We start from the raw sequence: 139,206 nt of genomic DNA on the forward strand, positions 1-139,206 counted from the left end.
ACACAGAATCTGAAGCAGGCTCCAGGTTCCAAGCTGTCAGCACAGAGCCCGTCGTGGGGCTTGAACTCACAAACTGCGAGACCATGACCTGAGCTAAAGTCGGATGCTTAAATGACTGAGCCACCCAGGCGCCCCCGGACCTCAGTTTCTTACCTAACAGCCTAACATAGGAATAGGACTAGCTGTTTAGAGGAAACAGATCTGGAATTCTTATTCAGAAGTAATTCTGGCAGTTTGGAATTCCCATCCGGGAGCTGAGGCAATGAGGAGACTGCATGAACCATCATCGTTCCCCTGGGACATCATCCTAGAAGCCCCCAAAGGTCATGTCTCTGGACCCAGACATTTTATTTTTTTTTTTAATTTTTTTAACGTTTTATTTATTTTTGAGACAGGGAGAGACAGAGCATGAACAGGGGAGGGTCAGAGAGAGGGAGACACAGAATCTGAAACAGGCTCCGGGCTCTGAGCTGTCAGCACAGAGCCCGACGCGGGGCTTGAACTCACGGACCGCGAGATCATGACCTGAGCCGAAGTCGGCCGCTTAACCGACTGAGCCACCCAGGCGCCCCTGGACCCAGACATTTTATAAGCATGATAGCAAAGACACTAAGTTGTAGAAAACAGGTAAGATACGAATACAATACAAATAGCGAAACAAATGATTTCTGACCAATAGAGATCATTCCAAAGGTTATAAGTCATGCCCTGCAGGGTATTTGCCAGTTTAGAATCTGACTAGCAATCTTTTTCCAGCATTCTCTGTGCTTCATCTCCGATCCTCAGTAAGTCGCTGGAACCAGCTCTCTCATCCTATAGTTTCCTTACAAATAAGTGAAATACAACTTTGACACATACTCGCTATGCATTGGTAGGATCGTTTTGTTTTTTAGCACTTGGAAGACTTTAATTTGGTAGCTCAGTGAACTTCATTTTACTCTTCTGTAAAATTCAAGGGAAGAATTCAAGGAACTTCAAGGGAGGGGCCGGTACATTTGCTTGCCATGTGCCAGACCCTACCCGAGCTCTTTGGATCCATGAATTCATTTGAGCCTCATAGTGAAACTGCCAGGATGGGCGTCTGTTCTCCCCATTGAACAGGTGAGGTTAGTGAAGGTCAGAGAGGTGAAGTGATGGCCCCAAGGCTGCACAACTGGTGAGTAACAGCCTAGATTTGAACCCCTGCTTCACAGAATAATTCATCAGCCGAGGCTACCTTCTAACCAGCCACACGTGGACACAGCCCAGGGTCTGGGTCCTCTGCCTCCTGGGAGGTGGGTCTCTGCTTCCCTCGGGTGGGTGTCTGTTAGCTGGAGAAAGCCACAGGGGATTGAGGTGAGCAGGCATTCTGGTCCAGCCTCTCACAAACAGGGCACTGTCCCTGCCTGAAACTTCAGGCCGAGTTTTCAGCCCTGGCCACTCCTTTGGGGCTTGTATTCCTGAGACAGGGGTCTTGGGGTAGGAGCTGGGGGATGGCAGGCCAGGACTGGACAGGCCTAGAGAAGGAAATATCAAACCCTGGTCATAGTCATTCCATTCCATCCTCCTGAGTGTTTTTATTTATTTATTAAAAATTTTTTTTTGATGTTTATTTTTGAGAGAAGACAGAGTGTGAGCAGGGGAGGGGCTGAGAAAGAGAGAGGGAGACACAGAATCCAAAGCAGGCTCCAGGCTCTGAGCTGTCAACACAGAGCCCAACACGGGGCTCGAACTCACGAACTGCAAGATTGCAAGATCGTGACCTAAGCCAAAGTTGGAGGCTTAACGGACTGAGCCACCCAGGCGCCCCTCCACTGTCCTGAGTGGTTCACTTGAATTATTCCCTTTCTGAAGGCTCCAAAGCCATGCCCAGCTGCCTCATTCCCTCGACCCACACCCAGAGCTACCCACACCCAGACTCCTCCACCTCAGTCCTGGGTGCCAAGGGGTTAATCTACAGGCCAGCTTGGCAAGTGTTTACAAAGCAGTCAGGCTGCTTGGAACCCTAGGTAATTAACAGGCTGCTTTTCAAAGCCAAGGCAGGAAGATTTATTTCACCTCTCCTCCCTCCCCAGGGATTCAGCTTGGCAGAGTAAACACAGCTTTCTATTGGCTCTTTGAGGAGGTGCCCAGCAGAGGACTAGGAGCTAGGGGCAGGAATTAGGCCCGGAGGTAGGCTTCAAGAAGGAAATGAAGGGGGCTCAGTCCCATTTCTCTGGGAGTCTTGGCCCCACCTCCGAAGCCTGGCCCGCACTGACATTCCTTATGACATGATAATTATTGCTGTAATTGATGGGAGCTCATGCAAGGGCTGGGCCCCTTATATCGCCTCATTGAGTCCCTGCAACCCCCAGAAGAGCTAGGTGCTCGAATCTCTGCTTCCAGAATAGGGAAAGGAGATGCAGAGAGATGAAATCACTTGTCTAGGGTCACCCAGCTAGTAGATTGTAGAGACAGGACCAAACCATGATCTGTCCGACTGCTGGGCTTTATACTGTCCCTGATGGAAGAAAAAACTGTCTATTTGTTGAGTACCTACTATGTGGCAGGCACTGTGTTGGACATTTCAATCTCTAATCTGGAAGTACCATTTCCTAGAGTCTCTTCATTAACATCAGAAGAGTGAGATAGTACAGACCATAACTGGGGGAGGAAACGCAGGCGTGAATCCTGGAAAGAAGGACAGGATGGGCCCCTTGAAGGTTGCCTCTTGTAATCCAAATAGCATCCTCATCAGATGTCCATCAGGTCCCTGACAAACCCTGACAGTAGCCTGGCTCCCACCTCCTGCTCCTACCTAGTCCAGGCCCACCATAATTTCGTGTGTGTGTGTGTGTGTGTGTGTGTGTGTGTGTATCATTGCATTGGGCTCTGGCCTCTCTTTCCTCTTGTCTCACTAAAATACTATTTCCTCGGGGCGCCTGGGTGGCTCAGTCGGTTAAGCGTCCGACTTCAGCTCAGGTCACGATCTCGCGGTCCGTGAGTTCGAGCCCCGCGTCGGGCTCTGGGCTGATGGCTCAGAGCCTGGAGCCTGCTTCCGATTCTGTGTCTCCCTCTCTCTCTGCCCCTCCCCCGTTCATGCTGTCTCTCCCTGTCTCAAAAAATAAATAAATGTTAAAAAAAAAATAAAAAATAAATAAATAAAATACTATTTCCTCACATCAGCCAGAGAACCTTGTTAAAGTGTAAACCCCATCCCTCCTTGGCTATATTAACCATGTCTTCTTATTTTCTGTATTTTGATGCTTTGACATTGGGGCCTTGCTGCCCCTCCCAAGGTCAGCCCATGCCTGGAGATAAAAACAACTCACTCTCAAGCTTACCTTTCAAAAAAATTTTCTAATGTTTATTTTTATTTTTGAGAGAGAGAGAGAGAAAGAACATGAGTTGGGGAGGGGCAGAGGACGAGGGAGACACAGAATCCAAAGCAGGCTCCAAGCTCTGAGCTATCAGCACAGAGCCTGATGCAGGGATTAACTCTCCAAGCGAGAGATCATGACCTGAGCCAAAGTCTGACACTCAACCAGCTGAGCCACCCAGGTGCCCCTCAAGCTTGTCTTTCAAATGCAAGCCAACAGATCCAGAGCCCATACTCCCAGACACCTCCTCAAGGGCTCTCACACTCAGGGTCACTATCCCCCTGCCCTATTCACCCCAGGGCCAGGTACTCGACAACCACGACCGGAGATGGCCCCTATGTCTCAGAGCCTGCGGGCATTATTCATACTAGCCAATCCTAAACCACCTTCCCCTCCCTTATCCATTCCTCCCACAGAAACCACAGTAAAGGCTCCTGCCCAGTTTTCTTCCCTTGCTCCCTCTGCTTCCTGACCCCTTGTAGCAACGTGGTCCCCCTCCTCTTAGGACCTGTGAGTAAAACAAACCGTGTCTTCAGTCCTAGGTGTCTCCTGATCTGTTGGCCTTGCCATACCTAAATAATAAAACCTCTTTTTTATTAAAAAAAAATTTTTTTTAATGTTTATTTATTTTTGAGACAGAGAGAGAGAGACAGAGCATGAGCAAGGGGAAGGGCAGAGAGAGAGGGAGACACAGAATCTGAAACAGGCTCCAGGCTCTGAGCTGCCAGCACAGAGCCGGACGAGGGGCTTGAACTCACGAACCCATGAGACCATGACCTGAGCTGAAGTCGGACGCTTAACCAATTGAGCCACCCAGGCACCCCTAAAGCCTCTGTTTCAAAACAAACTCCCCCAGTGCTCGCGTGACACAGAATAAAATCCAGGCTTCCTTCCATGGCCTCGAAGGCCCTACGTGACCTAATCCCTGCCTCCCGAGCAGGACCCGGTCTCCGGCCCCCTTCTCTGACTCACTGCACTCCAGCTCACTGCCTTCTCTCAACTCCTCAGACCCAGCAAAGCCACTTCTACCTTAGGGTCTTTCCCCTGGCTCTTCCCTCTGCCTAGAACATTCTTCTCCCAGAGCTCAGCAAGGGTTCCAGCATCCAGGGCTCTGTGTACATGTCACCTTCATGGAGAGGCCTTCTTCTGAACACTGGCCATCACAGAATAGTAATAGTAGCACTTCCTGGGTGTTTTCTGTGTTCCAGGCACCACCCCATGTACTTTCCATGTCTTTGCTCTTTGGATCCTCACAATAACCCCATAAAGGTAGGTGTCATTATTGTTTCCGTTTTGCGAACGAGGTGAGTGAGGCTCAGAGAGAGGTCAAGTGGCATGACCCAAGTCTCACAGCTAACAGGAGGGCTGGGCCCCAAACCTGGCAGCCCATTTCTAGAGTCCACATTCTGAACCACTGCACCCTCTTTCCTGGTGCAGATTAAGTTCGTAATTAGCTATTGCTGTTGTTGTGGTGGTGGTTGTTGTGAACAGAGGCTGAATTTCACTCACCTGTTTTCTCTCATCGAATTCAAATTCCTTTGCCACCGTCCTTCCCGCTCCCTAGCATCTGACACCAATTCGCTTGAGTTGCTTGGACCCCCAAAGGCACTCATGTTTCTAACCCCTGCTCTGGGTGTCCCTTACGCATTCGTTCATTCCCTTAACCAACACCCACTGTGCCAGGCACTGTGCTAGGCCCGCGGAGGTGAATGTGACACATCCTTGTCCTCGAGGAGCCCCTGGCCGTGTGGGGAGGCAGACCTGTCACACGGATGTCGGCGTGTGTTAGGGGAGCACCCCAGAGCACAGGGGGACTCAGCCAGGATTCCCCAGAGGAAGTGACATCTCTGCCGGGTTTGGAAGACGGGACGGGAAGCAGCGAGGAATGGTGCGGCGGACACAAATGGCAACAGCGGAAATACACGCAGGTGGCTGAGCACACGCACGTCTGGGGACCAGGCCGTCACTTTGCAGAAGGAAGAGTGAATCTGACTGGCTGAAGGACGTTGACTCAGATCATGAAGGGCTTCTGGTGAGGACCGTGAGCTCAGTTGAGGAGGCCAAAAGCCATCCTAAAAGGATTTTAAGTAAGGACTGACAAGGCATTGCTGGTAAGGGTTCCACCCCTCCCCAACCCCATTTCCCCAAACCTGCCAAGAACTTGGTACCCACCAGGCCAGCTCACGTTCTGCAGGCTGGCGAGCCTTTACCAGACATTTGATGGGCTTGATGATAACAAGGCTGGGGGCCAGGAGGAAAAGATTGAAAGTGGGAATTCAGGACCTTCTTGGCCTCTGGGCATCCCTGAACTGGCTTAGCCTCCGAGAACCATTTTTGATGAGAAATTCTGGGAAGTAGGCCATTGCCAAGGCCAAGTACACTCCTGAAGGCAGAGAAGGAGCCAGGAAGTAGAAAGGGTAATGCCTTCACCAGTTTTCCCCTCCCAGGTGAGGTGGGCCGGAGGCCCAGCCCCTTCCTTTGCAGGAAGCGCCCTCAGCCTGGCCTCCTTCCTCTGGGCTCTATTGTCCCTGTGCCTCTCAGCCCAGTGTTCTGGTGACCGCCTTGGGGGACGTCTCCTTAGCTGCAGAGTTAGGTCTGACAGAGTTTTGGTATCAATGGAATGAGAGACTGTATGCCGAGCCCTTGACACAAACGTGATTTTTAAAAATTTTTTAAAAATGTTTATTTACTTTTGAGAGAGAGAGAGAGAGCATAAGCAGGGGAGGGGCAGAGAGAGGGAGGCACAGAATTCCAAGCGGGCTCCAGGCTCTGAGCTGCCAGCACAGAGCCCGATGCGGGGCTCGAACTCCCAGACTGCAAGATCACGACCTGAGCTGAAGTTGGAAGCTTCACCGGCTGAGTCACCCAGTGCCCCAACACTAGTGAGATTCTTATCAGTGCTGGCCTGTCACTGCTGGAGTTCATCAGGTGGAGGGCCCAGGGATGGACCACAGTGGGTTCAACGTGTGCTTCAGCAGAGGACACAGCACTTGCAAAGGCCTGGAGGGTGACAGGGCTTGGCAGGATTGGAGAATGTTATGTCCCCAAGCAGTTGGCTGTGCCTGGAGCAACAGGTGGCTAGGAATAAGGTGGCTGAGAATGAGGTGGCCATTGGGGCGCCTGGGTGGCTCAGTCGGTTAGGCGTCCGACTTCGGTTCAGGTCACGATCTCGCGGTCCGTGAGTTCGAGCCCCGTATCGGGCTCTGTGCTGACAGCTCAGAGCCTGGAGTCTGTTTCAGATTCTGTGTCTCCCTCTCTCTCTGACCCTCCCCTGTTCATGCTCTGTCTCTCTCTGTCTCAAAAATAAATAAACGTTAAAAAAAAAATTAAAAAAAAAAAAGAATGAGGTGGCCATTAGTGTGGTGGCCGAGACTGAGGTGGCCGAGAGTGAGGTGGCCGGGAGTGAGGTGACCAGGAGTGAGGTGGCCGGGAGTGAGGTGGCCAAGAGTGAGGTGACCGGGAGTGAGGTGGCCGGGAGTGAGGTGCCTGGGAGCGAGGTGGCCGTGAGTGAGGTGGCCGTGAGTGAGGTGGCCGTGAGTGAGGTGGCCGGGAGTGAGGTGGCCGGGAGTGATGTGGCCGGGAGTGAGGTGGCCGAGAGTGAGGTCGCCGGGAGTGAGGTGGCCGGGAGTGAGGTGGCCGTGAGTGAGGTGGCCGTGAGTGAGGTGGCCGTGAGTGAGGAGGCCGGGAGTGAGGAGGCCGGGAGTCAGGTGGCCGGGAGTGAGGTGGCCGAGAGTGAGGTCGCCGGGAGTGAGGTGGCCGGGAGTGAGGAGGCCGGGAGTGAGGAGGCCGGGAGTGAGGTGGCCGTGAGTGAGGAGGCCGGGAGTGAGGAGGCCGGGAGTGAGGTGGCCGGGAGTGAGGAGGCCGGGAGTGAGGTGGCCGGGAGTGAGGTGGTCGAGAGTGAGGTGGCCGGGAGTGAGGTGGTCGAGAGTGAGGAGGCCGGGAGTGAGGAGGCTGGGAGTGAGGAGGCGGGAGTGAGGAGGCCGGGAGTGAGGTGGCCGTGAGTGAGGAGGCCGTGAGTGAGGAGGCCGGGAGTGAGGTGGTCGAGAGTGAGGAGGCCGGGAGTGAGGAGGCCGGGAGTGAGGAGGCCGGGAGTGAGGTGGCTGGGAGTGAGGAGGCCGGGAGTGAGGAGGCCGGGAGTGAGGTGGCCGTGAGTGAGGTGGCCGTGAGTGAGGTGGCCGTGAGTGAGGTGGCCGTGAGTGATGTGGCCGTGAGTGAGGAGGCCGGGAGTGAGGAGGCCGGGAGTGAGATGGCCGGGAGTGAGGAGGCGGGAGTGAGGAGGCCGGGAGTGAGGTGGCTGGGAGTGAGGAGGCCGGGAGTGAGGTGGCCGTGAGTGAGGTGGCCGTGAGTGAGGTGGCCGGGAGTGATGTGGCCGTGAGTGAGGAGGCCGGGAGTGAGGAGGCCGGGAGTGAGGAGGCCGGGAGTGAGGAGGCCGGGAGTGAGGTGGCCGAGAATGAGGTGGCCGAGAATGAGGTCACCAGGAGTGAGGAGGCCGGGAGTGAGGAGGCCGGGAGTGAGGAGGCCGGGAGTGAGGAGGCGGGAGTGAGGAGGCCGGGAGTGAGGAGGCCGGGAGTGAGGTGGCCGTGAGTGAGGTGGCCGTGAGTGAGGTGGCCGAGAGTGAGGTCGCCGGGAGTGAGGTGGCCGGGAGTGAGGTGGCCGAGAATGAGGTCACCAGGAGTGAGGAGGCGGGAGTGAGGAGGCCGGGAGTGAGGAGGCCGGGAGTGATGTGGCCGGGAGTGAGGTGGCCGGGAGTGAGGTGGCTGAGTGTGAGGAGGCCGGGAGTGAGGAGGCCGGGAGTGAGGTGGCCGGGAGTGAGGTGGCCTGGAGTGAGGAGGCCGGGAGTGAGGAGGCCGGGAGTGAGGTGGCCGGGAGTGAGGTGGCCTGGAGTGAGGAGGCCGGGAGTGAGGAGGCCGGGAGTGAGGTGGCCGGGAGTGAGGAAGCCGGGAGTGAGGTGGCCGGGAGTGAGGTGGCCGGGAGTGAGGTGGCTGAGTGTGAGGAGGCCGGGAGTGAGGAGGCCGGGAGTGAGGTGGCCGGGAGTGAGGTGGCTGAGTGTGAGGAGGCCGGGAGTGAGGAGGCCGGGAGTGAGGTGGCCGGGAGTGAGGAGGCCGGGAGTGAGGTGGCCGGGAGTGAGGAGGCCGGGAGTGAGGAGGCCGGGAGTGAGGAGGCCGGGAGTGAGGTGGCCGGGAGTGAGGAGGCCGGGAGTGAGGTGGCCGGGAGTGATGAGGCCGTGAGTGAGGAGGCCGGGAGTGAGGTGGCTGAGTGTGAGGAGGCCGGGAGTGAGGAGGCCGGGAGTGAGGAGGCCGGGAGTGAGGTGGCCGGGAGTGAGGAGGCCGGGAGTGAGGTGGCCGGGAGTGAGGAGGCCGGGAGTGAGGTGGCCGGGAGTGAGGTGGCCGGGAGTGAGGTGGCTGAGTGTGAGGAGGCCGGGAGTGAGGAGGCCGGGAATGAGGTGGCCGGGAGTGAGGAGGCCGGGAGTGAGAAGGCCGGGAGTGAGGAGGCCGGGAGTGAGGTGGCCGGGAGTGAGGTAGCCGGGAGTGAGGTGGCCGGGAGTGAGGTAGCCGGGAGTGAGGTGGCCGGGAGTGAGGTGGCTGAGTGTGAGGAGGCCGGGAGTGAGGAGGCCGGGAGTGAGGAGGCCGGGAGTGAGGTGGCCGGGAGTGAGGAGGCCGGGAGTGAGGAGGCCGGGAGTGAGGAGGCCGGGAGTGAGGTGGCCGGGAGTGAGGAGGCCGGGAGTGAGGTGGCCGGGAGTGATGAGGCCGTGAGTGAGGAGGCCGGGAGTGAGGTGGCTGAGTGTGAGGAGGCCGGGAGTGAGGAGGCCGGGAGTGAGGAGGCCGGGAGTGAGGAGGCCGGGAGTGAGGTGGCCGGGAGTGAGGAGGCCGGGAGTGAGGAGGCCGGGAGTGAGGTGGCCGTGAGTGAGGAGGCCGGGAGTGAGGTGGCCGGGAGTGAGGTGGCCGGGAGTGAGGTGGCCGAGAGTGAGGTGGCCGTGAGTGAGGTGGCCGGGAGTGAGGTGGCCTGGAGTGAGGTGGTCGAGATTCAGGTGGCCGAGATTGAGGTGGCTGAGTGTGAGGAGGCCGGGAGTGAGGTGGCCGTGAGTGAGGAGGCCGGGAGTGAGGTGGCCGGGAGTGATGTGGCCGGGAGTGATGTGGCCGTGAGTGAGGAGGCCGGGAGTGATGTGGCCGTGAGTGAGGAGGCCGGGAGTGAGGTGGTCGAGAGTGAGGTGGCCGGGAGTGAGGTGGTCGAGAGTGAGGAGGCCGGGAGTGAGGAGGCCGGGAGTGAGGAGGCGGGAGTGAGGAGGCCGGGAGTGAGGTGGCCGTGAGTGAGGAGGCCGGGAGTGAGGTGGCCGGGAGTGAGGAGGCCGGGAGTGAGGTGGCCGGGAGTGAGGTGGCCGGGAGTGAGGAGGCCGGGAGTGAGGTGGCCGTGAGTGAGGAGGCCAGGAGTGAGGAGGCCGGGAGTGAGGAGGCCGGGAGTGAGGTGGCCGGGAGTGAGGAGGCCGGGAGTGAGGTGGCCGGGAGTGAGGTGGCCGGGAGTGAGGAGGCCGGGAGTGAGGTGGCCGGGAGTGAGGTGGCCGGGAGTGAGGAGGCCGGGAGTGAGGTGGCCGTGAGTGAGGAGGCCGGGAGTGAGGAGGCCGGGAGTGAGGAGGCCGGGAGTGAGGTGGCCGGGAGTGAGGAGGCCGGGAGTGAGGAGGCCGGGAGTGAGGTGGCCGGGAGTGAGGAGGCCGGGAGTGAGGAGGCCGGGAGTGAGGTGGCCGGGAGTGAGGAGGCCGGGAGTGAGGTGGCCGGGAGTGAGGTGGCCGGGAGTGATGTGGCCGTGAGTGAGGAGGCCGGGAGTGAGGAGGCCGGGAGTGAGGTGGCCGGGAGTGAGGTGGCTGAGTGTGAGGAGGCCGGGAGTGAGGAGGCCGGGAGTGAGGTGGCCGTGAGTGAGGAGGCCGGGAGTGAGGAGGCCGGGAGTGAGGAGGCCGGGAGTGAGGTGGCTGAGTGTGAGGAGGCCGGGAGTGAGGAGGCCGGGAGTGAGGTGGCCTGGAGTGAGGTGGCCGGGAGTGAGGTGGCCGGGAGTGAGGTGGCCTGGAGTGAGGTGGCCGGGAGTGAGGTGGCCGGGAGTGAGGTGGCCTGGAGTGAGGTGGTCGAGATTCAGGTGGCCGAGATTGAGGTGGCTGAGTGTGAGGAGGCCGGGAGTGAGGAGGCCGGGAGTGAGGTGGCCTGGAGTGAGGTGGCCGGGAGTGAGGTGGCCGGGAGTGAGGTGGCCTGGAGTGAGGTGGTCGAGATTCAGGTGGCCGAGATTGAGGTGGCTGAGTGTGAGGAGGCCGGGAGTGAGGAGGCCGGGAGTGAGGTGGCCGGGAGTGAGGTGGCCGGGAGTGAGGTGGCCGGGAGTGAGGTGGTCGAGATTCAGGTGGCCGAGATTGAGGTGGCTGGGAGTGAGGAGGCCGGGAGTGAGGTGGCCGGGAGTGATGTGGCTGGGAGTGAGGAGGCCGGGAGTGAGGAGGCCGGGAGTGAGGTGGCCGGGAGTGATGTGGCTGGGAGTGAGGAGGCCGGGAGTGAGGAGGCCGGGAGTGAGGTGGCCGGGAGTGAGGAGGCCGGGAGTGAGGTGGCCGGGAGTGAGGAGGCCGGGAGTGAGGTGGCCGGGAGTGAGGAGGCCGGGAGTGAGGTGGCCGGGAGTGATGTGGCTGGGAGTGAGGAGGCCGGGAGTGAGGAGGCCGGGAGTGAGGTGGCCGGGAGTGAGGAGGCCGGGAGTGAGGTGGCCGGGAGTGAGGAGGCCGGGAGTGAGGTGGCCGGGAGTGAGGAGGCCGGGAGTGAGGTGGCCGGGAGTGAGGAGGCCGGGAGTGAGGTGGCCGGGAGTGAGGAGGCCGGGAGTGAGGTGGCCGGGAGTGAGGAGGCCGGGAGTGAGGAGGCCGGGAGTGAGGTGGCCGGGAGTGAGGTGGCCTGGAGAGAGGTGGTCGAGATTCAGGTGGCCGAGATTGAGGTGGCTGAGTGTGAGGAGGCCGGGAGTGAGGAGGCCGGGAGTGATGTGGCCGAGAGTGAGGAGGCCGGGAGTGAGGAGGCCGGGAGTGAGGAGGCCGGGAGTGACGTGGCCGGGAGTGAGGAGGCCGGGAGTGAGGAGGCCGGGAGTGAGGTGGCCGGGAGTGAGGTGGCCTGGAGTGAGGTGGCCGGGAGTGAGGTGGCCGTGAGTGAGGAGGCCGGGAGTGAGGAGGCCGGGAGTGAGGTGGCCGTGAGTGAGGTGGCCGGGAGTGAGGTGGCCGGGAGTGAGGTGGCCGGGAGTGATGAGGCCGTGAGTGAGGAGGCCGGGAGTGAGGAGGCCGGGAGTGAGGAGGCCGGGAGTGAGGTGGCTGAGTGTGAGGAGGCCGGGAGTGAGGAGGCCGGGAGTGAGGAGGCCGGGAGTGAGGTGGCCGGGAGTGAGGTGGCCTGGAGTGAGGTGGCCGGGAGTGAGGTGGCCGTGAGTGAGGAGGCCGGGAGTGAGGAGGCCGGGAGTGAGGTGGCCGTGAGTGAGGTGGCCGGGAGTGAGGTGGCCGGGAGTGAGGTGGCCGGGAGTGATGAGGCCGTGAGTGAGGAGGCCGGGAGTGAGGAGGCCGGGAGTGAGGAGGCCGGGAGTGAGGTGGCTGAGTGTGAGGAGGCCGGGAGTGAGGAGGCCGGGAGTGAGGTGGCCGGGAGTGAGGAGGCCAGGAGTGAGGAGGCCGGGAGTGAGGTGGCCGGGAGTGAGGTGGCCTGGAGTGAGGTGGCCGGGAGTGAGGTGGCCGTGAGTGAGGAGGCCGGGAGTGAGGAGGCCGGGAGTGAGGTGGCCGTGAGTGAGGTGGCCGGGAGTGAGGTGGCCGGGAGTGAGGTGGCCGGGAGTGATGAGGCCGGGAGTGAGGAGGCCGGGAGTGAGGAGGCCGGGAGTGAGGTGGCTGAGTGTGAGGAGGCCGGGAGTGAGGAGGCCGGGAGTGAGGTGGCTGAGTGTGAGGAGGCCGGGAGTGAGGTGGCTGAGTGTGAGGTGGCCGGGAGTGAGGAGGCCGGGAGTGAGGAGGCCGGGAGTGAGGAGGCCGGGAGTGAGGTGGCTGAGTGTGAGGAGGCCGGGAGTGAGGTGACCAGGAGTGTGGTGGCCGTGAGTGAGGTGGCCGGGAGTGAGGTGGCCTGGAGTGAGGTGGTCGAGATTCAGGTGGCCGGGAGTGAGGAGGCCGGGAGTGAGGTGGCTGAGTGTGAGGAGGCCGGGAGTGAGGAGGCCGGGAGTGAGGTGGCTGAGTGTGAGGAGGCCAGGAGTGAGGAGGCCGGGAGTGAGGTGGCCGGGAGTGAGGTGGCCTGGAGTGAGGTGGCCGGGAGTGAGGTGGCCGTGAGTGAGGAGGCCGGGAGTGAGGAGGCCGGGAGTGAGGTGGCCGTGAGTGAGGTGGCCGGGAGTGAGGTGGCCGGGAGTGAGGTGGCCGGGAGTGAGGAGGCCGGGAGTGAGGTGGCCGGGAGTGAGGTGGCTGTGAGTGAGGAGGCCGGGAGTGAGGTGGCCGGGAGTGATGTGGCCGGGAGTGAGGTGGCCGGGAGTGATGTGGCCGTGAGTGAGGAGGCCGGGAGTGAGGTGGCCGTGAGTGAGGAGGCCGGGAGTGAGGAGGCCGGGAGTGAGGTGGCTGAGTGTGAGGAGGCCGGGAGTGAGGAGGCCGGGAGTGAGGAGGCCGGGAGTGAGGAGGCCTGGAGTGAGGTGGCCGGGAGTGAGGTGGCCGGGAGTGAGGTGGCCTGGAGTGAGGTGGTCGAGATTCAGGTGGCCGAGATTGAGGTGGCTGAGTGTGAGGAGGCCGGGAGTGAGGAGGCCGGGAGTGATGTGGCCGAGAGTGAGGAGGCCGGGAGTGAGGAGGCCGGGAGTGAGGAGGCCGGGAGTGACGTGGCCGGGAGTGAGGAGGCCGGGAGTGAGGAGGCCGGGAGTGAGGTGGCCGGGAGTGAGGTGGCCTGGAGTGAGGTGGTCGAGATTCAGGTGGCCGAAATTGAGGTGGCTGAGTGTGAGGAGGCCGGGAGTGAGGAGGCCGGGAGTGATGTGGCCGAGAGTGAGGAGGCCGGGAGTGAGGAGGCCGGGAGTGAGGAGGCCGGGAGTGAAGTGGCCGGGAGTGAGGAGGCCGGGAGTGAGGAGGCCGGGAGTGAGGTGGCCGGGAGTGAGGTGGCCTGGAGTGAGGTGGTCAAGATTCAGGTGGCCGAGATTGAGGTGGCTGAGTGTGAGGAGGCCGGGAGTGAGGAGGCCGGGAGTGATGTGGCCGAGAATGAGGAGGCCGGGAGTGAGGAGGCCGGGAGTGAGGAGGCCGGGAGTGACGTGGCCGGAGTGAGGAGGCCGGGAGTGAGGAGGCCGGGAGTGAGGTGGCCGGGAGTGAGGTGGCCTGGAGTGAGGTAGTCGAGATTCAGGTGGCCGAGATTGAGGTGGCTGGGAGTGAGGAGGCCGGGAGTGAGGTGGCCGGGAGTGACGTGGCCGGGAGTGAGGTGGCCGGGAGTGAGGAGGCCGGGAGTGAGGTGGCCTGGAGTGAGGTGGTCGAGATTCAGGTGGCCGAGATTGAGGTGGCTGAGTGTGAGGAGGCCGGGAGTGAGGAGGCCGGGAGTGAGGTGGCCTGGAGTGAGGTGGTCGAGATTCAGGTGGCCGGGAGTGAGGTGGCCGGGAGTGAGGTGGCCGAGAATGAGGTGGCCGAGAATGAGGTCACCAGGAGTGAGGAGGCCGGGAGTGAGGAGGCCGGGAGTGAGGTGGCTGTGAGTGAGGAGGCCGGGAGTGAGGTGGCCGGGAGTGATGTGGCCGGGAGTGAGGTGGCCGGGAGTGATGTGGCCGTGAGTGAGGAGGCCGGGAGTGAGGAGGCCGTGAGTGAGGAGGCCGGGAGTGAGGAGGCCGGGAGTGAGGTGGCTGAGTGTGAGGAGGCCGGGAGTGAGGAGGCCGGGAGTGAGGAGGCCGGGAGTGAGGAGGCCTGGAGTGAGGTGGCCGGGAGTGAGGTGGCCGGGAGTGAGGTGGCCTGGAGTGAGGTGGTCGAGATTCAGGTGGCCGAGATTGAGGTGGCTGAGTGTGAGGAGGCCGGGAGTGAGGAGGCCGGGAGTGATGTGGCCGAGAGTGAGGAGGCCGGGAGTGAGGAGGCCGGGAGTGAGGAGGCCGGGAGTGACGTGGCCGGGAGTGAGGAGGCCGGGAGTGAGGAGGCCGGGAGTGAGGTGGCCGGGAGTGAGGTGGCCTGGAGTGAGGTGGTCGAGATTCAGGTGGCCTAAATTGAGGTGGCTGAGTGTGAGGAGGCCGGGAGTGAGGAGGCCGGGAGTGATGTGGCCGAGAGTGAGGAGGCCGGGAGTGAGGAGGCCGGGAGTGAGGAGGCCGGGAGTGACGTGGCCGGGAGTGAGGAGGCCGGGAGTGAGGAGGCCGGGAGTGAGGTGGCCGGGAGTGAGGTGGCCTGGAGTGAGGTGGTCAAGATTCAGGTGGCCGAGATTGAGGTGGCTGAGTGTGAGGAGGCCGGGAGTGAGGAGGCCGGGAGTGATGTGGCCGAGAGTGAGGAGGCCGGGAGTGAGGAGGCCGGGAGTGAGGAGGCCGGGAGTGACGTGGCCGGGAGTGAGGAGGCCGGGAGTGAGGAGGCCGGGAGTGAGGTGGCCGGGAGTGAGGTGGCCTGGAGTGAGGTAGTCGAGATTCAGGTGGCCGAGATTGAGGTGGCTGGGAGTGAGGAGGCCGGGAGTGAGGTGGCCGGGAGTGACGTGGCCGGGAGTGAGGTGGCCGGGAGTGAGGAGGCCGGGAGTGAGGTGGCCGGGAGTGAGGAGGCCGGGAGTGAGGTGGCCGGGAGTGAGGAGCCCGGGAGTGAGGTGGCCGGGAGTGAGGTGGCCGGGAGTGAGGTGGCCGGGAGTGAGGTGGCCTGGAGTGAGGTGATCGAGATTCAGGTGGCCGAGATTGAGGTGGCTGGGAGTGAGGAGGCCGGGAGTGAGGTGGCCGGGAGTGATGTGGCTGGGAGTGAGGAGGCCGGGAGTGAGGAGGCCGGGAGTGAGGTGGCCGGGAGTGAGGAGGCCGGGAGTGAGGTGGCCGGGAGTGAGGAGGCCGGGAGTGAGGTGGCCGGGAGTGAGGAGGCCGGGAGTGAGGTGGCCGGGAGTGAGGAGGCCGGGAGTGAGGTGGCCGGGAGTGAGGAGGCCGGGAGTGAGGAGGCCGGGAGTGAGGTGGCCGGGAGTGAGGTGGCCTGGAGTGAGGTGGTCGAGATTCAGGTGGCCGAGATTGAGGTGGCTGAGTGTGAGGAGGCCGGGAGTGAGGAGGCCGGGAGTGATGTGGCCGAGAGTGAGGAGGCCGGGAGTGAGGAGGCCGGGAGTGAGGAGGCCGGGAGTGACGTGGCCGGGAGTGAGGAGGCCGGGAGTGAGGAGGCCGTGAGTGAGGTGGCCGGGAGTGAGGTGGCCTGGAGTGAGGTGGTCGAGATTCAGGTGGCCGAGATTGAGGTGGCTGAGTGTGAGGAGGCCGGGAGTGAGGAGGCCGGGAGTGAGGTGGCCTGGAGTGAGGTGGTCGAGATTCAGGTGGCCGGGAGTGAGGTGGCCGGGAGTGAGGAGGCCGGGAGTGAGGTGGCCGGGAGTGAGGAGGCCGGGAGTGAGGTGGCCGGGAGTGAGGAGGCCGGGAGTGAGGTGGCTGTGAGTGAGGAGGCCGGGAGTGAGGTGGCCGGGAGTGAGGTGGCCGAGAATGAGGTGGCCGAGAATGAGGTCACCAGGAGTGAGGAGGCCGGGAGTGAGGAGGCCGGGAGTGAGGTGGCTGTGAGTGAGGAGGCCGGGAGTGAGGTGGCCGGGAGTGATGTGGCCGGGAGTGAGGTGGCCGGGAGTGATGTGGCCGTGAGTGAGGAGGCCGGGAGTGAGGTGGCCGTGAGTGAGGAGGCCGGGAGTGAGGAGGCCGGGAGTGAGGTGGCTGAGTGTGAGGAGGCCGGGAGTGAGGAGGCCGGGAGTGAGGAGGCCGGGAGTGAGGAGGCCTGGAGTGAGGTGGCCGGGAGTGAGGTGGCCGGGAGTGAGGTGGCCTGGAGTGAGGTGGTCGAGATTCAGGTGGCCGAGATTGAGGTGGCTGAGTGTGAGGAGGCCGGGAGTGAGGAGGCCGGGAGTGATGTGGCCGAGAGTGAGGAGGCCGGGAGTGAGGAGGCCGGGAGTGAGGAGGCCGGGAGTGACGTGGCCGGGAGTGAGGAGGCCGGGAGTGAGGAGGCCGGGAGTGAGGTGGCCGGGAGTGAGGTGGCCTGGAGTGAGGTGGTCGAGATTCAGGTGGCCGAGATTGAGGTGGCTGGGAGTGAGGAGGCCGGGAGTGAGGTGGCCGGGAGTGACGTGGCCGGGAGTGAGGTGGCAGGGAGTGAGGAGGCCGGGAGTGAGGTGGCCGGGAGTGAGGAGGCCGGGAGTGAGGTGGCCGGGAGTGAGGAGGCCGGGAGTGAGGTGGCCGGGAGTGAGGAGGCCGGGAGTGAGGTGGCCGGGAGTGAGGTGGCCGGGAGTGAGGTGGCCGGGAGTGAGGTGGCCTGGAGTGAGGTGGTCGAGATTCAGGTGGCCGAGATTGAGGTGGCTGGGAGTGAGGAGGCCGGGAGTGAGGTGGCCGGGAGTGATGTGGCTGGGAGTGAGGAGGCCGGGAGTGAGGAGGCCGGGAGTGAGGTGGCCGGGAGTGAGGTGGCCTGGAGTGAGGTGGTCGAGATTCAGGTGGCCGAGATTGAGGTGGCTGGGAGTGAGGAGGCCGGGAGTGAGGTGGCCGGGAGTGATGTGGCTGGGAGTGAGGAGGCCGGGAGTGAGGAGGCCGGGAGTGAGGTGGCCGGGAGTGATGTGGCTGGGAGTGAGGAGGCCGGGAGTGAGGAGGCCGGGAGTGAGGTGGCCGGGAGTGAGGAGGCCGGGAGTGAGGTGGCCGGGAGTGAGGAGGCCGGGAGTGAGGTGGCCGGGAGTGAGGAGGCCGGGAGTGAGGTGGCCGGGAGTGATGTGGCTGGGAGTGAGGAGGCCGGGAGTGAGGAGGCCGGGAGTGAGGTGGCCGGGAGTGAGGAGGCCGGGAGTGAGGTGGCCGGGAGTGAGGAGGCCGGGAGTGAGGTGGCCGGGAGTGAGGAGGCCGGGAGTGAGGTGGCCGGGAGTGAGGAGGCCGGGAGTGAGGTGGCCGGGAGTGAGGAGGCCGGGAGTGAGGTGGCCGGGAGTGAGGAGGCCGGGAGTGAGGAGGCCGGGAGTGAGGTGGCCGGGAGTGAGGTGGCCTGGAGTGAGGTGGTCGAGATTCAGGTGGCCGAGATTGAGGTGGCTGAGTGTGAGGAGGCCGGGAGTGAGGAGGCCGGGAGTGATGTGGGGGAGAGTGAGGAGGCCGGGAGTGAGGAGGCCGGGAGTGAGGAGGCCGGGAGTGACGTGGCCGGGAGTGAGGAGGCCGGGAGTGAGGAGGCCGGGAGTGAGGTGGCCGGGAGTGAGGTGGCCTGGAGTGAGGTGGCCGGGAGTGAGGTGGCCGTGAGTGAGGAGGCCGGGAGTGAGGAGGCCGGGAGTGAGGTGGCCGTGAGTGAGGTGGCCGGGAGTGAGGTGGCCGGGAGTGAGGTGGCCGGGAGTGATGAGGCCGTGAGTGAGGAGGCCGGGAGTGAGGAGGCCGGGAGTGAGGAGGCCGGGAGTGAGGTGGCTGAGTGTGAGGAGGCCGGGAGTGAGGAGGCCGGGAGTGAGGTGGCCGGGAGTGAGGAGGCCGGGAGTGAGGAGGCCGGGAGTGAGGTGGCCGGGAGTGAGGTGGCCTGGAGTGAGGTGGCCGGGAGTGAGGTGGCCGTGAGTGAGGAGGCCGGGAGTGAGGAGGCCGGGAGTGAGGAGGCCGGGAGTGAGGTGGCCGTGAGTGAGGTGGCCGTGAGTGAGGTGGCCGGGAGTGAGGTGGCCGGGAGTGATGAGGCCGGGAGTGAGGAGGCCGGGAGTGAGGAGGCCGGGAGTGAGGTGGCTGAGTGTGAGGAGGCCGGGAGTGAGGAGGCCGGGAGTGAGGTGGCTGAGTGTGAGGAGGCCGGGAGTGAGGTGGCTGAGTGTGAGGTGGCCGGGAGTGAGGAGGCCGGGAGTGAGGAGGCCGGGAGTGAGGAGGCCGGGAGTGAGGTGGCTGAGTGTGAGGAGGCCGGGAGTGAGGTGACCAGGAGTGTGGTGGCCGTGAGTGAGGTGGCCGGGAGTGAGGTGGCCTGGAGTGAGGTGGTCGAGATTCAGGTGGCCGAGATTGAGGTGGCTGAGTGTGAGGAGGCCGGGAGTGAGGAGGCCGGGAGTGAGGTGGCCTGGAGTGAGGTGGTCGAGATTCAGGTGGCCGGGAGTGAGGTGGCCGTGAGTGAGGAGGCCGGGAGTGAGGTGGCCGGGAGTGAGGAGGCCGGGAGTGAGGTGGCCGGGAGTGAGGAGGCCGGGAGTGAGGTGGCCGGGAGTGAGGTGGCCGAGAATGAGGTGGCCGAGAATGAGGTCACCAGGAGTGAGGAGGCCGGGAGTGAGGAGGCCGGGAGTGAGGTGGCCGCGAGTGATGTGGCCGGGAGTGAGGTGGCCGGGAGTGATGTGGCCGTGAGTGAGGAGGCCGGGAGTGAGGTGGCCGTGAGTGAGGAGGCCGGGAGTGAGGAGGCCGGGAGTGAGGTGGCTGAGTGTGAGGAGGCCGGGAGTGAGGAGGCCGGGAGTGAGGAGGCCGGGAGTGAGGAGGCCTGGAGTGAGGTGGCCGGGAGTGAGGTGGCCGGGAGTGAGGTGGCCTGGAGTGAGGTGGTCGAGATTCAGGTGGCCGAGATTGAGGTGGCTGAGTGTGAGGAGGCCGGGAGTGAGGAGGCCGGGAGTGATGTGGCCGAGAGTGAGGAGGCCGGGAGTGAGGAGGCCGGGAGTGAGGAGGCCGGGAGTGACGTGGCCGGGAGTGAGGAGGCCGGGAGTGAGGAGGCCGGGAGTGAGGTGGCCGGGAGTGAGGTGGCCTGGAGTGAGGTGGTCGAGATTCAGGTGGCCGAGATTGAGGTGGCTGGGAGTGAGGAGGCCGGGAGTGAGGTGGCCGGGAGTGACGTGGCCGGGAGTGAGGTGGCCGGGAGTGAGGAGGCCGGGAGTGAGGTGGCCGGGAGTGAGGAGGCCGGGAGTGAGGTGGCCGGGAGTGAGGAGGCCGGGAGTGAGGTGGCCGGGAGTGAGGAGGCCGGGAGTGAGGTGGCCGGGAGTGAGGTGGCCGGGAGTGAGGTGGCCTGGAGTGAGGTGGTCGAGATTCAGGTGGCCGAGATTGAGGTGGCTGGGAGTGAGGAGGCCGGGAGTGAGGTGGCCGGGAGTGATGTGGCCGGGAGTGAGGAGGCCGGGAGTGAGGAGGCCGGGAGTGAGGTGGCCGGGAGTGATGTGGCCGGGAGTGAGGAGGCCGGGAGTGAGGAGGCCGGGAGTGAGGTGGCCGGGAGTGAGGAGGCCGTGAGTGAGGAGGCCGGGAGTGAGGAGGCCGGGAGTGAGGAGGCCGGGAGTGAGGTGGCCGGGAGTGAGGAGGCCGGGAGTGAGGAGGCCGGGAGTGAGGTGGCCGGGAGTGAGGAGGCTGGGAGTGAGGAGGCCGGGAGTGAGGTGGCCGGGAGTGAGGTGGCCTGGAGTGAGGTGGCCGGGAGTGAGGTGGCCGTGAGTGAGGAGGCCGGGAGTGAGGAGGCCGGGAGTGAGGAGACCGGGAGTGAGGTGGCCGTGAGTGAGGTGGCCGGGAGTGAGGTGGCCGGGAGTGAGGTGGCCGGGAGTGATGAGGCCGGGAGTGAGGAGGCCGGGAGTGAGGAGGCCGGGAGTGAGGTGGCTGAGTGTGAGGAGGCCGGGAGTGAGGAGGCCGGGAGTGAGGTGGCTGAGTGTGAGGAGGCCGGGAGTGAGGTGGCTGAGTGTGAGGTGGCCGGGAGTGAGGAGGCCGGGAGTGAGGAGGCCGGGAGTGAGGAGGCCGGGAGTGAGGTGGCTGAGTGTGAGGAGGCCGGGAGTGAGGAGGCCGGGAGTGAGGTGGCCGGGAGTGAGGAGGCCGGGAGTGAGGAGGCCGGGAGTGAGGTGGCCGTGAGTGAGGAGGCCGGGAGTGAGGTGGCCGTGAGTGAGGAGCCCGGGATTGACGTGGCTGAGAATGAGGTGGCCGGGAGTGAGGTGACCAGGAGTGTGGTGGCCGTGAGTGAGGTGGCCGGGAGTGAGGTGGCCTGGAGTGAGGTGGTCGAGATTCAGGTGGCCGAGATTGAGGTGGCTGAGTGTGAGGAGGCCGGGAGTGAGGAGGCCGGGAGTGAGGAGGCCGGGAGTGAGGTGGCCGTGAGTGAGGTGGCCGGGAGTGAGGTGGCCGGGAGTGAGGTGGCCGGGAGTGATGAGGCCGTGAGTGAGGAGGCCGGGAGTGAGGAGGCCGGGAGTGAGGAGGCCGGGAGTGAGGTGGCTGAGTGTGAGGAGGCCGGGAGTGAGGAGGCCGGGAGTGAGGTGGCCGGGAGTGAGGAGGCCAGGAGTGAGGAGGCCGGGAGTGAGGTGGCCGGGAGTGAGGTGGCCTGGAGTGAGGTGGCCGGGAGTGAGGTGGCCGTGAGTGAGGAGGCCGGGAGTGAGGAGGCCGGGAGTGAGGAGGCCGGGAGTGAGGTGGCCGTGAGTGAGGTGGCCGGGAGTGAGGTGGCCGGGAGTGAGGTGGCCGGGAGTGATGAGGCCGGGAGTGAGGAGGCCGGGAGTGAGGAGGCCGGGAGTGAGGTGGCTGAGTGTGAGGAGGCCGGGAGTGAGGAGGCCGGGAGTGAGGTGGCTGAGTGTGAGGAGGCCGGGAGTGAGGTGGCTGAGTGTGAGGTGGCCGGGAGTGAGGAGGCCGGGAGTGAGGAGGCCGGGATTGAGGAGGCCGGGAGTGAGGTGGCTGAGTGTGAGGAGGCCGGGAGTGAGGTGACCAGGAGTGTGGTGGCCGTGAGTGAGGTGGCCGGGAGTGAGGTGGCCTGGAGTGAGGTGGTCGAGATTCAGGTGGCCGAGATTGAGGTGGCTGAGTGTGAGGAGGCCGGGAGTGAGGAGGCCGGGAGTGAGGTGGCCTGGAGTGAGGTGGTCGAGATTCAGGTGGCCGGGAGTGAGGTGGCCGTGAGTGAGGAGGCCGGGAGTGAGGTGGCCGGGAGTGAGGAGGCCGGGAGTGAGGTGGCCGGGAGTGAGGAGCCCGGGAGTGACGTGGCTGAGAATGAGGTGGCCGGGAGTGAGGTGACCAGGAGTGTGGTGGCCGTGAGTGAGGTGGCCGGGAGTGAGGTGGCCTGGAGTGAGGTGGTCGAGATTCAGGTGGCCGAGATTGAGGTGGCTGAGTGTGAGGAGGCCGGGAGTGAGGAGGCCGGGAGTGAGGTGGCCTGGAGTGAGGTGGTCGAGATTCAGGTGGCCGGGAGTGAGGTGGCCGTGAGTGAGGAGGCCGGGAGTGAGGTGGCCGGGAGTGAGGAGGCCGGGAGTGAGGTGGCCGGGAGTGAGGAGGCCGGGAGTGAGGTGGCTGTGAGTGAGGAGGCCGGGAGTGAGGTGGCCGGGAGTGATGTGGCCGGGAGTGAGGTGGCCGGGAGTGATGTGGCCGTGAGTGAGGAGGCCGGGAGTGAGGTGGCCGTGAGTGAGGAGGCCGGGAGTGAGGAGGCCGGGAGTGAGGTGGCTGAGTGTGAGGAGGCCGGGAGTGAGGAGGCCGGGAGTGAGGAGGCCGGGAGTGAGGAGGCCTGGAGTGAGGTGGCCGGGAGTGAGGTGGCCGGGAGTGAGGTGGCCTGGAGTGAGGTGGTCGAGATTCAGGTGGCCGAGATTGAGGTGGCTGAGTGTGAGGAGGCCGGGAGTGAGGAGGCCGGGAGTGATGTGGCCGAGAGTGAGGAGGCCGGGAGTGAGGAGGCCGGGAGTGAGGAGGCCGGGAGTGACGTGGCCGGGAGTGAGGAGGCCGGGAGTGAGGAGGCCGGGAGTGAGGTGGCCGGGAGTGAGGTGGCCTGGAGTGAGGTGGTCGAGATTCAGGTGGCCGAAATTGAGGTGGCTGAGTGTGAGGAGGCCGGGAGTGAGGAGGCCGGGAGTGATGTGGCCGAGAGTGAGGAGGCCGGGAGTGAGGAGGCCGGGAGTGAGGAGGCCGGGAGTGACGTGGCCGGGAGTGAGGAGGCCGGGAGTGAGGAGGCCGGGAGTGAGGTGGCCGGGAGTGAGGTGGCCTGGAGTGAGGTGGTCAAGATTCAGGTGGCCGAGATTGAGGTGGCTGAGTGTGAGGAGGCCGGGAGTGAGGAGGCCGGGAGTGATGTGGCCGAGAGTGAGGAGGCCGGGAGTGAGGAGGCCGGGAGTGAGGAGGCCGGGAGTGACGTGGCCGGGAGTGAGGAGGCCGGGAGTGAGGAGGCCGGGAGTGAGGTGGCCGGGAGTGAGGTGGCCTGGAGTGAGGTAGTCGAGATTCAGGTGGCCGAGATTGAGGTGGCTGGGAGTGAGGAGGCCGGGAGTGAGGTGGCCGGGAGTGACGTGGCCGGGAGTGAGGTGGCCGGGAGTGAGGAGGCCGGGAGTGAGGTGGCCTGGAGTGAGGTGGTCGAGATTCAGGTGGCCGAGATTGAGGTGGCTGAGTGTGAGGAGGCCGGGAGTGAGGAGGCCGGGAGTGAGGTGGCCTGGAGTGAGGTGGTCGAGATTCAGGTGGCCGGGAGTGAGGTGGCCGTGAGTGAGGAGGCCGGGAGTGAGGTGGCCGGGAGTGAGGAGGCCGGGAGTGAGGTGGCCGGGAGTGAGGAGGCCGGGAGTGAGGTGGCCGGGAGTGAGGTGGCCGAGAATGAGGTGGCCGAGAATGAGGTCACCAGGAGTGAGGAGGCCGGGAGTGAGGAGGCCGGGAGTGAGGTGGCTGTGAGTGAGGAGGCCGGGAGTGAGGTGGCCGGGAGTGATGTGGCCGGGAGTGAGGTGGCCGGGAGTGATGTGGCCGTGAGTGAGGAGGCCGGGAGTGAGGTGGCCGTGAGTGAGGAGGCCGGGAGTGAGGAGGCCGGGAGTGAGGTGGCTGAGTGTGAGGAGGCCGGGAGTGAGGAGGCCGGGAGTGAGGAGGCCGGGAGTGAGGAGGCCTGGAGTGAGGTGGCCGGGAGTGAGGTGGCCGGGAGTGAGGTGGCCTGGAGTGAGGTGGTCGAGATTCAGGTGGCCGAGATTGAGGTGGCTGAGTGTGAGGAGGCCGGGAGTGAGGAGGCCGGGAGTGATGTGGCCGAGAGTGAGGAGGCCGGGAGTGAGGAGGCCGGGAGTGAGGAGGCCGGGAGTGACGTGGCCGGGAGTGAGGAGGCCGGGAGTGAGGAGGCCGGGAGTGAGGTGGCCGGGAGTGAGGTGGCCTGGAGTGAGGTGGTCGAGATTCAGGTGGCCGAAATTGAGGTGGCTGAGTGTGAGGAGGCCGGGAGTGAGGAGGCCGGGAGTGATGTGGCCGAGAGTGAGGAGGCCGGGAGTGAGGAGGCCGGGAGTGAGGAGGCCGGGAGTGACGTGGCCGGGAGTGAGGAGGCCGGGAGTGAGGAGGCCGGGAGTGAGGTGGCCGGGAGTGAGGTGGCCTGGAGTGAGGTGGTCAAGATTCAGGTGGCCGAGATTGAGGTGGCTGAGTGTGAGGAGGCCGGGAGTGAGGAGGCCGGGAGTGATGTGGCCGAGAGTGAGGAGGCCGGGAGTGAGGAGGCCGGGAGTGAGGAGGCCGGGAGTGACGTGGCCGGGAGTGAGGAGGCCGGGAGTGAGGAGGCCGGGAGTGAGGAGGCCGGGAGTGAGGTGGCCGTGAGTGAGGTGGCCGTGAGTGAGGTGGCCGGGAGTGAGGTGGCCGGGAGTGATGAGGCCGGGAGTGAGGAGGCCGGGAGTGAGGAGGCCGGGAGTGAGGTGGCTGAGTGTGAGGAGGCCGGGAGTGAGGAGGCCGGGAGTGAGGTGGCTGAGTGTGAGGAGGCCGGGAGTGAGGTGGCTGAGTGTGAGGTGGCCGGGAGTGAGGAGGCCGGGAGTGAGGAGGCCGGGAGTGAGGAGGCCGGGAGTGAGGTGGCTGAGTGTGAGGAGGCCGGGAGTGAGGTGACCAGGAGTGTGGTGGCCGTGAGTGAGGTGGCCGGGAGTGAGGTGGCCTGGAGTGAGGTGGTCGAGATTCAGGTGGCCGAGATTGAGGTGGCTGAGTGTGAGGAGGCCGGGAGTGAGGAGGCCGGGAGTGAGGTGGCCTGGAGTGAGGTGGTCGAGATTCAGGTGGCTGGGAGTGAGGTGGCCGTGAGTGAGGAGGCCGGGAGTGAGGTGGCCGGGAGTGAGGAGGCCGGGAGTGAGGTGGCCGGGAGTGAGGAGGCCGGGAGTGAGGTGGCCGGGAGTGAGGTGGCCGAGAATGAGGTGGCCGAGAATGAGGTCACCAGGAGTGAGGAGGCCGGGAGTGAGGAGGCCGGGAGTGAGGTGGCCGGGAGTGATGTGGCCGGGAGTGAGGTGGCCGGGAGTGATGTGGCCGTGAGTGAGGAGGCCGGGAGTGAGGTGGCCGTGAGTGAGGAGGCCGGGAGTGAGGAGGCCGGGAGTGAGGTGGCTGAGTGTGAGGAGGCCGGGAGTGAGGAGGCCGGGAGTGAGGAGGCCGGGAGTGAGGAGGCCTGGAGTGAGGTGGCCGGGAGTGAGGTGGCCGGGAGTGAGGTGGCCTGGAGTGAGGTGGTCGAGATTCAGGTGGCCGAGATTGAGGTGGCTGAGTGTGAGGAGGCCGGGAGTGAGGAGGCCGGGAGTGATGTGGCCGAGAGTGAGGAGGCCGGGAGTGAGGAGGCCGGGAGTGAGGAGGCCGGGAGTGACGTGGCCGGGAGTGAGGAGGCCGGGAGTGAGGAGGCCGGGAGTGAGGTGGCCGGGAGTGAGGTGGCCTGGAGTGAGGTGGTCGAGATTCAGGTGGCCGAGATTGAGGTGGCTGGGAGTGAGGAGGCCGGGAGTGAGGTGGCCGGGAGTGACGTGGCCGGGAGTGAGGTGGCCGGGAGTGAGGAGGCCGGGAGTGAGGTGGCCGGGAGTGAGGAGGCCGGGAGTGAGGTGGCCGGGAGTGAGGAGGCCGGGAGTGAGGTGGCCGGGAGTGAGGAGGCCGGGAGTGAGGTGGCCGGGAGTGAGGTGGCCGGGAGTGAGGTGGCCTGGAGTGAGGTGGTCGAGATTCAGGTGGCCGAGATTGAGGTGGCTGGGAGTGAGGAGGCCGGGAGTGAGGTGGCCGGGAGTGATGTGGCTGGGAGTGAGGAGGCCGGGAGTGAGGAGGCCGGGAGTGAGGTGGCCGGGAGTGATGTGGCCGGGAGTGAGGAGGCCGGGAGTGAGAGGGCGGGAGTGAGGTGGCCGGGAGTGAGGAGGCCGTGAGTGAGGAGGCCGGGAGTGAGGAGGCCGGGAGTGAGGAGGCCGGGAGTGAGGTGGCCGGGAGTGAGGAGGCCGGGAGTGAGGAGGCCGGGAGTGAGGTGGCCGGGAGTGAGGAGGCTGGGAGTGAGGAGGCCGGGAGTGAGGTGGCCCGGAGTGAGGTGGCCTGGAATGAGGTGGCCGGGAGTGAGGTGGCCGTGAGTGAGGAGGCCGGGAGTGAGGAGGCCGGGAGTGAGGAGACCGGGAGTGAGGTGGCCGTGAGTGAGGTGGCCGGGAGTGAGGTGGCCGGGAGTGAGGTGGCCGGGAGTGATGAGGCCGGGAGTGAGGAGGCCGGGAGTGAGGAGGCCGGGAGTGAGGTGGCTGAGTGTGAGGAGGCCGGGAGTGAGGAGGCCGGGAGTGAGGTGGCTGAGTGTGAGGAGGCCGGGAGTGAGGTGGCTGAGTGTGAGGTGGCCGGGAGTGAGGAGGCCGGGAGTGAGGAGGCCGGGAGTGAGGAGGCCGGGAGTGAGGTGGCTGAGTGTGAGGAGGCCGGGAGTGAGGAGGCCGGGAGTGAGGTGGCCGGGAGTGAGGAGGCCGGGAGTGAGGAGGCCGGGAGTGAGGTGGCCGTGAGTGAGGAGGCCGGGAGTGAGGTGGCCGTGAGTGAGGAGCCCGGGATTGACGTGGCTGAGAATGAGGTGGCCGGGAGTGAGGTGACCAGGAGTGTGGTGGCCGTGAGTGAGGTGGCCGGGAGTGAGGTGGCCTGGAGTGAGGTGGTCGAGATTCAGGTGGCCGAGATTGAGGTGGCTGAGTGTGAGGAGGCCGGGAGTGAGGAGGCCGGGAGTGAGGTGGCCGGGAGTGAGGTGGCCGGGAGTGAGGAGGCCGGGAGTGAGGTGGCCGGGAGTGAGGTGGCCGGGAGTGAGGAGGCCGGGAGTGAGGTGGCCGGGAGTGAGGAGGCCGGGAGTGAGGTGGCTGTGAGTGAGGAGGCCGGGAGTGAGGTGGCCGGGAGTGAGGTGGCCGAGAATGAGGTGGCCGAGAATGAGGTCACCAGGAGTGAGGAGGCCGGGAGTGAGGAGGCCGGGAGTGAGGTGGCTGTGAGTGAGGAGGCCGGGAGTGAGGTGGCCGGGAGTGATGTGGCCGGGAGTGAGGTGGCCGGGAGTGATGTGGCCGTGAGTGAGGAGGCCGGGAGTGAGGTGGCCGTGAGTGAGGAGGCCGGGAGTGAGGAGGCCGGGAGTGAGGTGGCTGAGTGTGAGGAGGCCGGGAGTGAGGAGGCCGGGAGTGAGGAGGCCGGGAGTGAGGAGGCCTGGAGTGAGGTGGCCGGGAGTGAGGTGGCCGGGAGTGAGGTGGCCTGGAGTGAGGTGGTCGAGATTCAGGTGGCCGAGATTGAGGTGGCTGAGTGTGAGGTGGCCGGGAGTGAGGAGGCCGGGAGTGATGTGGCCGAGAGTGAGGAGGCCGGGAGTGAGGAGGCCGGGAGTGAGGAGGCCGGGAGTGACGTGGCCGGGAGTGAGGAGGCCGGGAGTGAGGAGGCCGGGAGTGAGGTGGCCGGGAGTGAGGTGGCCTGGAGTGAGGTGGTCGAGATTCAGGTGGCCGAGATTGAGGTGGCTGGGAGTGAGGAGGCCGGGAGTGAGGTGGCCGGGAGTGACGTGGCCGGGAGTGAGGTGGCAGGGAGTGAGGAGGCCGGGAGTGAGGTGGCCGGGAGTGAGGAGGCCGGGAGTGAGGTGGCCGGGAGTGAGGAGGCCGGGAGTGAGGTGGCCGGGAGTGAGGAGGCCGGGAGTGAGGTGGCCGGGAGTGAGGTGGCCGGGAGTGAGGTGGCCTGGAGTGAGGTGGTCGAGATTCAGGTGGCCGAGATTGAGGTGGCTGGGAGTGAGGAGGCCGGGAGTGAGGTGGCCGGGAGTGATGTGGCTGGGAGTGAGGAGGCCGGGAGTGAGGAGGCCGGGAGTGAGGTGGCCGGGAGTGAGGTGGCCTGGAGTGAGGTGGTCGAGATTCAGGTGGCCGAGATTGAGGTGGCTGGGAGTGAGGAGGCCGGGAGTGAGGTGGCCGGGAGTGATGTGGCTGGGAGTGAGGAGGCCGGGAGTGAGGAGGCCGGGAGTGAGGTGGCCGGGAGTGATGTGGCTGGGAGTGAGGAGGCCGGGAGTGAGGAGGCCGGGAGTGAGGTGGCCGGGAGTGAGGAGGCCGGGAGTGAGGTGGCCGGGAGTGAGGAGGCCGGGAGTGAGGTGGCCGGGAGTGAGGAGGCCGGGAGTGAGGTGGCCGGGAGTGATGTGGCCGGGAGTGAGGAGGCCGGGAGTGAGGAGGCCGGGAGTGAGGTGGCCGGGAGTGAGGAGGCCGGGAGTGAGGTGGCCGGGAGTGAGGAGGCCGGGAGTGAGGTGGCCGGGAGTGAGGAGGCCGGGAGTGAGGTGGCCGGGAGTGAGGAGGCCGGGAGTGAGGTGGCCGGGAGTGAGGAGGCCGGGAGTGAGGTGGCCGGGAGTGAGGAGGCCGGGAGTGAGGAGGCCGGGAGTGAGGTGGCCGGGAGTGAGGTGGCCTGGAGTGAGGTGGTCGAGATTCAGGTGGCCGAGATTGAGGTGGCTGAGTGTGAGGAGGCCGGGAGTGAGGAGGCCGGGAGTGATGTGGGGGAGAGTGAGGAGGCCGGGAGTGAGGAGGCCGGGAGTGAGGAGGCCGGGAGTGACGTGGCCGGGAGTGAGGAGGCCGGGAGTGAGGAGGCCGGGAGTGAGGTGGCCGGGAGTGAGGTGGCCTGGAGTGAGGTGGCCGGGAGTGAGGTGGCCGTGAGTGAGGAGGCCGGGAGTGAGGAGGCCGGGAGTGAGGTGGCCGTGAGTGAGGTGGCCGGGAGTGAGGTGGCCGGGAGTGAGGTGGCCGGGAGTGATGAGGCCGTGAGTGAGGAGGCCGGGAGTGAGGAGGCCGGGAGTGAGGAGGCCGGGAGTGAGGTGGCTGAGTGTGAGGAGGCCGGGAGTGAGGAGGCCGGGAGTGAGGTGGCCGGGAGTGAGGAGGCCGGGAGTGAGGAGGCCGGGAGTGAGGTGGCCGGGAGTGAGGTGGCCTGGAGTGAGGTGGCCGGGAGTGAGGTGGCCGTGAGTGAGGAGGCCGTGAGTGAGGAGGCCGGGAGTGAGGAGGCCGGGAGTGAGGTGGCCGTGAGTGAGGTGGCCGTGAGTGAGGTGGCCGGGAGTGAGGTGGCCGGGAGTGATGAGGCCGGGAGTGAGGAGGCCGGGAGTGAGGAGGCCGGGAGTGAGGTGGCTGAGTGTGAGGAGGCCGGGAGTGAGGAGGCCGGGAGTGAGGTGGCTGAGTGTGAGGAGGCCGGGAGTGAGGTGGCTGAGTGTGAGGAGGCCGGGAGTGAGGTGACCAGGAGTGTGGTGGCCGTGAGTGAGGTGGCCGGGAGTGAGGTGGCCTGGAGTGAGGTGGTCGAGATTCAGGTGGCCGAGATTGAGGTGGCTGAGTGTGAGGAGGCCGGGAGTGAGGAGGCCGGGAGTGAGGTGGCCTGGAGTGAGGTGGTCGAGATTCAGGTGGCCGGGAGTGAGGTGGCCGTGAGTGAGGAGGCCGGGAGTGAGGTGGCCGGGAGTGAGGAGGCCGGGAGTGAGGTGGCCGGGAGTGAGGAGGCCGGGAGTGAGGAGGCCGGGAGTGAGGTGGCTGAGTGTGAGGAGGCCGTGAGTGAGGAGGCGGGGAGTGAGGAGGCCGGGAGTGAGGAGGCCTGGAGTGAGGTGGCCGGGAGTGAGGTGGCCGGGAGTGAGGTGGCCTGGAGTGAGGTGGTCGAGATTCAGGTGGCCGAGATTGAGGTGGCTGAGTGTGAGGAGGCCGGGAGTGAGGAGGCCGGGAGTGATGTGGCCGAGAGTGAGGAGGCCGGGAGTGAGGAGGCCGGGAGTGACGTGGCCGGGAGTGAGGAGGCCGGGAGTGAGGAGGCCGGGAGTGAGGTGGCCGGGAGTGAGGTGGCCTGGAGTGAGGTGGCCTGGAGTGAGGTGGTCGAGATTCAGGTGGCCGAGATTGAGGTGGCTGGGAGTGAGGAGGCCGGGAGTGAGGTGGCCGGGAGTGACGTGGCCGGGAGTGAGGTGGCAGGGAGTGAGGAGGCCGGGAGTGAGGTGGCCGGGAGTGAGGAGGCCGGGAGTGAGGTGGCCGGGAGTGAGGAGGCCGGGAGTGAGGTGGCCGGGAGTGAGGAGGCCGGGAGTGAGGTGGCCGGGAGTGAGGTGGCCGGGAGTGAGGTGGCCTGGAGTGAGGTGGTCGAGATTCAGGTGGCCGAGATTGAGGTGGCTGGGAGTGAGGAGGCCGGGAGTGAGGTGGCCGGGAGTGATGTGGCTGGGAGTGAGGAGGCCGGGAGTGAGGAGGCCGGGAGTGAGGTGGCCGGGAGTGAGGTGGCCTGGAGTGAGGTGGTCGAGATTCAGGTGGCCGAGATTGAGGTGGCTGGGAGTGAGGAGGCCGGGAGTGAGGTGGCCGGGAGTGATGTGGCTGGGAGTGAGGAGGCCGGGAGTGAGGAGGCCGGGAGTGAGGTGGCCGGGAGTGATGTGGCTGGGAGTGAGGAGGCCGGGAGTGAGGGGGCCGGGAGTGAGGTGGCCGGGAGTGAGGAGGCCGGGAGTGAGGTGGCCGGGAGTGAGGAGGCCGGGAGTGAGGTGGCCGGGAGTGAGGAGGCCGGGAGTGAGGTGGCCGGGAGTGAGGAGGCCGGGAGTGAGGTGGCCGGGAGTGAGGAGGCCGGGAGTGAGGAGGCCGGGAGTGAGGTGGCCGGGAGTGAGGTGGCCTGGAGTGAGGTGGTCGAGATTCAGGTGGCCGAGATTGAGGTGGCTGAGTGTGAGGAGGCCGGGAGTGAGGAGGCCGGGAGTGATGTGGCCGAGAGTGAGGAGGCCGGGAGTGAGGAGGCCGGGAGTGAGGAGGCCGGGAGTGACGTGGCCGGGAGTGAGGAGGCCGGGAGTGAGGAGGCCGGGAGTGAGGTGGCCGGGAGTGAGGTGGCCTGGAGTGAGGTGGTCGAGATTCAGGTGGCCGAGATTGAGTTGGCTGAGTGTGAGGAGGCCGGGAGTGAGGAGGCCGGGAGTGATGTGGCCGAAAGTGAGGAGGCCGGGAGTGAGGAGGCCGGGAGTGAGGAGGCCGGGAGTGACGTGGCCGGGAGTGAGGAGGCCGGGAGTGAGGAGGCCGGGAGTGAGGTGGCCGGGAGTGAGGTGGCCTGGAGTGAGGTGGTCGAGATTCAGGTGGCCGAGATTGAGGTGGCTGGGAGTGAGGAGGCCGTGAGTGAGGTGGCCGTGAGTGACGTGGCCGGGAGTGAGGTGGCCGGGAGTGAGGAGGCCGGGAGTGAGGTGGCCGGGAGTGAGGAGGCCGGGAGTGAGGTGGCCGGGAGTGAGGAGGCCGGGAGTGAGGTGGCCGGGAGTGAGGAGGCCGGGAGTGAGGTGGCCGGGAGTGAGGTGGCCGGGAGTGAGGTGGCCGGGAGTGAGGAGGCCGGGAGTGAGGTGGCCGGGAGTGATGTGGCTGGGAGTGAGGAGGCCGGGAGTGAGGAGGCCGGGAGTGAGGTGGCCGGGAGTGATGTGGCTGGGAGTGAGGAGGCCGGGAGTGAGGAGGCCGGGAGTGAGGTGGCCGGGAGTGAGGAGGCCGGGAGTGAGGTGGCCGGGAGTGAGGAGGCCGGGAGTGAGGTGGCCGGGAGTGAGGAGGCCGGGAGTGAGGTGGCCGGGAGTGATGTGGCTGGGAGTGTGGAGGCCGGGAGTGAGGAGGCCGGGAGTGAGGTGGCCGGGAGTGAGGAGGCCGGGAGTGAGGTGGCCGGGAGTGAGGAGGCCGGGAGTGAGGAGGCCGGGAGTGAGGTGGCTGAGTGTGAGGAGGCCGTGAGTGAGGAGGCGGGGAGTGAGGAGGCCGGGAGTGAGGAGGCCTGGAGTGAGGTGGCCGGGAGTGAGGTGGCCGGGAGTGAGGTGGCCTGGAGTGAGGTGGTCGAGATTCAGGTGGCCGAGATTGAGGTGGCTGAGTGTGAGGAGGCCGGGAGTGAGGAGGCCGGGAGTGATGTGGCCGAGAGTGAGGAGGCCGGGAGTGAGGAGGCCGGGAGTGACGTGGCCGGGAGTGAGGAGGCCGGGAGTGAGGAGGCCGGGAGTGAGGTGGCCGGGAGTGAGGTGGCCTGGAGTGAGGTGGCCTGGAGTGAGGTGGTCGAGATTCAGGTGGCCGAGATTGAGGTGGCTGGGAGTGAGGAGGCCGGGAGTGAGGTGGCCGGGAGTGACGTGGCCGGGAGTGAGGTGGCAGGGAGTGAGGAGGCCGGGAGTGAGGTGGCCGGGAGTGAGGAGGCCGGGAGTGAGGTGGCCGGGAGTGAGGAGGCCGGGAGTGAGGTGGCCGGGAGTGAGGAGGCCGGGAGTGAGGTGGCCGGGAGTGAGGTGGCCGGGAGTGAGGTGGCCGGGAGTGAGGTGGCCTGGAGTGAGGTGGTCGAGATTCAGGTGGCCGAGATTGAGGTGGCTGGGAGTGAGGAGGCCGGGAGTGAGGTGGCCGGGAGTGATGTGGCTGGGAGTGAGGAGGCCGGGAGTGAGGAGGCCGGGAGTGAGGTGGCCGGGAGTGAGGTGGCCTGGAGTGAGGTGGTCGAGATTCAGGTGGCCGAGATTGAGGTGGCTGGGAGTGAGGAGGCCGGGAGTGAGGTGGCCGGGAGTGATGTGGCTGGGAGTGAGGAGGCCGGGAGTGAGGAGGCCGGGAGTGAGGTGGCCGGGAGTGATGTGGCTGGGAGTGAGGAGGCCGGGAGTGAGGGGGCCGGGAGTGAGGTGGCCGGGAGTGAGGAGGCCGGGAGTGAGGTGGCCGGGAGTGAGGAGGCCGGGAGTGAGGTGGCCGGGAGTGAGGAGGCCGGGAGTGAGGTGGCCGGGAGTGAGGAGGCCGGGAGTGAGGTGGCCGGGAGTGAGGAGGCCGGGAGTGAGGTGGCCGGGAGTGAGGAGGCCGGGAGTGAGGAGGCCGGGAGTGAGGTGGCCGGGAGTGAGGTGGCCTGGAGTGAGGTGGTCGAGATTCAGGTGGCCGAGATTGAGGTGGCTGAGTGTGAGGAGGCCGGGAGTGAGGAGGCCGGGAGTGATGTGGCCGAGAGTGAGGAGGCCGGGAGTGAGGAGGCCGGGAGTGAGGAGGCCGGGAGTGACGTGGCCGGGAGTGAGGAGGCCGGGAGTGAGGAGGCCGGGAGTGAGGTGGCCGGGAGTGAGGTGGCCTGGAGTGAGGTGGTCGAGATTCAGGTGGCCGAGATTGAGTTGGCTGAGTGTGAGGAGGCCGGGAGTGAGGAGGCCGGGAGTGATGTGGCCGAAAGTGAGGAGGCCGGGAGTGAGGAGGCCGGGAGTGAGGAGGCCGGGAGTGACGTGGCCGGGAGTGAGGAGGCCGGGAGTGAGGAGGCCGGGAGTGAGGTGGCCGGGAGTGAGGTGGCCTGGAGTGAGGTGGTCGAGATTCAGGTGGCCGAGATTGAGGTGGCTGGGAGTGAGGAGGCCGGGAGTGAGGTGGCCGGGAGTGACGTGGCCGGGAGTGAGGTGGCCGGGAGTGAGGAGGCCGGGAGTGAGGTGGCCGGGAGTGAGGAGGCCGGGAGTGAGGTGGCCGGGAGTGAGGAGGCCGGGAGTGAGGTGGCCGGGAGTGAGGAGGCCGGGAGTGAGGTGGCCGGGAGTGAGGTGGCCGGGAGTGAGGTGGCCGGGAGTGAGGAGGCCGGGAGTGAGGTGGCCGGGAGTGATGTGGCTGGGAGTGAGGAGGCCGGGAGTGAGGAGGCCGGGAGTGAGGTGGCCGGGAGTGATGTGGCTGGGAGTGAGGAGGCCGGGAGTGAGGAGGCCGGGAGTGAGGTGGCCGGGAGTGAGGAGGCCGGGAGTGAGGTGGCCGGGAGTGAGGAGGCCGGGAGTGAGGTGGCCGGGAGTGAGGAGGCCGGGAGTGAGGTGGCCGGGAGTGATGTGGCTGGGAGTGTGGAGGCCGGGAGTGAGGAGGCCGGGAGTGAGGTGGCCGGGAGTGAGGAGGCCGGGAGTGAGGAGGCCGGGAGTGATGTGGCCGAAAGTGAGGAGGCCGGGAGTGAGGAGGCCGGGAGTGAGGAGGCCGGGAGTGACGTGGCCGGGAGTGAGGAGGCCGGGAGTGAGGAGGCCGGGAGTGATGTGGCCGAAAGTGAGGAGGCCGGGAGTGAGGAGGCCGGGAGTGAGGAGGCCGGGAGTGACGTGGCCGGGAGTGAGGAGGCCGGGAGTGAGGTGGCCGGGAGTGAGGTGGCCGGGAGTGAGGTGGCCTGGAGTGAGGTGGTCGAGATTCAGGTGGCCGAGATTGAGGTGGCTGGGAGTGAGGAGGCCGGGAGAGAGGTGGCCGGGAGTGATGTGGCTGGGAGTGAGGAGGCCGGGAGTGAGGAGGCCGGGAGTGAGGTGGCCGGGAGTGATGTGGCTGGGAGTGAGGAGGCCGGGAGTGAGGAGGCCGGGAGTGAGGTGGCCGGGAGTGAGGAGGCCGGGAGTGAGGTGGCCGGGAGTGAGGAGGCCGGGAGTGAGGTGGCCGGGAGTGAGGAGGCCGGGAGTGAGGTGGCCGGGAGTGATGTGGCTGGGAGTGAGGAGGCCGGGAGTGAGGAGGCCGGGAGTGAGGTGGCCGGGAGTGAGGAGGCCGGGAGTGAGGAGGCCGGGAGTGAGGTGGCTGAGTGTGAGGAGGCCGGGAGTGAGGAGGCCGGGAGTGAGGTGGCTGAGTGTGAGGAGGCCGGGAGTGAGGTGACTGAGTGTGAGGTGCCCGGGATTGAGGAGGCCGGGAGTGAGGAGGCCGGGAGTGAGGAGGCCGGGAGTGAGGTGGCTGAGTGTGAGGAGGCCGGGAGTGAGGTGACCAGGAGTGTGGTGGCCGTGAGTGAGGTGGCCGGGAGTGAGGTGGCCTGGAGTGAGGTGGTCGAGATTCAGGTGGCCGAGATTGAGGTGGCTGAGTGTGAGGAGGCCGGGAGTGAGGAGGCCGGGAGTGAGGTGGCCTGGAGTGAGGTGGTCGAGATTCAGGTGGCCGGGAGTGAGGTGGCCGTGAGTGAGGAGGCCGGGAGTGAGGTGGCCGGGAGTGAGGAGGCCGGGAGTGAGGTGGCCGGGAGTGAGGAGGCCGGGAGTGAGGTGGCCGGGAGTGAGGTGGCCTGGAGTGAGGTGGTCGAGATTCAGGTGGCCGAGATTGAGGTGGCTGGGAGTGAGGAGGCCGGGAGAGAGGTGGCCGGGAGTGATGTGGCTGGGAGTGAGGAGGCCGGGAGTGAGGAGGCCGGGAGTGAGGTGGCCGGGAGTGATGTGGCTGGGAGTGAGGAGGCCGGGAGTGAGGAGGCCGGGAGTGAGGTGGCCGGGAGTGAGGAGGCCGGGAGTGAGGTGGCCGGGAGTGAGGAGGCCGGGAGTGAGGTGGCCGGGAGTGAGGAGGCCGGGAGTGAGGTGGCCGGGAGTGATGTGGCTGGGAGTGAGGAGGCCGGGAGTGAGGAGGCCGGGAGTGAGGTGGCCGGGAGTGAGGAGGCCGGGAGTGAGGAGGCCGGGAGTGAGGTGGCCGGGAGTGAGGTGGCCGGGAGTGAGGCAGGAGAGGTCAGAGTGGGAAGGGCCCTGGGTGGTGCCAGAGGGGCTTGGGCTCTCTCCTCAGGCTTATTGTGATAGGGCACAGTGGTTAGGACTGTGGAGTGTGGTCCATGCAAACCTGGATTCACATTTCAGTTCTGCCACTTGGTCCAGTGGCCTTGGGAAAATCATTTAGGCTCTGTCTTCGCCTGAGTCCCCCCAAAATTAGACCCTGAGAGTTAGGTGCTTATAGTCCATTTGAGAGGTGATTTCAAGAAGCAGAAGTAAAGGCGTGGAGGAGGTGAATCCGGGCGGGGCATGTTCATGTGAGGTTTGCTGCCATGAGCCACTGGGTTCAGTGTCCCCGGGACTCTCTGAAAGACAGTGTGTAATGCACCTCAAAATCACCTTAACTCAGGATGGAGGCACCAACTTCCTTGATGGCTGAAGCTCGCCCTCGGGGGCAGAACTCGCCACTCCCTTCCCCTTCATGGCTCACAGATGCCTAAGAAAGCCCTCCGGAAGGAAGCAGGCAGGAGCAGGCCCTTGGGTGGAGGGGCCCTCAGTGTGCTGGAAAGTACCACACTGGCAAGGGAGCTCAGAGAAGGATGAGGGGAGATGAGGCAGATATTAACACTGCTATTACCTCTTTGAGTTTCTGTTTTCTTGTCTGAAAAATAGAAAGACTATGATAGTATGGAGGTTCCTCAAAAAACTGAAAAGAGAACTACCCTACGACCCAGCAATTGCACTACTAGGCATTTATCCACGGGATACGGGTGTGCTGTTTCGAAGGGACACATGCACCCCCATGTTTATAGCCGCACTATCAGCAATAGCCAAAGTATGGAAAGAGCCCGAATGTCCATCGACAGATGAATGGATAAAGAAGATGTGGGAGATACACACACACACACACACACACACACACACACACACACACACACACACAATGGAGTATTACTCGGCAATCAAAAAGAATGACCTCTTGCCATTTGCAGCTACATGGATGGAACTGGAGGGTATTATGCTAAGTGAAATTAGTCAGAGAAAGACACAAATCATAGGACTTCGCTCATATGAGGGCTTTAAGAGGCAAAACAGATGAACATAAGGGAAGGGAAACAAAAAGAATATAAAAACGGGGGGGAGGGGGACAAAACAGAAGAGACTCATAAATATGGCGAACAAACTGAGGGTTCCTGGAGGGGCTGTGGGAGGGGGGATGGGCTCAATGGGGAAGGGGCACTAAGGAATCTCTTCCTAAAATCATTGTTGCGCTATATGCTAAGTAATTTGGATGTAAATTTCAAAAAAAAAAAAAAAAAGAAAGACTATGATATACTTCCCAGGGGGATTAAATGACATAAAGTATTGGAAAGTTCCTAACGACATGTCTGACACATAGCAGACAATCAGGAAATGGTGGGTATGGTTGAGCTCAGCACAAAGGCCAGCTGTTCATAGAATCCTTCCTGTGGATCTCCGTCAAAGCATCCTGTTTCCTGTAGAGCACTTAACATAGCATGTGATTATCTTGGTTATATGTGTGTTATCTGTCTCTCTCCACCAGAATGAAAGCACCATGTGGGTAGGATATTGATTTCTCGATTCACCGCTTGATCTCCGGGGTTGAGCACAGTGCCTGCGACATACTAGACACTCAATATATTTTTTTGACTAGAAGAATTATTATATTAACAATAATAGAGAAGGACAGTTACAATTCTTTATTAAGTATGTTCTCTGTCTGTTAACAGGACATTAAAGACCTAGCTGGATTCATCCGGACTCCAGCTGGGGCCCAGGGCTGAAAATAGTAGGCACAGCTACATTCAGAGCAGGACCCGAGTCCATGCCTCCAACACGAGCCTATGAACTTCCAGGCTCTGACACAAGAAAGAGCTAAGAGTACTCGAGCGGGTTTCAGCCAGGACAAGGGTATTTGGGGAGAGCTGGTTTGAAAGCAGTGATTTGAAAAGATTGAAGATATTGCGTAATCTTGCCTCTTCCCAAGGTCAGAGTTATAGAGAAGCTAACAAGGTTTAAGCTTCGGAGTCCTGTCCAAGGCCCTAGGAGGGTATCTACAATGTGTTCATATGGTCACATGTTTTATAAATTTTGAAAAAGTGGGGTGCCTGGGTGGCTTAGTCGGTTGAGTGTCTGACTTTGGCTCAGGTCACGATCCCATGGTTTGTAAGTTCGATCCCCACGTCAGGCTCTGTGCTGACAGCTCAGAACCTGGAGCCTGCTTCGGATTCTGTGTCTCCGTCTCTCTCTGCCCCGCTCCCATTCGTGTTCTGTCTTTCTCTTTCTCTCAAAAATAAATAAACATTAAAAAAAAATCCAAATTTTGAAAAAGTAAGATATTTAAAATTCTTTTCAAAGAGGGTCTCCTCGAATTCTCTAAGCTTCAAGCCCCACAACACCTGCATCCACCCCTGCCCCCTATCAGATCCAAGCTATTTAAGTAACCAGTGATCTGTGGATTAGCTCATTTGATCCTGGCATCAATTCTATAATGTAGATGCTATTGTTGTCCCTGTTATAGATGAGGAAACTGAGGCCTAAAAACAGTCTTTGCCGAAGATCTCAGTTAGTAAGTGGTAGATCTGAGATTTAAAGTTTGTAGCCTATCTCCAGGGCCCAGACCCTGTGCCTTCCAACGGTGTATATTTGTTCTCTTGTCCGTTTTCCTGACCAGCCACAAGGTCCCCAAGGACACAAAGGCAAGTAATTTCTATTTACCCAGCCCAGAGCAGACATCGACATACGTTGGTATATAAGAAAGAGCAAAGCAGACCCTGACCTCCAGGAGCTGGCCTGGGACTCACCCTTGAGCCTTGGTGTACCTAAGCTGAACAGAAACAATTTCATAGAATGTCAATATCAGACAAGGCCACTCTGTGTCCATGATGGACTAAGATACAAACGGGACCACTCCATACTCATGTCTGAACAAAATATGGACATTGTCCAAGCCACAAAAAACACCAACCATCCCCCTATTCTGGCTAATAAAAGGGACTATTGCTTCTTACTAATGACAGCTTTTACCTTACTGAACTCTTCCCCTCCTTCTAGATAAAATTAAGATCCTTGGTCATAGGATTACCCCTACTTTCGGACAGCATCCAATCCAGAGCAAAGCCCTCCTTCCTGCAAGCCTCCTTGAAATCATCTAACAGAAGTCCCGATTCTAAGTCTTTCCTGATACCCCTCTTTCTGAGATGGCCCACAGTTCCTTTTCATGTATTCTCTCTCTCATTGCAAGGAGTATCCAATTTATTCAATTACAGGTGTGTTTCTAGTGGTCTTTGACCGCAATGGCATTAACACAGGTATCATCCAATGATGGATCATTGAGCATAAAATATCACTGTCGGGGTGCCTGGGTGGGTGGCTCAGTCGGTTAAGCATCCGACTCGATTTCAGCTCAGGTCATTTCTCAGTTTGCGGGTTCAAGCCCCGCATTGGGCTGTGCACTGACAGCAGGGAGCCTGCTTGGGATTCACTCTCTCCCTCTCTCTCTGCCTCTCTCTCTCTCTCTCTCTCTCAAAATATATAAACAAACTGAAAAAAGAATATCATTGTCAAAAGTTACAAAATGTTGCTCACCCCACTAGTTGATGAAGATAGAAAGAAAAATAGTGGTTCCCTTTGGGAGATAAGTGGTTATAAACTGGGAAGGGACATGAGGCAACCATTAAGGGTATTGGAAATGTTCCACATTTCAAACTAAGTGAGGGTTACGCCAATTAAAAAAAAAAAATTAAGCTGGACCCTTAGTATTAGTGCGCTTTACACACTTTATTGTATAATATTGTATACATATTGTATAATATGTATTATAGTTTGATTTTAAAAAGTGTTGTCCAACAACTTCAGCGGGGGAGGGGGGCAGGAAATCCAAACTAGTCACCTAAATACCAGTTTAGTCACTTAGCAACAAGGAGAAGGCTAGAGTGGGATAGTGGCCAGCTGGAAGGAAAACGTGAGCCGTTGGAGGACAGGATCTAGGATAAAAGCCTAGAAAGTCAAATGCTTGCTAAAAACTTAAAGCATTTGGGTTGTTTACCCCCGAAAAGACTAGATTGGAAGGAAATGCAATGGAACTCAAGTATTTTATTTTGCAACAGGAGTTTGGGCCCAAGACAGATCTTCCTAACAGTGACCAAAGAGGTAAAGGAGGCTGTGACGTCCCTGTCCCTGGGAAGTTTAAAAGTCAGTTGCCCAGCAAATACACCCTCCGTGGCCTGGTCTGGGAGTAGGAGACATAGGAGGTGTGAGCTGCCCCTCTCATGATTAGGGACTCTGGTTAGTCATGGCTGTGCTGGGCCAGCTGAAGAGCACTGATTAATGCCAAAGAGAGCATTCTCGGATCTACACTAAGCTTTCATTACTCTGCTGTCAGTGCCACCAACCACAGCTTTAATTAAATCCAGGGCTTAATTACCACGGTGCGAGACTACCATTACTCTTTCCTGATGAGTTTTATCTTGGCTCCTGGAAGGATGGTGGTGGCGACAGTGTGTCAGGAGCAGAGGTGAGCCTCTGAATAGAAGAATTGAACAGGGACTCTGGACCCTGGTGACTAGAGGGTATGTGAGATGGGAGCCGGGGGTGGGGGTGGGGAGTGGGGAGGGTCGCCTGTAGGACTCAGCACCTGACCTCAGAGAGCTCACAATTTCTTGGAGCGTTAAGACCTCCCACCTAGGAGATGGCACCAGGCAGTGCGAGGTAAGCCCCCCAAATGAGCGGCGCACACGAATGTCCCAGCAACTGAGAATGGGCAGAGGTCCTTTGGGGCTGGAGGAATCAGGGAAGCTTCGTGGGGAGGAGAACCTAGCGGACCGTTAAAAGAACAGGATTAGACAAGCCACCAGACAGGGCAGCACCCAGTGGAGGGAAGAGCACGACTTGGAGTGTGGAGGTACAAGCCTGGGACACCTGCAGAATGGTGAGGGGGTGCACACAGCACATAGCGGGAGGCAGAGCAGAAGAGAGGAGAGCCCTGCCAGAGAAGCATGGGCAACACTTCTGGGGAAGTGGTGGGGAGCCAGGTCGGGGAGGATCTCCAATGCCAAGCTGAGACAGGGAAACCGAAGGGACCCCTTGAGACAAAAAGCTGTTTTTTAATTTTGCCTCTTTTGGGCTTCTATTCTCGCTAGGACCGGTACCCCTGCCCTGCACATGCCTTATTGTATGTCCTCCTTGTAGGGACAAAGAGGTAATGATATCTTTGGAGCCTTCTTTCTAGCACAAAAGATAATACCTAAGGCACTACTGGAAAAGCCATCATGTGCATATTTCAGACCACTGGCACTAGGCATCTCGACACCAAGACCCCTGGCTCTAAGGATGGAGTGACTTATGATGGACATCTGGACCCCGTCCTTTTTCTGACCAGTTCTTAGAGGTCTGAGAGGACACGGGCATCAGACCACAATTGTCGATAAATCCCCCAGACCCCAAGCAAAGACAAGACTCATGCTCCTTTCCTTTCCGAGTCTCCCAGATGCTCTGTCTGTATCTGTTCTTCCTATATCTTCAATCAACTGTTTTTACCTCCTGCTGGCTGGAGGTTGATTTCCATCCTGCATGGAGCCAAGGATCCTCTTGGCTAGTCCTGCGGGACCCTCTTGAGGTCTTGAGACCCTGCCTGCCTGCATCAAAGCTAAGAAGCTGGGACCTCGTTCAGTAAGTAGTCTGAAGCCGCTGAAAGTTTTTAAAGTTGCTTGAATGATCCAAATTTGTTACAGAAGTTTACAAGACTCAAGGATGTGGCAACCCTCACACTCTTGTGTTACTGAGTGTAAAACATTCTTCACAATTCCTGTGCTCCTGGCTAAGTCCTGTTCCCTCAGTTCTTAATTTTAACATAGATCTCTAAGAAGCCTTGCTGACACCATCCCATTTCCTCCAAGCCTGGGCAGGTGCCCCTTTCGGGGTTCCCACACCCCCCATTGTGTCCGCCATCGGAGCCCATATCGCGGTGTTGTAATTGATTTGTCAGACTCTTCCACTAGACTGTGATTTCACTGGAGGCTAGGGACAGTATCTTATTCACCAGTGTGTCCCTAAGAACCAGCACAAGAGCAGCAAAGCGATGACGGATGGAAGGGCTGGGCTGAGGGTGGGGCGTATCCGTGATCACTCAGGTTCGCCCCTGTTCCATGTCAGTGAGTTTCTGGAGGACAATGGAAAAATCACAATTGTCAACAGGTTATGGATTTGGAGCCAATGTGGACTTAATTTGAATGAGCAGTCTCATACTCTCACGGGAAACAGAATTGGGGGGAGGGGGGAAAGAACCAAAAAAAGCTCCGACCCCTCTCCTCCCCCCTCCTTCCTTGAGAATAAAAGGGAAGCCATTGCAATTTCTAGGCACGCCCGGGAATTATTTGAGGAATGGTGAGGCGGAAGGTTACTAACCGGGACTACAAGCAGTAACCCTCCGCGCGGGTCTTGTAATCGTGGTGGCGACGCCTCAGACCACCAGGGGGAGGAATCGGACCGCATCCCGGACCTTGGGAGGTTTCATCCAACGAGGCGGGGGCTGCATAGAACTCTGGGGATTGTAGTTCTAGAGTCGTAATGCACAATCTCACGCGGTGCACCTCGGGAGTTGTAGTTCCGGACAGAGAAGCGGGGAACGCTTTAAAACGCCAGTGGTGAGTTCTGGAAACTACAACTACCAAAGGGCTACGAGCTCCAGAGTAGTTTTTAGTTCCCGTCAGTTGACCTTCTGGGCTACTTCTGAGGGGTCAACTTGACTGGGTAAGTTGGATTGGAGAAAGCTCTTGTTCTGACCTGAGATGTGAGCCAACTTTTCCATCCTCCAGCCGGTTTTGGGGGCTGCTCGTCCCAATCCGAGGAAGTCCGCATTAATCCCTCATCCTTTTCTGTTTCCTGTTCAGACACCTCCAGTATCCACCCGCACCCTTCACCCTCCCACTGTCATCTTGTTCCTTCACTCCCAACGGCCCTGGAGTCCCACCCTGAGCTCTGGTGCTAGGACCCACCCCCCCACGACCCCTCTCTGAGCATACAATGTGACCTCCCTGAAACCTGGGCTTTATGCTCCACACCTCCTGTGTGCTTTCTCTTACCCTCACTTTCCGGTTTTGCATGGTAGTGGAAGGAGGGTCGCCATTCCTTCTTCCTAGTGGAAGAGCCCTGGACTCCCCCGACCCGGGGTCTGGTCCACCTCGGCAGCTCACTCGCTGTGTGACCTTGGGCACATCAAGCAATCTCTCTGGGGCTCCGCTCTTGATTGACACAGTGAAGATGGTAATCGCTCTGTCGGTCTTAGGGTGAGCCTGTGTTGTGGGGCCAATAAGCTAATGTGTGTGAAAAGGCTTTTTAAACTGTAAAGCCGGGGCGCCTGGGTGGCTCAGTCGGTTAAGCGTCCGACTTCGGCTCAGGTCACGATCTCACGGTCTGTGAGTTCGAGCCCCGCGTCGGGCTCTGGGCTGATGGCTCAGAGCCTGGAGCCTGCTTCCGATTCTGTGTCTCCCTCTCTCTCTGCCCCTCCCCCATTCTTGCTCTGTCTCTCTCTGTCTCAAAAATAAATAATAAAACGTTAAAAAAAAGAAATTTAAACTGTAAACCTCCACAAGCGAGAGAGGTTATTTTTATTATAATTGTTAATGCTCTGGACCCCTCTTATCTTGGCTCCTTTTCTATCTCTGCCCCCTTGTTGCTCAAGCCTGCCTCTGGAGCACTTGGTGTCTCCATTCTCTAAGAGCAGGATGTTTCCTCACTTCCTCCAGAGCCCAAAGGTCTTTAAGGAGCTTTAAGTCTCCATAGAGCTTTGTCTGAAAGGAAGCCCCAGAGAAGTGTTTATCGTGGACTCTGTCCTGAAATAGCCAGTATGAAAAGTCCACACAGCTGGCAAAAGGGTGGTTGATTTCTACTCACTGGAAACAGGGCCCCAGCAGGAGATGGACAGCTGCATTGTAGGCACTGTCCATTCCTTCTGGGCTCTTGTGGGCCTTTTTAGTACACTGTGGTTTGGGCTTGGGTGTTTCTGACCCAGAAAAGCTGGGAGGGAAGAATCCATTTTGCCAAAGGGCTTAATCCAGAAAAAATTTCTGAAAGAGACCTCGGCTGGGTATGGCGAAAGAGAGACATGGCATTATTCATTCATTTTTAAGATTTTTATGCGTACTTGAAACGTACCAAGCCATAGGCAATTATCAGCTTTCTTATTTTAATTTAACTAGAAGTGACTTCATTTTACTTAAAAAGAACTTAGGCTCAGAGCTACCATCTCTGGTTCTAGTGCCTTCTACGTTTCAGGTGCTTTATATACATTATTATAATATACATTATTTCATTTAATTCTCATCAACAACTTCACGAGTGCTATTATTTCTATCCTATGGGATAAATTATCAGAGGCTTAGAACTTAAGGAACTGGCTCAAGATCACAGCCAATTAAGAATTGGAATTCAGACGGTCGCCAAAGCCTTTTTTACACTATACCATATAGCCTTGTTTTTAGGTAGAAAAGACAGATTAAAGAATTGAGGGAGTTTAAATCAAAGCCAAATAAAGAGGCATTTATTGGGTCCTTACTACATAGAGGAAGCCTGATGATAGATGGTTTGGCCTACAAAGAAGTATAAAACACAGCCTTTATCTCTAGTATATCCAAAGAAATGAGGCCTAAGTGTGTAAAAAACTAAATCAGATTCATTGGATAAATTAATTCTTGCGAGTAGTTATATGCAAGGCGCTACATTAAGCCTTGTAACCAGCAAGAACATGCTTCTAGGTGGCCATGGGGATTCAACTAAGTGAAATCTTAGTCATTATCATTTCATTAATATACAGTGGTGGGCTGGAACACTGTATACACTCAGTAAATATTTGTTGCATGCATACATCTCTGAATAAAAAGTCCTGTGTTCCCTCTGGACCAGAGGTTCTCACACCTTGCTGATGAGAAACATGGGCAGCTTTTAAAAACTGACCTCCGGGAATGAGGACCTTAAAATCTATATTTTTGAACGTTTCCCAGGTGATTGTGATGATAGGTTCAGGAACCTCTGAACTAGGTTCCACTTGAACTGTTCATAGGCAAGTCACTGATTGAAAACTGCTAGAATAGGCAGTAATCCAAGAGCTGTTCTAAAGCAGCCCGTGATTGGTTACCAGGTGAGGGATGTGGACAGTGCTTAGATTTGAGAGGAGGGAAGGTGGAAGGACTTGGGAAAGCACAGAGAACCGGGGATTTCTCTGGGCCTTGATGGATGGAATAGGTTTGCATGGGTAGAGAGGCTTCTAGACAGGTTCCACCTTGAATTGTTTGGATGAGCTAAGCAAAGCAAATTAGAGACACCTGGACTCATTTCCTTGGAAAATTATATGGCATATATTGGAAATGACTCTGGATACTTTGTGTGGGTGTCTTGTAGGCAAAATTGGATTTTCCCATCCCCCCCTCCCCCTGCCTTCCTTGGACATCAGTTAATGTGAGCCCAGGGAATGCAGATTCATTTTTGGGTATGCCTCACTCTGGCTAATTAGCTTTCATTTGTATTTATTTCCAAATTTAATGACCCCCCCCCCCCAGAAACTTTCCAGGACTACCAGTGAGTTCTACTCCCCCATCTGTTTAGCAGTCTAACTCCACTTATCCTGATTTCCAATCCCAAGCACTGTTCTCTATATGCAGAAAGACCAACATCTTTTCCCGTAAGAAGCTAGTATCATTCTGGTCACCCAGTCCTGAAACCTGACTCATCTTTGGCTCTTGTCTCTCCCTTGCCTCCACAAATCCACTCCGTTGCCAAATCCCATTGTTTCTACATTTCACTCAATCAACACATATTTCCTGGATACTTCATAAGAGCCAGATACTATACTGGGCGCTTTAACTACATTATTTCATTTGACCTCCCTAGCAATCCTATGAGGATGGATAGCATCCCATTGTACTGATGGGGAATCAGGCTTAGTGAGATCGGATGCTCCACCCGAGGTAAGAAAGCTAGGCAGCAAAGGAGCTGGGCTCAAACTTGGCTCTTTCAGACTTAATATTGGTGATTTCCACACCCTCCTTTCCAGAGTGGATTCCAACTCTTTAGCCTAGCTCTTGAGAGGCTGCTACCCTCCGTATCTGTCACACGTTTCATTTGTCACCTCGCATCCGTCACTAATGACTAGCTGTTTCTCACGTGTGCTTTCTTACCTCTGTGTCTTAGCTCATGCACTTTCTTCTCCTTGAAAATTAACTTTTACCACCTTCTCCCGCCCTCCACGGGCAAGCTACCAGAGTGTGTTTTCTTCTCAGAACTCCTACGTCTATCTGATCTTCTTATCTGACCTTCTTTGATGGCAGTTAGAACTTGGAGCTGCTTCATTGTCATGTGGGTGACATGTGCCCTGTTTCCCTGCAGAGGCCTGCCATTGGTTACACCCGCAACGACCAGCGGAAAAGCTCAGGCTATGAGACATGCTCATGCACATGCTCAGTTTCGCTCTGGCTAACTGGTGCACTGACTACATCAGGAGCTCAGTTTCTTTTTAAAAAGAATTAGATTCTGCGGTGCCTGGGTGGCTCAGTCCGTTGAGTGTCCGACTCTGATTTTGGTTTAGGTCATGAGCTCCTGGTTTGGGAGTTCAGCCTCATGTTAAGTTCTCTGCAAATAGCACGGAGCCTGCTTTAGATTCTCTGTCTCTGTCCGTCTCTCTCTCTGTCCCTCACCTACTCACTCTCTCTCTCAAAAGTAAACATTTGGGGGCGCCTGGGTGGTTCAGTCGGTTAAGCGGCCGACTTCGGCTCAGGTTATGATCTCTCGGTCCGTGAGTTCGAGCCCTGCATCGGGCCCCTGTGCTGACAGCTCTGAGCCTGGAGCCTGTTTCGGATTCTGTGTCTCCCTCTCTCTGACCCTCCCCCATTCATGCTCTGTCTCTCTCTGTCTCAAAAATAAATAAACGTTAAAAAAAATAATAAACATTTAAAAATAAGTAAATAAAAAGAACTGGGTTCTACTACTACAGAGTAGTAGAAAGAAAATCACTTATTATATTCCAAAGGTAAATAGAATGACGTTAGGATTATCGGTTATTGAGTTTTCCACTGGACCAGACAGTTGGAAGTTGGCAACCAGGAGATCTGTGTGTAGTAATAGATATACTTGTGATGTTGAACAGTTCACTTAACCTCATAGGACCTTGATTTCTTCATCAGCAGCACGTGTATATACTGGGGAGGGTGGGGGAGGATTGATGGGAATGGTCTCTAAGGTCTCTTCTTGCCTAGACATGCTTGGACTTGAACTTTCTTTTTTTTTTTTTATAATTTTCTTTTTAACATTTACTTATTTTTGAGAGACAGAGCAAGACAGAGCACGAGTGGGGAAGGGGCAGAGAGAGGGGGGTTACACAGAATCCAAAGCAGGCTCCAGGCTCTGAGCTGTCAGTACAGAGCCCGATGCGGGGCTCGACCTCACGGAACGTGAGATCATGACCTGAGCCAAAGTCAGCTGACCAACCGACTAAGCCACCCAGGTGCCCCAGGACTTGAACTTTCTGATCCATCCCAGAGTGTCTTAAAGAAAACAGAATAGTGTAATGACCAAAAATCTGGGGCTGGGACTTAGTGTATCAGTTTAGATGCTTTTGGTTCAGGCATTAGAAATCTAAAGTCAGTTTAAACAAAAAGGGGATTTACTGACTCATGTAACTAGAAAATCTAGGAGTGAGTGGGTCAGGCCTTTCATGTATAGTCTAGAGGTTTTTTTTTTTTTTAGCAACTGATAATTTATTAAAGAGGTTGATTTAAGCGTCTGCAATGGTGACTTCAGCCTCAACTCCTGGCTCAATACTGATGGAAGTAATCCGCTTAACAGTCTCAGAAGGACTGTGCAAATCAGTGAGTCGTTTGTGTATCCTCATCTGAAAATGATCCCAAGTCTTAGAACCTTCACCACAAGGAGTTTTTGTTGTAGTGATTCTCAGAGTCTTGGTAGACATCCAAACTGGTCCTTTCACTTTGAGATTCTTTTCCTTTGCGCCTCTGATCAAGTCAGCACATACCTTCTCCAAAGATTTTATGTTGCAGCTGGGTAGAGTCATTCTCATTTGGTGAATCGCCACCTCTGGTTCCACGGGTGTCTTCCCGGGGTCTTTAAAAGCCATGGCTGCAGTGCGGCTTCCTGAGCAACTTGGTGAGTCAGGAGCAGGAGCAGGGCCTCCAAAGCTCTGCTGTAGCTGCGGCCATGTCTTCCTCAAAGGGTGAGATTCTTTTTTTTTTTTTTTTTAAGTTGATTTATTTATTTTGAGAGAGAGAGCGTGCACGCATGTGCACATGAAAGCTCATGTGAGCAGGGGGTGGATGGAGGCAGAGAGAGAAGGAGAGAGAGAATCCCAAGCAGGCTCCACATGTGAGTGCAGAGCCCCGCACTGGGCTCCGTGTCACGCACCTCACGAACCACGAGATCACGACCTAAGCCGAAATCAGGAGTCAGACGTTTGACTGACTGAGCTGCCCCTCATTTTAAGATAAAGATAAAGAGAGTGTTAATGTCTTCACAAATAGGACTCACGTTTCTCCGATTTGCTCAACTCTGCTATCCATCCTCCTTGGGTAGCTTCGTCCTTGAAGTAGCAAAGCAGCTCCCACATTCCAAGGCTTTGTATCTGCACATCACTCTCATTCAAAACAAGAAAGAACTTTTCCGTCCTCAGGGATCAAAAGTCCTGAGCTTTGCTCTGAATGGACCAACTATGTCATGTGCCCACTTTTCATCCAGATACCGACCAGGGGACACCAAGGGCTGATCGGGCAGCCCCGCCCAAGTCACACAGGAAGGCAAGATAGAATGCATGTTGAGAAGCTTGGCCATATTCTCCACTGTTAGAGCCACACTGCTCATGATCAAATTCTGGCTCTGTTAGCTGTATGTTCTTGGGTAACCTACGTAACTGGCAAACTCATCAGTTTCCTCATCTCAGTTTTTCAATTAGTAATATAGCAAAGCACTTGGTGTCATTCCTGGCATTCCATAGGTGTAATGATGACGATGTTGCTGGTGATGATGAGGTTGCAGAGGGACAGAAGCCATGGCATTAGCTCCTGTTTAGGGAGCAGCCAAGCTCCTGGAATGTGGGCTAGTCCGAAGCACGCACACCTGCCATGTTCAAGGCTCCTGTTTGATCTCCTGCCACATCACACTCTTCCCCTATCGCTGCCCTTTCTTGCTCTGTGTAGAAGTGCTTTCCTTCCTCTCCCCTGCCTCCAGATCTTGCTCATACCTCAAGGCCCAGCCTAAGTGCCTCCTTCATAGTCAGTAGTGGAGGTCCGTGCTTTTGCAAACCTGCAACTGAGTCTCCGCACAAGCAGGATCAGTAGGGGTTAAGAGCTCGGGTCTGCATTAGACGGACCTGGGTTTGCTGCCTGGAAGCAATATAACTTGGGAAAGCTATTCAACCTCCCTGTGCCTTAGTTTCCTTATCTGTAAACGGGGTCTTCATAGGACCTTCCTCAGAGATTTGTGGAGAGAATTAAGTGACGTACTGTATGTAAAGAGCTTAGTTCAGTGCTGACACAGAGCCAATAATACATCTTAGTCGTCGTTATTCCTAGCCTCATGAGGACACAGCCTGGGTTACATTCTACGCAGAAGTTACTGCTGTGCTGGGCACATAGTAGGTGCTGAGTGAGCACTTGGCAGTGGGTTTTGAGAAGCATGGAAGCTCTCTTTCCTTTCCCCAACCATCTCTTCACCCTGCCCCCAACAACAAAGCAGCCCTTAAACCTTGGCAAAGTCAGGGTAGCACAGTGGTTGGTGTGGAAGACTGAACGAGTCTCTTGACACGGAGATGGGGTGATAAGGAGCAGTGGACACGGGTGGCAGATGACACATAGAATCAACAGGAAGCTAAGAGGAAACCAGCAAGAGGCTCTTCTATGTTCCACCCTCAGCCATCAAGTTCAGCGCTGCCCAGGTCGTTGTTTGTCTCAGCTGGTGATGAAATGGGGGTCAACCAGTCCGTGGGCTTTCCCCCTGTCACAGGACCCCACCTCGTAGGCTGCGGGGATGTGATGGAAGGTCAGAGTCTCCAGGTAAGCGTCTCCGGCTCTGTCCGCACACACCCCTGCTGCTTTTTCCTGCACCATGACTTAATAGCCATTCCGAAGAAACAGAGAGCTGGTCTGGATTTGGTGATAGAGCCCCCAAGTCTGTCTTCCCTGACCTTTTTCTTCGTCTCTCCAGTTAGAAACCTCTCGGTAGCCAGAGATGGGGTCTTTTGCCAGCTAGGAGGAAAGGGGGTGCGGGCTCTGGCTCCAAGGGCAGCTCTCGGGCTTGCGGCCTTATCTTTAGAGCAGATGCCTGATGCTGGGAACGTCTTCAGTCTCCTGCTAATCTGAAGGTATGGGAGGAGGAGCCGTGGGCCATGTGCTGTTGGCCTTTGACTCCCTGACCTGGGTTGGAAGACATGCTCCTCTCTCTCCTCTCCTGCCTTCATCCATTTTCCCTCCTGCTTTGGTTCCAGACTTTCCCTCCAACAGTTCCTAGGTGCTTCTCTGCTGGCCCTTAGACTCCCCCTCTCTCTTGAGAGAGGTACATACTTCCTGTTAAGCCCTCACCTACTCCTGTGTAAAATGAGGGTGCTGCCGCTTCCAGAGAACTGCCCTGGGTGATGCCCCCCCACCCCCACCCCATCCAGCATGAGGGCTAATCTCACTCCTGGGGCTCCTCCAGGCCTGGGCTCAGGGCCAGAATTGAAATCTTTCTGATCCAAGCACTGAAAATATTTTGGTGCTCCCAGATGTAATTCAAAGTATAGTCAGCTATTTGAAATCACATAAGCCTTACATGTACGCTAAAAATAAATTTGCTCCTTTCTGGATTTTCTGGGTGCGAAATTCAGGTATATGAATTAGAGCTTAAGTTCCCCATTTTGGTGCCCTGCCCCGCTGGCACCTCAGATACCCTCTGAGTGTGTCTGATGGGAAGTCTAGCCAGAGTCAGGCTTCTTGCTCTGAGCAGTTGCTCTCTTCTTTCCTACAGGGGAGCTTCTTTCGACTGTTCTATCCCTGCCAGGAGTCAGAGGAGACCACGGAGCAGCCCCTGTGGATCCCCCGCTATGAGTATTGCACTGGCCTGGCCGATTACCTGCGGTTTAATAAGCGCTGGGGGGGTTTGCTGTTCAACCTGGCTGTGGGTAAGGGCTGGCCTCCCCGCCCCTCCCAGATGCTTTCCCAGCTTCTTCGTTATGTTTCTAGGAGAGATCCCTAGGCGCACACAGTACCATTAGTTTGCATTTTCCAGCCCTTTTGTCATGGGGCGTGCGTCAGCCATTGCAGTGTGGAGAATTGGGAGAGGATTATATACATAAGAGCTTTGGTTATAGAGTTAGATAGTCGTGGATTTGAATCCAGACTTTCGCGTTTACAGTTCTTCCTTAGCTCTCCTCTCTCTGGGGAAAGTCACACTGAGTCATCTACTTCCCCCAAAGGCCCCACCATTAAGAAGTCTACCCACCGCCTTGGCACCTCAGGGGTCGTTCAGTACTTGTTGCATTTATCTTCCCATTTTCTATTATATTTGTGCTTGCTAGGGAAGAAAAGGGGAAAGACAAGGTGACTGTTTGCCCTGGACTGCTCAGGGGCAAAAGGTGCTTCTCCAGTGAGGAGGGGCATGTGTCCCCACGCATGCCTGTGCCCAGGCTGCCCTTGGGAATACAGCTCTGGGGCAGCCAGAGATTCTATAGCCCATGTCTCTGCCAGGATCTTGTCGCCTGCCTGTTAGCTGGAATGGCCCCTTTAAGACAAAGGATTCTGGATACCCCTTGATCATCTTCTCCCATGGCATGGGAGCCTTCAGGTAAGAGCTTCTGTCCCCCAGAACTTGTCATATTCCTCAACCAGTGACAGCAGCTGAGTCTGAACTTCTTCTCAAAGGGCAGAGGAACAGACATTTCCACCTGCCAGCTGTCTTATCTCCCATCTGCTTCCTTCCACCTTCCCTTAAAGGCCTTTCCCAAGCCCCTTCCACCTGGTGGAGTCTTTCAGCAGGCTTCTCATGTTCAGCATTTATAATGAAATAAACAACTTATTTTCTGTTCATATTTATTTAAACAGAAACATTTATAAATAAACACTTTTAGTCCTCTTTCTATATAACAGCACGGAAGTATTAGAAAGGAGCTTAAGCCTTACAGAGTAATTTCTTCACTGTATATGGAGGGACAGCTCTGCCATGGCACTGATATAACAGTAAGACGGGCTCACTCCCTGCACGCCTGGAGCTCAGAGCCTCACCTGTGAATCTCAGCCACACTGCCGCCGCCCCCCCACCCCCCACCCCGTGGGAGCCTGGGACAGTGGTAGAACTCTCCGAGCCCAGATTTCATCATCTGTCGGATGGGGATGCTGCTCCCACAGCGTGGTTTGTGAGGATTCAGTTAGACTGGCACCTGGAAGTGTCCACACACGCAGCTCTCTGTTTCCCTATGTCAAGGAACCATGGGATGGTGAATGGTAAGATCTCTCCTACCAGACTTGGGTAGGCTCTGCCTGAGTTTTATAAGTCAGTATCCATTCAGAATTCTTCCTAGGAACCCTGATTTCTACATCTTGCTGTGTTACATAGCTTAATAACTATAGTCTGTGTGTTCCTGTGTAAGTTTGTGAAGATTCTGTCTATAGGTTCATTATCAACATATAAGTCTGGCTTATGTCCTAGAAGGTTACACATCTCAAAGGCATCTATTTTTGCCTCTCCATTCCCTAAACCATTGTCGACACGGTAGCCAGGGAGATCTGTTTTAAAAAGCAGATAGGACCGAGTCATTTCAGCACCTAGAGCAGTGCCTGGCTGATGGTGGGTGCTCAGTGAATATTGTTATATAAATGAACGACTGTCGCTTCTGTATTTAGACTTTTTAATAGTCCTTTGAACTTAATTCAGTTCTTGTCATGACCTTACGTGGATGCAGGTCCCAGACAAAGTTTCCAGCCTCAGTTCTAACTACTTGCCTCATTCCGGCTCTTGAGACAAACTGATCTTTCACTTCTATAAAAGCACTATGTTGTTTTCTGCCTCAGAGCCTTTATCTGTGCCGTGCTTTGTGGCTGTTTCCGTTGCCTGAAATATTTGCTGTTCTGCTTCTCTCTTCCTCCTCTGGCCCCCCAACCCCTTCATCTTTGCCTGGCTAATTCCAAATTAACCTCAATGTCTAGTTTGGATGTCACTTTTAGGGACACCCATCCTAACCCCTGCATTATATTAGTTTAATTTTTTCAGTAATGTACTTTCATAAGACAATATCTAGTACTTCTCAGTACTTATCATAATTATAATGAATTAACTACGTGTGATTTTTTTTTTAATTAAAAATTTAAAAAAAATTTTTTTAAATTTATTTTTGGGAGAGAGAGAGAGAGACAGAGTGTGAGCAGGGGAGGGGCAGAGAGATAGAAACACAGAATCCAAAGCCGGCTCCAGGCTCTGAGCTGTTAGCACAGAGCCTGACGCGAGGCTCAAACTCACAAAGTGTGAGATAGTGACCTGAGCTGAAGTCGGACACTTAACCGACTGAGCCACCCAGGTGCCCACGTGTGATTATTCTTTGAGGTCTGTCTTTTCTACTAGATTGTAATTTCCCTGAAGGCAGAGACCGTGTCTGTCTTCTATCTCTTCCAGCGCCTAGGCCAATACCTGGAAAGTAGTAGTTTCCCAACAAATATTCACTAAGTGAATACAAGGGCTATGTTTTGCTAGGTTCTCATTCATTTAGCAAATATCTGTTGAGCATCTGTTCTGTGCCAGCCCCTTGGCATGAGAAGGTGAATCCTATGGAGATAAACATCAAGGAATTGCATCCTCTAGGGGAGCCTAAACGTGGACTCACACAGCTAGCCCATGGCAGGAAGTGGAGAGTAAATGTGGAGATGTGGCTCAAAAGGCAAATAGATGTTTTTCAATGTTGCTTTTTTTTTTTTTAACTTTTTAAAAACATTTTTATTTATTTTTGAGAGACAGAGAGAGACAGAGCATGAGTGGGGGAGGGGCAGGAAGAGAGAGAGACACAGAATCCGAAGCAGGCTCCAGGCTCTGAGCTGTCAGCACAGAGCCCAACGCGGGGCTCGAACTCACGGACTGCGAGATCATGACCTGAGCTGAAGTCGGACATTTAACCGACGGAGCCACCCAGGCGCCCTCAATGTTGCTTTCTTATTCAGTAAATTCAGTACCTGCCATATGCCGGGGCTTGTGCTGGGCTTGAGTATTCAGTAGTGAATAAGATAGAGTCCTTGACTTCAGAAAGACTGTAGTCTAGCAGGGAAAAAAGTAAGAAACATCCTCATAAGCTCACAGGTATTTTATACAGACAGCAGGTGAGCACATGACTTTGGAGAGTGGTCTTTTTGGTCTAAGAATGTGTATTGAGACTTCACCCCTCAGTTGACCTGGGTGAGCCAATTATAAATACTCATCAATAACCAGAATGAAATTCCTAGAAAAGGGTCGCCTGGGTGGCTCAGTCAGTTAAGTGTCTGACTTCGGCTCAGGTCATGACCTCATGGTTCGTGAGTTCAGGCCCCACATCGGCCTCTGTGCTGACCACTCGGAGCCTGGACCCTGCTTCAGATTCTGTGTCTCCCTCTCTCTCTGCCCCTCCCCCACTCACGTTCTGTCTCTGTCTCTCTCAAAAATAAATAAACTTTAAAAAAATTCCTAGAAAAAAGGCAGGGAGGGAAAGGGACATGGTTTCCTCTTGTTGCCTGTGTGGTTAAATTCGGGATTGGAAATCCTTCCAGACCTATGGCTTCCCATCACAGGGAGGAGTATGTGTATTTAAATGTTACCTGTTTATTGGGGTGCCAGTGTGGCTCAGGTGGTTAAGCATCCGACTCCATTTTAGCTCAGGTCGTGATCTCACAGTCATGAGATGGAGCCTCACATTGGGCTCTGTGCTGAGCATGGAGCCTGCTTGAGATATATTCTCTCTCCCCCCCCCCTCTCTCTCTCTGTGTGTCTCTGTTTCTGTCTCTCACCCCCCTGCCCCTCCTCCCTCACATGCTCACACGTGCTCTCTAAATAAATAAACACACAAATACATAATGATGTGCCATTGTTCCTTTGGTTTCCACACAGTCCTGTGAGGTAGGTGGGGGGTCAGTGGGGGGGCGGGATGCATATTTTACAGATGACCAGGCAGGCTCTGAAAGGCAGACTTGCCCAAGGTTACACAGTTTGAACTGGGAAAGGATCAGAAATCTCTCTGGCTCTTACGTCCAATGCACTGCCTCCCTTGGAGAAGTGAGAGAAGGTGAGAATCAATTTAATGTCTGTCCTTCCTGACCTTTCTGAATCAGTTAGGATCCAAACAAGTTGTATTAACAGAAGAACTCCAAATAACAGTGACCTAAGCAATATGAAGTTTTTTTTTTTCTTGCTCAGATAAAAGAAAGCTAGAGGTAGACAGAGATGATATGGTACTTCCACAGTTAAGCAGAGAGCCAGACTTCTTTTATCATCTTGCTCTGCCGTGTGTGGCTTCCATTTCTAAGGCTATCTGATGACCTCAGGTGGCTGCTTTTGCTCCTACCGTGACACCCACAGTCCAAGCAATAGGAAGGGAGAACTTGCCTGAAAGTTCGGTACAACACTGTACAACAATGAGACTAGAAAGTTCTAGTCCCATTGACTAGATCTACTCTGTCCATTATAGTAGCTTTTAGCTGCATGTGGCTATTGAACATTACAAATATGGCTGGTCTAAACTGAGATGTGAAGTGTAAGGTATACACTGGATTTCAAAGACTTCATATGGAAAAAAAAAAAAAGAACTTAATAGAATATTTCATTAATTCAGACATTCTTTTTATTTAAAGTAATCCCGGGAGCCTGGGTGGCTCAGTCTGTTAAGCGTTTGACTTTGGGGCAGGTCATGATCTCGCGGTGTGTGGGTTTGAGCCCCATGTCAGGCTCTGAGCAGCCTGGAGCCTGCTTGGGATTCTGTGTCTCCCTCTCTCTCTGCCCCTCCCTGACTCACACTCTGTCTGTCTCTGAAAAATGAATAAATCTTAAAAAAAAAAAAAAAAATTAAAGTAATCTCTACACCCAGCGTGGGGCTCAAAGGTTCAAACTCATGACCCCAAGATCAAGAGTAGGATGCTCTACCAACTGAGCCAGCCAGGTGTCCCTAATTCAGACATTTTGATTATATGTCAAAATGATAATGTCTTGGCTCTATTGAGTTAAATATAACATTATTAAAATTAATTCCACCTGGGTTGTTTTTTGGGGTTTTTTTGTTGTTGTTGTTGTTGTTGTTGTTGAGTTTAAAACATACATCAGGGTGCCTGGGTGGTTCAGTCAGTTGAGCTGAAATCAGTCTGTTGATTTCAGCTCAGGTCATGATCTCACAGTTCATGAGTTTGAGCCCTGCATCGGGCTCTGTGCTATCAGTACGGAGCCTACTTGGGCTTCTCTTTCTCTCTCTCTGCCTCTCTCTCTGTCTCTCAAAAATAAGTAAGTACACATTAAAATATATATCTACTAGAGAATTTTAATTAATTATGAGGGTAGTATTATATTTCCATTGCTGGGCTGGAAGTTAATCACACAGTTAAACCTGGCTGCAGGGGAGGCTGAGAAATGTCATAATTGATGGCATAACTGTATCTTGAGCTGAAAATCAGATTCTGTTACTAAGGCGGAGGGAAAAATAAGTGTTTAGAGTAGGCAGTGAACAGTGTCTGCCATATTGCTTTTTTTCTGGGAAGTTGGAGGACAGACCAAAAAAATCACATGCTAACTGACAGGGGCAGATTTGCATATTACAGAAATAGCCAGCGTGTCTGTCTTTGAGGATCTGACCAACGAATTTGGGAGACATACAACATATAGACAATAAAAATGCAATTGTCAAAGTAGCCAAACTGTATTGGGGGGTGCTGGAGGAGATAAGTCAAGGTTCATATGGGGTTGAAAACATCATGGATGGATTTCCACATGCTTCTTGGAACCTTGGGGAGACAAGTGGTATGCTGGCCAGAGAAAGTACCTTGAGGAGGGCTATTCCAAAGGAAGCTTCCTCCATTCAATCTTTTGAGATGGTCACTAGCCAAGTATGGTTGGATTGGGGGCTGCAGGTGGGCAATTCTTTTGACCACATCTCTCTTTCTTCCTTCCTGCGTCTCTAGGACACTGTATTCAGCCTTCTGCATGGAGCTGGCCTCCCACGGCTTTGTGGTGGCTGTTCCAGAACACAGGTGAGGGGACGGCAGTCATAACGAAGTATAATAGATTGGATGCCTGCCATGGGGTAGGATATAGGCTGGACCCATATTGAGATGGTATTTTTAGTCTTCACAACAACCACGCAAAGCAGGTATTATACTCATTAAAAAAATTTTTTTTTAATGTTTTGTTTCATTTATTTTTGAGAGGGAGGGAGAGAGAGAGAGAGAGCGCGCGCATGCACGGGGGAGGGACAGAGAGAGAGGAAGACAGAATCCAAAGCAGGCTCCAGGCCCCGGGCTGTCAGCACCGAGCCCGATGCGGGGCGTGAGCCCACCAACTGGGAGATCATGACCTGAGCTGAAGTCGGTCACTTAACCAACTGAGCCCCCCAGGCGCCCTTATACTCATTTTAAAGGTGAGGAAACCACGGTTCAGAGGTTCACTTGCTGAAGGTGACACTGCTAAATTGGGGTTCAAACCTATCAGTCTTCAATTTCAGGGTTTTTCTCCTCTCCTGTGTATGCCCCCAGATCTTTTTCCCTCCTGGCCAAAGGATGATCCAGGGTATCTTGGCGGAAATGGAGGATTTGGTAAAGGGGAGAAATAAGCTGAAGAGTGTCTTCTTGGTGTCTCTGGTGGCATGTGTATTTCAGGGACGGGTCAGCCGCGACCACCTGTTTCTGCAAGCAGGCCCCAGAGGAGAACCAGCTCACTAATGAGTCGCTGGGGGAGGAATGGATCCCTCACCGTCAGATTGAAGAAGGGGAGAAGGAATTCCATGTCCGAAACTGCCAGGTAAGCTTGTGCCAGTTGGGGAAGGGAGAGTTTACCTGTCTTCCTCCTACTATAGTCACTAAGAAGACTTTTCACTAACCTTCTGTCCTGAAATCTCAGCCATAGTGGGTCTGAGCTTGCCACATCAGAGAAATGGGGTATTAATCAAGACTTTTACAATTGCAGGTGACAGAAAGTCCATTTAATCTCGTTAGGCCAAATGGAGACTTGATTGGCTTATCCAGGCAGTTGTAAGTGGGGCAGGACCACGGGAGCCAGACAAATACGGTCAAGACCTTTCTTTCTTTCTCATCTCTGCTCTGCTGGTTGGTCTCGTCTGCAAACTCGCTTACCTTGTGAGGTTAGAACCATAGCTCGTGACAGTCTGAGCTTGCGTATGTTTCAGCTCCCCCTCTGAGAGAATTAGGCTCTTTGGGGGTTGTCTCCCAGTCGTCATACCTGCCTCAAGCTGCAGGTTGAAAATGAAAAACCCTGGGGGGAGGCTCCTAGACTGGGGAGAGATTTCCCCAATGGGAAATTCCCATCAGAAGTACATTGATAGACTTGAGGGGAGCACAGTCCTCAAAGGTCAGGGTTAGCGGGCAAAGTAGGAGCAGATGAGTGCTAGACAGACAAAAGCAATAGATGTATGTTGTTAATAGGCACGTAGAATCCAGCACTAGGTTGATTCAAAACACTCTTGCTCCTTTTGTGTTCAAGGTGCTTTCATATGTGTTGTCTTATTCGGTCCTCTTGACACCCCCGTGGGGAGGTGGGTAGAGAGTCTGTATGGCAGTGCTGACTGCAGTGAACTGTTAGGTGGTGCTTATGTGAGCTGCTAGGAGGTTGCTGAGCCTTTCTCAGGATGTGGAACCCACAGTGCTTGCTGAGATGTGGGTGGGCAAGCTATCCCTGCATTCTTCCTTGGCTCTGTCGGAGAGTGAGATCCCTGCTGGATGATTGTGCGGCGTTCCAGCTCCCACCAGGACTGTCTGTGTTGCAGGTGCATCAGAGGGTAAGCGAGTGTGCACGGGTGTTGAAGATCCTGCAGGAGGTCACTGCTGGGCAGATCGTCCTCAACATCTTGCCTGGCGGGTTGGATCTGATGACTTTGAAGGTATGGCAGCCATTGGTATGACCCTGAGCACACATATTCATCAGGACTTTTTTGGTGACAAATAACAGAAACCTAACTCATTAGCTTAAACCGAAAGAGAATTTATTGACTCAAGTAAGTGGGAAGATCCAAGGCAGACAGGCTTCAGGCCAGTGTAGCTAGATCCAGGGTCTCAGACATTGTCATCAAAGCCCTGGCACTCTCTCTACCTTCTCCTGGCTCAGTTCCACTCTGTGTGTGTGAGCTCCATTCTCACTGCACACCACCCCCGCCCCCCGCCATTAGACAAGAAAGATGTTGCTGGCAGCCTGAACCTGTGTTTTTTTTTAAGTTTGCTTATTTATTTTGAGAGAGAGAAAGCACAAGCAAGGAAGGGGCAGACAGAGAGGAGGACAGAGGATCTGAAGCAGGCTCTGCGCTGACAGTAGAAAGTCTGACACGGGGCTCAAACTCACGAACCACGAGATCATGACCTGAGCCGAAATCAGATGCTTAACCTACTGAGCCACCCAGGCGTCCCACCCCAAGCGTTTTTTCAATTCAGCTCCAGATTTAACAGGAAGAGAGATTCTGTTGCCTCCACTATTCTGGGAAGGCCGTGGCCCTGCTTGGGTTACTTGTCCCTTCTAGATCTATCACTGTACCAGAAGGACAGTTGTTAAGTGGGGCAGATAGATTGGCCTGCCTCGGTTCTACCCCCACTTCTGGGTCAGGGGAACCTGAGCACCAGGACTGGCAGCCCTACGGGGCCACACGGATAAGGAAGAGATGTTTCGGTCCCCAGAGGAAGGGCTGTCGAGCCACAAACAACCTGCGTTCACAGCAGGCTAATTCCTTCCTTCAAGGGGATCTCAGAAATCCTCCCAGGAGGATAGAAACTGTCTTGGCTATGGAATCTGCTGCCTATGAAGATACATTCCCAACCCCCCTATCTTTCCCACCTGATTTCAAAAATAGCTCAGGCTCTATTTAGACCACCAAGAAATCACACAAAAGCATGAAGAAAAAAATAGTTTTTTTACATTTTGATGTTTGTCCTTCCAGTTCTTTTATTTATCTATTTATTTACTTATTTATTTTGAGAGAGAGGGAGCCTGCAAGCAGGGGGAGGGGCAGAGATAGAATCTTAAGCAGGCTGGTGCTCAGCACAGTCTCCATCTCACAACCCTAGGATCATGACCTGAGCTGAAATCAAGAGTCGGACACTCAACTCACTGAGCCACCCAGGTGCCCCAGGCTTTCTAGTTCTTTTAAAATGCATAACGTATACGTATACATTTTTAAAAGCAATAATGTTATCATTTAATACAAGCTTTTGTATGGCCTTTTTTTTTTTTTTCCACTTAGCAAAATAGTCTGTTGTCTTATGCCAGTGAATATTTTCTAGGGCATGATTTTTAATAGCTGTGTAATATTCCATTGCATAAGTGAGAATGGTGTATGTATATATATATATATAAAATAACAATTACTGCCTTACGAGTACTTACCGTGATGAGAGCCCTTCGCACAAACTTATGCGGGAAGTATTATCTCTTTACATAGAAAGAAACCAAGGATCAAAGAGACTAAGTATCTACCCAGGGTGACACAGCTAAGTAAGTGGTAGGCTCAGGCTTCAAACTGGGGCTTTTGGATCCCAAAGCCTGTGCTGTGTGCCCCAAAACCTTACTACAAAGTACCTTTTAGGGGCACCTGGGTGGCTCAGTCAGTTGAACATTCGACTCGATTTCAGCTCAGGTCGTGATCCCAAGGTCATGGGATTGAGCCCCACCTCAGACTCTGCACTGAGCATAGAGCCCTGCATGAGAGTCTGTCTCTCTCTCTCTCTCTCTCTCTCTCTCTCTTTCTCTCTCTCCCCTCCCCCACCCCTCTCCCCCCACCACTCTGGCTCTCTGTATAATAAAAATAAATGAAAAAGAAAATACCTCGTAAAGGCTCTAGTAGCGTCTTCCAGGGCAGAGTATGTGCCTGGATGCCCAGTTGGCAAGGCAGAGATCTGAAGCGCTTTACCAACTATTTGATGTATGTCATCAACCCCCACTAGACAAGCAGGGTCCTGGGCACTGAAGTGAAGGGCTGCACGCCTGTGAGCCTAAGACCAACATTAGGCAGGCTGGAGTTTAGTTCGATTGTTGTATTTTGGAGAAATACAGAATAAGAAAAGCTAAGAACGTTTTCGTCTATCAGATTACAATCTGAAAATTGATTACTCACTCTTGTTGGCAAAACTGTGGGGAAGTAGAGATTACAGATTGCCCCATGCAGGGCAGTTTGGCGATACTTATCAAAAGCACAAATGCACGTATTATTTGACCCAGCAGCGTCCACTTCTTGGAATTTATTCTGTAGATACTTGTACCCATGCAACATGATGTACGTACAAGGTTAATCATTCCACTGTTGTTTGTAATAGCGAAAGCTCGATACTATCCTAAGTGTTCTCCAGTAAGGGAAGTGGTTTAATACATTATGGAACAATGGATGTATTAGTTTTGGGAATGTTAATTGCTGTAACTTGTAAGTCCCAAATCTCAACATCTTAACACAATGGAAATTTAATTCTCTCCCATGTAAAGTCGAAAATGGGTGCTCCTATGCACGAGCTAACTCAGGGATCCAGGCTCCTTTCAGCTACATAGCTCTACCCTCTTCCACTTGTGAAACCCAACTCCACTGTGTGGAGTTGGAATTGGAAAGGGTGTAGAGGTTTGTATGAAACACTTTTTATGGGCCAAGCTTGGAAGTGGAGATATCGCTTTCGTGCTCATTCCGTCGGCTAGAACTCGGTCCCAAGGCCACATCCAACTGCTGGGCAATAGAGTCTAGCTGTCTGTCCAGGAAGAAGACAGATTTGGTGATCAGCCAACTGTCTATGCCATGGTGAAACTCATAATAGCTGTAAAAAGGATAAGGAAGGTCTTTGTGTACTAATATTATTATGTACAAAGGTAAGACACAATGCCACTTGTATAAAAAGGGGGGGGGAAGTATAGAGTCACATTTACCTGTATGCATGTAAGTAAGCTCTGCAAAGACACTGAAGAAACTTACCCGTGTAGGGATAGGTGTTGGGCAGCTGTGGGAAAAGGGAACATGGTACACGGGTGACTTTGCTATATACTCCTGATTTTAGGGATTTATAAATATATTAACCTATTTAAAAAAGCTAAAGTGGCCACCAGCCAAGTTGTTGGTCGGAAGGTACTGAGCAAGGGGGGAGAATTTGGATACAGAGCCTTGGGTTAGGAATTGGGGAGAGCAGGGGAGAGCATGGGAGCTGGGCAGAGGCTGGACAGCAAAGGCTAGAGAGATTTTCGAGCCCCTTAGCAGGCAGCTGCAGTGGCTTTTTATATCACCAAGCCCTGCAGGCTTCTGTGGACAACCAGAAATAGATACTTGCGGAGCATGTTCGAGCAACCAGACTCACTGCTAGAGAAACGTCAGGACAGATGCCCAGAGGAAGGAGAACCTGAGTCTGTTTCTGGATGAGCACGCCTCACTTCAGAGGAAAATGACAGGTGGCAGGAGCTTTCTGTTCTGTCCTCGGCTTGGTGCACGTGTCAGCCTGTTGGACTGGCTGTAAGGCAGGGGTCTAGAGGCCAGAGACAGTTCTTGTTCTTAACGTGCTCTTACACTGATGGGTCAGCGTGGAATCACATCATTTATGCCCATTCATTTTTTTTTTTTTAATGTTTATTTATTTTTGAGAGAGAGTGAGAGACAGAGCATGAGCAGGGAAGGGGCAGAGAGAGAGGGAGACACAGAATCCGAAGCAGGCTCCAGGCTCTGAGCTGTCAGCACAGAGCCTGACGTGGGACCCGAACTCACAAACCACGAGATCATGACCTGAGCTGAGGTTGGATGGTTAACTGACTAAGCCACCCAGGTGCCCCTGTTGGTATATATTTGAATGTCTCCTCTGGTCCAGGTGTTACAGGCAGTATGATTACAAAAACAAAGGTGGAAAACATAGTTTTCAGAATTCCTGACTACAGAAAGCTGTTCAGCCTGGGGAATGCCTGACTGGCCGCTCTCCGGTGAGCAAGAGGTTCTTAACGTGCGGGTGGGAGCTCACCCACTGTACTGTGCTCCCACATCACTCTCACTCTTTGCCTCTTGCCTCTGAAGAATTCCCGGAAAAGCAACCCCTCGTTTCTGATTTGGCTCAGTTCTCTGCTTTCCTCAGGGCAGTATCAACATGAGCCGCGTGGCTGTGATGGGACATTCATTTGGTGGGGCCACGGCGATACTGGCTTTGGCCAAGGAGACCCAGTTTCGGTGAGTTTCCCAGCAATGCTTCTGTGAGCACACACCATTCATTCAGCGTGTGTTTGTGACACAAGAGTTATATACTAGGCACTGTTTTGGGGGCTGAGGGTTCAGTGGGTCTAAGATTTCATGGAATTATGTTATTGTGGGAGGAGATGGACTAATAAACAGTCAAATCCCCAGTCCCCAAGTGTAGTGAAGCAAATAAGAGGCCGATATGCCAGAGTAATTGGAGGTTTTTTGGAGAAAGTGATATAAACCAAGACTTAACAAAGAAACTAACCATATAAAGGTCTAGGGGATCATTCTAGGAAGAGGGAACAGCTAATGCAAAGGCCCTGAGGTAGAAAGAAGCTTGCTGTGTCAGTGTGGGAGAGGCACAGTGAGTGAGGGGGAAGCGGCTCAAGATGTGATCAGAGAGATAAACAGGGGCTAGATCACAGGGCCTTTTGGCCACAGTGAGGGAGTTCGATTTTATTCCAGGTATGATGGGAAACCGTTGAAGGATTTTAAGCAGAAAAAAAATCTTTATTTATTTATTTACTTATTATTTTATTTTATTATTTATTTATGTATTAAACTAATTGCTACATTCCACATGGGGCTCAAACTCATGACCCCAAGATCAAGAGTCACATGCTCTTCCTGCTGAGCCAGCACCACCCCCCTCAACCCCGCCCCGAGAAAAATCTTATTTACACTTGTAAAGATCCCTCTGGCTACTGTGTGAAGAATGGACTGTAGCAGGACAAGACTGAAAACCAGGAGGCTAGTTAGAGGAAAGCTATTTCAGAGTCAAGGTCAGAGGTGATGGGTTTGCATTAGGACAGAGGTGGCAGGATGGAGAGATGTGAATTGAGTCAGGATACATTTTAGAATTTTCAGGACTTGGTGATGTATGAGGTGAAGGAAAGAGGAGTCAGGTTTTTCATTTTTGTATACATCATCTGAGTGGGAGATGAATGTCCTTCATTGATATGGAGAAGACCGGAGGAACTTTGGGGGTGGGGTGCTAATCTTAGGGCCTTAGTTTTGCCCCAGGTGACAGATTACTGCTTGCCACACTGGCCATGTCTTTGAGTTGTGGCATCGAGGAACCTTTTCCTGACCTCCCATGCCATGCATGCTGTGGGCTCACATAGCTCCTTGTGCCGTCAGGGCACTAAGCTGCATTTCATTACCTTGTCTGTTCTGTCTCCCTTTCTAGACTGGGAGCTCCATGAGAGCAAGAACTGTGTCATTTATCTCTGTATCCACAGCACAGAGCTAAGCACATAGTAGGTACTCAGTGCATGTTGAATGAATGAAGTACCTTCTGAGTAACCCAGGTCAGCAACCTGAGTAGATCCAGGAGAAGGTCTGACCCTTGCTCTCAGTCAGTTTAAAATCTAGAAGAGTCTTTGGTGACAGGTAAAACTGATCTCTACCCAAGATCCTAACTGAAGTGTCTGGGCCCTGGTACCCCCTTCCTGGCTTTCTGAGCTTTTGTCCCCCTGAAGGGAAGAACCCTGCCCCTTCCGCCTCTGCCCTAACTACTCTTACCTGGGTTTCTGCATGGCTATTCCAAATGTCTGGTTCCATGACAGGTGTGCTGTGGCTCTGGATGCTTGGATGTTTCCTCTGGAACATGACTTTTACCCCAAGGCCCGAGGCCCTGTGTTCTTTATCAATGCTGAGAAATTCCAGACAGTGGAGAGTATCAACTTGATGAAGAAGATATGTGCTCAGCACGAGCAATCCAGGATCATAACTGTCCTGTGAGTAAGCCCCAGGGTCATGAGCCCCAGTGTCCTCGCCATTTGCTACCTAGCTGTGGCTCTCTTCGTTTCTTCTACATTATCCATAAGTTCTACCCATTAATACAGCACCTGAGTACTTCCAGAAGTGCAAAACCTTATTCATTCCTTTAGGATTTCCTATCTGTCCCTTTCCACTTAGCTCTATCTACAGCAATTCCTTTACTAGTTTATATGACTGATGACAGGATTTACCTGTTGCTTTCTGGAACAGAAAGCAACTCTTTCCCCTGGAGAGGAAAAGTGTGGGTCGGGGTGGACTCCAGAGATCTCGAACCTCATTTGGGAATTTTACCGAGTCTTTTTTTTTTTTTTTTTTTTTTTTTTTTTAATTTATTTTTGGGACAGAGAGAGACAGAGCATGAACGGGGGAGGGTTCAGAGAGAGAGGGAGACACAGAATCGGAAACAGGCTCCAGGCTCCGAGCCATCAGCCCAGAGCCTGACGCGGGGCTCGAACCCACGGACCGCGAGATCGTGACCTGGCTGAAGTCGGCCGCTTAACCGACTGCGCCACCCAGGCGCCCCTTACCGAGTCTTTTGAAGACTGTAAATGTACTAGCCCTTCGACGTTCAGGAGATAGGCCTCAGGAGACCTTGAATACCTAAATTCAGATACCTTCCACAAACCATCTATGTTCTGCCCGAGAGAAACCACACTCTTCACTTCCATTGCTGGCACTATCAGATGCTTTTCTTTCAGGAGCCATTTTTCACAGAAAGAAAATTTTCTGAGTGACTTTGAGATACGTACCGTAGCTCGTAAGTGGCACACAGTTCAGGTGCAGGGCTGAAGGCTCACTGACAGAAATCTGACTTGCTTCCGCCCCGCACTCGAGCCTCACAGAGCCTAATAGCGCAGGCGTCAAGGATCCCACGTTCCGTCTTAGCAAGACGACAAGTAACTACGTGTCACGGGCCTTTGGAATCGCTCAGGTAGTTGAAACGCTAAGTCCGAAGCGCTCATGCTAGGAGTCTGCCACCCTTGCTCATCTTGGCGGGGCTGTCTCCCCGAGGGCCAGCCCTCCCTTTGGCTGTTGATCTCATGGCAGCGTGACAGTTTCCCCAAGCCAGTCAGATTGAGGGTAATGGTGGGAAGGGAGGTGAGAGCAGTCGGGAAGGGGATGATTTAACTGTTGGCAGTGTATCACTTCTTAAACCGAGTGCTGGGGATCCATTAAGTTTATTCGTTACACTTTTTCATGTGCCTTAAGTAACACATTTTTTTTTTTTTAAGTCAGTTTTTCTGCATGATATCAACCAAAGTTTGGCATTTAGGTTTTCTTCCCTCATTGAATTGATTAGGAAATTGAGTTGGGAGCAATAGCCCAAAATGAACCTGCCGAGAACTTTTCACCTTCGAATTAAATGTATTTGATATCAAAGAACTTAAATTCTAATCCAGAAACCCTCTTTTATAAGCATTTGTCCTCACTTGTCTGATTACTTAAATGAAGACAGGGGATTCCTTTTCCTGTTTACTTTGTGGTACATTTCTGAAGAAAGAGGAGCTGCCATGTTTTGTGAGTGTTCAGGAGTCACGTGAAAGCCATGGTGTGGTGGTTTGTCATGACATAGGAATGGCCGGTGTGGCAGACCTTGCTTCCTCACCCCTGCGCCTGCCCACTCCAGCTAACTCCACCCTTCCCTGCACCGTCAGACGTTGTGTTCTAGGGGCCGAGGCAGCTTTGAAGCCAGGCACCCCTGTGTTCAAATCCTAACCCTGTCCCTTGCTAGCCGTGTGACCTCAGGCAGTTCCTTTCCTCGGATTCCGTCAAAGGGGAAATGCTTCCCTTACGAGACTCTTGTGAAAATTGAGATAATGCACATAAAAAAGCTCGCACATGGTGAATGCTTAACAAATACTAGTATGCCTTAACCTCCAGACCCATCCCGGTTACTTGTTCCTCTTTTCCTCTAGTGGTTCTGTTCATCGGAGTCAAACTGACTTTGCCTTTGTGGCTGGTAACTGGATTGGTAAATTCTTCTCCACTCAAACCCGTGGGAGCTTGGACCCCTATGAAGGTCAAGAGATTATGGTGAGGGCCATGTTGGCCTTCCTGCAGAAGCACCTTGGTAAGGAGAGAACTGGGGTTTATGGGGAAGCCATGGGTCCCTTAGATTTCCCTGCACAGTGGTCTATACCGACATGTCCCAGATCAGGACGATTTATGGCACAAGGAAAACCTGAGCGAAGGAGAGAGTTACATAGAATTACAGAAAGAACACTTAGCTGAAAGTTCGGAGACCCTGACTCTGTCTCTTACTACCTGAATGAACTTGGCCTCATCATTGAACTCCTGAGCCTTGGTTTCCTCGCTGTAAATCGAACATTCACCTCTCTCTACTCCATTACTTGGGTCCTAACTCATTATCACTCACCTCATGTGGATTGTGGAGGTTATAATGATAAATGGGCTAAATTCGTGGAAGTGCTTTAAACGAAACAAAGCACGGAAGGCCTGTGACCAGTGTCATACATCACAGACCAGCTAAATGGCAAGGCCTGTAGAGGTCATCGGTCCATCCTCCCACCCAGAGGAGATGGCCCCTTCCCTGCCACGTGGAGAGTGTGCTTCTCTGAGGGTCAGCCCTCTCTGCCTCTCCATTTTAAGACTGATACCCTAGTTAGGCTTGTTTTGGTTACAAGGACTAGATATTGACTCAGTTACCTCAAGAAGAAAAGGGGAGTTTATTGATGAAAGTACACCCAGCCAGGTGGGAAGCAAAAAGTTACAGGAACCCGAGTAGGACTGGCCTCTCTCTCTCTCTCTCTCTCATCTCTCTCATGGGCTTAGCCTCATTTCCTCTCATGACATCTCTCTTTCTCTTGGCTCCAGTCTGTATTTTGCTTATACTCTACTCTAGTTTTTCTCTTGCCAATAGCCTCTGCTTGTTCAGTTGCTGGTCCCTCATAGCTCCAGTCAGCTCGAACCACTCATGGCTCGGTCTTTCTTCCTTGCGGCCCCCTCCCATCTTTGGCTCCCGCTGCTCGCTGCCATGTTTCCTCGAGTTTCCCAGACCGGATTCCCAAGAGAGACAGCTTGATTCTACCAGCTCATCTTTACCTAGCAACGCATCGTAGGCCACTGTCCAGCTTAGGCCCAGAGCTCTGGATCAGATGTCCTTCTCTGATCCACCAACTGTTGTGCTAGCACAGTGCCCTTCAGAAGGGAGCCAGGCTGGCCTGGGTTTCCAAGGTTCCGCCTCACCCCAGCCTAAGACCAAAATGTCCTACTTTGTGACTCCTCCCACTTGCCCTGATCATCCCCTCAAGGGCTACCCAGAGGGGCCCCCGACCCCTTGCGCATGGCAGGTCTTCAGATACTTTAAGTCCCCTATGGTGTCCTCTCTGAGTTTCCTGGTCAGTAAGCTGAATGTCCCCGGTACCTGCGCCTGTTCCCCGTGCAGCTCCCCGTGTGGCCATTATTATCCCCTTCGGATGCACTGTTTGTCACCACACCTGGGTGGTGCCCCGACTTGAGCAGCCGGTTGCGGTACAGCAGCACCGTCACCTCTGTGCTCTGGACACTAGACTTCTAGTTGCGTGGCCTGAGCGCATTCACAATTCCAACCGTTGCCTAACAAATTCGGCTTGGATTGAGTTTGCTTTTAAGACACATCTGTTCTGTTACGAGTTTATTGACTTTTTGAACCTCCGTTTGCATTTTGAAATTTATGCCTGTTCATTTTCTCTTGCTCATTGTGTGAGCCATTATGCCTGCCTGGGTTTAGAGACTTCCAGGGTTAATAGAGACCTTGGAGCACCACCTGTCACCTCCTAGGAGAAGAATGAATCCATGACTCTAGACTTTCATGGAGACTGACTACATGGTCCTCAGTCCACTTTCCCCATTTCCTACTGGCACCATGTCATTAGGTAAGAGCTAAGTATGACAGGGGAGCCTACCATGGCGTGATTGGTATTTCCGCCTTTAATACCAATGTCTGGTGAGCTAAGGTACTTATTACGGAGACCACCAGAAGAGGAGACGGAAGGGAGGCAAGCCCTACACTGAAGGGAGATTACTGAGGATTTGCATTATGCCGGGCTTTCCACTGAATACTATAGATTCAGTATGAGGTATAATCCTGAAGATGACCCTCTCCGGCAGGTACTTTTATTATTAACTCCATTTTATAGGTGAAGATAGGAAGCTTAGAAAATTTAAGTAATTTGTCCAAGGTTATCTGGTTATTGAGTGGCAAGGCCAGAATGCAGCCTAACTTGTCTGATTCCCAAGCCCACGTACTTAGTTGATGCACTGTTCTGCCAGTGACTGATGCCCACGATATATGCACTCAGTCTTGAGGAGACACAGAGGGCAGGCGCCTGGCTGATGGAAGGGAACAGACAGCCGAGGAAGGAGGCTCCCTAGACAAAGTGATGCTTGTCTTGAATCTTTTTTTTTTTTAATTTTTAAAAATGTTCTTACTTGTTTTTGAGAGAGAGAGACACACACACACACACACACACACACACACACACACACAGAGCACGAGTGGGGGAAGGGCAGAGAGAGAGGGAGACACGGAATCTGAAGCAGGCCGCAGGGTCCGAGCTATCAGCACAGAGCCTGATACGGGGCTCAAAGTCACAAACCACAAGATCATGACCTGAGCCGGAGTCAGAGGCTTAACTGACGGAGCCACCCAAGCACCCCTGCTTGTCTTTAGTCTTAACCGATGAGTACAATTCTCCAGGCAAGAAAGGGGCAAGGATCTTCTAAACAGAAGGCACAGGGGCGCCTGGGTGGCGCAGTCGGTTAAGCGTCCGACTTCAGCCAGGTCACGATCTCGCGGTCCGTGAGTTCGAGCCCCGCGTCAGGCTCTGGGCTGATGGCTCGGAGCCTGGAGCCTGTTTCCGATTCTGTGTCTCCCTCTCTCTCTGCCCCTCCCCCGTTCATGCTCTGTCTCTCTCTGTCCCCAAAATAAATAAAAAAAAAAAAACGTTGAAAAAAAAAAAATTTTAAACAGAAGGCACAGACGCTTGTATGGTCAGTTTTGAGAAACTGTGTTTAGAGTATCTGGCTCTCGGGGGCACCTGGGTGGCTCAGTCGGTTGAGTGTCCGACTTCGACTCGGGTCATGATCTCACGGCTTGTGAGTTCGATCCCCACATCAGGCTCTGTGCTGACAGCTCGGAGCCTGGAGCCTGCTTCGGATTCTGTTTCTCCCTCTTTCTCTGCCCCTCCCCCGCTCACACTCTGTCTCTCTCTCTCTCTCAAAAATAAACATTAAAAAAAAAAAAAAAGTATCTGGCACTCAGGATAGTGAGTTGGTGGAACATACAGGCAGAGAAGTGGGCAGAAGCCAGAGGAGAAGCCATGTACTTGCTGAAATGAGAGTGGATTTTATTCCCCTGGCAGGGGACTGTCATGATCAGACTTGTGTGTGTGAGCTGGCTGCATCATGGAGGACGGGCGATGGGCCTGTCTGAAGCTCTGGCATAAGCAGACGAGAAGAGATGACACAGGGTCCGAAAACACAAAGGCTCTCACCTGGAACAGTTAGCTTTGCAGCGGGAGAAAAGCATTTTGGTGGCCACACAATACATTGGCACACGGGAAACTAAGCTGAGTTGTAGTGAGCTGACCCTCTTCTGGCTCCTACAGAATACCTCTGGGAGGGCATATGCCACTGATCCAGGGATATTCTTTCTCTTTGTTAAAAAGATTGGTGCTTCTGGGGCACCTGGGTGGCTCAGTCATTTGAAGGTCTGACTTCCGATTTCGGCTTGGGTCATGATCTCACGCTGACAGTGTGGAGCCTACTTGGGATTCTCTCTCTCTCTCTCTCTCTCTCTCTCTCAAGATAAATAAATAAACTTGGGGCGCCTGGGCGGCTCAGTCGGTTAAGCGTCCGACTTCGGCTCAGGTCATGATCTCATGGTTTGTGAGTTCGAGCCCCGTGTCGGGCTCTGTGCTGATAGCCTGGAGCCTGCTTCGGGTTCTGTGTCTCCCTCTGTCTCTGCCCCTCCCCTGCTCATGCTCGCTCTGTTTCTCAAAAATAAACATTAAAGAAAATTTTAAAAATAATAATAAATAAACTTTTAGGAAGATTGGTGCTCCTTTCCAGTGAACTACAGGTAGCTTCTGTCTCCACCTAGTGCTCCTCTCTCCCGCTCTCCCAGAAGACTATTTCACATCTTCTCCTTTGTGAACCTCTGACACCCTCCCTTACCCTGTCTCTCAGCTGATTAACTTCGCCTCCCGCCTCACTGAGAAAATGGTAGTCAGGACTTCCTCGAAACCCCAGCACCTCGTCTACCCACCTTCATGCCTATGCTCAGCTCTGCGGCCGGTTCCTAGAGATTCCCAGTCAGTTGTCTAAGGCCACCCCTCCACTCACGTACCAGATTCCCTCCTTTTCCATATGCCGGCAGTTTTTTCCTCTTTATCTTCCATCATCAGTTTTTCCCTCTCTTGCTTCATTTCACCCTGAAATTTCTCTTTGAAGATACCTCTCTGGGAGGTGCCTGGGTGGCTCAGTCGGTTGAGCTGCGAGTCTTGATTTCACCTCAGGTCATGATCCCAGGGTCGTGGGATCGAGCCCTGAGTCAGGCTTTGCCCTGAGCATGGAGCCTGCTTAAGATTTTCTCTCTCTCTCTCTCTTCTACCCTCTCTCTCCCTCTGCCCCACTTGTGCTCTCTTTCTCTTTAAAAACTAAAAAAAAGGGGCGCCTGGGTGGCTCAGTTGGTTAAGCAGCCGACTTCAGTCAGGTCATGATCTCGCGGTCCGTGAGTTCGAGCCCTGTGTCGGACTCTGTGCTGACTGCTCAGAGCCTGGAGCCTGTTTCAGATTCTGTGTCTCCATCTCTCTCTGACCTTCCCCCATTCATGCTCTGTCTCTCTCTGTCTCAAAAATGAATAAACATTAAAAAAAATTAAAAAAAAAAAAAGAAAAAAAGAAAAAATAAATAAAAACTAAAAAAAAAAAAAAAAATTAAAGATCTCTCTTTTGACCCCACTTTCTCCCCTGTCTTCACCCCTTTTCCCTGTTCCTCCTAACAGCAAAACTCCTCAAAGAAGAATGTCCGTCTTCGCTTTCTCTGGTTCTTGTGTTCGCATTCTCTCTTTTTTATGTATTTATTTAGTTTAAAACATTTTTTGTTTATTTATTTTGAGAGAGAGAGAGAGAGAGAGAATGGGGGAGGGGCGGGGAGAGGGGAAGACACAGAATCCAAAGCACGCTGCAGGCCCCGAGCCGTCAGCACAGAGCCCGACGTGGGGCTCGAACCCACGAACCGTGAGATCATGACCTGAGCCGAAGTCGGCTGCTCAACCGACTGAGCCACCCAGGCGCCCCTCGCATTCTCTCTTGAACCCATTCCAGTCAGGCTTTTGCATCCCAGTTCCCCATGAAAACTGCTTTTGTCAGTGTGGCCAGTGACCCTCACAGCCTTCCATCCGGTGGTGAACTCCATTCCTCGTCCCCTGGCATGCTCAGCAGCTCCTGACAGAGTCGGGGACGCTCACCTCTGTGAACCCTGGAGTTTGCTGCCAGGACACCCCACGGTGGGTTTTTCCCCTGCCTCGATGTCTGTTCCTCTTCGGTCTACTTTGCTGCTTCCAGGGCGCAGGGCTTGGACCTCTTCTCTACCCGTGTCCCCTGATGTCATCCAGTCTCGTGGCTTTAAGCGCCATCTCCATGCTGGCAAGTCCCACCTTTCTGTCGCCAGTTTAATCTCTTCCATGAATGTCGCCATTTGTCTAAACCCACCACTCGACGTTTCTACTCTCTTGCCAGCAAAACCCGATTTCGGCTGCGGTCTTGCCCTTTGAGTTACTCAAGCTGTAGTCCTCACTCTTGTCTCTGCTCTCACATCCCCCTTTCCAATCTTTCAAGAATCCCCTTGGCTCTGCCTTCAAATTACATATGGAATCTCGTCACTTGTCCTCACCCCCACGACCGCCATCCTGTCCAAGTCGTCTCTCACTGAAATCACTGAGAGTTTCCTGAGTGGCCTCCCTACTGCCACCCTTTCTCCCCACACGGTCTTAATCGAACAGCCAGAGTGATCCTGATAGAAAGTAAGTCAGATCTTTCACACCCCTGTTCAGAATCCTCCAATGGCTCCCCATTTCTCTGAGAGTCAGCAGCCAACATCCAGCATCCTGCTGGGCCCATGTGATGTGGCCCTCTGGTCCCTCCTGACCCCCTCTCCGCTGCTCTTCCTCAGGCCTCCTTCCATGCTGCTGCAAAAGCCTCCCACACTCCAGGCACTCACCCACTTCAGGGCCTGTGCACTGCCGTTCCCTCTGCCTGGAATGGAACACTGTTCCCGTATAGTCTCGTGGCTTCTTCCCACCTCCTTTAAGTCTCTGTGCAAATCTCACCTCAGTGAGGCCCACCTTGACCACCCTTTTTATTTTTAATTTAATTTAAAAATTTTTAAGTTTATTTATTTAAGTAATCTCTACACCCAGCGTAGGGCTAGAACTCACAACCCTGAGGTCAAAAGTCACATTCTTCCATCCAAGCCAGCCAGGTGCCCCTGACCACCCTTTTTAAAACATTGTCCCTTCCCTGCCTCCCCTTGCCCCATCCCCCAGCCACCACCACTGCTTCTCTTATGTCGCTCTATTTTGTTTCCCATAGTATTTATCACCGCTTCCCATCCTATGTAATTTCTTGTGTTTATTGTTATACCTACTAGATTACGAGCTCTATGAGGATAAGGATTTCTATTTGTGTGTGGATGTATTTTTAGCACCAAGAACAGATTGGCACATCATGGGTGTGCTCGATGTTTTTTGAGTTAACGAATCTGTAACACTTACTTGTTGAGGACCTGGTCCATGCCAGGTCCTTGGCAGGGTGCTGGGGATCCAAAGATGAAGGAGAGTGGTCCCTGCCTTCTGCCCCAGCTTTTGTTTGTTTTGAACAAAAGCACAGTGAGTGCCTGTTCGGCTGTGCCCCGCTCCCTCAGCCTGAGGCCTTGGATCCTTTGTGACTGTTGCTGCTGTGTATTTAGACCCATCTGCCGGGGCGCCTGGGTGGCTCAGTCGGTTGAGCGTGTGACTTCGGCTCAGGTCATGATCTCATGGTCAGTGAGTTCAAGCCCTGCATCGGGCTCTGTGCTGACAGCTCAGAGCGAGGAGCCTGCTTCAGTTTCTGTGTCTCCCTCTTTCTGTGCTCCTCCCCCACTCGTGCTGTGTCTCTCAGTAATGAATAAATGTTAAAAAAAAAAAAAACTTAGACCCATCTGCCCACAATCCCGGGGCCCTCTCGTGAATCATATCCAGTTGTGCTGCCTCACGATATTGCCGTCCTGTTCTCTCCTGCCCTGCATCGAGGTGGCCCTGAATTTGCACCCACGGGCTAGCATGCAGAAGACTTCTTCCTGTTCAGCAGCTTTCCTGAGCTCGGAAATAGGCTTTCCGTTTTCTCACCCTTTCTGACCCAGGCGTGAATTCTGTCTCTACCACTTATCAGCTGTAAGGACCTTGGGTGAATCAGGTAGCTTCTGTGAGCCTCAGTTTCCTCAACTGTAAAATAGGGCTAACATAGTACTTAACTCATAGGGATATTGTGAAAAAGAAACAGTGCATGTTTGGCACAGTCTGTAGAATGAATTATCCTTCAGTAAATGCTGCCTTCTGTTACTAATTATTATCATTACTGAGTTGTTATGGGTTAAGCAAGTCGTTTATGAAGCACGTGTATAAAAGCATTGAACGAAGCACAGTTATACTGCGGTCACCATCACAGCCACTGTAATCAGTCCTTTTGGTATCCCCGGTGCTCCTCTCAAGGCTGACCCGCTAAATCCACGGTAGCTACTCTTTGATCTAACCTGGCAAAGATTGACTTGACCGTCCTGTTTTTTTCCCCATTCAGACCTGAAAGAGGACTATGACCAGTGGAACAGCCTCATTGAAGGCATTGGACCGTCGCTCATCCCAGGGGCCCCACACCATCTGTCCAGCCTGTAGGCACAGCTGGCCATTTGTGAAAGGTCACTGAGCTGAGTTCCCATGCGGGGACTGCCCAGGGACACCCGTAGCCTCCTATCGAGAAGTGGCTGATGGTGACCCTTCTTCGCAGATTAAGAGGATGAAATCACACTGCTGATTAGATAACTGGGTACTTTGATCTTGGACTTGTTGATCTCAAACTCATGCTGGGGTGTGGATCACTTACTGATTGGCAAACTGACTTTCTGGGAACTGAACCCTGATGGTGTGGGGAACAAGCAGTGGGGTAGAGTTGTGGGGGGGGTTGCTTCCAGCTCCAAGCTCTATTAACCCAGTGGCCTACTCCCTCACCTCGGGCCAGTGTGGCTTCTGCAGTGGAAGGAAGGAAGCCGAAGGATGGAGTGAAATTTCCACCTTCAGGACCTCTAGCCCAGCCTTGCACTGTCTCCTCCCACCTCTCCGCCTTCTCCCTCCCCAGGGCCACTTGGTAAGTTCTGATCACTTTAGGTAACTTCCTAGGATAGAGACCACTGTTTTCTGTTTATTTTCAAGCCTTCTTGTTGCATGAAACATCAGGACTCAGACTTGTGAGCCCACGGAGGAGGGCAGAAGCATTGTCCTCACAGCATAGGGAGGGAAGCAGAGTCCACACTGGTATCGCAGAAGTTTCTGGATGTCATGGACTTTTGCTAAAAAGGTATCTTGACGAGAATCAACACAAGTTGGTTGAGATGGAAAAGATAGATTAACACCATTAAGTGGCCTTTTGAACAGGCCCTTGCCACAAGAGGGAGGTAGTTTGGTTGGTTAGAATTCAGGCAACCACCCCTGGAGAGGTCTAGGGACTCTTTGGTCTTGCCCCTTACGTCAGATACCATGAGCCTCCAACTTGCCTGGAATCAGGGTGCTGTAGTCTGTTTTCTGGCTCTGAGGCCCTAGCCTCAAATGTAAGTCAAGATATAGACTGAATTTCCATTCTGTTCCATTTATAATATGAATGATATTAATACTCATGTTTGCCTAATGATATGTTGGAATATTTTCTTTATTTAATCTGCATTAGAGCAAGATGGCAAGCCATCTGGAAGTAACTTTTCCTTCTGTCTTTCTTTGTTCACTTACCACTTATGCCCATGTGGAAAAAAACTTTAAAAGGAAAGGAAATCTTCCTGGGGATCGAATCAAAGTTGTCTGGGAACATCAACCTGAAACCCTCCTCTCTACTACTCTAGACTTCATACCTCAGCCCAGGTAGTAGGGGACCCCAGATGAGTCAGGAGCAAAGGGGAAATGCATCTACACAGTAGGTCCAAGGTCAGTGCCACCAAAGCAAGCTGGGACCATGTCTTCCATCTTGTGACAGCTCTTCTCTCTAAGATGTGAAGCGTCAGCTCCCCTGAGGCTGTGGACCTTGGGAGGATCTATGAATTCCAGTGAGACAGAGCATAAGGAGAATATCATTTAAGTGCTGGGCTCTAGAATTCTGTATCCTGGTTTTGAGTCCTGACTCTACCACCACTGAGTAAATTTGAGCAAATTATGTTCTCTTTGCATTCTTAGTTCCTGAATTTCTAAAATGGGGATCTGCATCATGAATTGTTAAGAGGATTAAGTGTAAAGATGAGTGACCCAAGGCTTATTTAAAAGTATGTTTCTGGGGCACTGGGTGGCTCAGTTGATTAAGCGTCCGACTCTTAATTTCCGCTCAGGTCATGATGTCACGGTTCTTGAGTTTGAGCCCCATGTAGGGCTCTGCGCTGACAGCATGGAGCCTGCTTGGGGTTCTCTCTCTCCCTTTGCCCCTCTCCCCTGCTCTCCCTCAATCTCTTTCTCAAGAGTAAATAAACATTTAAAAGTAAATAAATAAAAGTATGATTCCTACTTTCCGAATATGTGAGATTTTTGTAGTTATCTTCTAGCTGTTGTTTTCTGGCTTAATTGCTTTGTGGTCAGAGAAAATAACCCATGTGTTCATCCTTCAGGATTTGTGGAAACTTGCTTTTTGGCCCAGTATAAGGTCAGTTTTGTAATTTAAATGATTTAAAAGACTATATATAAGGAGTTTTGGCTTGCTTTTTTACTCAACCACACATTATGGACTTCCTTCTAGGAGAATGCATACAGATATTTAATAGAGCCTTCCAACCCCCGCTTGGGGACCAGAGCCCCTCCGCACTCGCAGAACCAGTATCTACTGGTTCTTGAGCCTGGGGCTGGTTCTGCAGATGCTGAGGGGCCAGTTCTGGCAGCATGAGCACATGAGACCCAACTGCTACCTTAGGCAAATAAAGAATGCAGATATATTTTGTAGAGAAGGTTCTCAGAAATTGGATCTATTTCCTCCACTCAGTTCATGTTCTGGTAATGACTCATTTATCCAGCAACGTTGGAGTAGGTGAATTTTTATATAATTGAAAATTATCCTGTAAGCTACAGAATATAATATTGACTTTTTTTTTTTTTTTTTTTTTTTTTTTTTTAAGTAATCTCTACATCCAACACAGGGCTTGAACTCACAACCCCAAGATCAAGAGTTGCGTGCTCTACTGACTGAGGCAGCCAGGCACCCCTAATACTGACTATTTTGAATTATCAATCTACCAAAAAGATAATGCAGTTACTTCTTAATGTGAACTGACCTCATTTAACTTTTTAGGATGTTTCTATTAAGATAAACCAGATTATATGGTAGTAACAAGCAACCCCAAACAGCAACAAAAGTTTATTTCTTGCCCATGTTCTTGTTCTCTGTTGGTTGGGTAGAAACTCTGCCTTGTGTCTTTTTTACCCTCATAAGACACAGAGGATCTATGAATTCCAGTGAGACAGAGCATAAGGAGAATATCATTTCAGTGCTGGGCTCTAGAATTCTGTATCCTGGTTTGGGTACAGTGGGGACAGTGGAGCTGCCACTGTCTGAAAGTGTCCTTTGCTGGTTGCCATGGGCACCCATTAGCTCTTGAAGCTTCTGCCCAGAAGTGCCACTCACTATTTCCATTCATGTTTCATTAGCCAAAACTAGTAATCCGCCCATACCTAACATCCCATACCACACCCAGAGAGCCGACCTATCTGTGACCAGGTCTAATGTGTGAGCAGTGGCACACCCTTATCTGTAAAGATGTGGATAGCTGTTTGTACCTATCCTGTGTGGTCCCCAGCAGCTGTCCTCCTCGTTCTTTTGGTTGCTTTTCAGAGTTTGTGGTTGTCTCCCTTGTAGTCAGACTGCCAGCCATCACTCTTCGTTGCCTTTCTTGCGCCAACCCCTCTTCACTTGAGATTTGTGACTTGTGGTCAGCCACATTATTTACAACTGTCTAAAGTAAAACTAGGTAGTCCCAGAGGGCTTTAGAGACTTCTGCAGTCAAAACGCACTGCCTTTAGCCCTTGGACTTTATAATCCTTCCTTTGACTGCCCAGAAGGGATATCACAAGGCCTTTGGTCTTTTGTCCTGGTTTTTTGTTAGCTCCCAGGGTATCAAAAGACACCAGATAAATGGCCTTTAGAGAAGTAAGATGATCCGGCATATTATTTGGCATTTGCTGGTAAATTACATGCTAGCGAATCCTTTCCAAAAGCAAAGATGTCTCAGATTTCTCTTGTCTTGTTTCCCATCCCGTTATTCAACTACACCCATGGAGGCCTCCTAGTGGTGTTTTGTGAAGTCTCTGTGCAGGGCATGGTGCATCAGTGAGGAGGGAAGGGTAGTAAGCACAGACTGGAATGAGAGTCCTCATCCCTCCCGCTTCCTGGTCTTGTCAGGCTGAGGCTGGTCGGGCTCTTGCTGTGCCCGCAGCACAGCCCCCAGGTACATTTCTAGTATACGTCCTGACATGCTGTCTACTTGCTCATCCTCAAGAGGACTACTAGGCTCTTGAAATGTCAGTCGATGAACTCCAACTCCATGTGTTGGCCTTGTGTGGGACTACATCTGCTCCCCTTTTCTTCTGGGACACCACTTACCCCTGGGCCTGCAAACTGACAGAGGGAGGGACAGAAGAAGCCATACTCTGTACTCAGGACCCATCCTACTTAAGAAGCTTACTTTCTGTCCCGTCACAACCACACACAGATACCAAGTGTCCCTGCCCGTTGCCGCGTAGCCAAGTAGCAGTGATGAGCTTCATCATCACAGCCTGGGTTAACGGGCCCTTCCTGTGAATCTAAGACTATGTTCAGGGCTTTACATGCGTCATCTCGCTTCTCACAGTAACCCCCTGAGGTGAGGTGCTATTGGCCTCATTTCATGTATGAGGAAACAAGAGCCTTAGAGAAGTGACTCGATCAGCAATCACAGCAAGAATTTGGCAAAGCTGGGATTTTGGCGTCAAAAGCCAAGCTCCTAATCACTGAGCCGTACTGCCAGATACACACACTCAGTTTTGCACCTGCTTCTGCCTTTTTAAACTGTCAGGGTATGAAGAATGCGATTTCATGAGAAATTGAATCAAAAATATGAAACTCCACGGGGCACCTGGCTGGCTCAGTCGGTGGGGCATAGGACTCTTGATCTTGGGGTTTTGAGTTCAAGCCCCATGCTGGGTGTAGAGATTACTTAAAAATAAAATCTTGGGGGGCGCCTGGGTGGCGCAGTCGGTTAAGCGTCCGACTTCAGCCAGGTCACGATCTCGCGGTCCGTGAGTTCGAGCCCCGCGTCAGGCTCTGGGCTGATGGCTCGGAGCCTGGAGCCCGTTTCCGATTCTGTGTCTCCCTCTCTCTCTGCCCCTCTCCCGTTCATGCTCTGTCTCTCTCTGTCCCAAAAATAAATTAAAAACGTTGAAAAAAATAAAATAAAATAAAATAAAATAAAATAAAATAAAATAAAATAAAATAAAATAAAATCTTGGGATGCCTGGGTGCCTCAGTCAGTTAAGTGTCTGGCTCTTGATTTTGGCTCCAGTCATGATCTCACAGTTCGTGGGTTTGAGCCCCAATTGTGTTCTGTGCTGACCGTGTGGAGACTGCTTGGGATTCTCTGTCTCCCTCTCTCTCTCTCTGATAAATAAATAAATAAATAAATAAATAAATAAATAAATAAATAAATAAAATTTTAAAAATCTTGGGAAAAAAAACCCCAAACTCAAAAAAAAAAAAAAAAAAAGTCAAACTCCAGCAATTTCGATATGACATGTATTTAGATTCCATGACATCCTCAGCATTATTTATTGAGAAATGGGTTGGGGGAGAGATGCCCTTCACCGAGGACTGTGGGTGGGTCGGGTGCTCAGTTAGTTTGATTTATGAGGAAAGCAGTTCAGGTGTTAAGAAGATGGTCTTTGAAATCAGACACCCCCAACCCCAGTAGCCCTGTGACCTCATGCTGTTTATTCGGTGAACTTTGTTTTCCTTCTATGTGTGCATGTTTGCAAAATGAGAATTCTAATAGTATTTACCTCTTGGAGTTGTGGTGATAATTAAATGAAGTTCATGCACGTAAAGCGCTTAGCCCGGTATCTATGCTATGTTAGTGAACATGACCTATGACTGGCATTGTTTTCCTTGCTCCTCCTCACTTGTCTGTGAGGTCAGGTATCATTTGCCCTTCGCTGAGTGGACCCCAGTGGTCCTGGTCTAAGTTCTTACACCAGCCTGTCTGGTTCCCCAGGCCCCTCCCTCGCAAGAAGCCTGCTCCCTGCCACCCAGCTGCCTCCACCGTGTGAGGATGGATCCACTGGATGAAGAGACAGTTCCGTTCTCTTTGCCCTGATTTCCCTGCTCCGCACATCAAAGCTCAAAGCCCACACTGCAGTTCTAGCCTCTCTTCACCACCAGGGAGAGTCTCCGCCCCTAGCTTCTGGTGTGGGTTTGAGTTTCACACCTGATCATCCGAGCACACAGGTCTATGCGCCGGCTGTAACCCAAAGGTGGGCGAGTCAGAGGTCTGCATAGAGGTTAGTCGGAGGGAGGAGGACCTGGGGGTGGGGAGTTTGTGGCAGAGGCCAGTTGCGGTAATTTTCGTCTGCCGTGTTGGAGGCGGGCGTGGGGGGGTTAAAGCGCCCCATGACCTCCTCGGGAGACACTCCTCCAGCTCTCCCCGCTCACTGCCTGCCCTGATTTCCCCCCAGGTTCTCTTGTGTCCTCCCACCGGCCGGTTGCCAGGACCTTTGAGGCTAGTCTCCCGGCCGCTCACCCCTGGACTCATTTTTACAGTCTCCTGGACTCCAGTCCCTTTCCCCCTGCGTCCTGTTGCCAGATCCGCCGACAACACTACTTTTGTTTCAAAACGCCAACCTGGCAAGGGGGTCTGATGGGAAGAGGACCAAACTGCTTGTTTGGAGCCCAGGGTTTTTGTCTCGGCTCTCAGTCACCGTCTCTCTTGTCACCATCTCTCTTGTCACCGTCTCTCTTGTCACCGTCTCTCTTGCTCAGCGCCTTTCCTCTTGTGACTTCAGTTTCCCTGCCTGTAAATTGGGATGCTGGGTGGTGGGTCGTTGACTTGGCTGATCCCTGAGGCCCGTGCAGTTGTGCTGTTTCCTGGCTCCGTCACGGAGTGGATTTTCCTGTGGGATGACATCTCACCCCCTCATCGCGCCTGGTCCTGCCCTGCCCCTCCTGTCCTCTGCTTCTTACCACGCACTTTTCCCACAGTCCCCCTCAAGTACGTGCCCACCCATTCCCCAGACGAACACGCATGCCCTTTCTCACGATGTTTTCTTCCCAGTCTCCTCCCTGTACATCCAAGTACTGCTAATCTTTTAGGCCCCATTTGAGCTCCTGCTCTTCTGTGAAAGCCTTCCTGCTTAGACTCACCTAACGTTTGATCTCTTGGCCTCCTGCTCCCCAAGAGAAACACATCCGTGCCGTATTTAGTATTGCAGTTAATGACGTTATTCCAGGAGTAGGACCCATCTGTTGCGCAGGACAAGCATCCTCCTGTTGACTGACATGGGGAGTAGGGATCACCGTCCCCTCCCCTCTTGTCCCCCTGATCAGCAGGCTGCTTGTTTCCCAGGCAGACTTGGGAACAGCTGGTGTTCGCCCAGCCCTCCGATGCCTCCGGCTGCCCCTGCTTCCTTTTCTTGGGGTTTTCCCAGATCCCAGGTGTGGGGCCCGGGGCAGACCCAGTGACACTGCGGCCGAGGGCAGCTGGAGCGAAAGGAGATATGGAGATACTTGGACACGTAGCGTTTGAGAGTTAGAAGGAGGGCAACATTGAGCACAAATCATACCGATACTGAAAATGAGGGAAAGTTTGCCAGCTTATTTTTCCCATCTTGCTTTCACCTAAAAAAAGAAGCTGCTCAGAAACACAGTCCTCCTCAGCCTGCTAAGCCAGATGGTCTCTAGATGCACAGCCTGCCAAGAGTGCGTGCATAATTCTTCATTTTCATGGTGTCACATCCAGGTCTGAATCCAGACACTGACACTTTCTTACCATTTGATCTGGAGCCAGTGAACCCTCCCGAGCCTTTATTTTCCTATAAAATGGGGTCATTAATGTCTGCCTTGCCCACCTCAAGATTCAGGGCGGTGGGGGAAGGGTTCAATATAAGACATAGGGTGCTTTGTAATTTACAAGGCACTAGACAAATATATGCTGCTATTAATAACAAAAGTGCCATATTTTGTTTTTTGCCAGTGTGCTGCTATATAATGAGCACGTATTTTGTGCCAGATTCTGTGCTAAGTGTTTTACATACATTGTATCGTTTAATCCTAACACCATCCCTGTAAGGTATTACGTGTTATCCCCACACAACAGATCAGGAAAAGGAGGTTCAGGAAGGTGTACTAGCTCGGCCACAGTCACCCAGCAGGTAAGTAAGTCCTGGGGTCAGGATCGGAACCTAAACTGTTGGCTTCCAAAGTCAGTGCTCTCAGTTTCTGTTCATCCCTACCTCACAAAGAGAAAGCAGTTCTGTACTACCCTATATAGGTTAAAATAAGCCATGATTTGATCTCCAGTAAATGCCCTGAACAGTTGGGTCATACAAAGACTGATTTTTGGGGAAGGTCCAACTGAGTCCTGATGGTACACCTTTTCTAGCAGTAGAGATGGGCCGGTTCCAACAGTCCATCCATCATCTCTCCACCTCATATAAAGTTAACAGTTCAGAGAACAAACCCATTAGTTCTGTACTCTATAAACCATGAAGCCAACCAATTGGCAGAAAGAAAATTTCTAATCTCTAACTTACGTACTGTAGATCAGTGAGTGTCAGTTCTAGATGTACATCAGAATCACTTTAGAACTGCATAAAAATACAGATGCCCTGGCCATGTCTCCAGAGACCCAGAGAAGCTGATCAGCAGGTATAGGGTGGGCTCCAGGGGTGTGTGTGTGTGTGTGTGTGTGTGTGTGTGTGTGCGCGCGCGCGCGCTGTGATAAGCTCCAGGGGTATTCCTGATATGCAGCCTAGTTTGAGAACCCCTGTTATGGCTTAACACTATTAGCCTATCTTTCACTTTGTTCTGGAACAAGAGTAATTACTAGCTGAAAATATAGAATCATTAAATTTTAGAACTGGAAGAACCTTTAAATCTTTTGGTGCATGAGGAAACCAAAGCTCAGGGAAGTTCAGCAAGTAGCTGGAAGATTTGAATTAATATCCAGATCTGAATTCTAATCTAGTGTTTTAGATGCCTACATACATGCCAGAGTTTTATTGGATTATTAAGAAAATCTTCCGGGGCACTTGCGTGGCTCAGTCGGTTGAGCATCTGACTTTTGGTTTTGGCTCAGGTCACGGTCTCATAGTTTGTGGGATCGAGCCCCGCAGCAGGACTGCTGTTCCACTCACAGCTCATGGAGACTGCTTGGGATTCTCTCTCCCTCTCTCTCTGCCCCTTCCCTACTGATGCTTTCTCTCTCTAAATAAAAAAAAATAAATTAAACATTTAAACTGGCAATAAACTAAGTTTTGAAGAGAAAGGAAGAGAGAAAGAAAGAAAGAAAGAAAGAAAGAAAGAAAGAAAGAAAGAAAGAAAGAAAGATAGATAGAAAGAAAGAAAAGAAGAGAAGAAAGAAAATCCTCAGGACCCACTCACCATGACATCCATGATTTCCAGAAGTCATACCTTGGATTTTTTGTGTGGGGAAGAAGCCCGGGCTGAAAGGTCTATGAGAATCAACTCAGATAGCCTTTCTCACGTGTTCATTCACGCTACAGTCACTTACACGGCTGTACATGGTTGTCTCTGTCCTCATGGGACTGAATCTAGAGGGTAAGAACGTCAAGTCAGCAGTTAGGCCCTGTGTCACGAGTGCTATAATAGGGGAGATCTAAGGCTCAGAGCAGCACACGGTGATTAGTTCAACCTCAGCAGTGGAGAAGAGCTACAAAACCCTCGCAGAGTATCATTTGCTTGAGCTTGGTATTTGTATTAGTTATCTATCGCTGCATTATAACCCCAAATTTAGCAGCTTTGCACAGCAAACGTTATCTCACACTTGACGGCTCAGGAATTCTGGAATTGCTTAGCTGGGTGGTTCTGGCTTAAGCTCTCTCGTGAGGTTGCAGTCAAGATGTCAGCTGGGATTACAGCCATCTGAAGGCTTGACTAAGACTGGAGAATCCACTTACAAGCCGGCTCACTCACATGGCTGTTGGCAGGAGGCCTCACCTCATGGAGCTCTCCATGGGGCTGCTGTTCAAGACATGGCAGCTGGCTTCTCCCAAAGTAAGTGACCCAAGAGAGAGTAAGATGGCAGCCACAATGTCTCTTATGTCCCATCCTTAGAAGTCCTACTCCATTGTATCCACAGTATCACATGATACAGGCCAGGCCTATTCGGTGTGGGAGGGGACCTACAAGGGTGTAAACACCAGGAGGTGGGGATTACTGGGGGTCATCTTGGAGGCCAACCACCACAGTATTGGAGATGAATGGAATCTTCCAGATGGGCAAGGGAAAAGGCCTTCTAAGCACAAGAAGTAACATGCAAAGGCACAGAAATATAAATAGCAAGGCTTGGCATATTCAGGACATTGTAACTGGTTTAAAGAAAATAGGTGAGAAATGGAGATAAAGGGGAGCTTACTGAAGAAATCAAGGCCTTCTATGTCAAGGGAAGGAGTTAGGCCCTTATCCTCTCTAACTATCCAAAATTAAACAGAAACATCTAAACTTTAGCAGCCCCAAGTAAGTTCCCATCAATCTAAATTGCCTATTTATAAATTTCCAAACCGAATGTTGATGCCAACATTCTTACATTAACATAATCACTCTGGAGAGGCTTTCCCCCCACTGCTTCACACTTTCGTATGTGCATTTCTCTATTTCTGCATGGTCCTCCCATCCAACAGGAGAGTATTAATTAGGAGCATGCCCTTCTAAGTCAGCTGGACCTCTGAATTTGAGTCCTGATGTCATCACTTATTAACTTGTCGGGTGATGGAACCTCTCAGGGCTTCAGCTAACTCATCTGAAAAATGCAATCATATCTACCTCAGAAGATGCTTGAGGATAGCAAATGAGATCATGCATGCCAAGACCTCTCCTCAGTGCCTGGCACATAGTGCTCAATAAATGTTTATTATTATCCAGCATTCCAAGTGACATTTTAAAAAGTTTATTTATTTATTTTGAGTGGGGGTGGGGGCACGGAGAGAACAAGAGAGAATCCCAAGCAGGCTGCACACTCAGCACAGAGCCCAATGCAGGACTCGAACCCATGAACTGGGGGATAATGACCTGAGCCGAAGTCAAGAGTCAGATGCTCAACCAACTGAGCCATCCTGGCGCCTCTATAAATGACGTTAAAATTTTTTTGTTATGTTTTTATTTATTTTTGAGAGACAGAGACAGAGCATGATTGGGGGAGGAGCAGAGAGAGGGAGACACAGAACTGGAAGCGGGCTCCAGGTTCTGAGCTGTCAGCACAGAACCCAACGCAGGGCTCGAACTCGTGAACTGTGAGATCATTACCTGAGCCGAAGTCGGACGCTTAACTGAGCCACCCGGGCACCCCTCAAATGACATTTTAATATTCTGTTGCATCAACCCTTTTGTTTGGGTCTGCTTAGCAGGTGCCCCCCATTGCCAGGGTTTTGAGCCATTTTTAGTTGTTTTTAGCTATAATAGTTTACATTTCTTTGTTTAAATTGGTGGGGTTTCTCTTTAAAGTTCTTTCCCTGATATTGTTTTTATTCTTTCTTTCTTTCTTTCTTTCTTTCTTTCTTTCTTTCTTTCTTTCTTTCTTTCTTTCTTTCTTTCTTTCTTTCTTTTACAAATTCTTGTGTCGAGGGCTGACTTTCGATAGATCACAGCAAGGTCCCTAATATTTTAGATGTAGAAGTTGAAGATTGGAAAGATGAAGTAACTTGTCATACAAAGGTCTTCCTGGGGGCGCCTGGGAGGTCATGATCTCGCGGTCCGTGAGTTTGAGCCCCGCGTCGGGCTCTGGGCTGATGGCTCGGAGCCTGGAGCCTGTTTCCGATTCTGTGTCTCCCTCTCTCTGCCCCTCCCCCGTTCATGCTCTGTCTGTCTCTCTCTGTCCCAAAAATAAAAATTTAAAAAAAAAAAAAAAAAGGTCTTCCTGCTTGTTAGCGTCAGAGCCAAGAACAGGACCAGTCCCAGACACCCTGAGGCTTACCCTTTTGTTCTTTCTCCCCTGCCACCCAGACCGCATAGTCCCTGGAGACTTGAAGACAGGCCCTTCTTGCCTTCTCTTCTCCAGGCTGGGTGATTCGGCTCTCCCAGTGTGCCCTCTGACATCTCCTCTCCCACCCTTTCATCATCCTAGAGGCCCCTCATCAATCCACTATAATTGGAGCAGCATCCCTGCTGGTCCCCTGAGGCATGGGAGCAGACGATGACTAATGCTTTGGAGACCAGGACTCATCTCTTGGCGCCTCTGGATCTCTGTTGGTTGATGGTGTGCATTCAGATGGGGATGGGGATCCTGTCTGACTCATACCCCTCCCTCCTACCTGGAGCACTGTCTGATTTCATCACATCCACCTTTCCAGAACAGGTGGAGGGACCAGAGAGACCATTCTCTAACTTACCCCGTGGTATGTACAAAATGAGGAAACAGGCTCAGTGACACAGGTTGATCAGTAGCAGATCTGGGACTGGGACCCAAGCCAGGACACTTCCAGTGTGATGTTGGGGAGAGGGCTTTGGAGCCAGGCAGGCCTGGGCGTGAAACCCAACTGGGTGAACTTGGGCAAGAGAGTTAAATGATGGCCAATTTCCTCTTCTGTAAAATGGCAATACCCAGCTCAGGGATGTGATAAGGAGTGAATGAGATAACTAATGTAGAGTACGGAGCACTGTGTGCAATAAATGGTAGGTAGTCAGTAGAGCACAGTGCAGTTAAGAGTCTGGGCTTTGGAATCAGAGAAACTATTCAAATCCTAGACACCCATTCGCGAGTTGAGCTATGTGATCTTGGACGACTTATTTAACAAGAACTAACATTAAATTTACTTGTTGCAGGCATTATGCCAAGTGCCTTAGAGATATGATCTCATGTGATGTTCACAACAATTTTATGAGATGGGTACCATCAGTATCCTGTCTTTATGACTGAAGCTATTGAGGCATGAATCAATTTAGTAATTTAACTCACCGTCCTGTATTTTCTGATTATTCTCTAGTTTAAGTTCTTTCCTGCCAAACACACCCATCTTCTTCCCTCAGTGCTGAAGAATTCTCTCCTGCTTTTGAGCTTTGGGACGCGCCACAGTCTCTTAAAAACCCTCTCCCCTCTTCATCAAGTTCCGTTCCTTCCCTCCGTTCCTGTGTTGCTGGTGACTCTCCTCCTCTACAAAACCCACCCTGCAAGCCGCACTCAGGCTGCTCCAACATCTCCTCTGCCCAGTCAGCTGTCAGCGCCTGGGATCGATTCTGCAGGGTTGTTAAGTGCTCGTTGCACACACTGGTCCCCCTTCACACAAAGGACTTCACGAAGGACGAGCGTCCCCAGCAATTCAATTCAACCAACATCACACCTGCTTGTGTCACTGCTGGACCACGTGTTGGGTACTGTCCTGAATGTTAAACCAGGCTGACAAATCACATACTGCTCACCCCTGCTCTATAAAAATGAAATTCAGATTTCACACCCAAAATGCACAAGTCTGAAAAATGCACAAAATGTGGAATTTGGGCCAATACTCATTGGGAACACCAGTAAGTTGGTGCAACCACTTTAGAAATACTCTACAGAAGGGCACCTGTGGGGCTTAGTTGGTGGAGCATCGGACTTCAGCTCAGGTCATGATCTCACGGTTCGTGGGTTTGAGCCCCACATCGGGCTCTGTGCTGACCGCGGGGAGCCTGCTTGGGATTCTGTCTCCCTCTCTCTCTGGCCCTCCCCTGCTCACGCTCTCTCTCTCAAAAATAAATAAACATTAAAAAAATACTGCACAGAGTCAGAGATGCACCTACAATCAGCAAGTCTATTCCCAGGCAAACCTGAAGAAACCCTTGCTCACGTGTATAAGGGAACACACACAAAATTATTTCTTGCCACACATACATGTTTCTTCATAACAAAATGTATTGTTTCCTAAAAAGCTCCAACTAGAGTTTTGGTGGGTTTTTTTTAAGATTATTTATTTATTTTGACAGAGAGAGAGGGAGAGACAGAGAATCCCACAAAGGCCCCAGACTATCAGCACAGAGCCCGTCTCAGGGCTCAATCTCACAACCGTGAGATCATGACCTGAGCCGAGATCAAGAGTCAGATGCTTGGGGTGCCTGGGTGGCTCAGTCGGTTGAGCGTCCGTCTTCAGCTCAGGTCATGGTCTCGCAGTTTGTGGGTTCGAGCCCCGCGTCGGGCTCTGGGCTAACAAACAGCTCAGAGCCTGGAGCCTGCTTTGGATTCTGTCTGTCTCTCTCTCTCTCTCTCCCTCCCTCCCCTGCTCATGCTCTGCCTCTCTCTGTCTCTCAAAAATAAATAAATGTTAAAAAAAAATTTTTAAAAAAAGAGTCAGATGCTTAACTGACTGAGCCACCCAGGTACCCTGAGCTCCAACTAGAGTTTTAAAAAATAATGAAAGAACTGAAGTTTTTGAAATCACATTTCATTAAAAAAATTTATTGTAGTAACATATACATAGCATGAAATTTACTCTTTTAATCACTCTTAAGTGTACAATTCTGTGGTATTAAGTGCTCTCACATCGTGCTACCTAAAAATCCTGTGTTTCTTACAGTGCCTGGCTGGCTCAGTATGTTAAGTATCCAGCTTGGGCTCAGGTCATGATCTCATGGTTCGTAGGTTCAACCTTCTGTCGGACTCTGTGCTGACATCTCAGAGCCTGGAGCCTGCTTGGGATTCTGTGTCTTCCTCTTTCCCTGCCCCTCCCCCACCCATGCTCTGTCTCTCTCGCTCTCAATAATAATAATAATAATAATAATAATAAACATTAAAGAAAAGTGTTAAAAACATTAATAAAAGTGTTTATTAATGAGCACGGGTTTAAATATCTAGAAGGTAGAACCTAGTAAATCAGGAAACATCTATGTGGTTAACAAAACATTGAATAACCTGTTCTAATGTATCCTGGCATTAAACTGCCCTTTTTTCTCTTGTTGACATAAAAGACATGTGCTGTTATTTTTTTTTTCTTCTTGATCCTTGTCCTTCTATTTCTACCCCAACTTTTTATTATGAAAAATTTCAAATAGAGGGAAAAGCTGAAATCATAGTACAGAAAAACACCTGTAGGTCCACCACCCGGGTTCCCTAATTTTGAGACTCTTGTTCATGCAGTTCATAAAATACTGCCTTCAGAGGTCTTTTGGGTTCATTCCTCGGTTTCCTGTATCCCATTCAGGGCCATTCCTTTCTGGGATTCCTTTTTCGTTTTGTGTGAGTATGCATGCTTCTTTGAAAGTTCTTTGAAAGGGAAACTTGGGGTCCTTGGGGGACCTCAGATGTATGTTCATTTGGCTGGGGAGACAATTCTACATACAAATTCACTTTTTCCCTTAGAACTTTGAAGACCCCACTCTTTTGTCTTCCAGGATGCAGTACTGTTGGTAAGAGATCTGATGCCAATCTACGTCTTGATCCCTTATCTCTGGGAACTCTGGAGGCCAACTTTTATCCTCGGAGGTCAGATGCTTCACCACTATGTGCCTGGGTATGTATCTCTTTTTGACTGAAAGGCAATTATGAATAAAGGACTCGGTTGATTAGTACAGATAGATGGATGGTGTAGGTTCCTCTGAAGCATGGGAGGTTTTTTTTCACAGAGGATCTCTTTCCTGTGTGGGAGGTCTGACTGTGGGCTCTGATAAGTGGGCAGGGCCTATCAGAAGCAAGCCTCCCTTTAGGCAATCTTGGAATCCCCGGCCTTCTAAAATAAGGAGTGGAACAATGTGTTAACTAGTCTGTTAGTTGCAACGGCCAGAAAACAGGCATGATCCAGCTTAAGCAAAAACAATTTACTGGCTTACAGAGTTCGAAGTGGGGTTGCTGGCTATCTGCATGGTGTCAAGATGGCTGCCGACAGCCCCCTGACTCCCATCATCTTTATCTACAATCTTTATCCATGTTTGTCCACAGTCCCAGAGGAAGATCCTGGAGTGTTCTCTCCCAGGGACCGTATTATTAGACTCCAAGGAAGGGATTGACTCTGCTTGGATTCTGTATCTTAGCCAGGTCTTAGACCAGTCACTGTGGACAGGAGATAGGTACTGAAATTGGCCAGGACTGACCCATGGCCCACTTCTTATGCCTAGTGCAGGCCTGACATTGTGACTGTTTTCCAGAATCATGTGGGATGGCAGAAAGGCAGGCAGCCCCGCAAAGGGCACAATTCCCGGCAGGTAGACCACCCATGTTCTCATAAGGATTCTAGGGCATTCGTTGCCAGATGGAGTTGCCTCTTCTTTTCCCTTCTGGGACCTCTGGCTTTTTCACTTAAGAACCCTCCCTGAGATCTCTCGTTTTGTTGGGAAAGCACTTCCAGTACCTTTAGCAGATTTGAAAGCAGCCATTCATCCCTGGAAGGCATTGGCACAGCACTATCATATGAGGACATCTACCCTAAAAACCACATCATTAAATTTATAATTTTTAAAAAATGTTTATTTATTTACATTTGAGGGGGGGCGAGCAGAGAGAGAGGGAGACAGGGAATCCCAAGCAGGCTCCATGCTGTTAGCATGGAACCTGACATGGGGCTCAAACCCATGAACCGTGAGATCATGACCTGAACCGAAACCAAAAGTCAATTGCTCAACTGACTGAGCCACCCAGGAGCCCCTTTCATTTTCTTTTTTTTTTTTTTTTCTTACTATCGAGTGGTACATGCAAAGCAGACATCCTCCCTTCCACTCTGCACCCCACTTAATGCCAGCTCTCACTGCAGTGGAGAGGGGGTCAGAGACATGGTAGAAATCAGGAATGGAGTCAAGGTCAGGGAGGGCATGAGAGTCAGGGGTAGGTGAGGGTGTGAGAGAAAGTAAGGATTGGATATGCCTTTCAGAAGCTACTTGGTAATTTTTATTTGTTTCAAGCTTTTTTCCTTAAGTTTATTTATTTATTTTGAGAAAGAGAGAAAGCATGAGCAAGGGAGGGGCAGAGAGAGAAGGCAAGATAGAATCCCAAGCAGGCTCTGAGCTATCAGCACAGTTCTCTTCAATCTCACCAACCGTGAGATCATGACCTGAGCTGAAATCAAGTGTCAGACCCTTAACTGACTGAGCCACCCAGGTGCCCCTGTTTGTTTCAAGTTTTTATTTAAATCCCAGTTAGTTAACATACAGAGTAATATTAGTTTCACAACTAGAGTTTGGTGATTCATCACTTACATACGATACCCAGTGCCCATCACGAGTGCCCTACTTGGTAATTTTTAATGATAATTTTTATTTTGACTGTTCTGTCATTTCAAAATGTCCCTCATATCAAAGTGGCTTTGCCAAGCTGCCCTGCTTTGAGGCCCGGTTAGAATGAGACTCAGATAGCTGATTCCCAGGCCAATACTCTTATCAGATAGTGCACAGTCTCCTTGCAGAGAGGGGCCAGACCTCAGCAGGGCAGAGTCCAGCCCCAAGCTCTGCCCTCATTTGTCCTGCGGGTTACTGCCTGAGCAGATGTTCCACCCATCCTATGTTTGGCTCCCCGCACCCCCTCCCTCTTCCTCCTGGGTTCAGATCAGGAAGGCGAGTGTGGAACAGGCAAGAGTGAGCTAGCGGGCTGCTCCTGCCCTCTGCCCCTGGTCCTCTGTCTCTCCAGCCTCCTTGTCTTCCATAAATAAGGCTGACCCAGAAGATGCCTTCACCTCCTTGTTGCACCCTGTTCAAAACTCGGGAGCTACAAGGCCTGTAGACCTCTTCTATACTGCTGCCAGTGCCTGGGAAAGCCATAGGCCACGGCCCCTGCGGCCCTTGGAGCCCTGGATAGAGCCCCTGCCTCCCCAGAGAGCAGTCCCTCCTGGCAGTAGGGTCTGAACCTTGAATTGAAATTTTTGGTTTTAATTTAGTTTCTCTTCCTTTTTTACCCTCTTGTATTTTCCTGCACACATACCCCAGCACCCCCATTCTTTAAGTAAGAGATGCTGTCTTAGTTTGGGCTGCCATAACAAAATATCATACACTGGGGGGCTTAAACAAGACACATTGACTTCTCACAGTGCCAGAGGTTCGGAAGTCCAAAATGAAGCTGCCAGCTGATTTGGTTCCTGGTGAGGGCCCTCTTCCTGGCCTGCAGACATCTGCCTTCTCCCTGTGTCCTCACATGACAGAAAGGGAGCCGTCTCTCTCTCTGTCTTCTCTTCCTAGAGCCACTAATCCCATCATGAGGGCCTCACACTCAGGACCCCATCTAAACCTAATTACCTCCCAGAGGCACCACTTCTCAATACCATGCCATTCCAAGTTAGGGCTTCAACATATGAATTGTAGGGGGACACAAACATTCAGTCCATAGTAGATGCTTATTGTAGAAATTTTTGACAAATACAGAAAAGTAAAACAGAAGAAGAGTACAACCTATACTACCATCTAAAGGTAAACGATATTTAGAAATTTCTGGCATATTCCTTAAAGTATACATATCAGGGGTGCCTGGGTGGCCCAGTCAGTTGGGCATCCAGCTTCTGCTCAGGTCATGATCTCACGGCTCATGGGTTCGAACCCCATGTTGGGCTCTGTGCTGACAGCTTGGAGCTTGAAGCCTGTTTCAGATTTTGTGTCTGCCTCTCTCTCTGCCCCTCCCCCACTCACGCTCTGTCTCACTCTCTCAAAAAAAAATTAATAAATAAACAAAAAAAATTTTTAAATATATATATCATATGTACAACTCTGTATCTCATAAGCATTTTCCCATATGAAAAAATCTTTGTAAACATTTTATAATACTTACCATTTTATTTATTTATTTATTTTGAGCCTAACCCATGGCTTGAGCTCACAACCCTGAGATCAAGAATCAGATGCTTGGGGCTCCTGGATAGCTCAGTGGGTTGGGTGTCAGACTTCAGCGCAGGTCATGACCTCACAGTCTGTGGGTTCGAGCCCACATTGGGTTCTGTTGCTGACAGCTCAGAGCCTGGACCTTGCTTCCTATGCTGTGTCTCCCTCTCTTTCTGCCCCTACCCCGCTCTCTCTCTCTCTCTCTCTCTCTTAAAAATAAACATTAAAAAAAGAAAAAAAGAATCAGATGCTTAACTAACTGAGCCACCCAAGTACCCCTTGTATTCACCATTTTAAAAAAAAAAAATTTTTTTTTAAACATTTCTTTATTTTTGAGACAGAGAGAGACAGAGCATGAACGGGGGGGGGGGGGGTCAGAGAGAGAGGGAGACACAGAATCTGAAACAGGCTCCAGGCTCTGAGCTGTCAGCACAGAGCCCGATGCGGGGCTCGAATTCACATACCGCGAGATCGTGACCTGAGCCGAAGTCGGACGCCCAACCGACTGAGCCACCCAGGCTCAGTATTCACCATTTTAAATGACTGAATAATATTTTATCCTATGACTATACCACAGGTTATGTGAACAGTCTCCTGATGTTGGGTGTTGAACTTGCTTTTACTTTTTGTTACTGTAAAAATTAACATTATTCCTTGTGACAGAACTGTTTTGTCTTGGCTATGGGAGTGGCTCCACAATCTACATGTGACAAAGTTACATAGAACAAAATACACACACCCAAATGAGTGCATGTAAAATAGTGAAATCTGAATAAGGTGAGGATTGCATGAATGCCAGCATCTTGATCCATGATTATATGAGCTTTTTTATTGCCATAGATCGAACGTGTCCCCTCAAAATTCGTATACTGAAACTTAATCTCCAGTGTGATGGTGTTAGAAGGTGGGGCCTTTGTGAGGTGATTAGATCAGGAGGGTGGAGCCCTTGTGAATGGGGTTAGAGATACCAGAGTTCCTTCACCCGTTCTGCCATGTCTCTGCCACGTCGAGGATACAGCGTCAAGACAACCACCTCTGAACCAGGGAAAGGGCCCCCACCACACCTGTAACCTGCCAGCGCCTTCAGCTTGGACTTCCCAGCCTTAGAATTGGGAGAAATAAATGTTTTTTAAACGACCCCATCTATGGTGTTTTTGTTATAGCGACCTGAACAGATGGAGACAGTTACCGTTGGGGAAAACTAGGTGAAGGGAATAGAGACTCTCTCAATATTATTTCTTATAACTGCCTGCTAATCTAAAAATTAATTCAAGAGAAAAGGTTTTAGGGGCGCCCGGCTGGCTCAATCAGTAGAGCGTGTGACTCTGGATCTCGGGGTTGTAAGTTCAAACCCCATGCTGGATGTAGAGATTACTTTAAGAAAAGTAAAGAAAAAAGAGAAGAAAAGAAAAGAGAAAAGAAAAAAGAAAAGAAGAAGCTTTTAGGAATCCACTGTAGTGGATATCTTCTTTGTGTGCATATATACATCTCAACTTCTAATTATTTCCTGTGGGTAGATTCCTATGAGAGAAATTACCAAATTTGAAAACTTGGTCGAAGATACAAACTCTCAGTCCCAGGACATAGAAGACCTATCTGCATGTCCGCAGAGGAGGAGGGGTTAGCCATACTCACAGACTGTTCTATAAACCCAGAATGCTAGTTCACTATTTACAATGAAAAGTGTGAGCAGAGGGGGCCAGACTCCCTGTCATTTGGCCAGGGCTTTTGCTGCCCGTAGACCCTCCACCAGCAGAGCCAGGGGAGTTAGGTGATATGATTCAAATGTTAAAGATATCAAGCCAAGGCTTACTACACACACCTCAGAAATAGGGCTGAACCATTGCTACCAGCGACAGACAAATGGGTTCTTGGGCCAGGGGCACCCCTCCCTTAGCAGTGCTTGAATGGGGACAGCCTATATTTGCCTACTGTGCTCCTAAGGTTGATTAACCCCTGTTCCAATTAGCACATTGTTTCTTTAGGCGTATGATTCTATTCTAGCGAGTTACAGCCAAATCTTGTTGACCCCAGAGCCCTTCTGTCTCATCAAGGCACTTGTTCATAACCCCTTGTTCAGTAGACCTGGAAGCCTCTGGAAGGCTCTGGAAGGCTCTGGAAGGCTCCTATCCCCAGTGAAATTGCATGCAAAATTTTGAGTGTATGGTCAAATGTGCATTTTTCTGGAGAGAGAGTTCGTTGCATTTATCAGATTTTCAGAAAAGGATATCAGCTTAATAGTGAGCATCACATGGCCCCCATGTTCTAGGCCTTGTACTCAGGGTTTTACATAACCTCATGTTATCCCCGCTGAGTCCAAAAATTTGTCTCAAGTTATCAGTCTGGGCATGCTAAAGAACCTCTGTTTTCAAGTGACTTTGTGTATCTTTTCTCTGGTACAGTCGCTATCTGTCCTACAGGGAAGTCTTATCCACCCCCCACCCCCACCCCCACCTTTTTTATCTTTTCCTAAATGAAGAAAAAGTTATTAGCAACAAGCACACCCACGATCCATGCCAGACGACGCTGTGGAACAGCTTTGTTGATTCTTCTGGAGACTGAGCACCACTGTCTGTGTCAGCATCTCTAGTTACCTGTCTTATTTTCTTATTCACCGATCCCTGTGTGCACTCGGATTAACTTGTGAGCTAGCACCTCACATCTACATCTCACCCCCCTTGCCACCTTGAATGCCATCTTCCGCTCCCCTTCCTTCCAAATGGCAGCCCTGCTGTCCATGTACTCTCCCTTTTACTCCATCAGAGTCTAGAACCCTTGGGTTTTCTAAAGGATCATCGGGTTGCTTTTTATCAAAAGCAGTATGCATTTCGATGCTAGCTTTCCAGTACAAAGTCAGGCAAGAGGCTTTTCAACATTCACTTATACACTGAATATTCATTAATTCAGATACTGTTCTAGGCACTACGGATATGGATAAAAATCTTGGCTTTCGCCAAGCCTAGTTTTCAGGGGAAGAGCACGGACTAAAACAAATAAACAACTGAAGATATAGTAAGTCAGATGTTTTTTGGGTTTGGTTTTTTGTTTTTGTTTTTTTTTTTTTTGCCTTTTTTTAAAGACGGAGAGAGTGGGGGAAGGGCAGAGAGAGAGAGGGAGAGGGAGAATCCCAAGCAGGCTCCATGCCATCAGCACAGAGCCCCACGCGGGGCTCCATGTTACAAACCATGAGATCATGACCTGAGCCGAAATCAAGAGTCAGACGCTCAACCGACTGAGCCACCCAGGCACCCCAGGTCAGATGCTTTTAAGGGCTGAGAAGAGAAATAAAATAGGGGCAGGGCCTAGAGAGTGCCAGGGACAAGGCACTGCATGTTTACTTGGGGTACTCAGGGAAGGCCTCATTGAGAAGTGACAATCAAGCAAAGCCCTCTGTGGTGTAGTAGGCAAAATATGGGTTTAGGGGTCAGATGGGCCTAAGTTCAAATAATGACTCTATACTTCTAAATGTGTGACCTTGGTCTAGACCTTAGCTTGGGCTTTAGTTTCTTCATATATAGCATGCAGATACTTACGCCTGCTCCGTGAGAATGCTGTGAGATTGGAACAAAATAAGGTATATAAAATGTCTGGCACCAAATACATGAATGGGAACCACGGTCATAGCTTTTGCTACATGACCTTGAGGGCCCACCCAGTCAGGGGTTCCTTTAGTTTTGGAGGGTCTTACTTGGGTCCAGAGTCCCAAGGCAGGGGCTGGAGACTCCTCCCTCCCTGAACCCAGCACCAAGATGAGGTCTGAACCTTCTCTAGTGATGATTTAGATGCAAATCCCGCCACAACAATAATGTGAACACCCCTCTCTGAAAAGAGAGGCTTTTTGTTCTCAAGGAAGACCCTCTCTCTTCCCTGCCTGACAAGGGTGTGGTCTGCAGTCCTTTCCCGGATTGCAAAAACCTCCAATGGTTCGACACCCTAGATCTATTTTCATCTCTCTACCACTTGTTTAAAATAAGGAGCTCATTGCTATTCTGCCCACGGCTGCGTCTAAATCATAACTGGGCTGGGAGTTGAATACATTTTTCTCTCTTCTGCTAAATACCACTTTTATCTTTCCGAGCCCACAAGCCCTCAGAGGACAGTGTCTGCTTCAGCAGTCCAGGCGTGGGCCCCGGGGAAACACACAGGTGAGGGACCCCCCCCCCCCGCCACCCCCCCAGCTCACAGCGAGCTTCCCTCCCCATGACCTGTTTGTCTCCCACTGCAAATTCTCCCGCACCTGGAGCTAGCCAAAGCCATCTTCCAAGCTGTCACCTCCTGTTTTCACCATCCTTCGTTCCTTGGTGGGGGCGGAGGCTTTGTGAGCCTTTGAGTCTCCAAGTCTGTCCTGTGAAGGCTTGAGACTCGGCACCCTCAGGACTTCTGTCTCCCTTTTTCTGACTCCTGTTATATAGGAGGGAGAAGATGAGCAATATGAGGAAATTATGGAACTCCAAAACGCAATTTCATAAACATAATTTAAAAGAGATTTTTGACTCCGAAAAGAAATGATGTCATGCTCTAGATTCAGCCTGAAACTCGTGCTTTTTCATCTCTAATCTCGCCCCATCTGAGTCTTAACTCCTCCCGAATACCTCCTTTCCCTTCAGCATTATTACCATCATCCTATAGACCATCAAATCAGCCCCACCGGGGAGGGAGGTGAGTGGCTTGGACCAGATTAGGATGTGAGGCTCCCCTGAGGACAGATGAGCCTGAAGTGTCCCTCGACTGCCTCATTATTTTAATCATTATGATTTTTTCCTTTTCAGTTAGCCCCCGTGCACTTGTGAGAAACCCTTGTCCCCACCACTGCAGACATCAAGAAAAAGAGTAAGTGTCCCTTTCTGTTGCTGGGGAGACTGAGAGTACCTGGGACCCCAGAGAGTCAGGAATACAAGATAGAGAATCAGAGCCAGCCTCTGCCTTAGCTGCAGAAATGGCCCTCTGAAAAAAAGGGTTTTTCCAGCAGTGGAGGTGGATGGTGACGAGCCTATGACAAAATGGCAAGACAACAGCCTCTGAAGCTAGTCCGCCTCTCTTCAATCCTGAGTCTGCTATTTACTGGCTGTGTTACCCTGGACAAGTTACTTCACCTTTCTGAGCCTCAGTTTCCCCATCTGTAAATGGGAATAATAATATTTCTCCCTGGAGATGTTGTAAGGATCACGTGAGATGATACATTAAAAAGTGCCTAGCACAGCGTGTGACAAATGGTAGCTGTAATCACCAAATGCCCACAGTGTGCGGACCCTGTGCCGGTCACCGGAAATACTTACGTGAATACGGCAGATATTTCGTCTTTGGGGAGTTGATTGTCCTGTGGATAGAACAGGCGGGCTAATGTTTACCGCACAGCACGATGGGAGTGGCGCTGTCTGCAGCGGTGACTAGAGCTCCCCCGTGTCTGCAGGTGACATTAATTGTGTGAGAGCAGAAACTGAACCCATAACCTTACTAATGGAAATGGAAAAAAAGTAGTAACAATAGCAAGTAGCAACTGGCCATTTCCAGGCAGAGGGTGTAAAATCAGTCACGGTAGCCAGTGACTTCTTTGTCTCCTCTGCAAGTCTTTACAATATCTGGTGATGAATAACTGAAGAGGTGAGTGTGGCTTTTCTAGGGACTTAATAAAAGTAACTGTCCCTAAGGCCCCGTGCATACCAGCTCCTGCTCCGATGAAGCCCGGCAGAGCCAGAACTGGTATGGGCTCCCCACCCACCTTTTTAGAGGGGAAAACAAGTAACAAAATGGCCAAAGCGTGCTTTGGAAAGAGGCTGCTGGCTAGAACCCAGTGAATCTAGTAAGCAGATCACTAGGGTGCCTGGCTGGCTTCGTCCACGGAGGATGTGACTCTCAATCTCGGGGTGACTCTCGATCTCGGGGTTGTGAGTTCCAGCCCTGTGGTGGGTATGGCAATTACTTAAAAATAACTAAATAAAGTGATCTCAAAATAAGCAGGTCATTTGTATGAGGTCAAGGAATTTAGGAAAATGCCTTTTTGCAGGTTTAGGTTAAAGTGGAACCCTCTACTCTGTCCTTCCATCAATTGACTGTAGGACATGGCAGGAGAGGTGGGAACGATATGACAGAAGGCAGTTTGCCCTGTCGCTGTGCCAGTGACCTCCACCCATACATAGAACTCCATCTGAGGGAATGTCCTTGCGTGGGTTCAGACTTGAGGCCTTGTCCACCCTTCTTTGCCATGTTATTTTTGTCTTTCCCCCTCACATGGGTATGATACCTCAACAGAGTATAAATTCTCTTCAGTTCTGGAAACCCACAGATTCTACAATAGCCCTGTGAAGCTAGCACCTGTCAAACGAGGGGCGCCTGGGTGGCTCAGTCGGTTGAGTGTCCGAGTTCGGTTCAGGTCATGATCTCATGGTGTGTGGGTTTAAGCCCCACGTTGGGCTCTGTGCTGTCAGCTCAGAGCCTAGAGCCTGCTTTGGATTCTGTATCTCCCTCTCTCTCTGCCCCTCCCCTGCTTGCTCTCTGTCCCTCAAAAATGAATTAAAACATTTAAAAAAAAGAAAAAAGAAAAAGTAAATGACTTACCCAAGATTAAACAGCTAAAAAGTGGAAATCCCAAATCTGGAACCCAACTCTGCTGGCTGTGAGCCCAGTGCTTCCATGGTTCTAGATGCCTGCTTCCTGGAGGCCATGGATTTGGTCTTCTTCTAAGAAGGAGAGGGTCCCCCAGAGGGCTGAAGATCCACGGCCGTAAAGCTCTCTTCCTTTTCCCGATACCCCCTCCCACGTGGGAGGTCACAGGGACATCAGGAAGCCAATGGTGTGGGTAGATGAACCCCAGCTTCAGATCGGAGTCAGGAGGTCAGCTCTTCTCCAGCTCTGAGCCATCTCTCTTGTGACCTTGAGCAGGTCACTGCACTCTTCAGAGTCTTGGGGTCCTTCTCTACTGTGGGGAGCCATAGCCCTCTCCCTGTCCACTTCTTGGGTATGATGAGACTCCAAGTAACAAGTGAACTTAGAAATGCTTTGAGGGGGCCTGGGTGGCTCAGTCGGTTAAACGTCTGACTCTTGGTCTCCTCTCAGGTCATGATCTCATGGTTTCGGGAGTTCAAGCCCCATGTCTGGCTCTGCAGTGGCAGCTGGGAGCCTACTTGAGATTCTCTCTCTCTCTCTCTCTCTCTCTCTCTCTCTCTCTCTCTCTCTCTCCCTCTCTCCCCTTCTCTCTCTGCTCCTCCCCTGCTCTCATGTCTCTGTCTCTCTCAAAATAAATAAATAAAGATTTTTTTGGAAAAAAAAAAGAAAGAAATGCTTTGAGAGTATTAAAAGCACGGTAACAAATACCAGGCATGATTCTGAACATCTTCATACAAAAAATGAGGTCTTCTTTCTCATTGTTACTTTTCATGCATTCACTCAGTGCTAGAAAAAATGTTCATAGACTACTTCTCCTGTGCCAGATACTGCGATAGGTACTGAGGACCCAAGGAAATCTCCAGGCTTTGAGGAATTCAAAGGGAGAAGAGACAGATGTAAACAAAGAATTATGGCATAGACGTGAGGACCTTATTTTATTTTTTTAACTTTTTTTTTTTTAATGTATGTTTATTTTTGAGAGAGAGAGAGAGAGAGAGACAGAGCATGAGCAGGGGAGGGGCAGAGAGAGAGGGAGACACAGAATCTGAAGCAGGTTCCAGGCTCGGAGCTGTCAGCACAGAGCCCGACGCGTGGCTTGAACTCACAAGCTTGAGATCATGACCTGAGCAGAAGTCAGACGCTCAACCGACTGAACTACCCAGGTGCCTCTAGACCTGAGGACTTTAAACTGAAGTCCACAGTCGAGGAGACCTCTCAGTGAGGGGTCCTAAAGTGCTGTGGAATCCAGAAAGGGGTGTGGTGAGTAACATTTGGAACCAGAGGAGGCCCCACAGAAGGCAGATGAGTAGGAAGGTGATGGGGGGGGGGGGGGTGCGGAGGGGGAGGGGCAGCGAGCAGAAATAACGGGATGATGTGGGAGAAGAGTATGTGAGTAGTTTAGCACGGTTGGAGCAGGGGCTGTTTGAGGAAGTGTGGTAGCTATTTCTCACTGTTGCAGTGGGGCCTAGGAGTCGCCTTGGGGTTCCCTCTGTGGCATGTTCAGCTGGTTGTGTCAGTGTGTATTAGGTTGCCTTTCCGGGTTACAAGAAGCCCATGTAAATGAAATTCAGTGACGGAATTTTGTTGCCAGGTTCCACTGGAGGAGGAGAGGTTTTTGGTTGCTGTTTTCTACTGTCTCGGCTACTGGACATGCCCAGGATCCCTGGCTTCCAAGTCAGTGCAGTGCTGTTCAGGTTACAGCCCGAGCTGTAGGGTCCCATGAGCACCTAGTGTCGGCGGTTCCTAGGAGAAGGAGGCTGGTTGTGCTGGTCTGCTGCTGGGCATAACTCGCCTCCTTACGCAGGGCTTTCAGCCAAGCCACCATGGCGGGAGTTGGTTTCTATTGGGCTCAGCATATACCAGGGCATCTGGTCACCATCCACTATCACCTTGTACAGAGAGAACTCCACAGGACACCTTCCTCAGATCGGGCTGTGAATAGGGCAGGTAACTTAGCTCTCCAGAATTCATCTCGTGGATGGCATTTAATCTGCACAGACTGTGTTATTTCTTCACAGAGTCCTTTCCAGTTGGGACATTAGGGTCCAAAGTTACCATTTCATGATTTTTTTTCTTTAATTTATCCTGCTCTTGACCCGTTTTCCCCTATGAAGACCCGTGTGGATTTCTCCCTTGAACAGAAGGTGTTGGAGCTGAGGAGGAAGCTTTAGAGATCACAGTCCAACTTACTTCACAGATGGAGAGAGTGGAGCCCAGAAAAGGCAATAGACTTGCTCAGAGTTGCACAGCAAGTTAGCTGCAGGGTTAGGCCCAGAACCAGGTCTTCTGACTCGAGTCAGATTTTTTTTGGTTGGTATATAAAGGTGCTTCCGTGCTATTGAAGTGTTTGTCAACCCATCTGCTGCATACCAGGCAATATGCCATATCCTGGGAAGAGACCGCTGTATAATCCCTGTCCTCTAGGAAGCTCACAGGCAGGCCAGCAGAGCAGAGCGCAAATGGAAAAAGATAGCTGTTTGATCTTAAATGGCCCTGGGGGAAGCCAATATAGTTAGGCAAATTTTACTATATCCAAGGGAGAGATCTGGAAAGCTGAGTACCTGCCGAACCCTCCGTGAACTTCTGAGCGAGGTGGTCATCAAGATATTTTGCTTCAAAAAGAAAAAAAAAAAAAGATTTCAGTCTTGTGAGAACCAGACAGGTCACAGCAGAACTTCTGGACCAGCCATAGGCTAGGAGAGAGTGGCAAGGAGCCTGAGGGAATGAAAAGGAATAAGATTGGGGACCTCATTACCAGCGAACCTGTTCCCTAAGCCCTCTGTTCTTACAGACCCGCACTAGCAGCCCAGAGCAGCTAGGGAGTGGGACGGGGGTCTCTGAAACACGAATCACCAGTGATTATAAGGCCATCGGGCAGGAGGCTGTATGTCTTTCCTCTAAGTGGGACAGGTTTTATAAAGGACATGTGGAGTCGTTTTTCTGGCTGGCCCAGTGTCCTTCCCATGCTATGGCTAGGGGATGCTGCCATGAGAGGATCCTGGGAGGGGCAAAAGATTGGCTTGCAGAAAGACAAGTTAAAACCCTGCTCCAAGGGAAGCTCCAGAGCCTGGACCCTGGCAAATTAGTCTTTTGGCCTGGTTGCCATGGAGACAGACAGGCAGCAGCTGCGCTGGGAAAGGGAACAGCAGCCTCACCAGCATCTAGGATTCTGAGACAGCCATGGAGGGGGAGGGGGCTCGACACCGCCCTTTCTTCCCCAGATACAGAGGCTCCTGTCTGCCCCTGAAGCGCCCAGACTCACAGGATCTGGTGAGTTGCCACGGTCGTAAAAGGAGACAAGGCAGTGCTGGCTCCTGAGATGCCGCTTTTCTGGCTTCTAGGCCAGTGCCCTCCCGCTGCACCATTTGTCTCCTGCTCAGCTTTTGGAGCAAACAGATCTTCCAGTGCTGAGCTCCTGGGCTCCGGAGGGTTTCCAAGCCTCCCTCCTTGGAGGGGATAAGTCATTAGAGGTGAAGCCCAGAGTGTTGGCCACCAGAGGCCAATTTGGCCCCATGCTCTGTCACAGTCTTTCTGGAAAACCTGGCAGAGGCTGTCTGGGGATGGGACCAGCCATTGTCTGGGAAAGGAGCTTGAAGCAGAGCCTAGAGGGAACTCGGCAAATGATGGGGTTTATTGTTCCCTCATTTGATGCTACACTGATATCATTAATTTATGGCTCCAAGCCCTGTCCTCCCTGCCCTGGTGGAAACAGTCCTCAGCTCTCCCTTCCTATGGGTTATCTCTGGAAATTGGAGGTGGGAGAGAAGGGGCCTGGGATCCAGGTCGCCTGAGTCCACTTTCCCAGCAAAGCTGCCAGAAGGTTGTGTCTCTGCGTCTCCGTTTCCTCCTCTTAGGTAAGAGGAGAAATGAGCAGGGTATTGTCTGGGGCTTTGAGTGCCTGGGCGGTGCATGTGACCAGGGTGGTTACCTAAGAGAGCAGAGCCCTAGAACAGGGACAGCGGAGCTGGAGAAATCCAGGGGCTACTGCCGATCAGACAGGGCTTTCAGTGTTGCTATTTTAATTATGAAGGTAGCTCACGTGTGGGTGTAAAGAAAAAATCAGTACATAAAGTATATAAAGTCAATTGAGAAGATCACCCATCGCTTCAAGCGCCGATACGTCACTCCTGCTGAAAACTGCTGATTTTATTGTGTATTTTTTACAGCTTTCTCTATGTGTATTGCTTCCCCCCTATATTATGTTTTAATTACACAAGTGATTTACAGGAACACCTATTTATAAAAGACACAAATGCCACAGATAAACGTAGAGTCCAAAGCATATTCCCTTCCCCAAAGACAACTTTTGGTAAACTTTAGCATCCTTCATGCATGTATGTACCAACAGCACAAACACAGAGTTTCAGCTTTTCTTCCTTTCAAAAAGATGCAATCATAACATCCATATCCTTCTGCAAGTTGCCTTTCCTGCTACAATAACATGTTACCCTGTAGATTTTTCCATGTTTCATATTATCCATTATGGATGTTCTGTGCTTATGAAGTGGTCTCCTCTGATAGACACTTGCGTTGTTTATAATCTTTTGTTATTAATATTATGCTTTGTGCATTTGTGCACCTATTGATGTAGGGTTCATTTCTAGAGGTAGAATTGTTAGGTTAATGTGTTAGTATATCTTTAATTTTTCTAAATACTGTGGGGATTTATTTTTAAGGTTTTTTTTTAATTCTCCAAGAATGCTCATTGCAAAAAAAGTGGAAAAGTATAGAAAGCCATCTAGAGAGAAAACATCACTCACAGTCCCTCTACTCATTTGCCACAATTGCCTGCTTTTTGGCATGTTTGCTTCCAATCAGTTTCTGTGTCCTACTATTGTTACAGTGACCAGATCAGATCATACTGCAGAGATAATTTTCTATCTGGCATTTTTTTTACCTAATGTTACAAACATTCTCCTGTGTCGGTAACATATTTTTGTCAGCATCCTTTTTTATGATTTCATGATGGACATTACATGTACATACTGTAATTTTCTTAGCTCTTCCTCTATTGTTGGGCTTTTCAGTTGCCTACATATTTTTCACTGTAACACTTCAGTGAATATCTTTTTGTACAAATCTTTGAAATGCAATGATTTCCTTAAGCTAGATTCCCAAAAGGAAAATTACTGGGTCCAGAGGAAGGATGTTAGTGAATCTATTTTTAAGTGGAATTTTGAATTGCTAATATTCATACATGGACAAAGGTCCAAAGGTACTAAAAGTTAGACAATGAAAAAAAAAGTCTTTATTCTACTTGGTCCCCCCAGCTGTGGTATTCCCCCGAAGGTAAATTGCCTGGTTTGTTGTGTATCTTTCTTAGGGGAAAAAAAAAAAAAAAAAAAAAAAAAAATATATATATATATATATATATATATATGCATATACACAGACACGTATTATACATACACGTGTATACACACATGTATACATACATATATATTCCTTTTTCATTTAGAAATAGCATATCAGAGCTATACTTTTATACTTTTCTCTCTTCATTTAATATTGACGATTGTTCGATATATAAAAAGGAGAACTGCCTCATTTTCTGAAAATATTGCATAGAATTTCTTTAAATGGATGTGCCACAATTAATTCTACTGAAATGGTTTTAGGTTAGTTCCCAGCTTTTGCTATGGGAGCTGTGCCGTAATGAACGTCCTTACATATACACACCATTTTCACCACGTGCTAGCACATCCATCAATAGAATAGATTCCTTTGAGTGGAATTGCTGGGTCCCTGGAAATGTGCATTTGACATATATCGCCAGCTGGTGCTGTCTCCTTAGAAGATGCCTATTTCCTCATTAAAGGGCAAGGACAGTTCTTCAGACTCTTGATCCAAATGGCCAAACTGCTTTCCAGAAACGTGTTACCTATTTGCTCTCTTGCCAGCCATACATCAGCCCTCCACGCCCTCCTCCCACTGAGTAAAAATAGCTGATGTTTGCAGTGTCTGTGCTCCATTGTCACTTTTGCCAAAAGGATCTGTGAAAGACTAGCAAGAGTGAGCAAATGGTTCATTTTTAAAACTTGTTTAAAGTAGATGGGTTTATGTGGTAGTTTTTAGGAAACCATAAAGCATCATGCAATTATGAATTGACTATTACGAAAAACATTCTAATTTGCTTGGGGGAAAAATTTGTATAATCAAATTTTAAAACACAGAAGCTGGGAGAATTTCCTAATCCCACTCTATATGTGTGTCCTGGGGAAGTTGCTTATCATCTCCAAGACTAAGGTCTTAGAGTCATCTGGAGGAGGAAATGGGATAATGCACTCAGCACAGTGCTTGGCATCTGACAAGGGCTCACAACGTGGTAGCCAAGAAGAAAAGTTTGCTAAGGAAAAAACACCAGTCTTCCAAGTAATGCCAACTGTGAGAGGAGGGAGCCTTCCAGGCTCTGCAAAGGAGGCTGGGCGGTGCCAGCTTTGTTCTTTCCCGCAAATTCTTCCTCTGGTCTTTCCTGCCTTGAAGAGGAAAAAGGGAAATCTGGCCACAGGCCCCTGGGGAGGAACACCTCACACTAGCACTAGCTCTGGGAGCACTAGCTCTTCAGAGGGGCTGGGATCTGGGACCTCACCCAGATTGCCCTTGTGCACCTCGGAGGTCCGTGCATCCTCCACGGGGGTCCCTGCCGCAGCCGGATCGGAGCCCGGGAAGTGAGAAGTGCTGACCCAGCCTCGCATTTCTTACTCCGAGCTAACGGCAGGCGGTGGCTGCCTATGCCTCCGGGGGTCCAGCGTCTCAGAGCTGCCCCGGTGGACGCGGCTGCGTGCTCAATGGCTTGGGAGGTCCTTGGGACTTGTCAGTGCCGTTCTCTGCAGCGCGCTCGCTCCATTCCAGCCAGTCAGGCGCTGCCTGCAGGGCCCGGCCAGTGCCAGCCCACCCTCAAGGTGCTGCAAGTGGCAGGGAGGGGTCGCTGGGGCTCGTGCTGGGTGCCGCGTGCCGCGGTCTGCTGGGCGAGCCTGGGATGCGGGGTTGCCTTCGTGGGCTCCGCACCTGCCCAAGTCCCGGGAGGCTTGGCCTCCCCCTCCCCCGCCCCTCCTCCCGGAGCAGGGCTGCTGCACTGAAAAATCAGCTGCTAGAGACGCCATTTCTGTCCCCACCCTTGTCTGGGCTGGAAGAGCCAATCACTGTCGTCGTGCGGAGCTGCAGGTAGAAACTTCCCCGCGTGGGAGAGCAGATCCGTGCCGCACAGTGAAGCCATTTTCTGGGAGGATTTGGAGTCATTTCCACTCACAGCACAGTCGCCATGCTGGAGAATTTTAGCCATTCCCTCCCCACCCGCCTCCTTACACCAGCCTCTCCTTGATTTTCCGGGGAGAAGTGACAGTGACGATACTGTGTGGTGAAAAGATTGAACTCCGTGGAATCAGGGGGAGTGTGGGGTCGGGTCTTGGCCCTGAACCGTAACCTGCACTGTGACCAGAAGAAAGCAATACAGCCCCAGGCCTGTCTTCTCGTCTATAAACATAAAGTTAGACCATGTCAAGTATTGGTGAGGCTGTGGGGAAGCGGGTTTGTACCCTGTGCTCTAACAATTCTATTTCTTGGTTTCTACGCTAGAGAAATACTTCCACGGGGTGTGTTCGGGCAAGCTGTCCATTGCAGGATCGTATCTAATAACAAAGCACTGAAAACCATTCAATGACCATCAGTAAGGAAAGTATAAATAAAACAGTCTATTTTCATAATCAGTCACTAGATTGCAGTTGGAAGGAATACATTGGATCTATATATGCAGGGACATGGGCAGAGCTCTAAAATATTAAGGCAGAAAGTTGCAGAATAATGCATACAACATAATACCATTTTGCAACATATCAAACACAATTGTGGTATATTCAAACATATATAATGCATTAAAAAAAAATAAAAAGATACACTCCCAGCTCAAAAGAGTGGCTTTCTTTGGGGAGAGGGGCAAGGAGCTGGGATAGCCAGTGGAGGTGAAAGGGAACTTTAGCTTTCCTTGTAACATTCTAATTTTTCCTTTAAAAAAAAAAAATGACAGTGCATCCATATATTGGCTAAGGAATTTAAAACGATGTAGTCATAAAGAAAACACTGAAAACAAATATGTCAAAATGTAAACAATGGTCAATTCCAGGTGATGGGGAATGGGAGTAATTTTGGGGGTTTGTTTTAGTTGTAAAAATTCAGGGAAGGGGTTGAAGAGTGACTGTGTGACCCCTCAAATCCCTCAGGTCAGAGACCCTGCGATCTTGTGATTCTAGGTCAGCATCCCTAAAGTCCTGGTCCCACCCTGAAGGGTTTTCAGGGGCTCTGGTGCTCCTGCCCCGCCCATTCCCAGGCATGGGATCCACTCTCACCTGAAGGCTGGAGCCAGGGAGGAACACTGGCAGTTCACTGCCCTACGGGACTTACTCTCTCATCTGGGCATTTCGTTGCCCTGTTTCCTCTAGAGGCAGATTCTCTCCCATAGCTCAGAAGGAGCCAACCCTGACATCACCTTGATTCCAGTCTTCTAAGTCCCAGAACTGTGAGACTGCCATTTAAGCCTCCACCCAGCTTGTGGCTCTTTGGTAAGGCAGGTTCCAGGGAAGTAGTAGACCCCACCCATCCTGATTAGCTGGAGGCTGCACTCTCCGGGGACCTGAGTTGGCAGGTGCCCATGCGGGGAGTGGATTTGAGGCAGGGGCAGGAGGAAGACCAAGGAGGAGGAGGCTGCTGTGGGGTCGGCCAAAGCCCGGCAGTGCTGATACTTACTAATCGATGCAAGAGCTTAGCAATAAGCCCGTGAAGGTCTATAAATCAAGCCGAGCTCCAGTAAGGCATCAGCTTGTCTTCCCCTTGTGTATTTTCTCTTGCGCAGCATCCCACCCTCCTCCTGACACCTCAGCCACCCCCACGTCCCGGGCTGGAATTCTACTCGGTCTTCACTTTCACCCGCCTTTCAATGGGTGTGATTGCAGCAGGCTTGATTTCAACTTCCTGTGACAGCTGTAACCTCTGTTCTCACTGAATTGCTAAGACTGCTGATAAATGCCAACTGCTTGGAAGTTTTGTAAGTAACCGGGAACATGTTCCCATGCCAGGCCATGGAGAAATGGGCTATGGAATGGTCCAGAAATTTAATGAATTAAAAGTAACTAGTAACTCCCCTCTGTCTTTAGGTCTACCAATGCCCATTCAAGAAAAACACTAGATCTGGGTGGCTCAGTCGGTTAGGCTTCCAACTTCCGCTCAGGTCATGATCTCACAGCTCGTGAGTTCGAGCCCCACGTCAGGCTCTTGTGCTGACAGCTCAGAGCCTGGAGCCTGCTTTGAGTTCTGTGCCTCCCTCTCTCTCAGCCCCTCCTCTGCTCGTGCTCTCTCAAAAATGAATAAACGTTTAAAAAAATTTTTTTTAATTTAAGAAAAAAGAAAAAGACTAGATCTTATGAAATGAAAGCCATCCTCCTGGCCCCATGTGGGAGGAACAGTCCCTTTACTTGTCCGAAGCCCCAAAAAGCCCAACAGAGAGCCAGTGTGCTCACCATCCCCACATCATCTTTCCTGCTCATCTTTTGATTGTTTGGGGAAAGGTTGGTTAGAAGAAACAATAGAAAGCAATACCCACCCCCCCCCAGGCTTCACATTAAAAGACATGTCACTGGCTGAGGGGACATGCTGTGCATACAAACTGGTGTCCTGAATTGGATCCTGGAACACAAAAAGGACCCCGATGGGAAAATGGAGAATCCAATTAAAGCTAGCCACGCAATTGGTAGTATTGTACCGGTGTTAATGTTTTAGTTTGGATAAATGTTCTGTGATTATGTAAGATGTCAATGTTAGAGCAAGCTGGCTGAAGGGTGTATGGGAACTCGGTATATTTGTTCTTTGCAACTCTCTGGAAATCTGAAATGATTTCAAAAGTAAAGCTTAGGGGCACCCAGGTGGCTCAGTCGGTTAAGCATCTGACTCTTGAATTCAGCTCAGGTCATGATCTCATGGTTCTTGAGATGTGAGCTGTCAGCACAGAGCTTGTGTGGGATTCTCTCTTCCTCTTTCTGTCTGTACCTTCCCTGGATTTGCATGTGCATTCTCTCTCTCTCTCTCTCTCTCTCTCTCTCAAAATAAACTTAAAAAAAAAAAAAGTAAAAACTTAATCAGGGCACCTGGGTGACTCAGTCAGTTAAGCATCCCCCTTTGGCTCAGGTCATGATCTCACGGTTTGTGAGTTCGAGCCCTGTGTCCAGCTCTTTGCTGACAGCTCAGAGCCCGGAGCCTGCTGCAGATTCTGTCTCCCTCTCTCTCCAACCTTCCCCTGCTCACACTCTCTCTCTCTCTCTCAAAAATAAATAAACATTAAAAAAATTAATTAAAAAAGTAAAAACTTAAAAACAAGTAAAAAAATATTTTTTAATGTACTTTTTGAATCGCAAGACTCTAGACCTCAGGATATACTCTCAGTTATACGTCTGATAATCAGCCCTAAATGTTGTTTTGTTTTTTTTAAACATTTTTAAAATTTTTAAAAATTATTTATTTTTATTTTTGTGAGAGAGAGAAAGAGAGTGAGTTGAGCAGGAGGGTGAGAGAGAGAGAGAGAGAGAGAGAGAGAGAGAGAGAGATTGAGAATCCTAAGCAGGCTCCACAGACAGCACAGAACCCTACCTGGGGGTTGATCCCACAACCCTGGAGTCATGACCTGAGCTGAAATCAAGAGTTGGACGCTCAACCGACCGAGCCACTCAGTTATTTAGTGGTCAAGAAGACTTCAGCCCAAAGTTTCAATATTTGCTGAGTGTCTATACATGGCACTATAGGGATACCAAGAAAAAATCATACATAATCCTGCCCTCAAGGAACGCGTTCTCTAGTGAGGAGGACAAAGATGTATATGGATAGACTCAATACCAGGCATAGTGTGTGGGAGTCAGAGAGATTAATCAAGACCTTGAAGGTGGAGAGAATTTCAATAGGGACAGAAGCCAAGGGATTCAAGGCTGAGGATTAGTGTCAGCAAAACACTGGAACATATTAGATGTATAACTTTTCATGGAGCTGAGAATAGTCCAGTAAAGCGGAGATTTGGAGGGGGGAGAGTGGGAGGGTAGAGGTTTCAGAGACATGGGAGTACATCAGATCAGTAAGGAGGACAAAATTCTTCTCTGTTTTTAAAATATAATAGTATATGTTCACTTGAAGAAGTTTGGAAATTCCAGAATAGTACAAAGAAGAAAACTAAACTCAGTTGTTATTTTACCCTCCAAACAAAAATTTTGGTGCATTTTATTTTGCTCCCACTTGAGTTCATATCGTACACATGGTCGGGTAGCCTTTGTTTACTCCATTAGCACAATATCACCAGCAGCTTTTCCCCATCTCATTAAAGAAGATTCTTAAAGCATGAGGGGAGTCCACCTGCTTCCTTAGGCAAGAATCCTTCTTGCATTCCCGGCAGCTGACTGACAAATCTTCATCTGGATACTTCTCATAGCAAGAATCTCCTTCATTCTTACGAGGTCCATTCTGTCATTAGCTAAGTCCTTCCATGCTTCTTAATTGTGCTACCCTCTAACTATCCTTTTTTCAGATGACAGATCTTCATCAAGAACCAAAGAGTCTCAGAGTTTAGTTGATCTTGAGTTAGACTGCAGTAACCTCATGGAGGGTCTCAAATGTCATGCCAAGGATAACCCTCGGACTATAAATCTAAGGGAGTCTTAAAAAAAATTCTTTTTTTAGATTTCAGGAATTTTTATGTTTCTTCTCTGAGGTGCCCCAAAGTTTTTTGCTTTTGTTTTTTAACATTTATTCGTTTTGGAGAGACAGAGATACAGAGCATGAGTGGGGGAGGGGCAGAGAGACAGGGAGACAGAGAGTCCAAAGCAGGGTCCAGGCTCTGAGCTGTCAGCACAGAGCCCGACATGGGGCCTGAACCCACGAACCGTGAGATCATGACCTGAGCCAAAGTTGGATGCTTAACCAACTGAGCCACCCAGGCGCCCAAATGTTCCCCCAAGTTTAATTCATCAAATATTTTCAAGCAGAAAAGTGGCATGATCGGAGCCGTGCTTGATGGTTAAAACTGCAGCCGTCACTTACTGAGGGTTTGTTATGCATCCGACACAAGGTGAGGAACTTTATTTACATTTAGCATTTCAGGCGGTGGTTCCTGAGAACAACCCTATGAAGTTGGGGCATTCTCCCGATTTCACAGATGATGAGACACGGGCCTAAAAAGGGAGAAGTCATCCGCCCAAGCTCACACAAGTAGTAACTGAACAGTTACCTGCAGCATCACTGAAAACACCAGATTCAAATTCCTGTGGTGACATGAATTAGCTGTGTCACCTTGGGCCAACGTCTAACGTCCTGGGGCCCTTTCTCCTCAGTCTGTCAAGTACTGGAGTTAGCCAGCTAAAACAGTTTAGAGTGATAGCTCAAAGCATAGACTTGGAACCAGGCTGCACAGACTCGGCACTTCTGGGTAGCCTAGGTGGACACGTGATTTAATCTCTGCAGGCCTAGTGCTAACATTTGCCAGACCCAAGGCAGGAGTATAAAAGAGAAGGCCACATACCTTAGGTGTAAGTATTTAAGAGTTATCACTAATTCTTTTTTGATGTATGTTTTACCCTTTTACCCTGATAAATATACCTCCATAATAATCTAGAATGCCAGGGTTTGAGTTGAGAATTCTTGAATTCCTTGGAGTTCCAGGTCAGAGTGTAACAGAGCCAGCCCCCTTGGCTTCCTTTTCCCAGCTCCTCTTCCTGGCCCTCATGCCCAGGTTCTGTCCATACCCCTTCCATACAGTAGCCGGTCCTGCCTGCACTCAGGCAGGGAAGTTTGCACTTGGGAGGATGAACCAGGGAAGGGGCTGGTGGAGGGGCCGAAAGTGGCCTAAGGCCATTTGGAAAGGGAATTCTAGAGTCCTAGATACTCAGAGTGTGATTTAGAAGGGTTGCCCAGGCTCCAGAGGGGCTCATATCCTTGGCCCCAGGGGACTGCTTGCCTGTGGGAAGGGGCACAGCTGGAGGGTCAGAGTGCGGCCCTTGAACATACAAGGCCTAGGACAAGGACCCTGTTTGACAGGTCTAAGGAAGATATGGTCTCTCTGTGCCTCAGTTTCCTTTAGGGTGACCAACTCATCCAGGTTTGCTTGGGACTTTTCTACCTTTAGCACTAGTAAGTCCTGTATCCCAGAAAAAAACCCTCAGTCCTGGGCAAACTGGGACAGTTAGTCGCCCTTGCTTCCTCAGCTTTATAGTTAGGCTAATACTATTTCATAAGATTGATATAAGGGTTAAGTGAGTTATCACATGGGGAGTGTTTAGACCAGTGTCTGACTCATGGTAAGCATTCTAGAAATATGTAAGCTATCACCATTTTTCCAATTATTTTTATTGTAAGAAAATACACGTAACATTTAAAAAGATGGTAAAAATTTACCATTTTAACCACTCTTAAGTTTTCAATTCAGTGATATTAAATACATCCAGAATGTGCAGCCACTATCTCATCCATCTCCATAACTCTTTTCATCTTGTAAAACTGAAACTCTGTCCCCACTAAACACTAACCCCCTAGTCCCTCTTCTCTAGAAGCCCCAGGGACCATCGTCCTACTTTCTATATCTCTATGATTTTGACTACTCTGAGCTTCTCATGTAGGTGGACTCGTACAGGATTGGTCTTTTTGTGACTGGTTTGTTTCACTTAGCTTAATAGCCTCAAGGCTCAAGCATGTTGTAGTATGTGCCAGAATTTCCTTTTCTTTTTTAAGACCGAATAATATTCCATTGTATGGATAGACCACATTTTGCTTATCTGTGTATCCGTAAATGAACATTCGAGTTTTTCTTTCGTGTTTTAGCTATTATGAATCACACTGCTGTGAACATGGGTATACAAATATCCCTTCAAAACCCTGCTTTCGGGGCGCCTGGGTGGCGCAGTCGGTTCAGCGTCCGACTTCAGCCAGGTCACGATCTCGCGGTCCGTGAGTTCGAGCCCCGCGTCGGGCTCTGGGCTGATGGCTCGGAGCCTGGGGCCTGTTTCCGATTCTGTGTCTCCCTCTCTCTCTGCCCCTCCCCCGGTCATGCTCTGTCTCTCTCTGTCCCAAAAATAAATAAAAAAAACGTTGGAAAAAAAAATTTTTAAAAAAAAACCCTGCTTTCAATTATTTTGGGTATATACCAAGCAGGGGAATTGCTGGATCATATGGAAATTCTATTTTTAGTTTTTTGAGGAACATCCATACTGTTTTGGCCATATCATCTGCCATTCCCACCAATAGTGTTCAAGGTTCCAGTTTTTCCACATCCTCTCTGACACTTGTTATTTTCTGGGGTTTTTTGTTTTGTTTTGTTTTTGTTTAATGGACATGAGGTGGTATCTTCTTGTGGTTTTGATTTGCATTCCCCTAATGATTGGCAACACTGAATATCTTTTCATGTGCTTATTGGCCATTTGTATGTCTTCTCTGGAGAAATGTCTATTTAAGGCCTTGGCCCATATTTGGATTAGGTGGTTTTTTCATTGTTGAGTTCTAGGAGCTCTCTCTTGTACTGGATATGAATGCCTTATGAGATATATAATTTGCAATTATTTCCTCCAGTTCTGTGGGTTGCCTTTTTACTCTGTGGATATTCTTTTGATGCACAAAATTTTAAATTTTCGTGAAGTCCAATATTTTTCCTTTGTTGTTGTCCCTTTGGTGTTACATCTAAGAAATCACTGCCAAATCCATGTCACGAAGCTTTTTCCCTGTGTTTTCTTCTAAGAGTTTTATAGTTTCAGGTCTTATATTGAGATCTTATATTGAGGTCCATTTTGAGTTGATTTTTGTATATGGCGTGAGGTAAGGGTCCAACTTCATTCTTTTTCATGTGGCTATCTAGTTTTCCCAGCACCATTTGTTGAAAAGACTGTCCTTTCCCCATTGAATGAGTCTTGACATCCTTGTCAAAAGTCATTTGACCGTATATGCAAGGGTTTATTTCTAGACTCTCTATTCTATTTCATTACCCTATATGTCTGTCTCTATGCCAATACCACACTGTTTTGATTCCTGTAACTTTGTAGTAAGTTAATGAAATGAGGCAGCGTGAGTGCTGCAGCTTTGTTCTTCTTGTAGCTATTATCATTTTAAAGTTTCCATCCAACTAGAAAACAGGAAGATTCCATAGTGAGGCTTGGGTGAGAAAAAGGGAAGAGTTGAGTCTGACTGAAGTTTGAAGCGTGGAGGGTAAGTGGCTAGCAAAGCCACTAACTAACTGGAAAACCATAAGGGTTAGAACACAGAGTGAGAAGACAAGCAGGGGCAGTGATACCTTGGTCATTCCACCCACACATTTAACATGGGTACACTTTATCATATTTCATGGACTCAAAAATGCCACCGATGGGGTGCCTGGCTGGCTCAGTTGGTGGATCACATGACTTTTGATCTCGGGGTTGTGAGTTTGAGCCCCACATTGGGTATGGAGCCTATTTTTAAAAATGCCATTGATTTTAGGACACCATTATTTTACGTCCCACTAAGAAAATATGCTATCAGTAATTATGACATGCTATTTACTGACCATGAGGCATAACCAATTTCAGAGATACAAAAATGAGAGGGAAAAAAAATACATTTTCGAATTAATTAAGTAAGATACATGCCAGACATTGTGTCAAGCATCGTGGGAGGGGAGTGGGATACCACCAAGGAAAAGACTGTCTTCAAAAAGCTTCCAGTCTCACAGTGACACCTGCAGACATTTCTACCACAAGACTGACTGGGAGGAGTACTACCACGCATGCACCAGAGCTGTTCTGAGATCAGCTGCTGCTTGTCAAGTATTTATAGGAGTTATTAATATAGACAGAATTGACAGTCACGTCTTTCTTGGGATTTCTAGTCCTCCCCCTCCTTTTCCCTGATGCCTGAAATTTCTAGGGACAAAGCCTTTCAAACCATTTTTGAATGAACGGAGACAATGAATTAAAACACCAAATGGTGAGTGTTGAACTAGCATGACTCCCGTGGATAGCAATTCGGCACATCCAAATTACAAAGGCATTTGCCCTTTGCCCTTGTGATACCACTCTAGGAATATGTCTTCCTGATATGCTCACCTATGTGGAAAATGCCATGTATACAAGGTATTCATTACAGCAGTGGTTGAAACAGCAAATAATTGGGAATAACCTAAAAGCCATGGATAGGGCACAGGTTACCTAGATTATGGAACATTCATACAGTGGATCCCAGATCAAGGAAATGCCTGATGTACGAACAGGGAAAACATCCCTGACGTGTATGTATGGTCAAGTGAAAAAACGCTAAGTGCAGAACAATTGCGGTTGACTACCATTTGTATTATAAGGGGGGAATAAGAACACACATGTACAAACTTGTTGAAGAGACTCTAGGATACATGGAAAACTGACAACAGTGGTTATGGTTGGGGAGGGTTGGTGAATTTGGCAGATGGGGACAGAGAAGGGAGGAGGACTTTTTTACTTTATTTATTTATTTATTAATGTTTATTTATTTTTGAGACAGAGAGAGACAGAGCATGAATGCGGGAGGGTCAGAGAGAGACAGGGAGACACAGAATCTGAAACAGGCTCCAGGCTCTGCACTGTCAGCACAGAGCCCGACGCGGGGCTCGAACTCACGGACGTGAGATCATGACCTGGGCCGAAGTCGGACGCTTAACCGACTGAGCCACCCAGGCGCCCCAATTTCTAAACTACATGTATGGGTTGTCCAAAATGTGAAATTAATTGAATTTTTTAAAACACCGCATAGGAAGAGTTAACCCAGTAACTGATTCCCGCCAAAGGGTGGGAATTCATTCATTCATCCATTCATTCACTCATTCCATAACCTATAGTAATCAAGAAATTTCTCTAGCATTAACACTTAACATGTGCCAGGCATCATGCTACATGCCTTCACGTACTTTATTTCACTCAGTCCTCACCACTCCTATATGGTACAGGTGTCTAGCATTACAGAAGAGGAAGGTAAAGATGACAGAGGCTGTTCTTGCCTAAAGCCAACAGTGAGCATCCAGATCCCAGCATCCTGGGCCAGGCCCAGTTCTGGGCACAAGGGATGACAAGACAAAGGCACAACCCTGCCCTCTTGGACTTGATAGTCTAATGAGGGAGACAGGCATGTCAAATGGCAGATTCACAGGCAGGGCTTGAACAGGGGAGGGAGTGTTAGAGCACAGTGCCTAAGGATAAGGGGACAAAAGGAACAGAGAAGCTGGGGACAAGGAGAAAACCTCTCCCACGATGCCCTTTTGCCAAGGACAGGCCCTGTAAGCAGCGCTGGAACCCGGCGGCGCCCAAGTGAGAGGCCACCTCTGTAGCCTCAGAACCAACAATGAACAAAGGCTGCGGTGCTGTGTAAGAACAGAGGAGATCTGACAACGGCCCGGCTCATTTGATCCGTGTAGACATCCCATCTAGACTTTGAAGCCTGAAGTGCTCTCCTTTAGCTGTCTACGCAGATCAAATAAGCTGGATGGCTGCCATATCTCAACTTCACTTTCTGCTAATCCATAGTCACAGCCAGCTAGCTCCCCAGCAATCCGACCGAACCATCTGAGCAGAGGCAAAAATAATTCTCATGGGCAAAGACAGACAGCTCCAAGATGCGAACATTAACTCCTTGCTACCGCTTCAGGAGGGAGTGGCTTTTGAAGTTAGTTTTAGCAAGCTTGCAAGAAAGGAGCTTCTGCCCCTCTCCAAAGTGAAGGGGCAAAGCTGTTTTCTCTCCTTAGGTTTGAAAGTCCTTCCTATTTCAGGGCTCACGTTTGCACACCCATAGGAGTTGACAATTAACAGCTGTGGTCTGGATCTCAGAAAAGCAGCCCCACCTAAGAAACAGGGATCATCTCACCACACAAACACCTTTTTATTCACAGGATCATTAAAAGGACAACCGTACCCCCGCCCCCTCAGTCCTCAAGCTGTAGTGAGGAGCTCAGGAAATCCTTGCCACAGAGATGGTGGCAGGGCTAGGCATCTAACAACAAACCCACAAGCTGAGTAGCATCGTTACAAAAGATTAAAAAATCTACATGAGTTCTAACATCTTCGTTCCTAGCTGTGGTTTCCATGGAAATAGACATCTGCTCTAGGGAGAGAGCAAAGGTGGGGGGAAGCAGTATAAGTGCTTTAAAATAATCTGTGTTTTGAAAGATTTTTTTTTCCTGTCACAACATTAATAGTCAGAAGCGTAAGATTTTTGCATGGCAGTTTCTTATATTAAAAGAAAAAATGCATCAAATGGGTGGGACCTTCCTCTGCAAACCTCCAGTTCAAGTACAAAGACTTCATGAAAGGCTGGTTCCGGGGGATAATAGACCTCTTGGCCTTGGGTTCTGTGCTTATTTGTGTTGCCTGCCAATCTGTCACTTTTCAGTGCCGTCTTATCCCCACCCCTCTCCAGCCTTTCTAACGATTTTTGAGATTTCACTCAGAAAACTGACAGATGGAAACACCTGGCCGTTTTGTGGCTAAGTTTGGTCTGAGAGGGAGAAGCCTTTCAGGGCTTAGAATCTGAATTATTCCTGTTCCTGCTCACATGCTAAGGGAAAACCACTTAGATTGGGGGCGGGGGAGAGGCTGACCCCACACAAGGGCGATTGTTGGAGAAAATGCCACAACAAGCATATTTCAGCCAACAGCGAATTGCTAATTGTTTGCTTTGTGTGGGGTGTCTGCTGCCTGTATGATCTAGTTTTCCTTGTCTCAGGCACCTATTGTATTTATCTCTGGTACATCCCTAGGGACTAGCTGGACATGGAGAGTCTTTCAAAATTAGGGCTGTTGTTTCAGCAGTTAGTCATTTTCGTTTCTTGGCATGGGAAAACTGAACCCATGGATTCATGAAATGAAGGTGTCCTTCTGCCCAATGAGGATCGCAAAGCAGACACGTTGGTGTTATGACCACCACCCGAATCCCAAAGACACAGCCTTGGTCTGGGGAACGGGAGGAGGGATCTGGAAACCATGTTCATTTTATTTTCCTTCTGGCCTTTTTGTGGGAGGAGGGAGGCCAGTCATTCTAAGATAGCTCCGGTCAATTTCCTTTGTAGCTCTGCTGTACTTCTCATCTAACCAGGCCAGGAGGAACCGTGACCTTGTGGCTCCCCCTTTTGTTTTGATTCTTTAAAAGGGCCCAGCACTGCACTGGGGAGCACGTGCTCCAAGAACAAAAGCAACACTTAACTGCAGTCTGTGTAGTCTAGAACCGCTTTTGCTCTTCCTTCCCTATCATCAGGCAAAAGGCTAGGCTGAACAGATGGAGTCTGCATTTAAGCAAAGGAGATCAAATTCCAGAGCCTCACGCCTTTCCCCCACTGTTCTCTGGTCACCAGCTCCAGGACCCGAGCATGGTAGGGAGAAGGCACACAGTGAGGAAGGGCCACGCCCAGGACCTGTTAACTGAGTGGGTAAGGGATTATGATGATGTCACAATGCAGGTTACATGCGGGTTTCGAGGTAGGGCGCTGGGTTGCAGAGGGCCTTACAAGGGCAGAGAGTGGCATTGTCCTGTAACAAGGGCTTGGGCGTCTTAGGTGGCAGCAGGGGGTGTAGCACCGGAGAGGCCCTTCGCTGTCCGAGCGTTGCCCTTGGGGCGATGCGGGGCACGTGGCTCAACAGAGGCGGAGTCCAGTCGGCCACCCTCTGAGAGGTACAGAGGGACCCCGCCCCGCCCGGCCCCGCCCTTTTCCTAGAGATTGGAGGGCTGGTTCAGACCCAGGCTAGGGGCCATCGTATAACCCTCTTCCAAGGCCAGACAACCGCCCCGTCCCCCTGCACACACCGGGGAGACCCCCAAACGCGGCCAACCCCTCGCATTGTCCGCCTACCCGGCCAGCCTGAACTACACTTCCCGAGGTGCTTGGGGGTCCCGGGGGGCGGGGCCACTGGGCTGGGGGGGAGGGGTCGGCACGTGCCGCGGCTCTCAGCCAATAGGAAGCCCGGTCGGGAGGTCACGTGCCGCTGTTTGGCGCTTTTGTGCGCGCCCGGGTCTGTTGGTGCTCAGAGTGTGGCCAGGCGGCTCGGACCGAGCAGGTGGGTGCGGGGCTCTTGGAGGAGTCGGCGGGAGGCTAGGGGCCAGCGAGAGGGACGCGGCCGGCGGGAGGGGCCGGGCCATGGCAGCGGCCCCCTGCTGGAGGGCGGCGGGCGTGGCCGCGGGCCCCAAGAGGGGCTGGCGGGCGGGGGTCGCTCCGCTTTGTGTGTGGCTCGGGCGGAGTCTCGGCTTTGTCCCCGCTCCCTGGGGGCGCGGCTATCGTGGGGAGGGGGCGCGGCCAGCTGGGCAAGTCTTTGGTGTTAGCCCGGGGTGCAGTCGTGGAGACAATAGGGGGCGTGGGCCTTCGTTTGCCTCCTTCCTTCCCTCTGCAGTCGCGGCCCCACTGGGGTCCCCATTGTTTGAAGGGGCGGGGCGGCTCTAGGGAGCAGCGGTTTTAGGGCCAGACTGCCGGCGACTAGGGCCTCATCCCCTCCCCGCTGTCGCCCTCGCCCAGTGACTAGGGCCGAGCCGGAGAGGCTGACACCCCACGAGAGCAATCCTGTTCTCGCGGCGAGGGGCACAGACAACTAGGCTGGAGGCAGGTTGGGAGGGAGTGAAGGGAGGAGGTGGCGGGCCGATGGCGGGGCTATCCCACGGCCAGTTCCCCGGGCCTGCCCCACCCGCCGAGCTGCTGCAGGGGTGGGGGTGGCCTCGAGATGTTTTTGGCGGGAGTTGGGGGGGGGGGGTTCGTCAGCGCGGGGCTAGCCCGGGAAGGGCGGAGTTACCCAGATAGGACCGTTAGCCCCGCCCATCCCTCCCCTTCCCACGCGCGCGGGCTCCGGGGTGTTGTGAGTTCGGGGAGATTCGAAAAGGCGCGGGGAGGAAGGGGGCGGGGCCAGGGGCCGGAGCGCAGGGCGTGCTCTGATTGGCCGGGGGCGGCCACCCGCTTTTCCTCGCTTTGACCGGGGCCACGCCCATCCTGGGTCCGGTGCTGCGTCTCATGCTCTGCCGGGGTTAGACCGTTTCGTTGCCTCGGATTTTAATTTCCAGCTGTTGGGATCTGTAATCTTATGTCTTCTTACCAGGCTGGGGTCTACAAGGATAATGACCTTAAAAAAATCAAGGGGGGGGGGGAATGTAGAATTTTTCATGATATAAGGCAGCAAATACTACAACCTAAAGCCTAGAGGTTCATAAAACTGATTAATTTTGCCCGCTGTTGGATAAGGAGCTTAGGCCCCAAGAACAATAGGAGTTCAACATTATTGGTTAATATTAGCTTGGGCGTTTTGTTTTCCACCATGGCAGACACAGACAAAGCAGGGGTGGGTATTTCATTTGCACAATGAGTTGTAGGCAGTATTAAGATGGCTCCGGTCTCACTGTTGAGTTGAATCTGGAATATCTTCTCGCTGATTGCGGGGGGCGTGGGGGGGGGGTATTTTAGAGTTTATAGGAGAAAAATATATATTGTGACTTAACCTTGTCTAAATTTTAAAATCGCGGAGATGTTTTTTGAACAGGCAAGCTCAGTTGACTTGATTTTCTGAAACCAATGTTGTATTTAGTTCAAATTTACCAATGTTTCAGTATTTTCTAGATTTTTATGATTTTCTAGTTAATGATGTCTTATTTAATTCCACAGTAGTGATTTTTCTGACACTGATTTATGTGGATGTTATTTGAGGTCCCTTTGGATCAATGACCTAGAAATGCAAAGAAATTGATTGCATGCTTTTAAAAATCGTTTTCAGGGTTTTCCTTGCCAGTGGATTGTGTAGAATACACTGCCAGTCTCTTGTCTTCTGTTCACCATGGCTTCTTCTGGTAGGTAATCTATTTGGAAAAGCTGAATACTGATGGGTTTAGGATTTTATAATAGGAGATGGATTCAGGCCTCAAGCCATTAATTTGGCAGTTGTGTTTTGGTCTTATAAATAAAAACCCATTTTATAAATCGGAGAATAAAGAAGAAAAAATATCACTTGAATATACTGAGAGCTTGTAATTGTTTCGCCATTTGATGATTTGGCTTAGTCTAGAGCAAAATTGTGGAGTTTTGCACAAGTCTTTCTTTTATTATGAAAGTGATTGTCAAGCACTGATATCTCAGAATGGTATTTATTAATCCAAAAATACTGAGCTTTGGTTTTCTGAGAGGTGGTATTTACGTAATTTCTTGCCTGCAAACGGAAGCTACATCAGCCCTAAATCTTTTCATTAAATTGATTTAGTTTTTAGAAAATTACAGGATAGTTTATTAGAATAGGAAAACCCCATTTTTCTGAATACGTTATAAATATGATCAAATCCAGATATCCAGGTGAAAGAACTGGAGAAGCGTGCCTCAGGCCAGGCTTTTGAGCTGATTCTCAGCCCTCGATCAAAAGAATCCGTCCCAGAATTCCCCCTTTCCCCTCCAAAGAAGAAGGATCTTTCCCTGGAGGAAATTCAGAAGAAATTAGAAGCGGCAGAAGAAAGACGCAAGGTAAACATCACAATTCACAGAGAACAGGGTATTTATTTATGTAATGTGGCAAATCAGTTTTATTTCCATAACAGGAGAAAAACAGTTGTAGCTAGATGTGATTATTACACATCTGTGTGATTACACACTGTGTAAATTACATATGCCAGGAAGAAGAAAAGGCCAGGCATCACTTACCGAACTCCTATTATGTACCAAGTCCTTTACTTCTATTTTTCTTTAATACAATGACCCTAAAGGGTAGATGTCTGAGATACTGAAAGGAGAAAATGGTCTTGGGAATGTTGTCATTTTCCCATGTCCTGTAGCTAGTGAGTATCGTAGCCAGAATTCAAGCCTCTGTTTGTCTGAAACCAAAGTTCCTGCTTCTCTCATGCTTTCTCTTTGAAAAATAGATTTGTTGGTGCATGATTTCTTTTTCTTTCCTTTTTTGGGGGAGGGAATTAGTTCGGTGTGGTTTGTGTGTGTTGTGTCTGTGGGTTTTTTTGTTTTGTTTTGCTTTTTGAGAGCTGTACAATAAAAACATTTTAGATTGCTGGTAATGTGATTGTGTTGCTCCACTGGCATGATGATATTAGGGCAGTTTTTCTCTTACCTAAGCAATTCTGTAAAGTATCCATTTTCAAAAACAAATCCGAAGAATCAACAAGTATGGAAATGCTTGTTATAGAAAAATTGAGAATCACAAAAGTTTATGCATAGAAAATTAAAAATATTCATTATCCTACTTCCCAGAAATAACCATTGTTAACGTTTTGATGCATTTCCTTCCATCCAATATTATTCTTTTCATGAAGAACTTTATATATAAATTCCCATTTCATTCCCTTCCAACAACCCTGATTGAGGTGAGTGGGTTTAATTTTAAAATTAGGGAGGGGCGCCTGGCTGGCTCAGTCAGTACGGCATGTGGCTCTTGATCTTGGGGTGGTGAGTTCAAGCCCCGTGTTGGGTGTAGAGTTTATTTAATGAAAAAAAATTTTTTTTTTAAATAAAATTAGGGAAAGTAGGCACAAGAAGGTGAAGCGGTAACCTGCCCCTGACCAACACAGTTAATGCAATTTGAAGTCTAACACATCTAACCACATACACACATACACAGGCCCCTGTTTAAGCTGCCGTAAGATGCACCATGGACATTTCAGTGCTACATGTCATGTATATGTGCACTGACCCACGGTCAACCCTGCGCGTGATTCATTTCTCCAGGAAGAGTGGCAGTGTGTGCAAGGCTGGGTCCTCTCTACCTGTTTCTCTGTGCGGATAGAGTTCGTATGGAGGTTCATGGAGTTTTTGAGTTTGTGGAGGAGATGCAGCCAGTAGCTGGACAAAAAAAATTAAGGAGTCGACCCCAGCCCTGTCGTCACTAGCCTGTGCTTTTCTGCAGTAACTGCCTAAATGTAGCGACACTTCCCCTGACTGGGGTTTTGCAGAAGAGAACCAGTGGCAGGTGCTCTTCGGTTTTTGCACAAGTCAGTGATACTTCCAAGCACATCAGAATCTATTTGGTAACAAGCCATTCCGAGTCTGTTGAAGGAGGCACACTGGTAACAGAGCTCCAGTGGTCTGGAAGTGAATGCAGCTTCTAAAGAGAAAAGCTGATAAGTTTTTCCTCGAAACAGAACTCTCTCTAGTAATCTGGGCTCTTAGTCTTAAATTCCCTATCATTCATAGATTTTCTTTTTATCGATATGGTTGCATTTTTTCATAATAAGCTAATTTTCTTTGGGTGGACTTTCAAGTTCAAGAGCCAGATTCTTTACAGTACAGCTCCTTTGTCGCGTGCACGTCACTCAAGTCCTCTTGCTACCATTAAGCAGTAAATCTTACAGGGATTCCCTTAAAGAACAGTAGTGCAAGACTCTGAACCAGCCTGGGCAGTTTTCCAAAGTAAATACAAATACCAGAAAAACAGTATGGTTTTCACCGTATTTTGAGACAGATAATTCAGGCCCTTGACTTCGGTGTTATTTAAGGAGACTTCATTTTCTGTCTCTCTTCAGTCCTCCCGATTAATCATTTCTTTTGTCATTGTACCTAATGCTAAATAAACGTCCGAGAGTCTAGCCTCTTACACATTTTTCAGTCCCACGAAGCCGAGGTCTTGAAGCAGCTTGCTGAGAAGCGGGAGCATGAGAAAGAAGTGCTTCAGAAAGCGATCGAGGAGAACAACAACTTCAGTAAAATGGCGGAAGAAAAGCTGACCCACAAAATGGAAGCCAACAAAGAGAACCGAGAGGCACAGATGGCTGCCAAACTGGAGCGCTTGCGGGAGAAGGTTGGTGTCCCAGCCTGGCTTTGAGAGGGTCAAGAGCTTGAAGTCTGCCCCAATGAGGTGGCCTGAACTAATGGCCTCGATCTAGGTGGTTGGTGTCTTTGTCACCAGTTTCAGGCCCTGACACATTAAATGACAGGTATCTTATTTTAGAATAAGGTGGAGCAGAGCTCCCAGCTGGCTCAGTCAGTGGAGCGTGCGATTTTTCTTGCTCTCGGGGTCGTGGTTCAGGCTCCACGTTGAATGGAGAGGTGACTTAGAATATAAAATCTTTAAAAAATATATGAAAATGAAATAAGACAGACTATGCAATAATTTCCAGAATAGTTGTACATTCTGTGGAAGAGTCGTAGGAGGCTCAGTCAGTAGGTTCCCCGAGTGACCCAAGGAAGTTGGAAGATCATGTTTAGAATTCTAAGTATGCGATGTGATTCCCACTGATCTATAATACACGCCTTGATGCTGCTGTTGGGACTCTTGGGGTGAGCGCCTTGGCAGGCTTTCGAATTAGACTGATGATGAATGCCATTTCTTCACAGGACAAGCACATTGAAGAAGTACGGAAGAACAAAGAGTCCAAAGACCCTGCTGATGAAACTGAAGCCGACTAATTTGTTCTGAGAACTGACTTTCTCCCCTTCCCCTTCCCAAATATCCAAAGACTGTACTGGCCAGTGTCATTTTATTTTTGCCCTCCTGACAAATATTCTAGAAGCTGATGTAGGACTGTATAGGTAGACCCAGACTGTATGATGTTGTTTTAGGGGCTAAAGGGGAGAAACTGAAAGTGTTTTACTCTTTTTCTAAAGTGTTGAAGTCTTTCTAATGTAGCTATTTTTCTCGTTGCATCTTTTCTACTTCAGCACACCTGGTGTGCTGGGTTAATGGCTAGTACTGTATTGGCTCTGTGAAAACCTGTTTGTGAAAAGAGTATGTAGTGGCTTCTTTCAAACTGTTAGATGCTGAATATCTGTTCACTTTTAAATCCCAATTCTGTCCCGATCTTCCCAGATGCTACTGTACTTGAATGGTTAATAAAACTGCACAGTGCTGTTGGTGGCAGTGACTTCTTTCTCTACAGGTAATAAACTGTGACGTGTTAGAGGCCCTCCTGGTTGCTGTTTGTTCCAGACGGGGCCTCTGGCCTCCAGAAACACCCAGTGCACACATCACCGAAAGTTCTCTGCCCCAGAGTGGTCCTGCTTTGTCTTCTTCCACAATCCTCACTGTGTTTTGATGCCCCGCCCAGATCAGCTGTCCCGATGGTCTTTCAGATGTTTATTCACAAACAAGCTTATTTTTGTTCCCATGTCCCTGTTAAAAAGGCAGATTAAGGCATGGGCTTCGTGGGCTTTCTAGAGAAGGCTTCAGAGGAAATCTGGAGATCCTAGTTCGAGGTATTTGACAGTGTATTTGCTTTATGTTACCAGTGGGGTGGGGATGTGCCCTCCAGTGCTTTACTGCCGAAGAAGCCATGACTCCAAAGTGGGAATATTCGTCTAATCCTCTGTGCCCATGTAGCAACCTTCTGGGAAGAGGTTAAAGGGAGCCTTATTTTCTAGAGTAGCGTTTGATCTGAGTGGTTAAGGTTCGCAATCTACTTCATCTTGTATCCAGAGGTTATATTCACCATTGTCAGAGATTTGCTTGTCAATTCAGGGAAAGCCTTTGGCAGCTTTCCTTGGTGCTATTTGGGAAATGGCCTTAATTGCCTAGGATTATTTGCTTCGACATCTGTATAAAAGCCCTTGGAAGCCACGCATCTGTAGTGAGAGGTGAGACAGTGCCGGTGGCCAGACTGCAGGAGGGTCTGCTGGTTACCTCGCACGTGCTTCCTCGGCTCTGGCTTTATCAACCGGAGGCCAGTGAGTGAGCCAAGTTTATACTCAAATTGGGAAGGATTATGAGCGTTTGTGATGCCTTGAATTGGCTTCCAGATTTACTTAGACCAAGATGATCAGTTGTTCTGGGGGAAAAAGCTGAATTTAAAGGGTTATGGCCGCGTGGGGCAACACAGGAACAAGATCAAGTGGAGTTTAGTAGAACGATAGTTCAGACGATAGGACAAAGTGAGGCTTGTGCAGGGACTCAGCGTCGTTCAGCCTCAGCCTCTGGCACGGAGCAGTTAGAGGTTGGCACGGGTGACCTGGTGCCTGGAGGGATCTTTTAGATGCCGGTTTTGTGTAACTGGGACATAAAGACAGTGTGAAGATAGAAATTTGTGTTGACACTCGGCGTCCTACAGATGGCAGTGAACTTCGTGTTCATATAAGACCCGTAGGGAAGGGAGCAGAGCTTAGGAAATAGCCTGAAAAGAGTCCAGATGGGCTGAGGGAGGATACCCCAGTTAGTTCCCACCAACCCCGTGGTGGCTCTGACTTAATACCACAGTGGTCCTGAGTTCCCACCTCGTGACAGTGATGCGTCACAAGGAACTGAAGGCCTGATGCTTCTTACCATGACCTCAAAAAATTCTGGCTTTCTGGTTCACCTCTGACCTTCGGAGAGGCACTTAGCCCTGGGCCTCAGTTTTCTCCTAAAATAAATACAAAATAAAAATAAATTAAAAAAATAAAAATCAAATTAAAATGAGAAGCCTGAGCTAGGCTAGTGAAATCTCTTTTCATTCAAATTCTAGGCCTACAGCTTGGAGGGAAGGAGCAGTGGGTGCCTGTGAGTGGGGAGTGCCTGAGCACTTCCCCAGCCTGGGCGTCCTCTATTCTGTCTTCCAGTGCCCATCCCCCAGGGGGGCCGCCTCCCCTGACAGCACACCAGGCCAGGCGGTGTGACCTCAGCCTGGGGGCTGTCATCAAGGAGCACACTCCATTCCTTTTAGCTTGAGTGGAAACTGAAGCTTGTCTCTTCCTCCTGGGACCTTTGTGCTTAGACATGGGATGGGCAGGCCTTGGTGGAAAAGAGATATTTGAGGGGCGCCTGGGTGGCTCAGTCGGTTAAGCGTCTGACCTCGGCTCAGGTCATGATCTCGCCATTTGTGAGTTTAAGCCCCGCGTCCGGCTCTGTGCTGACAGCTCAGGGCCTGGAACCTGCTTTGGATTCTGTGTCTCCCTCTCTCTGCCCCTCCCCTGCTCATGCTCTCTCTCTCTCTGTCTCTTGATAATAAATAAATGTTAAAGGAAAAAAAAAAAAAAAAACGGAGCTTTCCCCAGGGGCGCCTGCGTGGCTCAGTTGGTTAAGCAGCCGACTTTGGTTCAGGTCATGATCTCCTGGTTCATGAATTAAAGCCCTGTATCAGGCTGTGTGCTGACAGTGCAGAGCCTGCCTGCTTCAGATCCTCTGCCCCTTTGTCTCTGCACCTCCCCCACGTGCTCCTGCTCTCATGCTCTCTCTCTCCCTTTCAAAATAAACTGAAAGAAAGAAAGAAAAGGAAGGAAGGAAGGAAGGAAGAAGGAAGGAAGGAAGGAAGGAAGGAAAGAAAGAAAGAAAGAAAGAAAGAAAGAAAGAAAGAAAGAAAGAAAGAAAGAAAGAAAGAAAGAAAGAAAGAAAGAAAGAAAGAAAGAAAAGAAAGAAAGAAAAGAAAGAAAGAAAAAGGAGCTTTCCCTTTGGGCGGAAGTTTGGATTAGGTGCCCAGGAAGTTCGAACCATGTTTTGACCACTGAGGTTTCTCCCCACTGAGCTGAAGTTCAAGGCCCCAGAAACACTGCTGACACTTCAGTCCCTTGCCATTTGCCTCCTGCCTCTTGGGCCGGGTCATTCAGAAGGTCCAAAGGGCCCTGTGACTGAGACCTCGGCCCGCCGAAGCTGGTATTCTGCACTGAAGGGGCATGGGGAAGATTTTCTGCCTTGGTTTATACATGCCCCCAGATTTTTAAAGCTTAGTTAAGGGTCTGAGGAGCTCACAATGCAGCAGCCTCAGTGGAGGGGGCTCTCACCCATAGCTGGAAAGGCCCAGTCTTCTCCGGGTATGGTCAAGAGCAGTACCTTCCCTGTCCTTGGGCACCAGATCCTACTGTGAAGTGGACAGAGAGGGTAAGAAACAGAGGCAGAATAGCCAGATGCCCATGGCCACCACCTCAGCAGAATGGTGGTTACCAGGGGACTGAGCCTCTGTAGGTACAGGAGGCCTCCCACTGCCCTTGCTGGCAGGAAGCCCCAACATCACTGGGGGGGGGGGGGGGGGATTCCCTGCCACACCTAGGCCCCCCTCTTGTGTGCAGCAGCTTATTATTTGCCTGATCTCAATGAGTCCCCAGAACAACCCTATGACATTATCTTACCCACTTTACAGGCAAGAAATGAGGCAACTGAGACTCAGATCAGGTGATTTGCCAAAGTGACATACCTAAGGGTGTGGGGTCAGGAATCAAACCCTAACTTTTAACCCCCAGCTCTACTGCAGCACCTTACATATCACAAATGAATTATTAGGCAATTATTTGTTTCGAGTATGTCTCCCCAGCTAGAATGAAGGGTCGCAGAGAGCAGGAACTGTGCCTGTCACATTCACCGCTGGATCTCTGGCTCTGAGACTGGCATACCGTAGGAGGTTAATAAATCTGTGCTGAATTAAATCATGATGAGTGGACCAGTGACTCTTATGGTCCACCTCGGGGCACTTGCTTTGTCCTCTTCTTGTGTGGACCCCATGGGAAGTCATTGCGATTTTCTAGAAGCACAAGATGGCTCTGCCCTGGTTTGCAGATCGGCCTCGGAGGTGCCCTACACTTAATGGCATCCTTTCAGATCCAAAGGCACAAACCCGTGGCCTGCAGTCAGAATCATCGGTCTGCAGGCAGGTTGTGTTCAGCATGTGCTGCTTAAATTTTTGAATGAGTTGACAATTAATTCCACTAGAAAATTTGATTTCAGGCTTATCTTGAAAAACCTGGAAGATCTGGCAACCCTGGGCTCACAGTCCCGCCCAGACACAGTCGGCAGGCTCTGGGCAGCTGCTGCCACCTCGAGGTGGGATGTGCGCACTACAGCAATCGGTCCTCTGGCCCGCCCACTTCTGTCCTTGACCGGACCCAGGGCCCTGCTGTAGGCCTGCCTTTGCTGTCCCTGACACAGATGACAGCAACTCCAACAGCCAAACATTTTTTTTTTGTAGGTCAAAGGTCCAATCGGTACAAAAGGAAATACAATAAAAAGTAACTCCCCTCCCTCTGATGTCCCCTGGCTCTGTCCCCTGAGGCCACAGGTCCCTAACTGTCCCACAGACATGCTGCACTTCCCTTAGCACAGTCTCCAAATGCTTGCTGGCACCTCTTAGGGGCCAGACACCAGCTGGGCAGCAGAGTCACTTGACAAATTTTCAAAATAGACTCTGGGACCCTTCGGAGGTAGAATTTCTAAAATTGGAGTCTAGGTGTCTAGATTTTTTTTTAATTGTTTTTTTAATGTTTATTTTTGAGAGACAGAGAGACAGAGCACGAGCTGGGGAGGGCAGAGAGAGAGGGAGACACAGAATCCCGAGCAGGCTCCAGGCTCGGAGCTGTCAACACAGAGCCTGACGTGGGGCTCGAACTCACGAACCGTGAGATCATGACCTGAGCCAAAGTCGGATGCTTAACCAACTGAGCCATCCAGGCGCCCCTAGATTTTTTTTTTTTTTTTAGAACCCACAATGTTTTCTGTTCCTCAGCAAGACAGAGACCACCGTACTCAAGGTGTACCATCCGTAAAACAGTTCCCACTCTCCAGTCCCCCAAAGTCTGGCAGAGATGGGCCCAGAGCTACAGCCATCGAGGCCACTGCTCAGTTGTGCAGACTGTACCCTGCCTGGGGGCACTCAGCCGGGGCCTGAAATTACACCACCGCCCTCCCAACCCACAGAGGAACGGCACCTCTTCTGAATTTACCATGTCAACCATTCAATGCAAATCCAGGGAGACCTGCGCTATGCAGATGGGGGCTCCTCAGTGCAGCTGTAGGCCCAGGATGACTTCCTGTAAGAGGTGAGGCTTGGGCCACGTTTGGTCTAGGGGTTAAAAGGAAAGAAGGCACTCTTCTCTGTACTTCCCTCACCCCGTTCCCCACCCCAACCCACAGCTGCCTGTGTGTATCAGGGGCCACTGATAGGGAGATCTTTTTTTTTTTTTTTTTTAATTTTTTTTTTTCAACGTTTTTTATTTATTTTTGGGACAGAGAGAGACAGAGCATGAACGGGGGAGGGGCAGAGAGAGAGGGAGACACAGAATCGGAAACAGGCTCCAGGCTCCGAGCCATCAGCCCAGAGCCTGACACGGGGCTCGTGACCTGGCTGAAGTCGGACGCTTAACCGACTGCGCCACCCAGGCGCCCCAATAGGGAGATCTTAATAACAGTGTACAACGAGAAGGCCCTGGGAGACCGACTAAGGTATAAGGAGGGCTCCAGCCATAAGTCAGACCAGCATGCTTGGCCTAAGGCTGCTCGGGGTTAGGTGGCTTGGTATCCAGAAGTGCTTGCTTGAGGAAGCAGGGATGTGGGAGGCTTGTTCCCTCCCGCCACAGTCCACCCTTCTCTACGGCCTCAATCAGCGCTATCAAGGAGTGGCCCTCAGACCACTGCCAGGCCACAGGCTGCTACTGGGCTGCAATGAGATAATACAGACATTGAAAGTAAGCATTTCGAAACTTTTATGACAATTTTACAACGTCAGTCGAAGACTATTAAAGTTGAGGCTGGTATTTTGCATCTTTTTTTACTGTATCTAAAAAAATTGTAAAATCTACATAACATAAAATGTGCCATTGTAACCATTTTTAAGTGTACAATTCAGGGGCATTAACACATTCACAATGTTATGTAACCATTGCCACTGTCTAGTATCTTTCTTTACTGTTACAAAAGTGTGAGTTTTCTGCAGATAAAAAAAATTTTTTTTTTTTTAATTTCATTTGAGAAACACTGACCTGTGGGTTTCCCAAAGCCTTGAAGGTTTGGGCACCTGATTGCACAACTTGATACAATGTTTGGCTTCATTTTCCCAACCCGACAGGTTGGGAGATTTCCCCCCCGGGGAGTGGCGGGGGCTGAGGTCCAGGCTCCCTGGACAAGGGGAGTGGAGCCATGGGCACCACCCTGGAAGGGAGGAGAAAGAAGAAGCTTCCGTGCTGCCTGGGGCTGGGGCAGGACCTGGGCTGTCCCCGGGACCGGGCAGCTTCTGAGCGCCTGTGGCAGGAAAGGTGGATGAGAGGCTGCAAGGCTTTCTGGGAAGGCAGGATTTCCTCCTGACTCAGCTGGGGGAGGTGCATTTGCTGAGAATCCCAATAAAGTCAGCTCCAGCTGGAAAAGCCCTCAGCGACCTCTGTGTCTGCCCTCCTTGTTCCGAGAAAGAGCGTGAGGCCAGAAAGAAAAGACTTGCCCCAGTTGACGATCAGTCAGCGGTGGTCCCAAATGCAAACCTTTTCCATTCCCAGGTAGAAGCAGGGCAGGGGTTCCCGGAGTCACACGGAATGGGGTTGAAGTTCCAGCTCTATTGACTCCCCAGGGACTTTGGGCATCCCACACTCATCAGTGAAATAGGGATAATCCGTCACAGGCTGGATGAGTATTGAGCCTGGGGACAAGTTTAACGAAGCACAGAGCCTGGTGCTTGGGTGACGAGCTGTCTCAGTCCCCTGCCTCTCCCGGTCCCTCCAAGCCCACTCTGCAAACTGTAGGGCCTTCTCTGTCTTCCATGTCCCCTCACTGCAGCTGGGCGGACAGAGGAAGGCAGACCCTCTCCAGACTGCGAACAGGGAGCTCCTAATCTACTGCAATTGGCCTTCTCTGAGTTCTCGACTCTTCTGCCAACTCTTTGGACATCTTGGAGAAATGTTTGTCCTTTCTGGAACTCAGAACCTTTGTAAAATGAGGGAGTTGAACCAGAAGAACTCAAAAGCCCATTTTGGGGAGAGAGTACTAAAGTTTGGGATGCTTTACATCTCTGTGTCTTTTCAGGTACAAACTCCCAGCACGTTAGACCCTGTCAGACTGGGCTGCCATGGGGTTACCAGCCACCTGCTTTTTTTTTTTTTTTTCTTAAAGTTTATTTTTTTTATTATTTAAAAAAAATTTAATGTTTATTTTTGAGAGAGAGACAGACTGCGAGCAGGGGTGGGGCAGAAAGAGAGGGAGACACAGACTCCAAAGCAGCTCCAGGCTCTGAGCTGTCAGCACAGATCCCAACGCTGGGCTCAAACTCATAAACCATGAGATCATGACCTGAGCTGAAGTTGGATGCTCAACCAACCGAGCCACCCAGGCGCCCTGCTTAAAGTTTATTTTTATTTATTTTGAGAGAGAGAGAGAGAGAGCAAGCAGGGGAGGGGAAGAGAGGGAGACAGAAAATCAAGCAGGCTCCATGCTATCAGCACAGAGCCCGATGCAGGTCTCGAACCCATAAACCATGAGATCATGGCCTGAGTCAAGATCGAGTCAGATGCTCAACCGACTGAGCCACCCAGGTGCCCCGCTAGCTACCTGTTTTTGTGTTGCCTCTCTGTCACTCCTTCCTGTCTCTCTTTTCTTTCTCTTTTCTGGTGAAGGTTTCCTGAGCACTTGACCATTTTCTGCGCACCGTAGCTTTTAGGCATTTCACATGTTTCATCTTACCGAATCCTTAAAGCGTCCTTGTGAAGTAAATGCTATTCTTATCCTATTTTCCAGACAAGAAACTGAGGTTCAGAAAACTTTCGTCACAGGAGTGCTTGGGTGGCTCAGTTGGTTGGGTGTCCAACCTCAGCTCAGGTCATGGGTTCAGGCCCCGCATCAGGCTCTGTGCTGACAGCTAGGAGCCTGGCGCCTGCTTCAGATTCTGTGTCTCCTTTTTCCTCTTTCAAAAGGAAATAAATAAACACTTAAAAAAAAAAAAGAAAGAAAGAAAGAAGGAAGGAAAGAAAAGTTTCATCATTGACCCATAGCTGGTCAGTGGCACAGCCAGCAGGTGGCGCACCCAACACCATTCCCCAGATGGTCAGGTCCCATCCCAGCCTGTATTCTGTGTGGGTTCAACATGGCACGTGCCCACGCTCACTTCTCCCTCCTGTTTTCCCCAGGCGGACTCCGACTCCCATCTCAGAAACGCTCCTGCTGGCAGGATCACTTGGGCAGTCAGGGAGGAGGGTTTGGCTGTTGGTGGGAAGATGATCGCTGGTTGGTTCCAGTTTCTGACTCCTATCTCAAGATACCGTGTCTTCTAGTCCCGACCTCCTTCCTCTCCTTTCTCTTAAGATATCCCTAAGACAGTACCCAAAGCAAGCCTCGCCATTCATTCATTCATTTATTTACTGAACAGATACAAGCATTCCTCCTACATGCCGGTAACAGTACTAGGCCCTGGGGACACAGCGTTGCACAAGGCAGACAAGGTCCTTGTCCTCATGAGCTTCGATTCTGGTATAGGAGACACAATAAAAAAAAAAAAAAAAGTATATATATATATATATATATATGAGTGCTATGGGGGAAATGAAAAGGGTTGATATAATAGACAGTGACTGTGGCAGGGGTTGAGGGTCACTGCAGATAAGGTGGGTGGGGGGCCGTGTGTTCCTGGAAGGTAGAATGGCGTGCAAAGGCCCAAAGGCAGGAACCAGCAGATGTGAGGAAGGAGCATAAGCGAGGCCCATGTGGCTGGATAAGTGAAGAAGGGGGTCCGGTGCAAGGAGGGTGGTCGGGGCCCAGCCATGGAGGCCTGTGGGCCAGAACGAAGGGTGGCAATCCATTTTACAAGTGATGAAAAGCTGCTGGGGCTTTAAGCAGGGAGGGATGGGATTGGATTATGTTTGCAAAGGATCCTTCGGCCACCATGAGAAGAGTGGATTGCAGGGAGCAGGAGTGTGGGAGAGAGAGAGGAGGGTGGCTTGGATGGGGGTGGGGTCGATGGGATGGAGAGACAATGACAGATCCAGGATCTCCGTGGGCCGAGGTTACAGTTTCACTGCCACCGCTGAGAGGGAGCTGGCGTGTGGCAGGGAGGAGAGCTGTGCCACATCTGTGGGGATCTGGAACAGGAGATGCTATGTCCTCCTCCTTCCCCTGCCTGGAATAGGACTGTGAGCTTCTGATGTTCAGGCGTCACCCTGGGCAGCAAGAGGTCCACGTCTCCAGAGCGTCTCCTCCAGCCCTCCTTCCTGGGCTCGGAGTTGTTTAAAAAAAAAATTTTTTTAACCGAGTCCATTTAAAAATCTAATTGGCTGTATTAAACAATTTATGAATCAGCATCCCGTCTAGCAGGTAGAGGAGAACGCCAAGAAGCTGTGCAAAGTGGTTTTTAAAAGGAGGGAGGGGCAGAAAAAAAGGAATTTACTAGCAAAGAATGTATTGTCTTAGGCAAGGTCACCCTCCTAAGGGGAATGGTAGGGAACACTAAGGGTTACCTCTTCCCTTTGACCAGGAAATTCCACTTGGGTTGGTTAAGGGTTACATTTCTGGGAGATCGAAGCCGTTGTTAGGTCAGGCATTAAGTCATGGTTTACTGACGCGGGGCCCTAACATAAGTGACACTGTTCTGAGCCTTTTTTTTTTTTTTTTAAATAGTTCCTCCCTTTTGATCAAACTCTCAGCTTAACTGAAAGATGTGATCAAAATTTAAGACATTATTAGCACGATTCTCAGGAGTACTCTGTGGTTCTTGAATCTTTCGTTTCTCTTTTGGTGCAATAATCCCGGATGGTGACTTTTTTTTTTCCACATCGTAATCTGTGATATGGTTATGACTTTGAGTTCACAAAGGAACATTTGATGACAAGTCCACAATCTGAAGGGCAAAGTTTGCCCCCTTTGTCACGTCCTTCCAGGCCAGGGTCAGAATAAAGGAAAGAAAGGAATGGAGAAAAGGTTGCATGTTTCATGTATGAGGTCTCGTGGGGTCGAACCCACAAGCTGTGAGATCATGACCTAAGCTGAAGTCAGACGCCCAACTGACTGAGCCACCCAGGTGCCCCTATATTATTTTATTTTATTTTATTTTATTTTAAAATGTTTATTTATTTTTGGGAGAGCACAAGTGAGGGAGGGCAGAGAGAGGGGGACAGAGGCCCCAAAGTGGGTTCTGTGCTGACAGGCTGACAGCAGCAGGTCCAATGTGGGGCTCGAACTCACGAACCGCAAGATCATAGCTTGAGCCAAAGTCGGATGCTCAACCAACTTAGCCAGGTGCCCCTACAATTACCCTATATTTTTAATAATAAAACTAACTTGCATTAAACATCGCCTGATTATTGATATGTCTGTTGCAGGAATAATGCTTGGCCATATAAGGTCTCTCTTCTTTTTAAAAAGTAATCTCTACATCCAACGTGGGGCTCAAATTCATGACCCAGGGATCAAGAATCACATGCTCTGTGGACTGAGCCTGCAGGCGTCTTGTACGTAAGATCCTTTTAAAACTTCTTTTCTTTTTAAATGTTTATTTATTTTTGAGAGAGAGAGCATGAGCAGGGGAGGGGCAGAGAGAGAGGGGGACAGAGGATCTGAAGCAGGCTCTGTGCTGACAGGGAGACTGATGTGGGGCTCGAATTCACAAAATGTGAGTTCATGGCCTGAGCCAAAGTAGGACGCTTGACCGACTGAGCCACCCCGGTGCCTCTTCTTAAAACTGCTTTGCTGGAAAATTGTAAGCAAGTTACCAGGTTAATTTTTTTTCTTAGGCGGTTTTATTGGCCTTGTAAAATCAGCCTTAGTTCCTTAAAACTGGTCATACCTGAATCTAGGCACATCTCTTCCAAATATAATATTCCGGTCAAAGCTTTGGTAACATAATCCATGTTTCTAATTGTCTCCTGTTACAAGGAGAATAGACTATCATTGAACTTATGTAAATAACTAATTATTTTGCCATCAGAAGAATACTCAAGAGTTTTTGAATTCTGGAAGGATCAGGTAGGGAAGAAAAGTGAACGTCTCTTTGTTCACAAAGGTATACCTTATCAAACTATTGATAGCGTAAAAGAGACAAAGATTTCCCCTAATTTGGAAAAGTAAAACATTAGAAAACCAGTGATATATTTTATTTATTATTATTATTTTTTTTTTTTTAACGTTTTTTATTTTTTATTTTTGGGACAGAGAGAGACAGAGCATGAACGGGGGAGGGGCAGAGAGAGAGGGAGACACAGAATCGGAAACAGGCTCCAGGCTCCGAGCCATCAGCCCAGAGCCCGACGCGGGGCTCGAACTCACGGACCGCGAGATCGTGACCTGGCTGAAGTCGGACGCTTAACCGACTGTGCCACCCAGGCGCCCCATATTTTATTTATTATTAAATAATGTTTTATTTCTTTTTTTTTTAATTTTTTTTTTTTAACGTTTATTTATTTTTGAGACAGAGAGAGACAGAGCATGAACAGGGGAGGGGCAGAGAGAGAGGGAGACACAGAATCTGAAACAGGCTCCAGGCTCTGAGCTGTCAGCACAGAGCCCGACGCGGGGCTCGAACTCACGGACCATGAGATCATGACCTGAGCTGAAGTCGGACGCTTAACCGACCAAGCCACCCAGGCGCCCCTGTTTTATTTATTTCTGAGAGAGCGCAAGCGGGGGAGGGACACGGAGAGAGGGACAGAAGATCTGAAGCAGGCTCTGTGCTGACAGTGTCTGTGAGCCTGATGTGGGGCTTCAACTCACAAACCACGAGATCATGACCTGAGCTGAAGTTGGTTGCTCAACTGACTGAGCCACCCAGGTGCCCCAGAAAACCAGTGATATTTTTAAAAATGCCTTTTAAGTTTATTTAGTTTTAGAGAGAGAAAGAGAGAGGTGGGGAAAGGCAGAGAGAGAAAGAGAAAGGTGGGGAAAGGCAGAGAGAGAGAGAGGGAGAGAGAGAATCCCAAGCAGGCTCTGCTCAAACTCACAAACTGTGAGATCATGACCTGAACTGATGTCGGATGCCCAATCGACTGAGCCACCCAGGAGCCCCAAAACCAGTGATATTTTAAACAAAAGTCATAAAAATGATCATCTTCCTCACTTCCTTTGGTTCCATGTTATTAATTCTCACTCTGTTTGACCCCATTTTTCCACTGGCTTTGGAAATTCTTATTTATGTTAGTTTTATGATCTGAAAGTTCTCAGAAATCTGTATTCCAGGGTATTTGTCCGATTCCTTTCCATGAATTTCTCTGAGGATGAAACACATTTGCAGGAAGCTTTTGCAAAAACATCTGAGTAAAACAATAACTGTCTGTAAATGTCAAAAAACTTAAAAATGGCATTGTTAAAAGTCTAATTAGAGTTTGTTACAATCTAATTGATAATGAAATTTGGTTATTTCTGTGACACATATTTTAAGATAATAGCTAGAATTATGACTGATAGCATTATACCAGGGCATATGGAACTTGAGGAATTGTATGCAATTTCTTTTAAAAAAAATTTTTTTTTTAACATTTATTTATTTTTGAGACAGAGAGAGACAGAGCATGAACGGGGGAGGGGCAGAGAGAGAGGGAGACACAGAATCGGAAACAGGCTCCAGGCTCTGAGCAGTCAGCACAGAGCCCAACACGGGGCTCGAACTCACATACCGGGAGATCGTGACCTGAGCCGAAGTCGAGGTAGCCGAAGCCTAACCGACTGAGCCACCCAGGCGCCCCGCAATTTCTAAAACACGTCTATGAATAACATTGACCCACGCGGTACAACCAAAAAAGGGTTATCCTCATTTACTGGACAGTGCTTCCGGTTAATTCAACGTGCCAGAATAAATCTGACTAGTTTAAACTCTCTCTTTGTTTTAGATGTTTTAGGGGTTCCCTGAAAAATCCCCCAAGTTAGCTAGAGGTAAAAGTGACTTCATTTAGAATTTGACTTCTGGGACATTTGTCCAAAAAAAAAAAAAAAAATGCCTTTGAGACAGCTTTTTAATTTTTTTTTTTTAACGTTTTTTTATTTATTTTTGAGACAGAGAGAGACAGAGCATGAACGGGGGAGGGGCAGAGAGAGAGGGAGACACAGAATCAGAAGCAGGCTCCAGGCTCTGAGCCATCAGCCCAGAGCCCGACGCGGGGCTCGAACTCACGGACCGCGAGATCGTGACCTGAGCAGATAATGATACTTAAAATGTGGGAATTTTAACATTTGTTCCAAAATAGCAGAAATTGTAAAAATTGTGATTTATTGGAGAAAATACCATTATTTGTATATCTGACATTTAACCTTTTAAATTAGGGAGTCTAGATGCTTTTGTCGTATAATATCAATACAGTGGGGTGCCTGGCTGGCTCAGTCCGTAGAACATGTGACTCTGGATCTCAGGGTTGTGAGTTTGAGCCCCACGTTGGGGGTAGAGATTTCTTAAAAATAATAAAATCTTTGGGGCGCCTGGGTGGCTCAGTCGGTTAAGCGTCCGACTTCGGCTCAGGTCACAATCTCGCGGTCCGTGAGTTCAAGCCCCGCGTCAGGCTCTGGGCTGACAGCTCAGAGCCTGGAGCCTGCTTCAGATTCTGTGTCTCCCTCTCTCTCTGCCCCTCCCCCGTTCATGCTCTGTCTCTCTCTGTCTCAAAAATAAATAAACGTTAAAAAAAAATTTGTTTTAAATAATAAAATCTTTCATATTAATACAATGATTAGTCTCTTGGAAAAGAGAAGGAAAACTGGCAACAAAAAAGTTTTAGTTGATGTTATCTGCTTGTGAGGATCAATTACTTAGTATTTAAAACCGTAAGGCATTGCGTACTTTTCTCTCAGAACACGCAAGTCCTTTCCTGCGCCTTTATGCCTGTGGTAGAACAATGAAAGAATGAAGAGCTTATTGATATGTTCAGATTTATTGATGTTAAGTGTCAGTGCCAAGAGCTGAAGAATCTACCTGTTGGAGGGAAATGCTCTTTGGAATATGTAAAAATAAGTGGTAACAGTTAATTTTTGAAAAATTAGGTAACAGATGCGTTTACTGCTCAATTAAATAGTCAAGATGTTTCTATCATCCAGTGCTATAGGTTAATACATACTGATTTTCCCCTTAACTTCTCCACATTAGCTTTTTTTTCTTTTTTCTTTTTTAAGAAGGCTTCACACACAGTGCAGAGCCCTACGCGGGGCTTGAACTCACAACCCCGAGACCAAGCCCAGAGATGAGTTCAAGAGTTGGACATTTACCCGACTGAGCCACTCATGCGCCCCCTCCACATTAGCTTTTTAAAAAAATTTCTTATTCTTTTTTTTTAAAATTTTTTTTTTCAACGTTTTTTATTTATTTTTGGGACAGAGAGAGACAGAGCATGAACGGGGGAGGGGCAGAGAGAGAGAGGGAGACACAGAATCGGAAACAGGCTCCAGGCTCCGAGCCATCAGCCCAGAGCCCGACGCGGGGCTCGAACTCACGGACCGCGAGATCGTGACCTGGCTGAAGTCGGACGCTTAACCGACTGCGCCACCCAGGCGCCCCAAAAATTTCTTATTCTTTAGTTTCCTGGATTTATACCTTAATGTTATAGTGAGTGAAAATATAGTTCAGTTTGATAATGAATTCTTAGTGTAACTTTGTTGTTTTTTTTTTTTTAATTTTAAGCAGGTTCCACGCCCAACATGGGTCTGGAATTCACAACATTGAGATTCAGAGTCAGCTTGACCGGCTGAGCCAGCCAGGTGCCCCCTTAGTGTAATAAACTGTTTTAAAAAACTTCCTCAAGTGGGATATCATACGGGAACTGTAATCTCTCCCCTTAATGCAGAACTCAATGCACATGAAATGGACCCAATGAGAAAAGAGCAAGCAAAATTTCTTTAGACATAATACATAATTGGCTCACGTAATGCTTGCTGAATATGCTTATTGACAAAACAA

General features: G+C 51.5%; 3 protein-coding genes and 1 long non-coding RNA gene across 8 annotated transcripts; 2 read left to right on the forward strand and 2 right to left on the reverse strand.

Moving 5' to 3' along the window:
* Positions 1-40,444: 40,444 nt before the first annotated feature.
* On the reverse strand, positions 40,445-41,303 carry LOC131505242 (uncharacterized). Its single transcript, XR_009258323.1, has 2 exons — positions 41,158-41,303; positions 40,445-40,912 (listed from the first exon to the last, which is right to left on the reverse strand). It is a non-coding gene; the product is annotated as an uncharacterized LOC131505242 (long non-coding RNA).
* A 93-nt stretch (positions 41,304-41,396) lies between these two features.
* On the forward strand, positions 41,397-107,749 carry PAFAH2 (platelet activating factor acetylhydrolase 2). 4 transcript variants are annotated; one of them, XM_058718551.1, is made up of 12 exons: positions 41,397-41,502; positions 48,663-48,803; positions 49,753-49,906; positions 50,472-50,568; positions 55,899-55,967; positions 56,592-56,733; positions 57,716-57,829; positions 62,019-62,110; positions 63,688-63,858; positions 65,818-65,972; positions 88,738-88,856; positions 107,585-107,749. In XM_058718551.1, the coding sequence occupies exons 2-12, from the start codon at positions 48,714-48,716 to the stop codon at positions 107,732-107,734; spliced, it is 1,353 nt and encodes a 450-aa protein (XP_058574534.1). In that variant the 5' UTR covers positions 41,397-41,502; positions 48,663-48,713; the 3' UTR covers positions 107,735-107,749. The 4 variants fall into 4 exon arrangements, with proteins under 4 accessions (XP_058574534.1, XP_058574535.1, XP_058574536.1 ...); XM_058718552.1 differs by lacking the exon at positions 107,585-107,749 and adding an exon at positions 95,056-95,166; XM_058718553.1 differs by lacking the exons at positions 88,738-88,856; positions 107,585-107,749 and adding an exon at positions 73,738-75,695.
* Positions 46,517-46,891, reverse strand: LOC131505241 (small ribosomal subunit protein uS10-like). Its single transcript, XM_058718557.1, has one exon. It carries the CDS (start codon positions 46,874-46,876, stop codon positions 46,517-46,519), a length of 360 nt encoding a protein of 119 aa, XP_058574540.1. The 5' UTR covers positions 46,877-46,891.
* A 10,960-nt stretch (positions 107,750-118,709) lies between the features above and the next one.
* STMN1 (stathmin 1) lies at positions 118,710-124,549 on the forward strand. Of its 2 annotated transcripts, none has more exons than XM_058718555.1 (5): positions 118,710-118,793; positions 120,486-120,558; positions 121,047-121,219; positions 123,306-123,497; positions 124,034-124,549. In XM_058718555.1, exons 2-5 carry the CDS (start codon positions 120,546-120,548, stop codon positions 124,103-124,105), a joined length of 450 nt encoding a protein of 149 aa, XP_058574538.1. In that variant the 5' UTR covers positions 118,710-118,793; positions 120,486-120,545; the 3' UTR covers positions 124,106-124,549. The 2 variants fall into 2 exon arrangements, with proteins under 2 accessions (XP_058574538.1, XP_058574539.1); XM_058718556.1 differs by lacking the exon at positions 118,710-118,793 and adding an exon at positions 119,772-119,793.
* Positions 124,550-139,206: the final 14,657 nt, after the last annotated feature.

Source organism: Neofelis nebulosa, chromosome 2, assembly GCF_028018385.1.
Source record: "Neofelis nebulosa isolate mNeoNeb1 chromosome 2, mNeoNeb1.pri, whole genome shotgun sequence".
Lineage (NCBI taxonomy): Eukaryota > Metazoa > Chordata > Mammalia > Carnivora > Felidae > Neofelis > Neofelis nebulosa.

What these genes read in the sequence shown, in the direction of transcription:
- STMN1 (XM_058718555.1), top strand. An exon ending in CGGCAGAAGAAAGACGCAAG is followed by an intron (nt 121,220 to 123,305) that starts GTAAACATCACA and finishes CACATTTTTCAG; the next exon opens with TCCCACGAAGCCGAGGTCTT. An exon ending in TGGAGCGCTTGCGGGAGAAG is followed by an intron (nt 123,498 to 124,033) that starts GTTGGTGTCCCA and finishes ATTTCTTCACAG; the next exon opens with GACAAGCACATTGAAGAAGT.
- PAFAH2 (XM_058718551.1), top strand. Translation starts at nt 48,714, where the DNA reads ATGGGGGTCAACCAGTCCGTGGGCTTTCCCCCTGTCACAGGACCCCAC. An exon ending in GCTGTTCAACCTGGCTGTGG is followed by an intron (nt 49,907 to 50,471) that starts GTAAGGGCTGGC and finishes TGTCTCTGCCAG; the next exon opens with GATCTTGTCGCCTGCCTGTT. An exon ending in TCCAGGATCATAACTGTCCT is followed by an intron (nt 63,859 to 65,817) that starts GTGAGTAAGCCC and finishes CTTTTCCTCTAG; the next exon opens with TGGTTCTGTTCATCGGAGTC.
- LOC131505241 (XM_058718557.1), bottom strand. Translation starts at nt 46,876, where the DNA reads ATGGCTTTTAAAGACCCCGGGAAGACACCCGTGGAACCAGAGGTGGCG.